Source organism: Saccostrea cucullata, unplaced genomic scaffold, assembly GCF_032062105.1.
Source record: "Saccostrea cucullata isolate Sc308-1 unplaced genomic scaffold, CSIRO_AGI_Scuc_v1 ctg1678, whole genome shotgun sequence".
In the NCBI taxonomy this organism is placed as follows: Eukaryota; Metazoa; Mollusca; class Bivalvia; order Ostreida; family Ostreidae; genus Saccostrea; species Saccostrea cuccullata.
Window position 1 is genome coordinate 11772 of NW_026924271.1, and position 144179 is coordinate 155950.

Below are 144179 nucleotides of genomic sequence, written 5' to 3' on the forward strand. Positions count from 1 at the left end.
CCAATTCACCCAGTTAATCCCGGAATCTAAAAATAGATACATCCCTCTATATATTAGGAGATACCATAACCCTAAGAAGATCATTTCTGATCTGAGTGAGGGACAGAGCACACACGTCATGGAATTTTTAAGCTCAGAGTATCGTTGGAAAATAGTAGAACATGAAGGGACTAGTTTAAAGGGAGAATGGATGAAAAACAAAGAGAAATGTATTCAAGATTTCTTTGATCAGAATCCAGGACAAACAGGTCTCAATGAAATCTACCTGTATAAGAGAATCAAGTTACCGGACCGACAAAGACGTAAACACATGGTCTTAATAGGACCCAGACATCCCAAGTATCGGGAATTCAAATGGAAAATCAATTACGTCTTGCCTCACCAAAGAGAGGGACCCGAAAGCACTTTGTTTCAAGGGAAATGGATGGAAAAAGCTGGAGATTGTATTAAAGACTATTTGAAAGAAGTGGTCCTAAAAGGATACGATATCATGGACTGTGCTTGTGAAACAGACTATTTGTACATGAGGAGACCTTTTCCCATACAAAAAGAACTGAATCAAAGTTTTGAATGTTTGTTATTATAATGATGTTCTTGTTTCTTGTTGTTATTGTTATGAATCAATAAAATAAAAGAAAAAAAAATTCTAGTGTTGTTATTTTTTCTTTATATACAAAAAGAAGTGTTGTTATAAATACAAAGGTCTTAAGGTTTAGGGTCTCAGTCTTAGATTGAACATGGCCGAGAGCAGTGGGTTTTACATGACTTTACCCAGTGATGGGTCCATGTCCTCTTTTCCTAGCAATACGACTGCTCAATTTAAAACCTTATTACCACAATCCCTGGATTTAACGGACGGTCAATGGGAAGTGGCTTTGACGGAAATGATCTATCCTTGTAGTATAGAAAATATCAGTGAAGAAGAAGCTTATGTGGAAATATGTATGGTGGAAAAAATTCCCCCTTTCTTTGAAAAGATTTCCCCGGGGGAGAAATTGGATCTGGAGGACCCGGATAAGTATCATTGGGGAAGATTTCAACTCTTGAAAAGTAATCCCATCACCTTTGCCGATACTCAATTGTTAGTGGGATGGAGTCAAGCGTATTGGTTGAATGGAACTTATGATCCCAGAGAGACACTCAATTTGTATCGCCTCAAATTTAGACCGGGACCTTATGCCAATCCTACAGCTCTCCTAGCAGAAATCAATGAAGGTTTAGAAAGGTGTCTGAAAACCATATGGAAAAAATATGAAACCTGGACAGCACCGAGGAGGAGCAGAAATAAAAGAAGTACTGTGAATGAGGATGAAGATTATGGAAGTTTAAAAGCCAACTTAGTGAAAATCCTAAAAGATCTGAAAACAGAAGAAGAAGAGCCCTCTAAAACCGAGATGAGATTTACCTATAGGGACAATTTCGATCGAGTGAATTATGTCACTCATTTAAGAGAAATTCCCATCTTTATCAGGTTTCCCGTTAGTTTGGCTTATAAATTAGGATACCACAGTCCTAAATTGGTACCCGAAAATTGGACAGAAAACACCACTAAATGGATCAACATCAGTTACATGGCTCCGTACACTCCGGATTTATACCGAAATTTAAAATCCATGTACGTGTATTGTGATCTGATTCAACCCCAGACCGTAGGATCCAATGCCTTGAAACTCTTAAGAGTGGTGCCTTGTCATTTCGAGGACAAAGAAAAACAATGTAAATGGGAACCCATTCGAGCAGAATATGTCCCTTTGAATAAAAAACATTTCGATACCATTGAGATTCACATCATGACTCCTTTAGGACAACCCATGCCTTATTTAAGTGGGAAATCTATTGTCAAATTGCATTTCAGAAAAGTCTACTGAAATGAATGTACCCTTATTGTGTTCCATCTTATTGGGGGTGATGACTTGTCTGGTCTGCTGTCTGTATTGTATTCAGCCCTAAAGAGTATAAAAGGCAGTCCCCCGAGGACCTAAAGGTCAGTTTCATACGAGTCATGAACCATGCAGTATCATTCAGGATTACTGAGACAGACAGGACACGGTTGGACTTATCATAAAGGTTTACTACGTCAAAAAGGACACGGAATAGCCGGTTCCATCATCTCTGGATTGGTCAAAAAGGACACCTTTTGTTAAGTTTCCCCCGGACTTCCTGCTGAAGAATTTACTCAAATTGGGAGGGTTTTCAAACTCACATGAAACCTCCAAAAGGAGCTAATATTTTAAACTTCCAATTCTCCAGCAGTCCCCGCCATCATCCTCAAAAAGGGAAAGGATTTTTCAGGATTTACTGAAAACGGAGCTAAACAATTACTGCTGCTGCATGGGGTTAGACAAGAAAATAAGAGGATCTTTAAAAGATGCAGTCAAAACATGGAAAACAAAAATACATCGGGAATGGTAACACAAAGAATGAAGATAGGAGAGATGTAATAAGAAAAAGAAAAAAAGAAATGCTGTGTTAAAAAATCACTGCGGCCAAAAATACAGGCTTATTTGCTCTCAAGAATGACTTCTAGGAGACCCTTTAGAAAAAAAAAGAAAGGAAATTGGGTCCCTCCCGAAATGGGAAGAATATTACCCTATTTCCAGTAACAGGGAAAGGATTCAAGAAGAACAAGAAAGCAGACGGGAAGAGGGGAGAGAGTCCTATTAGCCCGAGGAGGTCCTAAGAGAAAAAAGAAAAAACAAGGAGGAGGAGAAAGAGCCAAGAAAAAAAGGACCTTAGATGTGTTTGACTGAGAGAGTATAAATAGGACCCTCGAATCTCAAAGACCTTCATTTGGCGATCACTCCGTCTAGAGTCAACATGTTACAACCCGATTCCTGTGCCTGTGGGATGAACAATTTAGAATTGTTCCAAGTCCCTCCCACTAACATTGCTTTAGAAGAGTCGAAATGGGAAGAATATTACCCTATTTCCAGTACTTTAGATTCCGATACGGCTCCCATCGAATTTGAAATTAAAGGACAAGGAGATCAATATCTGGATTTATCTCAAACTTATCTTCAAATGGTGTGTCAATTTACTCAAAATGATGGAAGTGCTCTGGCTGGAGATCCGGCTAAAATAGCTCCGGTGAATAATATCTTACATTCCATGTTTACGGAAATCGATGTCAGTCTGAATGGGAAAATAGTGACCTCGGGGACGGATACTTATCCTTACAAAGCGTATCTGGAGAAATTATTGTCCTACCAACCCAGAACTTTAAACACACAGATGAAAGCCTGTAGTCTGTGGGAAAAAGATACGGCAGGACACATGGACGAAGTGGGATTAGAGGCTCTGACAGTTTCCGGCGCAGCTGCTAGCAGGACCTTTAATAAAAACAATGATGATAGTGTGACCATTAGCAAACCCATCCTCACAGAGTACCCGGCCGATTCTAAAAACGAAGGATTCCGAAAAAGAAACCAAGCTATTGCTGGGAGTAAGAAAATCACTTTGTTGGATCGTTTACATCTGGATTTGTTTCAACAAGATCGATTTCTACCTAATGGAGTGGACGTCCGTTTGAGATTTAATCGCGCTAGACCTGCTTTCTACATGATGACCGGTCAAGCCAATACGGGAAAAGTGAAAATATTAAGTATGGTCTTGTGGGTGAGAAAAGTCAAACCTGCCCCTACTTTGATGAATCAGATCAATCAAAATCTGAATACTCACAGAGCTAAATATCCCTTGAGAAGAGTGGAAGTGAAAACCTTTACCATCCCCACAGGAACCCAGTCTAAGATTACCGATCATCTGTTTCAAGGCCAGATGCCTAAACGTCTCATTTTAGGCTTTGTGGAGAATGCGGCCTTTAACGGAGATAAAACTAAAAATCCCTTTCATTTCCAAAACTTTGGGATCAAGAAATTAGACGTCAGTATCAACGGAGAGACCATGAGTACTCGATGTTTTGAACCTAATTTCAACGACGATTTATATCTGAGATCTTATCTCAGTCTGTATCAAGCTCTGGGAAAATTAGGAGAAGATTGGGCTCCAGACATTACCCTAGAAGAGTATAAAAGCGGCTACACTCTATGGGGATGGGATTTCACTAAAGATCAAGAAGCGCAATCGGATAAATTCCATCTCATAGAAACAGGAAATCTGAGAGTAGAAGTGCAGTTTACCGGCAATACGGCCACTACCTTAAATTGTGTGGTGTATGCAGAATTCGATAACGTCTTAGACATTAACAAACAGAGAGAAGTGGCTATTGATTACTAATGGATACGGGACAATTAAGAGAAGTCTTATCCAGAGAATTCAAGAGTTCTTTTGGAGGGGTGTATCCTATAGATTTATTACCGGATCAATTAAGACCTGGAGAAAAAGCTGTGGTGGTCAATACGGATCCTCAAGATCGACCTGGAGAACATTGGGTGTGTCTGTATGTGAGCAATCCCGTGGTGGAATATTTCGATTCTTATGGATTTCCTCCCTTACAAAAAGAAATTCAAGATTTTATCCAGCGTCATGCTCAGCAATGGATTTATAATCCGTATCGCTATCAAGACTGGAATACCGATGTGTGTGGACAATATTGCGTGTATTATTTACATCAAAGAGACAAGAAAAGAAAGAAAGCGGACGAATGGTTATTCCCTTTTGACCAGAGTACGGCTTTACAAAGGGACAGATATGTGGCGAATTGGTTTCAAAACACTTATCATAAATTACCTACGGGTCATGGACAAAAGTGTCAATGTTTTTATCAAAATGTATTGTAAATACGTTGTTTGTTGTTGTTTGTTGTTACAAATAAAGAATGAAAAAAAAATCAAAAATGTGTGTTTTCTTTGTTATTGTTTTGAGGAAATCCAGTTCAAACTGGTTAGGCTAGGCTAGACTGTGAATGCATGCGTGACGTCATAATCTTGAATCTCTGCCAAGTATTTACCTGTATAGTCAGCATAAACAAAAACGTAGGTCTATCGTTATATTTCTTTGCACACGGCGCAAGTATTTTACCTGTGCAGTCAGCATAAACAAAACGTAGGTCTATCGTATATTTCTTTGCACACGGCGCAAGTATTTTACCTGTGCAGTCAGCATAAACAAAACGTAGGTCTATCGTTATATTTCTTTGCACACGGCCCTTATCTTTTGCAAAGGTGTGAGGGGTATAAAAACAAAAGGTGTTAAAAAAAATCCTCATTAGTTGGGGGCCTTATTGAGTAAAGGACAGTTTTGGTCAAGTGAATTCCTAGAATATTAGAAGACATGGAGATGAAGATGGAAAAACTTACCTTATTAGAAAAGAGAATGATAGAACCTATGGAGCTGGATCCGGAACCTAGGAATGAATATTTACCCCTGCATGAGCCTGTGAAGGATCCTAAATTTCCAGACAGATGTTACAGGATAGCCATTAATTGGAATTTCATCATTCCAGACCCCAAAGAAAAAGAAGATCGAGATATGTTTCTGAGCAATGAAGATAAATTTGACTATTTGATTCTTCAAAAGGAAAGACATCCCTGGACAGGAGAAGTACATCAAATCAGGGGATTCATTCAAATGAAAAGACCAGTAGGAGGACTGGATATCTATAGACTTCATTGTACTGCCAGATTTGTTATGTCTTACAGTACCCCAGAATTGGAGAGCATGTTTTACAGGCAAGGAGGTGACTATGAAGAATATGGTGTTCTGAAACCTGAGGAGAGAAACAAAGAATTGGAGCCCAGATTTAGTCAAGTTGACTTCCCTTTTGTCTAGCTCTTCTCGGATATAACAGAAATTGTTTCATCACTTTCTTTGCAGTCTGTCCTGAAATGTTGAGACTTCTTGCCAACTCCGTAAAAGCTGTAATTGTTGTTGTTGTTTTATAAAAACAAGGATCTTTTAAAAAATAGATTCATTTTACATCATGAGTCTCCAGGAGATACAAGGTGATTTACTCAACTGTGAGGTAGAAGCTATTGTTCATCAATGTGATTGTTTGTCTGTAAAAGCTTATGGATTGAGTCAAATTATTGCAGAGAAATTCCCACAAGCCAATATCTATGCCACCCGCAGAGCTGTAATTTCAAAATATAGCTTTAGAACAAGATAGAGGACATTCCAGGCACTATTAAGGTGTTTCCTCACAAACCCCTGTGGTCATTTGTGTGTATGTGTTATTGGGATTATGGAAAAGCAAGTCAAAACCTAAAAAATTATCAGGACACAGCATATTTAGAGAGAAATGGTTTATGTTTACAACAAATGGGTAGTTTACCTTATTATTATTTTTCCTTTTGGAAAATTTAAAAATTAATCATTAAAATTATATTGAACAATTTGCACACACTTATAACAAACAGGTGTACATTTTTTTAAAAAAGTGATAATGTACATGTAAAAATGTGTAAAAATTGTTTTGATGGTGTTATAAATGTTAAAAAAAAAATGTGTGTTTTGATGTGTTTTACCCAAAAAAAGGGGAAATTATTATTAACACACACACACACACAAAGTTTTATAAGTTTAAAAAAGTTAAAAAAATTATAAGTTTTTAAAAAAAAAAAAAAAGTTATAAAATTTTAAAAAAGTGACCTGGTGTTATAACTTGAGAGAAACACAATGTTTCTTCTTTTTTTTTATTGACTGAATATGAAGGCATCTTTTCGAAACAATTGGGTGGCCCTTAAAAGGGCCGTTGGGTATCAAAACACTTTTTGTTGTTGTTTTTTTTTTGTTTTTTTTTTTTTTTGGTTTTTTTTTTTTGTTGTCAAGTAGGTCCCGCCTAGGCTGCCAGCAGCTCCTGGACTAACTGTCCAATGTTTCCGGTCCCGTCTTCTTCATCTGAGGAACTGCTATCAGGGGGGTCAAACTCTGGTCTCCTGGATAAGGGAACGGGGACACAGATCCCGTTCCTGCAGAGGGGGCACTCCATTCCTTGCTCAATTATCCGCGCCGCGCAGAGGACACACGAGGCCCGTTGAAGACATCTACTACAAGCGTAGTTATTCTCCTCGTTGTCAGTCATACATAACGAGCAGTAACCCCTCTGGACGGGGACTCTAAATCCCCAAGACGGTATCCGCCCTTGGTTCCTGGCTCTAGACTGGGGGGCTGTAGGTCTGGGTGGTGGTGGGGGCGGCGATCTAGAAGGAGCTCTCCTTCCCCTGCTTCGAAGCCTGGTGTAGGGGGTGCGGGTCCTCCTCTCTGCTCTCCGTGGTGGCTGGGCTAACTGCACCCTCACCATGTTATATCTCGAGATCTCTTGCCCGTTGTCCAATCTTCTAACAGTAACTCTGGTCTCAATTGAGATTCCGGGAATCATGAATAGGTTTTCACGAAACTCCTGCTGCGACATCTTTTTTCTTCTTCTTCTTCTTACTTCTTACTTCTTAGTCAACCAAACAAAGCAAATCAGCTACAAGCAGAATGACACTGGGCGCTCGGAGGGGCTGTATTTATACACAATAGCAGACGATACTGCAATCGCGGCAAAACATCAACAAATCAATCACGTGATTAAATGTGATTGGCTAACACAAAAAAATCGCTTTTGGTCATGTGATCAAAAAGAGCTCCATCACAGTGACAAAGCAAAATTGAAGGGGAGAAACGCCGAACCCGAGTGTATATATGACGTCATACAATAAACATAACAGTGATATTTACATGATTTTTTATTTCTTTTTTTAAAAAATTCTCCTCTAAAATAGTATTTCGATCTGCTATTCATTGTATCCAAGGGGGTGGGGGTTAGTCATTCGTAGATTTTTTTTTTTGAAGGTTTTGGCATTAAAAAAAAGTCACGGATTTTTTTTTTTCTTAACCTATGTGTGAAATTTCCCAGGTATTCCGTATTGAATACATACTTTCTCCATCGCATCTATGTAAAAAATTAATTAATTTTTTTATTCTCATTTTTTTATACCCCACACAGGTAAAACGTATATTTGCACACGGTCCATAAGTATTACCTGTATAGTCAGCATAAACAAAACGTAGGTGTATCGTATATGTTTTGCACACGGCTCCTTTATAGATGATATAAACAGGTATATAAAGCCTAGGTAAAAAAAAAAGGTGCACACGGCCCCCACACCAGGTATATAAAGCAAAAAACTGTAAAATTTGATGATCATTCTGTGTGAGCACGGAACACAGGTGAAAAAAAGAAATAGAAGCAATGATGAATACTTCAGAAAATTCCCAGTATTATGTAACACCTGAAGGATATGTAGGAGCTCCCATGACAGAGATAATAAAGGATGCAGTGGAATTGGATTTGAATTTGGACATGATTAATTTTCATGAGGACATGAATAAAGAAGATATGAGCATTTTAAATACCACTTTGGACGGAATTGTGAACATGCTATCTGCTCTGGATAACAAACTAAATCAAATGAACACCAAGATGAATGATGTGGATAACAAGGTGAATAAATTGAACACCAAGGTGAGTGATCTTGAAAACAAGCTGGATAAACTGAAATGTTACAACAGCAGTGGATTTTGTTACATTAGTGGTCTATTATCACCAATCACAAAGTCATTAACAGGAAAGACAACAAAAATGAGAGAAGAAGGAGGAACCACTGACCAGAAAAAAGAAGGACCAGGGGGATCAGGAGAGAGTAAGAAACAGATGGATCTATGTTATGTATTGGTAAAAGACATAGAGAAAAAACCTAGGGAAACCAAAAGGAAACTACCCCTGACCAGTGAGAAGGGACAGAAGAAGAAACAGAAAATGTAAATTGTATGTATATTTTTTTTTTTTTTTTCATTGTGAATAAAAATTGAATAAAAATCAAAATCTGTGTTAGTTTCACTTTTGTTTTTGGTAATGAGGTTTTCAAAAAATGAAGCTAGACTGTGAATGAATGAGTGACGTCATAATCACATTCTTGAAATGTTTTGCACACGGCGCATTTACCTGTGCTCCATAAAAAAAACGTAGTACCTACGTACCAATGTAAACACAATGTAAGCGCCCCGTATTTAGGGGATAGGATAGTTAGGGTTAAAAAAGGGTTAGGGTTAGTTGGGGGTTAGGGTTAGTTAGGGTTAGGGTTAGTTAGGGGTTAGGGTTAGTTAGGGCTAAGGGGGGTTAGGGTTAGGGTTAGTTAGGGCTAGGGGTTAGGGTTAGGGTTAGTTAGGGTTAGGTTAGGGTTAGGGTTAGTTAGGGTTAGGGGGTTAGGGTTAGGGTTAGTTAGGGTTAGGGGATAAGGGGTTAGGGTTAGGGTTAGTTAGGGTTAGGGGGCTAGGGGGTTAGGGTTAGAACTGCACTCAGTTGACCCCCTTATCCCCTCAACCAATCAAAATTAATCAAGTGATTTCTCTCAGCCAATCAGAATCTTCCCCTATCGGGACGGCTTATACTACTTTTTATGCTTCCAATTATAGCAGATATTTGAAGCAACATCATTTCTAAATTTTGTCCTAGCTTAGCATGAAGATTCCACAATAAGAATTCTATTTTAAGACAGTAACTTGCAACATCTACTGCATTAGATGTATCGGTATTTTAAAATATCTGTTGTTTTTCTCAGGCTTACGGCGCGAGATTTCTGGATTGGGCTAAATGACAGGGAAAAAGAGGGAGATTTCTGGATTGGGCTAAATGACTGAAGAGGAGCAAAAGAGATAAAAGTTTGAGTTTGTCATTTGAATGAAATCATATATATATATATATATATATATATATATATATATATATATATATATATATATATATATATATATATATATATATATAGGGATATATCTAATCATATTAATTTTCCTTAAGCTTATATGTCAAATTTTAAATATTCGCAAAGAAATAAAATTCAATTTTCGATAACAAAAGAAAGTAAATTAATACTTTAGATTGGCAATGGTCAGATGGAACACCCTTAGATTACAAAAAATGGCTGACATCTCAACCAGATAATTGGCAGGGATATGAGAACTGCGCCACGTACCGACGAACCAACAGAGGGTTTAACGATCTCTTTTGTTCTACTAAACTTCCATTCATATGCAAAGTAGAAAAGGGTAAGTGTTTACTATTTTTAAAATGGTCAGAATATTTTTTATGCCCCCGTGAACGAAGTATCGGGGTATATAGTTCTTGTCGTGTCTCTCTGTCTGTCTTTTTGTTTGTCTGCAAAAAATATTAACATTTCCCATAACTTTTGATTTAGTGGAGCTACATGTATGACTTTCATATTTCACATGTGTTTTCTCTGAGACAAGACGTTTCTTTGGGTACCACCAAATATGACCTTTTGACCTTGGAGTTTGACCCACTTTTACACAAAAATTTCAAACTTTTAGTTTGGCCATATCTTTTAAACAGTAGATACCAGGACATTTATAACTTCACATATGTATTCTTTGTGGCAAGACCTCCATTTGATACCAACAACCTTGATCTTGGAGATTTCTGTACTTATGAAAAAACTGTAAATTTGGCCATAACTTTTGAACGCTAAGGACTAGTGATCTCATACTTCGCATGTAATTATATGTACACCATGTAATTCTTGTGAGAAGACCCTTTATTGGATACCAAGAACTTTGACCCTTTGACTTTGACCTTGGAGTTGACCTACTTCCAAAAAGCAAATCTTGACCATACCTTTTAAAGGGTTAGGGCTAGTACTTTCATACTTTACATATTTAAACCTTGTTACAAGGCCTTTCATTTGATACCTTTGACCCTTTGACCATGGAGTTTGACTTTTTAGAGGGCTAGGGCTAGCACTTTCATACTTCACATATTTAATCCTTGTGACAAGATCATTCATTTTATACCTTTGACCCTTTGACATTGACCTTAGATTTTGACCTTTTAAAAATATTAACCTTGGCCATAACTTTTGAAGGGTTAGGGCTAGGGCTTCCAAACTTCATATATGTATTTTTTGTGGCAAGACTTTCATTGGATACCAATTACCTTGATCTTTGACCTTTGCCTACGTTCATATTTCACAATTGTATTTTCAGTGAGAAAACCTTTTGGTTCCAATATATTAAATGTGCATTTAAAAAAAAATGTCTTCGCTTTGTATGTTGTCATATGGGGGCATCAATGTTTCACAAACACATCTTGTTTTTATGTACTACTACTCATAACTCATAGATTTTTTAACTCTGTTTTGCAGACTTTATGCCTACCATATTCAATACTTTTAGAGATCATGGATGGGGTATATATTGTTTAACGTCCCTCTCGAGAGTTTTTCACTCATATGGATGGGGGATGAGCCGGGGTAATTGAAATAAGTAAATGAAATTTACTGAAAGTAAATACATTTTGTAAAGTATATGAAATTGAAATTTTTTGTAATTAAGTTTGCTATCAATGAAAACTTATTGAAGGTATTTAAAAATATTCATAAATGTCATGAATTTTCAATTACATTGCAAATACTTAATTTTTCAAGTAAAAACTCTAAAAAAGGTGTTTTATAATGATGTGTACCAGTAATATTTAGCATTAGCTTATGTCTATTCAATAATTATATGCTTAACAATTTTTATACAGCATAACACACTGCCCAAAACAATGAGAAAGATCAAATTTGATAATATTGCTGCTTCTAAATATTCCCATATATGTTCTTCAATTTTGTTGGAAAGAAAACTTAAGTAATTGAAATCATTAAATATGTTTTTTAATTACTTTCTTCAAGGTAATAGAGGGTTAATTATTATATTTGTTAAAATCAATGCATTTTAATTGCAAGTAATTGAAAAAAAATCAACGTATTTGAAATTATTTAATTAAATTTCAAGAAATTGACCCCATCCCAGATGACTCATCTCAGTGTTTTAATTGGTTTAAGAAAATTTATTCTCCAGGCAATGGAATTACGATATAATAAATAATCTAATTTATATGTATACATGTATTATGTACTATAGTACTTTTTCATGTAATAATTAATGGAGAATTTGAATGCATTCTGTATTTGTTGGTGTATGGGAGTCAGACAGATGGACACAAGGGGTCCCCCCCTGCAGACTCTCGTCATTCCTTATTTATATGTTTTTGTATAAACTGATGAGTCGTAGCTTATTTAAATTTATTCAATAAAGAAAAATTAATTACATCTCTGTGCTGATGATTTGACAAACGTAAATCTATACTATCTGAGGATGTTTCCAGATTTCTATTACTAATCATGGTCTTAAAGAATTTTAGCCCACATGAGCTGAAAGATCAAGTGAGTTTTTCTGATCACATTTTTGCTGGCGTCCGTCCCTCTCTCTGACTGTCCCTCTCTAAACTCTATTATTTTCAATTTCTTCTCAATAACCACTGGACCAGTTTCAACCAGACTTGACAAAAACTGTCCTTTGGTTGTAGAAAAATCAAATTTGTTCAAATGAAAAACCACGCCTTGTTAAATGTGGAGATAATTAAGAATTAGTGCAAAATTGGTATAATCTTTCAAAAATCTTCTCAGGAACGATTGAGCCAGAAAAGTTGAAACAAATGTTAAACTGTCATTATATAGTGTATTTTTCATATTCAAGACCCGAGGGGGGCAGCTAGGGGCTACAACTGGGGACCAAATTTTACATAGGAATATACATGTATAGAATAAACCTTTTTCAAATCTTTCTCTCAAGAACAACAAAGTTTTGACTATCATATTAATATGGAAGCATCTTTAGGTGGTGTAGTGACAAACTTGTTCAATCATGACCAAAGAGGCAGGGTTGGACACCCATGAGGTATAAAAGTTTCACTTAGGAATACATGTGTATAGAAAAATCTTTAAACTATTCTCAAGAACAAAAAAGCTTTGATTACTCATATTAATATGTAAGCATTACCAGGAAGTGTTGGTAGATTCAAGTATGTTCAAATACCAGTTTTACATATATAAATGCAATTATAAGGAATCTCTATGTAGTTTAATGTGTATGCGATAGTTAGAAACGTGCGATAATTTATTTGTATTCAAATTATCTCACCTGAGAAAGGTTATATTACATTTAACAATGTATTTGCAGGCTTTTGAAATTTCTAAAAAAAAAAAAAATAAACTGGATTATTGTTTTTTTTTTAGCTCACCTGAGCTGAAAGCTCAAGTGAGCTTTTCTGATCACATTTTGTCCGGCGTCCGTCTGTCCGTCTGTCTGTCTGTCTGTCTGTCCGTCTGTCTGTAAACTTTTCACATTTTCATATACTTGCCACAAAGTATCCTTAGGTGAAGGGAATTCAAGTTTATTCAAATGAAGGGTCACGCCCTCTTCCAAGCGGAGATAATAATGAATTAGTGAAAAAATAATGGCATTTTTAAAAAATCTTCTTCTCAAGAACCACTGGGCCAGGAAGGATGAAACTCATGTGGAATCATCCTCAGGTAGTGTATATTCAAGTTTATTCCAATCATGACCCCCGGGGGTAGGGCGGGGCCACAATGGCCGACCAAAGTTTTACATAGAAATATATGGGAAAATTCTTTAAAAATCTTCTTATCAAGAATAACAAAGCCATGATTGGTCATATATTTATAAGGAAGCATCCTCAGATAGTGCAGATTGAAACTTGTGCAAATCATGACTCCAGGGGGTAGGGGGTGGCCACAATGGCCGATCAAAGTTTTACATAGAGATATATGGGAAAATTCTTTAAAAATCTTCTTCTCAAGAATAACAAAGCCATGATTGATCATATTTATATGGAAGCATCCTCAGGTAGAGTGGATTCAAATTTTTTTCAAATCATGACCCCCGTAGGTTGGGCGGGGCCACAATGGCCGACCAAAGTTTTACATAGAAATATATAGGAAAATTCTTTAAAAATCTTCTTCTCATGAATAACAAAGCCATAACTGGTCATATTTATATGGAATCATCCTCATGTAGTGTAGATTCAAGTTTGTGCAAATCATTCCATCTCTCCTTTAAGGAATGGTTGGGACTACTTTTTGGTTTAAACTTTTCAATAATAAACTAATTTCTGCTTTTATGCTAGCAACAGGTGAGCGTTGTGGCCCATGGGCCTCTTGTTTTCTTTAATCATGTTAATTTTTTGCTAAACTTTAACAGCTACAATGTACATGTAGCAGTTAAATATAAAAGTCCTTTTTTTGAAATATTATTGTTATCTTTCCATTTTCTTGTCTTCAGAGAAAGAATGCAATCCATGATGGTACACTCATCAAGCTCTTTTATTAATTATGTTAATTTTTTGCAGGTGTTTTGGTAAAGGATGATTATCAGCCTCCACCTTTGGGTAAATCTTTTCTACTCTGAAGGTTAACTTGTATGTCGGATCGTCATAGATATACTAACGTGTAAATAATTAATGAATAAATAATCAGATCAGGCACACTTTCATTAAATATTAACTATTAACTTACATATTTATTTGTTCAGTATTATGTTGCTATTGTTCTGCAAGGATTAAAGTAGCTTTTGCTTCACAGAGAGATGCGACGATGAGGAATTTGTTCGATTGAATAACTCTTGTTTCAACGTAACAGAAGTTAAATCAAATTTTTATGAAGCACAGCGTAGCTGTCGCGAAAAGGGTGCCGAGTTAGCAAGCATTCACAGCGAAGAAGAACTTAGTATTGTGACTGCCGTAAGTTCTTAAATTAACTAAATATTTTACTTTTCTTAAAACTAGTGACATTTTCTTGTGTGCAAATTTTTATAAAGATTTTCTTCCTTAATAATCGCATAACCTTTTCCAAATCATCATCAAGCGTTTTCTTTTTCTGTATTAAGATGTAAATCACCATGAAATTTTATGTAAAATACATGTGTAATTGGTATTTCAAGATGATGTTTTACATCAAAATATAAATGAATTTGAAAATTTATATTAAAAAACCATACTTGACTCTTATTTTTCTATAAATCATATAAAAGACAATTTTTTGCTTTTAAAATTTCTTTTGTGTCCATTTTTTTCAGATTTCGTCCAAAGGCTTGTGGATAGGCTTGGTACGATCATCGAACGCTGGGTATGTCTACACATGAGATAAAATTTATGTAGGAATATCTTTTCTGCTATGGTATTGTTACACCTGTAGAGAAAATTTAAAATTTTCCAGTGTACATTTTACAAGCAGCTCAATATGAATGAAAAATGTTTTGATTAGCAAAAAACCTATTTTCTGCCACCTTTGATAAACCTGGATAATTCGGGTCGCTTTGATTGAATCGATTCAGTAAGTTCTACTTTGTATTTGCTAATTGGTATATGATGAAATTATTGTGCATAGTTTGAGACAGTCTATATGAATTTAAAGTGTCATCTCTGACGCTGATAGCTGCAGAGCTGTAGCTCATTGTTTGAGACAATTCGGACAAATAAAGCTTTATCTGTTTTATCTGTCCGAATGTTCTCAATTAAAGCAGAGAACTACAGCTCTGCAGATGATATGACGCTGAGTAATTGAAATCTATGGCACGCCAAATTCACAGAAATGAGCTAAACACAGTGTAGTTTTACAATTGATAAACTATAGTTTACAAACCGTGCACTATAGTTTACAATTCGTTAACTATAGTTTTTCATCTGCAAAACTATATTTAACGGTTGTTAAGTTTATTTGTCTGTAATAAAACGTTAACAATGGATTTTGATTCACGTCTGTAAACTTTAATTTACAATCGTGAACTGAAATTAAGAGTTGTTAATCATAGTTTCACAAATTGTGAAACTATATTTATCAGATCGTTAAATATAGTTAAGAGTTGTAAACCATAGTTTACAAATCGTGAAACTGTATTTATCAGATAATATATGTTTTGCAATCGCAAATGATTGTTTTCAGTGTTAAGTATAGTTTACAGTTCTGAAACATAGATTATCGCATTTACTATGGTTTATAGATGTAAAATATAGATTAACGTTGTTAATTATAGTTCACAGGCCGTAAACTATAGTTTACAACCGATAAACCTAGTTTAATGACTGTGAAACTATGTTAAGCTCTTTTTTTGTGAATTTGGCGTGCCATAGAAATCATTCGAAGAACGTCACGGTTTCATGACCAAATTTCCACAGGTGTCTGTTTATTTAAATTACAATATGAGGCGCATGTAATTTCTGAAAGCTATAAAACATTTCACAAGTTTCAATGTCCTCTCAATACCGGTATATTGTCATTTTTCATTATGAAGAAATATAGCTTCTCAGATTGTATACAGATAACATTTCACATATGTTTAATTACAATTCAGTGCCCCTCTCTAAAATATATGACAGAAAAAGAAAAAACAAAAAACAAAAAAACCAAAACAAAACAAAACATTTAGACATACATGAACCTATATAAACATGTACATAAAATAGACATACTGTATGACTCTTCAATGTATATATACATAAGTATTATATTGTGGTATGGGGCAAATATATGGCAATTAATTAATGTACATGCATTTTTGAACTTAATGTTTATAAGACAGAGAGAGAAAAAAAATGCAAAGTACTGCGTGTAACTCAGAGATATACATAGGTAGGTAAATTACTGAAAGCATACGTGATATATCTCTGCTAGGAATAAGGGAGAGTGACCACTTACGTACATGTACATACATGCATGCATGTTATGCCCCACCAAGACACTGGAACACCCCCCCCCCCCCGATAATTTTGATAAAAATTGAATTAGTTTAGCAATTTTATTTTACTAAACTTTATTTTTAAACTCAAGTATATGATTGTACCTTTTTTAACGTCCCTCTTTAGACGTTCTCTTTTGTATGGAGACAATATCGTTACCGGAGAAGTTCCTGCCACGAGGGGATGCTCCGATTAGCGGTGCTCTTGTTCATGTTTTCAAAGCTACATATACAGTAGATATCATAGGGAATGACAGAGATATCCTCAGATTTAAAAGATTGAATACATAATTTTATAATATACTAATAATGAATGAAAATTGTTGAAGATTTGCATGGACCGATGGAACACCACTCGATTTCATACGTTGGAAAAAAGATGAACCTAACAATTATCTTGGAATGGAAGATTGCTCTCACATAAGTGCAGGTGAGGGTCTTTCAAGTGTTTTTTAAACATTATATTTAGATTTTGCGGATTTTGGTTTTGATATGATTAGTATTAAAAAGTTTAATGTGTCCCTGAAGCTTGTATAGTTGAAAGCTGCTAAACTACAAAGTAAAAACTCGCATTTAGATTTAGATTTAGTTATAAAGAAAATAGTTTTTTGGAGGAGAATTCATCCTTTAGAAAAAAAGTCATAAAAATAGGTTTTGGACAAAAGTTTAAGGTTCCTGGATATATTTTACAAAAAAAAAAAAAAAAAATAAAAAAAAAATAAATAAATAAAATAAAAATAAACTACCATTACCAGAAGCAGGTGCCTCTATGTATCCACTATTTTTCGATTAAAAAAATATCCTGATAGGTAAAAAAAACCTATTTTTCATAAGAAATTGTTTGAAAATGATATAATTTTTGTAAATGATCTATTGGAATAGGATGGATCTTTTATAGATGTATACGAGGGCTGTTCGAAAATAATTGAGACACTGTGTATATTTTTCTTTCTAATTAACGTCTTTCGGAAAAATTTGCGTATACGTTTGACAAACATTTATAGATCATAAAAGTGAGAAATAATTTACAAATATTAAATTTCTTTTCTTCAATGGTATATAAATGAGTCAGTGGTAGGGGTACCCGGCGCAGTCTCGAAATTAGATATTGAAAATATGTAACACCAACGTTGAAACTCCCGGTGGACCCATAATAAAAGCGAAAATAATTCTATTTATGTGTATATTTTTTTCAATTTAATTTTGATTCCATTTTGTGCAAGTTTGTTAAAATTTGATCAGAAATACGGAAATCAATAAAAAAAAATTAGGCGCAGTAAAGAAATCTGATTGAGACGACAAAATGGATTTTGACGTCAAGGCGGAGCAGAAATCATTGTTACAACGCGATATGTAATAACAACGCGAAATGTAATAAACCTGGATTATTACATTTTTCGTTATTACATTTTGCGTCGAGATCAACGCAAAATGTAATAACACGATTTTTAGATTATTACATTATACAGTTATGGAATGGGTACGAGGGAAATAGCAAATTTATGGTTCCCCGAGGGAGGACTCTATTTCCCGAGGCGACATTGTTATGTCATTTGCATTATGACGTCACAGTAATGAATACCAGCTGCAGTATCAGTTTTTAGAAACATCCATCGAATGTGTCAAAAGCAGCCTTTCTTGTGTTGGTGACATTCACTCATATTTTTAAAATATAAATAGAATTTGCATTATCTTTATCAAGTGTCAGTAGCTGTTAAATATATATGATGTTTCAGGAGCTTGGAATGATAACAATTGTGGAAATACCTTAGGAGGATATGTCTGTAAGAAACGAAATAACGGCAAATCGAGTCAACCCTCTACTTCTGTTATAAAAGGTGGATGCCCTACAGAATTTGTCCCATCCCCATTCGGTACGATAATATTCAAGATATCATTTTGAAGATACCTTATTTATACTGTTTTTAAATTGATTGTTCATTTTACATTTAGCGAAAAGAATAATCATTTTTTGAAAATAAATTGAATGTTAACTAATAATAAATTATTTATGTGCAGGCAGTAAATGTTATAAAGTGGTGGATGTCCAAAAATCATGGTCAAATGCCCAATCTGATTGCAATAGAACAAACGGAGCATCCTTATTATCCATCAGAGACCAGATAGAACAGGGTTTATTTTACTTGAAATTTCTTAGAACTGATAAATTTTCATTTGAACGTCATGATAAAAAAACTATATATATAAATTAATTTATTACTAGTATATTTTTGTTTTCCTCTCTTTAGCAAGGCAATAAAAAATGTTCGGATGTAAATTGTTAACACAAAACGTACTACATGTAGTTAAACCAACAGAGAGTGTATAGTTAGAATTGGAAAGAAACAGGGCACTTCAAAAGAATGGATATTAAAAAAGCTAGTAGTATTGTGTAGAGCTTGATTCAGCAGATACATGTATATATGTAATCCTTTCTCATATTTTTTGCTTCTATATCAAACCTAATCAATAAACACTTTTACAATTTATCCTTGTTTAGAATCGATCTCTTCATTTCAGATTTTGTCATTAGTTTGCTGAAGGAGACAAAACAGACACTATGGATTGGGTTGAGGAAGTTCGCCAACAAATATCTTTGGGAAAATAATCAAGAAATAACCTACACAAACTGGAATCTCAGGGAACCTAGGGGTTATTCGGTAAATTTTTTGTAATATTTGGCGTATTTCTATTCTTGGTACTTTGTGACATTTTATTAGGTCACCTGAGTTACTCAGGTGACCTATTGCTATCTTTTCGTCCGTCATCGTCCATCGTGCGTCGTCTGTCGTGTGTTAACATTTGAACATTTCCTTCTCTGAAACCAATGAACCAATTTCAACCAAATTTGGTATACAGCATCAATGGGTGAAGGGGAACATAAATTGTGAATTTTATGGTCCCCGACCCCCTGGGGCCTGAGGGGTGGGGCCAAAACCACCAAAATTATTGCAATCTTTAAAAAAAAATTTTCTTTACTCCTGGACATCAAGCAGACAAACTGTTGGCATGAATGTAATGAGCATTGAATTCCTCTACCAAAATTGTGAAATTCATGGCCCCGGAGTCAGAGGTTTCAGTGCTACAGCATAGTGAAAATGCATTATGTCTTTAAAAATCTTCTTCTCTGCTCCTGGGTATTAAACAAACTGACTAAGTACATAGTTATGATGAGCAAGAGTGCCTCTTCCAAAATTATGAATTTTATGGCCCCAGGCTCAGGGGTTCTAGTGCTAGGAAGGGGCTATATAGATTATATAGTGAAAATACATTAATTCTTTGAAAATCTTCTCTGCTCCTGGGTTTTATGCCAATGATCCAAGTATATATATTTATGATGAAGAAAGGTGCATCCAGCAAACTGGTTATTTTTTATTCCCCCCTGGGTGGAGTGGGGGGAGGAGGGTTACATAGTCTGAAAATAAATTAATGCTTTGAAATCTGTTTTTTTTTTTTGGTATTAATCAACCATTTTATGATAAAATTTGCAAATTTTTGAAATATATGGCCCCAGGGTCAGTGGTTCCTTTGGGGTGAGGTGCAAAACTGGTTATGAAGTGGAAGTGCATTTTCTCTTTGTTACTCTTATATACCTCTATGTATTAAGTAAACAGAGTAAGCATGCTAAGTTTATAATTATGATAAGCAATGGTGCCTCTTTCAAAATTGTGAATTGTGAATTTCATGTCCTCTGGTTTAAAACAAAGTTAATTGTTTGAAAGTTGTTACACAATACTCAGGTGACCTATAAGGCCCGTGGGCCTCTTGTATTGAAATGTGATGTTGCCATGGTTACTAAAAACAAAAGTTTGGTAAAATCTCTATCAAAAGGCTATTCCGCCAACAGTTTTTAGCGACTGAACCAAAGACAAACACTCTGTTTATTGCTGTTGCATAATTTCAAGTGCAAGTGTTATTTTTCTCTTCCTTTGTTATAAAATACAAACCAGTAGAGCTAAAGTTTCATTAGAGACTTCTGGTTAAAGAAGCGGCTGTGTTTGATATCAGTAACATGAGCTAGTAAGTCTACTTTGTTTTTAAATCAATTCATCACGAATGATTTATATAGTGTAAAAAGGGTCGTTGATAATGTATGTAATCGAATGGACAAAGCATTCAATGTTTAGCACAATGTAGACCCATCAGAAATCACCTTATGAAATTATTTTCCAGCTTCCCTGAATTAGACATCAGCTTGTTCGTTTAGTTCTCCTGATGTTTTCCAAGTTATTAGGCAGCAATATTCATGAAAAAACTCACACCTCATACAAATAAATACAATGTTGTGATATCAATTTACAAAATTATGAAAATACATTTACATGTGATGCAATAAACATAGTAGTCAATAGTGTATTGGCATTTTTATTTTTTAGGCAACATGTGTCGAAATGAAGAGTCAATATGCGCTAGACATTGGAAAGTGGAAAACGGCATACTGTTCTCGTTATAAAGGTTATATCTGTGAAACACTAAAAGGTACGGATACTGGGTTATATTGTTAATATGATAGTAATAAATATATATCAGATAACTTTTCTTTCTTTTTTAAAAAAATAATTTTATTAATTGATATTCTTCATTGATTTGTTTCTTTTTTATCGTTTTTTAAAGAAAAATATATCACGGTATTCACTTTTTCCTGGTACAAAAATACTAGTACCAATGGTAACAAAAAATAACACTTCCGAAATTTGATAAGATGATTAGATGTGTATAGAATAAAAACAAATATTTCATTTTCATCCCATAGATCCCTCTATTGCGAAGCAAATTACGTCACAGTGCCCCCCAAACTACGTACAGAACAGACAAAGTTGTTATCGATTCTTCAATGACATCAGACTGGACTGGAAATCAGCTGATCATCACTGCAGACTTGACAATGGAACACTAGCGGCCATTTCCACTGTTTATGAATTTGGTTACATTCAAGCCATTGCACTACACTTTAATATGACTACATTTTGGATTGGATTAAGAAAATCAAATGTACATTTATGTTTATCGAACCTCAACATATCGCTCTTTCTCTTACATATTTCACAGAGCAAATGCATTCCAATTTTGAAACACTTAACTTTTTGACATTACTCAGTTATTTTCTATATTTAGACTTCAAACCTGTATCAATGGAGTAATGGTCTACCCTACCTTTACACTCACTGGAATCAGTCGGAACCCTCTCAGAGACCAGGCGAGGAGTGCGTCTTATCACATGACAACAAATGGCAAGACAGTTCCTGTAAAATTAACCTTCCCTATTTGTGTGAAAAGAATTTAGGTAGCTTAATTTCATTATTCTGTAATATTTAAACATTCTGCCAGCATAATAACAAATTCTTTCAAGTGAAACATTCTTGCAAAAATCTTTTACATATAATTCCCAATAAGAAGTTGATATTTGATAAATATTAAATTGCTAGGTAATAGACTTTTTAAAAAGATGTCCATTGTTTATTTTTAAGTCAGTGAGAAAATAAATGATCAAAGTGTTGTCTATATCCTTGTTTTACAGTATCTTTTTCAGAGTTCAACTTTGCAGTTTTACTAAATCAAAACAGGTGGCTCTAATTTTCAATTAGTTTCATACGCAATGTTGTCATAAAAAAAACAACATTTCAAGATAATCTTCTTTCAGAATTTATCTTATATCTAACGTCGGGAATTTAAGAAGTTTTCTTTGTTTTAATTAATTTTTTTCTTTGAGTTTTTTTATCAGAGAAAAATATTATGCTCTGATAAATATTAATTTTGAAACAAGTAAAGACTCAAGATATAATAAAAAAAAAAACGAATCTTAAATTTATAGCGTTTGATATGAAGACATAACCGTTTTGCAAGATTTTGACTTTTATTAAATTAATATTCAAGTTGTTAAACCTGACAAATGAATGAATGTGATATATGTAAATGTATATCAGAATATAACGTAAAGAGGGCTGACATGGAAAAATAGTTTTAAACTGAAAAAAAACAACAAAGTAGTAAATAACCTTCAGAAAAAAAATGTCGACATTTATTTTTATGTGTTCTGTTGAATAACAGTTGTTGACAAATCATATGTATTAAAATCTGTTTGGGCAACGTATATGGTCTTATCTTGTTTAACAAAAAACCCGCCTTATAGGTCACCTGAGCATTATGCAACAACTTTCCATGATTAAATTGCATGTTTTAAGCCAGATGCTATACATTTACAATTTTGATCATCATAAGATGTCACATTGTTTATTTTTAATACCCATAGGCAGGGTAGGGGTGCATTTCAACAAATAAATTATCAATAAAGTGTTGTCACACATGAACCCTTGTTTTACAGATCCACACATTCAATTTTTGAAAAGGCATCCTTGCTTTTCAAAAGTATTTGATTAATACCAAGGAGAGATTTCAAACAATTCATTATTTTTCAAAACAGGTGGAAATTCACAATTCTAATTTTCTATATTAGTCATATCTTTATACCCAGGAGCAATGTTTTTTCTATATAATCAAAAAAACAACATAAAAATTTCAAGATCAATCTTCTTCAGAGAAGATTTTCAAAGATGTATTTTTATATTATAGATCTAAACCAGTCTGGGGCCATAAAATTCACAATTTTAAGAAGTTTATCTTTGTACTTTTAATTAATTTTTTTCAAAGAATTTGTGTATTTTTATATTTAGAGCCCCACCCTAACACCAGAAGAAAAATCACAATTTGGTAGAGGCATGCTCATCATAAATATTAATTTTATAAACAAGTAAAGATTTTCAAAGAAATAATATTTTACTATATAAAAAAAAACGAACCCCTGATGGGGCCATTAAATTTATAGCGTTTGATATGTAAGAGTTTATATAAACCAGAGAAGTTTTGAAAAAATTTTCACTATATTATTAAATTAATATTTTCAAGTTGTTCAAACCTGCACAATTTATTTAAATGAATGTGATATATGTAAATGTATATCAGAATATAAATTACAAGAGGGCACTCTGACATGGAAAAATAGTTTTTTAATACCCAGGAAGAGAAAAATTTTCAATGCAACTATATAGTAAATAACCTCCTGACCCCAGGGCCATAAATTTCAAAAAATGATTACAATCATGCAAACATTTGACTGCTTTTTTATAAAGTGCATTAATTTGAGTGGTTTTGCAATGAAATTCACAGTTCCCCTTGACAAATGCATATGTGCCAAATTAAAATCTGTTTGCAGAGAAGAAGCTGAAAATGTTCAAAAGTTTACGACCGATGGTCTTATCTTGTAGGTCACCTGAGTGAACAAAAAGTCACTGAAAATTGTTTTCTTCTGCAAGATTTTAAACCATATATGGCGTATGTATAATGAAAAGTATTAGACTAGAATTATAATAACTTATTATTTGTATCATTACTTTATATAAAGATAGAACTTTTCCGTAAATTACAAAATCTAAGTCAATTGCGTTATAAAGATATCACAATTTATTTTGGATTCTCAGAATTTTCTCCGACTCAGAAGAAAATACAAAAGATTTAAATAACACATTACAGAGAAGATAAAATCGTATTATTAGTTGAAACGAGGTGTTCTCCGTGTTCAGAATTGTATGAAAAGTTTTAATTTAAATGTATTAACTATATTTCTTTACTTAATTTTGTATTTTTCAAAAATATATTTTTTGATCAGTTACGCCATATATGGCTTTAAAATGATATGGGATCAAGTCTAAAATTACGTTTGTCGACGTCACAGTTATCATTTATATGAGGTCATGAATTTTGTTTTAGGAAAACTGCCATTGTCAGCGCCTACTGAGTGTCCAAAAACAAGCATGCCTTTGAATGGAGCATGTTATTACATAGAATTAAAGCAGAAAGGATCGTGGATGGACGCACAGCGTATGTGTCAAAATCTTGGCATGACTCTTTCTTCAATCCATTCAACCGTCGAGATGGAACACATCAGAGAGTTTGCATTCCGTCAGGGTGCGACAAGCTCCTTTTGGATTGGACTTTCAAGAAGAAGATTACCATTAGATCCAATCGGGAAAGGTTAATCTTGGTCACAATGAATTATATTTCTTAAAAAGTTGTGAAATTAAATATATATGTATACATGTGTGTAAATTACTGTTCAAAAATAATCTGCTTAATCTTTGAAGTGAAAGTATATACATGTAACTTATTTAACCATACTTCTCATTTCAATATTTTATGATCTAAATTGATTAAAAAACTTACTGATTAAATACCCCCCCCCCCCCCCCCAATGTATCAATACGTCTTTGGGTGAAAGACATAGGGTTTTTTTAGTCAAGATGTTGTTGTAAATTTTGTATTTACTGCCATCTATTCTTAAAATACCAGGGTTCCAGAGTCTACACGTTGCAGTTGGCTTGTCCTATGGCAAATTTCAATTAATATTCATGGCCTGTCTGTTGCGACGTCTATCAAAAAAAATTAAAATATTGATTGTTTTTCTTATCTCTCAACTAATTGCGTTAAGCCAATTTGTACTAAGCAAGTGCATTAAATTTGAGGTGTCAAGTGAATCCTGTTTGCTTACATTATCTTACTATGTATGAAAACTTTAATTTGTGCTTCTCGGCCAGAGAAGCAAGCCCTAAATAACCTATCAAATGTAATTTGCCAGAGGACCAATGGAAACGCGTTGACTGAGGACCATTGGCATTGTAAGGATGAGTGCCAATCGGGGAATTCAAAATTAATCAAATGACAGTTTATACATTAATGTTTCATCTTTTTAGTAAACTTCTATTGGTCAGACAAAAGTAGCGTCGATTATACTAACTGGAATACCAATGAACCCAGTGACAGTCTTTTCAGCCAAAGGCAAGAGTGCGTGGAAATGGCTACTACCGGCACTTGGAATGATGTTTATTGTGGGTCAAGTCGAGGATTTGTTTGCAGGGATGAAGGTAATAATTTGACTTTTTATAAGAGTTTGGGAACTGTACTGGGGTTGAGCTTATCGGACATATGCTAGCTTGTCGTCCTTTCCTGCAAGAATAAGATGTTCTTTCGCCAGGTTTAAAATTAGAGCTTAAGAGAATTCCGAGATGATTGTATGATTAAAATATTTAATAAGTTCTTCACCTCGACGCCAGCTTTAAGTATCAGCAGGATTGGAGCCTTTTTGGTTGAAGTAGAGAACTAGATTCTGTTGTATAGAATAAAATCGCCGGCGTGTTGAATATTGGAATATGTTGTCCAGAACTTTTTGGAGCTCACATGGAGTGAGAGCAATGACACAGAGGTCTTCTTAGATTGAATTTAAGCTGTGAACATTGAAGACTCCGATGTTTGAACTTAGATTTTGAATTTCTAACTGTAAATCATCAATGAATATACGGAAAGTCGAAAGTACCCCATGCAGTATTTAGCAAAACAATAGTTTCATGGTATCTTGTGATTTGTCGTGATATTATAGAAATAATTATTATAGAAATAAATGTATATCGACTCCAAAGAGAAGTATATCGACCAAGAACAAAGTGCAAGGAACAAGTCGATATCCTTATGAAGTCAATGCATTTTATTGTATATCCTGATTTCATTTTGACGTGGGGTAATACAAATATTTTGTTTCTATCTTAAAGCTAACATATCAAAATATTTATGATTTTATATCATATACAAAAATAAAACTTGTTATTTTTAGTTTTAATGTTTCTTTATTTTGAATTTTGGAATAAATAAAAAAAAAAAATGAAAATTTAGCTATGCATATAACTACTAGTACATTGAAAAAAAAACATCTACATAGTTTTTTCCTCCTAGTTTCATCTGAAGCAGAAGTTACAACTAGCGTAACAACTACAGAATATATCCAGTCTACATACGGGCCCTATGTTGATAACATTACAAGTTCTGACAACAACACCTCAACCAGTGCTGGTATTATCCAGTCACTAGCTGAGTTTAAAGACAAAACAGGTAAAAACAAAGAACGAAGATCGAAAGCTTTAAAGCTTTAAATTATTTTCTACTTAATTGTTGGTAAACGTTTCTTCAGAACAAAATTAATAACCTGATCTTTCTGTAGTTAAAATATTATGTTTTTTTATTATTGGAAAATCGGTTATAAAATATAATAAAATAAACTTTTTAAAAATTTTATCTGAATTATCAAAATACGCCATTTTTGTATCATTTTCTTTTAATCCTTGACACTAATAGATTCTTGTACCTTATATAAACTTATTAAAATAAAATATTATTAAAGGACTATGTCATTTGTGATTGTTTGTAACTTTAGCAGAAATATCCAAACTCACGTTTGCTATAGTCGGTATAGTGGTGGGACTTCTACTTCTGGGTTTTGGTTTGGTGGCTATCGTCTACATCCTCAAGAAACAAAAAGTCACCACTCCACCAACAGCAGAAACTACATCCGGCTTTGAAAATGCTATGTATCGTAAGGATTCTGGAAATATTTACATCAGTGAATCATAACGATACCTTTATTTGCTTTATTCTCCGATGTAAGAGAAACAAGTTTTTATAAATTTGGATGCAAATCCGATGTTAAACAAACTACCACGAAAATGGATGCAGAGCTTGGAAGTGACAAGTTCAAAGTGCGAATTATTCAGTGATTTTTTAAAAACAATTTTTAGCAAAATTCCAAGGGACTCTTGAAATATTTGTTTTGTAGGATATAGAGATCTTTTTGGAATTCTTATTTGTTCAAGTGTGGAAATCATAGCTCATGATGATATCATATCACAAAAAAAGACTTTTAATTGTATTCAAAATTAAAAGCTCATGAAAACAATACATGTAATTTTTATTTTCGATTTTGAGTAAAGGAAATATAGATGAAAACTATATACATGTAATAATATCATGTTTGCTTAAATTGATGTATATGTGTGACAGTATTATTAAAATTCGTGTAGTATAACTGTTCATTTTATATTTCTCTCACGTTTATATTCAATTATTGCTTATTTAAAGACATGTAACAATGTAATCTTCATGACAAAGTTAAAACCTTAAGTGCGTTACTTTAAATATTTTCTTTAATAATGATATTTTGGAAAAATTCCATCTTGGTCTTTCAGCCTCAAGGCCTGTAAGGATCTTTTTAAGTTGAGGAAATGAGTTAACTTTACTTTCCCTGCACAAGTTTACAGAAAACTAAAGTTGTTATCTGAAAGGTTTGTATGCAATATATATTTTTATCAATTTCTAATCTCTAACCGTTCGGTCTCAAAATCAATATAAATCTTTTCAAAGACGTATAACCTATACTATAAAATTTTGTTGCAAAACCTCAAAAAGAACTAAAGTTAATTGTCAACAGAAACCTATGCATTTATACAAGATATGATTCTTTTTTTACCTTGTTGTCAGTCACTTAACTTAAAATCAACAAGGGCTTCATACTAATTGTTAGTCTATTATTTATACACTGAATTGACGACGGAGTTTTCCGTTATTTCCTGATCATGACAAGGAGCACACGGCGGGTGTGACCGGTCGGCAGGGGATGCTTATTCCTTCGTGGCACCTGATCCCACCTCTGATGTTTCGGAGGTCCGTGTTTGCTCTTCTCCTATTTTGTAGTTTTATGGACTTGATATTGAATACCGTTCGTTATCTCCATATCCTTCTCATGATAAACGTGATGACTTTTAACTTTTCTATCGTCATCTTCCTTTATTTTTGCAGCAATATACCTTCGTTTCCTGCATATAAAATTTATATATCTCAGTTGATTCGATAGGTAAAAGCATCCTCTACGTATGAATGATTTCTAAAACAATATACAGTTATTGCTGTTTTTTTTTAGGTATGAATGATTTCTCACCGAGCCCGAAGGGCGAGGTGATTATTGTACAAGAGTAAAATTATTGACGAAAATACAGCAATAATTGTTTTATTATATGATTCACTGAAAAAAATGGTACATCTCATTACTTGTTTGCATTTTATTAAGTCCTAGCCATATACAAGAGAGAAGCAGAATTAACATGTGAATAAACCTTACAAGTCGTATCAATTTGAAAAGTTTTTTTTAATCAATTTTAGTTGCCATGAAAAAATATATAATGTCAGTCTTTTTTATAGGATAGATGTTGAAAGGAAGGAGTATTATCAGGGAAAACTGACTGCCAAAAAGTAAAAATGTTCAGTGAAAGTGTTGGAGGGTGTTCCTGTATCCCCTCTTACCACCCTCACCCTAAAATATATATTCGCTTATGTTTTGTTCACGTGAAAAATAATCATAGTCGTTTAAATACTTTCCAAAACAATTTGTATTAATTTGGAATTTCCCAATCTATTTTTAGATCAATGTAGAGGAAATAAATCCTTGTATTGACCTGGAACGTCACGTGCAGGTCAATACAACGTAGTATTTTTCTAACATAGTTGGATCTCAGCCAATCAGAGAGATGGAAATTATTCCATCATATAATAAAGTAAATTATTGACAAACAAGTTCATGAAACAAGAATATCAGCATTCTCGTTGAAAGTCATCATTTCGTAAGTTCGTCGAGAAAAAGATCCAAGAAAATTTAAGGTAGCACTGGAAACCATTTGCAATGAATGTTGTTTCTGGGTTTTTTTTCTCCTTTAATTTAAATCATGGTAAACATTTTTTTATTGGCCACACGGAATAACAAATTTTTAAAATAATTTGTTCTAAAAAATCAAAAGTTTCAGCAACATATTAAAAAAATACTGGGTCCTAATACTTCTGTACATTAAAGAAAGTTATGCTGTAGAAACATTGAATTGATGCCTAATCGTTCTGCATAGATCAACTGACTTTAAAAATCTGACATACCGAATTAGTCACTCCTTTAATATATTTACATGTATATATCATCGGAGTATAACCCCATCCCCTTCTTAAAAGCTGGATAGAAATAAAAATTGACTTAATAGAGGATTAACTAAATGGTGATATAAAATCCTTTTTTTAAAATAATGAAACATTTCAAACATTAAAATCACCAGAATGGCATTTGTCACACGACACAGTAATCAAATAACAGAGGAAACTTTATGGCATTTCTTTTATTGGCATGTTAGGGTGATGCTCAAGCACACAAGGAAAAAACAACGAATAGTTGCTAGTAATATCACCAGTGTCCAAAAAAATAAAAATTAAAATATGTGTGATTGACAAAAATTTTGGACTCATTTGAAAGAAAAAAAGAACGTTTTTTCACGACATATATTTATATACCATATTCAGTTTTTTTAAAAAGCCCTTTCATTATACTGAGTAAATTGTATGGGTTTAAAGACTAACCAGAATTAGTAGAACTTATTATTATATTTATATAATCCTAACAACATTGTTAAACCTCTCTACCAGTGAAAACAATTAATCTTTGGAGTCAGAAATGCATTTAGCATTAAGTACTAATTTCGGATGGCAAGTATCTACTAGCAACTATTCTTAACAACAACAGTTTTATAACTTTATTTTCACACATCCAACTATCAAAAAGATAATTCAATGTATATATTTCTGAAAGTGCTGTTGAAAATAATCAAACAAAAAAATATTCCTGGGTAAACATAGCATTGATGTTTCATGTTGGTACAGTGGATACAAAAAGCAACAAAATAAATCCTCTTGCAGGAACAGCCCAACATGCATTGACTTCTCTAATATTATCACAGAATGCAAGTTTCACCATATTGGAACATATAAACTGTAGTACAATCCATAATTAGAGTGAAAATATGTACAGACTAATGGATTTACACACTTTTATACTGGAAATTCATGCAAATCATAAATACATTTATACAAGTGGAAGTAATTTAAAAATATGCATGACATACTTGTCATTAGTTTCAGGCATTCACTACCATTGTACTAAAACTTGGAAATTTATCCTTATGAAATCTTGACTATATTAATAATTCTATTTTCAACAAACTAAAACTAATTCGATGTAGACACTGTCGGTCTAAGTATACTTAAGAATCAACAGTGTTATTCCTAGTAAACTGTTCAGAAATTTGTTTCACAGAGATAATCTTTTCCATTACTCATAATCAAAATGTTAAATACAGTCAATTCTCGAATTATCGCCATTCGATTCATCGCCATTTTCGCCATGATTTCCCAAGAACGTTTTTCCTGCTATATAAAATTCTCTTTATAACGCCAAATTCGCATACCGCCATCCGCCACCCTGTTTTCACAACAAACGTCCATTTTTAAGTGTCAATTATCTCGATAATACCGCCACAGGTGCATGTGGTCAGTGAAGCGCGGCTAATTGGTTGACGCTATCCCTGTTGTAAAGCATGCAAAGCCAGTCAAGGTACATGCAATTAAGTAAATTAATTAAATAAACAATAATTTTAACATGAACTGTTAGAATAATTTTGTTTTCTGTTTAATAAAATCATTTATAATTCAACGCTTCGCCAAGAAAGCGGTCGTTGCAAAGTACGCCGATAACGATATCATTTTGATGATCTCTGCTTTTAAAAAAAATTCAAAGTTTGCTTAAAAAATAATTATAAGTCAGAAATTGTGAACGTTTCATTAACAATGATTTCATAAACAATAATTCAAGAACTTATTTTGCGTACTATAGGCAATATATCACGACGATCGACCCAGCATTTTTTTTTCAATATCAAACGTGCAGATTTACATACATACACATGTACTTGTCTTAATTTCATAACTGAATATTTTGTTTTAGCAAAATTGTACATTAAAAAACTTACTTGAAGTATTTTCAAATATAGAAATATGTTTATACACATGTACAAGTGATAATAAGAATAGAAACGCTTAATGGTATTTCTAAGAACGATAACTCTATGTCTTATTTCCTAAAAGATGGAAAATTCAGTTCATCGCCAAATTCGTTATACCGCCATGATTTCTAAATTACAAAAGGTGGCGGTTTATCGAGAATTAACTGTACTAGAAGAACATTTAAAAAATAAGTTTAACAGTAAACCTTACTTCAAAAATTGTAGAATCCTTTGTAAGAATACTTTTATCAAAAGTCAACGGATAATCATGCATTTGCATCCCTGTTTCAAGATATACTTGCATATATATTAAACAAGACTTCACTGTTGCAAAAATAGGAATTCACTTATCAAATTTATCATTCCTCTAATTGTGTTATCTTTTAAGTTCACCTTGATCCCCAAAAAACAATGCCTGCTCCACAAATGAAACAAGAAGTCCATGAAACACAACCCTCACCTGAATACTGTCACACTCTGTTCTTCATTAGCAGATTTTTTTTCCTTTATATATCCCTCCGAAAACTTTGATCACTCATTTTGGCCCGTACCTTCCCACCTTGAGACAAGGTTTGAAAAAAAAATATGAATCTATAATATCTAAAATGCTTATTAATAAATATGACTAATTATGACTTTGTTGTCTTGAAAAAAAACTTTATTTTTGTCAAACATTCTTCTATTCAATTCTCGACCCATTTATTTCCTCTTGGGTCATGATATGCAGGAAACTGAATTTGATCCTTCTCTATAAGTATGATTAATCATATCTCTTTGCTGTTCTCAAGAAGATTCGATTTTTCCTAAATATTCCAAGGTGCAATGGATCACTTATTGTAGCCCCTCTCTTCAACATAGGGTCATGATTAAAACAAACTTGTATTTACACTACCTTAGTAATGATGCTTCAATATAATTATGAGGATTCTTCTACTTTAAGACAAATCATGACTTTGCTGTTTCTGGATTTTTTTGTTGGTATATAATCCTATGTAAACTTTCACTCTTCTGTGTGGACCCATACTTTCCCCTGGGGTAATGATTTGAAGTACATTAAATCTACACTTCCTAAGGATACTTTTTCATAAATGAGAATGTATTCCCAGGAAAAATGAGATAAGCCACCATTGCCCCTCCCTATCCCTTAGGTCCATGATTTGAGTAAAACTGAATCCACATCATGCCAGGAAGCTTTCACCTACTAAATTTCATCTTTTCTTAATTATTTCAAATGGATGTGGCCTTTCATTTGCAGAAACTTGCATCCTGTGCAACTAAGAACTCTTTGCCATGTTTCGCTGCAAAAGGTCTACTGATTCTGGAGAAGAAGAGGAAAATGTGAAAAGTTTATGATGATGTCATTGCCAACTCAAATATCAATGGACAAATTTCAATCAGAAAAATTCACTTGAGCCTTTGAAACAAATGAACTAAAAATATGTCAAAGTTGACTGTCATGCAACTTCTATTATTAAAGTCAAACAAAATGTTGTCATTCACAAATTTCGTTTGTTTAAAACAAAGATCTATTTTTTGCTTGGAACTACTAGTGTAAATTTGAGGTATGCCTGTCAAATTTCAGACTGATTTTATACAGTTGTGTAACTGTATCTATGAACATTCAAATCCTCAATGAAATGAGATATTTTACTAACACAGCATCTCAAATAAATACCAAAACCCTATTACATGTATTTTGATTTCTTTTCAATGAGCAAAATAATAAAACTCAAAGAAACTGGGGTCATTCAAACCAAAAAAGAAAAAGGTTTATTGTTACAATCCATGCATCCAAATGGAATGATTTGTATAAGTTTTGATTTTATAATAAAACATATTTTTTAACAAACATAAATTAACAATTCAAATCAAATAGGTTTGTTTTATGGGGTTTTAAAGGCTAAATTTGCAAGTCATTGATCAAATATTGTAAGAATACTGAAAAATTTAACAAAGATTCCTCAAACCTTACAATTTTATCTTCACCAAATGTATATGTACTCCATATACCGTAAATCTGGAAATTTTTACGTCGATTTTATTTTGCAAATTCGAATCAAAATGCTGTTGATTAAATTTTACGTTTCAAAATTTTGCGAATGACCACTGCTTTGTTTACAATTGGTAATTTATTTTTCAGAAAATTAAATGTATGCAAATTTGTACTCCATATAAAAGTATTCTTGATGATAAGAACATACAGAAATATAAATAGTATTTCTTAAATATCCGTATAATTTTGTGTTTTATCCAAACATAAAACTTGCTACAATTTTCAATTCAAAATGTAAAAAATATAAACTCATTTTACAACAGTTTTCTTTCTAAAAAAAACCAACATTTTCCTGTGTTTTAAAGAGATTTATGATTCTCTTTTTTCACCCTTTACATAAACTTTTTCCATTATCATCAATGCATAAGAATAAAGGATTCCAGTTTTTGAGGAATATGTCCTTTAAATGGGATATTACACTTAACAATCTTACGTGCTGATAAACACTGTAAAGATAAATAATTCAGTGGAGACACAATATCATTTATACTCATTCCCCTAATCAGTTGCATAGCTGTTTTCCTATCTCCGTTGCACATGTCTAAATGACAACCATTCTTCAGCAATGTACGGATCACTTCTGACCGACAAGGTCGATTAGCTGCAGCAACGTGCAGGGGAGAATTTTTATCAATGTCCACAGCATTCACATTTGCTCCAACTTCAATGAGAAGCTGAGCAACTTCTGCAGAGGGAAAGGAACAAACTGGATATCGTCCAACATTGGTGGTATCTTTTGAACAGGCCAGATGGAGGGGGGTGTAGCCTTTGGTGCCTCGTGGATTCATCTGAACTAGTTTGTAAACCACTTGTTTCAGTTCATGCTCTTCTTCTGGTTTCAAAGACTTTTGGAGACGACACATTAAACACAGAATATGCATTATTATGATTAGGAGTTTGTTGAAGTGACTTAAATCCCGATCTGGTATAGACATCTTCATCAGGTGATCTTGACCTTGGCCTAATTCCTTGATGGCGCGCAATAGGACATCCATTATATCACGAAATGCCACAGGATGTGCAGGTCGATTTCTCCATTCAGTTGTCATGAAGGAAAAAAGTTCAGCGAAAGACAAGAAACTGCTCTGAGTCATTGGACTGAGAGCCTCCAACACATTTTGCTGCATGTCTAAGGCATACATCCAAAGCATTATACAGCGATCGAAATTCCCCATGTCTGCATACAGGGCCCCTCGATATCTGATGTAGTATGAGGTGTCTGGATGGGCTGGGCCAAGTATCCTCTCCCGTACAAGTAACGCTTGCATTCTCATGTTATCTGGATCAGATGCAAGTTCATCTAGTTGTTCTAATGACACCACCTCTTTAGCATTTTCATATGCAGGAACTTGTGACCCAGAGGAAGGTTTGGGCACTGGGGAATGGGGACTTGAAAATCTCTCTTCCATTGCAGATCTCCAGAAACTAATCGCACCCAGCATGTCTCTTTTTTTATCAACATAAGTTGCTCCTAAAAGTTCTAGTGCATCAATTTTTTCTTGCCTATCACAGTCGTGTCTAGTGATAAGGTATTCAACTATTTTTGAATAACCTGCTACACTGGCTGCAAGTAAAGGAGTCATGCCATATGCATCTTTTTCCATCACTGCATTATATTTGAGCAGCATTTTCATTATATCCAGACTTCCTGATTCAGCACAATCATGCAAGGCTGTGTTACCTACAAACAAATTTTTAAAAATCAGTTTTCATAATTCAAGATAACAACTAAATAATAATATTAAAAATATCATGGTAAATGTTTGATATAGATGCATGTACAAACAATGATCAATATCATTATTTCTAATTTTCCTTCGTTAAGCAAATATTTTTTATTGAACATTAATTATTATATGTATTAAATAAAAATATGCATTTGATTAAGACCATTTTTTTGTTAGTTTTTTTTTAAAATCAACTTTGGAAAAAAAAAAATTGTACAAAAAGTAAAAATGTTCAGTAAAATGATGTTCCTATATAGGCTTAACTTATCTTTTTTTTTTTTTTTTACTGTTATTACACTGTACATGTATATGAACACATAGTATTTTTCCTCTCTAAATTATATGTATTAAATAAAAATATGTTTGACCATTTATCTCACACTGTCTCCTATGCTGTTATTACACTGTATATCTGAGGGTTAGTCAAATCTTGTCATTGTTTTCACTATGCCTCAAGGTATTTTCTCAGGTTATACTCATCTTACAAAAATGAAATGTTCCATTCATGAATAAATACTGTATTGCAAAGTACTACACATGGACAGCACACACACATGATACTGATATGTCTGTAGAGCTGAAACGAATATCATAAATCAATAATCGAATATTTGTGACTGTTATTCGAATCCTATTTGAACATTCGGTAATTAAATAAAGATGTTATTATGCCTTTTCATATACTTGCAGTAAATCCTATTGTTTATTACTATATATCTATGTATACGATAGGTGTAAGATATAAACGTACGTCTTTTCAATATTGTTAGACACAATGTACATTAAGACTTGCGTTTTAATATTTTCAAAAAAAAAAACTAAATTAGAAAAAGAATAAACAATCATAAAGCCTCTTTACTTCCTAAAATTAGTTCACTGTATTACATTCCGATTATGTAATACGCTCAGTCACCAAACCAGCAGGTGCTTGCCATATTGTACTGTTATATAAATAAAACAGAAAATGTCCTGTAAATTCATTTAAACTATGTTTAAATTTAAAATGTAACATTCTCAAAAAAATATAACATAATGTAAATTTTTCATAAATAAATTCTGCAATTATTTATAAATCAATAAATTAATAAATAAATTATAAATCTTCATAAATTATAAATAATTCTATTTGTTAATTCAGAATATTTTTCTCCACACAGTATAAATCTTTCACTATTTTCGATGGTGAAAATCATGGCGGTCATCGTCATAAGCCTAGATCAGAGATACATGAGGCTGATGAATGTTTGCCTTGAAGATGATAAAATAAATTTGACGTCGTGCCTTTATCAGGCCAGTAGTACAATGTGGACAAAGTTTACAACCTGCCTTATACATGTATTTTCTTTCGTTTGGAGAGAAATGCTTCTTTTTCCACCCTTTTCAAAAACTCAGTGGATGTGCAATTTATTGCATGAAATATGGGTATTACACATGTGAATGAATATTCGAATACAAATTTTCCATTTGAATATTCGTGAAAAACTATTCATCCGTGAATGTTCGAACATCCGTTTCAGCTCTACATGTCTGTATCTAAGTGAAACAGTGTCTTGTGGATATTGTCCTTTTGCAGTAAAGCAGCTACAAGATTTCCTCTATAAATTCATTATAGAACGTACCATCATTAAACCAATATTGTCCCACCGACCCAGTTTAATTATAGAATTCATTCCATGTATTTGCAATGTAGCAAAATAAACAGGGGCAATAACAATCCAGAGAGTTCCGATTGTAAACATGGCATGTTAATTTGGAGCAAGATAAAACCTTCAGAAAATTATTTGAATTTTCGTCTTTATACAGATTATTTATTGGGATCAAAGGCATGTACAATCTCTAAAAGGTTTGTTTTGATTAATTTGGTAGTTATTCAGGTCCAGCACAATCGCTTGATTAAGCTATATAGCTTTATTAAGCTATTTAAAATAGCTTAATAAAGCTATTTATATGCAGTTTTTAACAAAAACAGTTTTTAACAAAAACGTTTTTTACGTTTATAAGAAAAAAATAAACAAAAAGTCGCAAGTATTTGACTATGCATATATATATACTTTTGAAGGTCAATCTAAATTTTATAATAAAACTTCATTTTATTTTTGTTGCTTTATTTAGTTTTTGTATTATCTCAAAAGCGGTTGAGAGTGAACATATATTTTTGCACGTAACTTTAAAATGGCGACTATGGGGTCAACATCCTGCCTTGAACAGGATCACATAAGCCGGCAATTGCTCTTTGAGCAATAAGCCCGGCTAAAAAATCGCAAGTATTTGACTATGCATATATGTATACTTTTGGCTATCAAAAATACAACCTATATTATAGAAAGTTGTAACATTGCTGTTGTTGAATACTTTAAAGCAAAAGATGAATTTCCATTGTTTGAGTAACTGCACTTTGATACTGAGTGCAGTGAGGCGTGGATAAGTATGATTGCTTCTCATTGTGTTGAACTGTTACCAATCAATTATCCTGTTTGCCATAACTGACCTTCTTTATAATTTCATTCAAGAAATAACTGTGTGGTTGCTCATCAATAGCCCCCAAACTTTTAAAACTTTGAGTACAGAGTCTCTTGAGGAGACACAATTTGGTGAGTGATTTTTACATTCATTGTATTCAGAAGAGTTCAAAGTTTAATATTCCAACTGCACCAAGGTGCGACTTTTTGCACATGCTGAAAAAATAAAACAATTGAGAAAAAAGTGTGATAAAATAGCTTAATCAAGTTATTCCGAATAGCTTGATAAAGCTATGTAGCTAAATTAAGCTATATAGCTTAATTAAGACATTGTGCCAGACCTGTTATTTTCAGTACAACCTCTTTTGAATTCTTCACAATTACTGCTGAGCAATTCCGCTCTGATTTGCTACATTGCAAGTATATTGGACAAATTCTTACTGTTGTGAGAGCTGTATGGAGACACAGTTGGATTATTCTGACAAGTCAAATGAAAATTGTTACTGGTTATTAATAATGATATATATATTTCTTTTTTGAACTTATCCCACCTTTGACACTCTTTCTGTTAACATCAGCACCAAGTTCTAGCAGATATTTTGCAATCTCTTTATGTCCCTTATAGCAGGATATCATTAAACAAGTATGACCATGTCTGTTTGCTATTTCTATGTCTGCTTTATGTTCTACTAAAAACTTGACAATTTCAATGTGTCCATCAAAACAGGCTGCTCTAAGGGGTGTGGAATTCGTGAAAGTTGTTTTGTTGACTCCTGATCCCCTGTCGACAAGATATTTCACGATTGGTGTATGACCTGCAGCAGCAGCACACCACAGTGGCGGTGCTCCCTCGATGGTTTCTCCATCAAAGGTCACGCATCCCACTTGTTCCAGGTCGGCTTTACACAAGTCCAGCAGATACTTGACGACATCAAGGTGCCCGTTACGACACGCCATGATAAGAGGAGTGGCTCCATTTGTTTTGGCATGTACTAATTTGACGACTTCGTCTTTAGACTTGTGGTCCAAAAAGATTTTTAAACGGTTTATTTTGCCGTCTCGTGCGGCATTGTAAACGACATTGCGATATTCCATCACCTTCAGCTGACTTTATTTATGGTTGGCTCTTTCACGGGACAGAGAGGGTCCCTCACTTGTCAAAACGATGGGACAGGGAATGGTATGGTTCTTTGGATGTCATTTTGTTGGACAAATATGGCGACGACAGGAACTGAAAGAGGTCGCTTTCGTTGTTGCGAAGGGGGAAAACTCGTGCTTGCTCATCTACGGGGGCGGATTTAATTTTTTGAATAGAACCCTCAGAGGAAACACATAGGCCTAAAGAAGGCAATAAATAATTGTTTTACTCATTTTTCGCTTATTTTGATCGTGATCAGTTTAATTTTGATCGGAATAGGTCGAAATATTAAACGACAAAAATATTTTTCCACTTTATTTCGCATTTTCATTTCAATTTCTAGGGGGCGGATTTTTAATTTTTTGAAATTGAAATGAAATTCAAAGGAAAAATTATGTGTTTTATTTTCATCAAAAATTTTCTATTTAACAAATTAAATAATTGTTTTATTAGACATTTATTTGTGTACATTATATTACTTTTAAAAATGATCGTGATCAGCTTCCGAAAAAATTTTGACAGACCGGAGAGCTAGGTGCCACCCATTGAAAAAACTGTATATTTATTGCGCACAAAAATATTTTTCGATTTATTTCTCTATGTTTTTAAAACTGCATTTTCAAAATATTTCAATTTCTAACATATTCTGACACTGTTTACACAACAAAACATTGTTTATAATTGTTTTAAATAGCCTTCCTGGCCCTGAAATTGAAATCATTGAAAATTCCGTCTATTGATACTCCCATTTTGGTTTGTAAGAATCCAACACACTTCGTACTGATGTAAACTAAAATTATGACTTTGTTTTAGCTTTTTTCAATTGAGGAAAGAATCAAAAATTTTCTTTTTTATTTAACAAATTAATAGCTCTCCGGTCTGTCAATTAATGTATTTTTTTCAGAGAGTCTTTATAAAGAAGAAGAAGAAGAAGAAAACCCAAAAAACATATCATTAGACATTTATATTGTGTACATTATATTAACTTTTAAAAATGAAACAAAATTTAGGTGTGGTATTCCTCCTATAAATATAATTATAAGAGTACGGTTTAAAGACTGAAGAAGAAAACTGTGACAGATCAAAAAAGTAACAGAAATATTTAATAGAGAGTGCGGGTTTATTTTATATATTGAGAGCTAATATTGGTTTGACTTTTAGTAGGTTAAGACTTAAAACTTTACAAAAGCAATATATAGTTTCTTGATTAAAAGGATTGCAAAAGGACTACAACTGTGTCTTTAAATAAAAAAGAATTTTCAATTTAAATTCTATGGCAACATAAATCATCAAAATCAAAAACACAAAATTTTGGTGTGGCTTGTGTGCCAAGTTATATTAAAATCAGACCAAAACTGTAGGATTTTAAATAAAAAATATTTTTATAACCACGGCAACACGGTTCGAAATAAAAACGATACACAGAATTATGTATCTTAGTGTAGTCTACTTATGTGCCAAATTATATTGAAATCAGATTTAAACTGTAGGAGAAGTAGCATTTTGAATGATTTTCACAAAAAAATTCTATTTTTAGTAACCATGGGATGAAATCAAAAACCGATACACAGAAATATTCCACTTGTGTGCCAAGTTACATTGAAATCAGACCAAAACTGTAGGAGGAGTAGCTGAAAAATTAGAGAGTGCGGGTTTATTTTATATACTTAAAAATCATCAAAAAGTTTGGGATAGCTTCTTAATATTCGTCAAGTATTCGATAATAATGACTAATTCGATCAGAGAGAAGTAGCATTATTTCTAAAAAGTCCGTAAGTGGGTGACAGGAGCGAGAGGACAGTCAGAGAAAAATGACATTATACATTTTCTAACCGGCTGAAATACATGTATATGAAAAGCCAGAAAAAAATTAAAATGGAACAGATCATGCCAAAACTCCAGATAAAAAACATTCGGAAAGGAGGGCTATATAGGAGCAATTATCCTGCGATAAAAACGTTTATGTACATATACATAAAGTAATATACATCATCATACTGCATCAAAAGAAGGGGAGAGAGACTGACGTTTTTATTATAGGTAAAAGTAATATTCTTGGGAGGGGGAAAGGTGTGGGTGGGGGGGGGGGGGGAGGTAGGGACAAGGCACGTAAAATATCAAAATCGTTAAAAAAAAAGCCTGGTAAACGTCAGATATTTCTGACTAATCTAGAAGGAGGGCCGAAATTTAGTTGAAAATTAAGAAGCAGTGAAATGGTCGAATTGGATATATATGGCACTCCAAATTCACAAAAATGAGCTAAACATACTTTCATAGTTGATAAACTATATGTTTGAATAGTTAACAATTCGTAAACTATAGTTGTACAAACGTTTGTTAACTATAGTTTAACAATAACTAGTTAACAATAGATTTTGTTGATAAAATAATACTTTTCTTTTGTAAAACTATATTTTACGTTTGTTAACTATAGTTTACGAATGCTAATCTATCTACAACGTTAACAATAGATTTTGTTGATAAACATAGATTCACGTCTGTAAACTTAAATCGTGTAAACTATAGTTAACAACGTTAATTATATTTTACATCAAAAACTGGGTTTAGTTTCACAACCAGTTTTGTAAACCGAAAACTATCATTTGTTGCAAAACAGAGAACTGGTTTTAAACTAGTTTACAAACCGTTAACTATGTTAAACCGATAAATATTTTCCATTTGTTTTGGCAGTAACTGAAACCAGTTTACAAATGTGAATAATGTTTACCAACAAAACCACCTCCGATGGTGGTTTATTCGTAAACTATAGTTAACAACCGTTAAATATAGCGATGAAAAGTATTCGTTAATATGGCGGTGATGAAAGATGGTAAACTATTTATCAAAGAAAAAGTTATAAATGATTGTTTTTTTGGGACAAACTATCTTTTGACGTTAAAATAAAACATTCTGTGACATTGTTTTATATATAGCCTTTGCTTCAGAGAATAAAAGATAAATGCTGCATATTGAAAATTAATAGTGTTTGTATAATGAACAGAATATGTTAAAATTTTCCTTTTCAAAAAAAAGGAATAGTGAAATAAAGGTTACATATGTCCAGAAACCGGCAATAAAAATGTTAAGAAAAAAATTCAGGGAAAGCAAACGCAAAAAAATTTAAGTTGCTACAAAATAGCGAATCCATGAAAAAAAAATCCGAGTTTAAAAGTTAGTTGAAACCTTCCACAGCATTAATACTTTCCCTTGTGTAAAAAATGATAAGGAATTCAAATTTTCATTTGATTAATCTTTGAGGCACATAAAAATGTAAACACTCCACTTTAACTATATGTAAGATTTTCAATCCATAGTGATAGAATATAAATTATGTTATAATTTCAATTTATGTCATCATAAATAAAAATGCCCCCCCCCCCCCCCAAAAAAAAAAGATTTTATCAAATTTATTTGCATATGTAATTTGGTTAATACATGTATGTTGTTCTCATTTTTTTGTCTACTTATCTTGTATAAACTGTTCATTTGTTTTACCGAGGTAAAGTTTTGGAAATTTAAACCAATGTTTTGAAAAACTAGTTTTAAACCTTAAACCAAAACCCGAACCAGTTTATGTGCAACAAATTCGCCCTATATTTATCAGATCGTTAACTATAGTTATCGTGAAACTGTATTTATCAAATAATCTATGTTTTGCAATCGCAAATTATTGTTTTCAGTGTTAGTATATAGTTGACGGTTCTGAAACATAGATTATCGCCTTAACTATGGTCAGATGTAAAATAAAGATTAACGTTGTGAACTATAGTTTACAGTCCGTAAAATATAGTTTACAACCGGTTTATCGACTGTGAAACCATGTTTAGCTCATTTTTGTGAATTTGGCGTGCCATAATATATATATTTTGCAACGTAGCGGTAATGTTGACCCTCCGGATCCCCACTCGAATACTACTTGCACCTGAAGTCATCACATTTCGTCTCATCACAAAAAATAAGGGGCCCGAACCCAAAATTTACAATGTTATTTATTAATTTTTTTAAATAAAGATTTGTAGCCTGCCGGTCGGTCTGAAAAATTTGGGACGGACATGCATCGGCCTCCCATGCAATTTTTCCAGACCAGCGAGCTTCGGATCTGCAGTTATGGTTATGCACTCTATGAGGGTTTTGTTATCTGATTTTTCTTAAGTATCCCCTCGAGGAATGACCAACATAATCAAATTCCAGAGCTATAATCCCCTTTACCCATACTTTCTCCATAGTTCCCGTTATATATTCTACTGTGTCAAGTTCCTAATTGAAGTTTATGCCTAGACATGTGGTCTGTATTTTGTAAGGTCCAGTCAAATTCATTGTTTTTAGGCAGTCTACGTACATAACTAATAGACACAGACCAGAAAATCATGCCAGTACGAAAATGTCGATTTTCTGTTTGCCTTTGTTTGCAATAAAATGTTTGCAGAGGAAGCAGACAGTAAGGTGAAAAGTGTGCGCTTTACTAGGTAAGACTAACCAATAATCGATTCCAGGTTTTTAACAATGTTTAATACAGTAATTTTATTGGGATTAATTATATCATATGCTATAATAGGACTTGTCCAAGAAGTGTTTTGTTTCACTGTATATTTGAATTGTGATGTATGCGGCTGTTTTGGTCATTTTAGAAAAGGTATGATTACTGAATACAGTCAAAATATTTTCTGACTTTCTTTTAAAGAAAGATAAGTTATGAGAGAATCCTCATATGAATGTGCACTGAAAGCTTAATTCATTTGATTATATCAGCGTTAAAAATTCTATATATATACCTATCCATGCATGTTTGTTTTATTTTTTAAATTGAATTTAAAGTCTCATTAAAGGATATCCTTTGCATTCCCTTATTAACTACAATCAAAGGTTAGCAACATAATATATACTAACGCGACAATTCTGTAAATTATTTTTTAAAAAATCAGTAGAGAAAAATTAGTAAGTAGAATAATTTTATGAATCTCCCCAACACTGAAAAGCAAAGTGGACCTATTAAAAACACTCTTGATTTTATTGAATCTTCCCTTTCAGTCATTTTTTTTATTCCATGAAATATTACCACCTACCAGATCAAACATTTTATCTTTAGATCCGTGCCTTGATCTTGATCAAGGTCTTACAATTTCCAAGCGTCTCATCGACCCAGAATCATTAACATTATGGACGATGGGATCAAGGACCGAAAACACCACAGTTAATTTATGGTATCTTACAACTTTACATCAGCATTTAATCAATAGAAATTGATAGGACCAAATGGCAGTATGAAGGCTAGGCTAAGAAACACAAAAACTTGCAAATTTAATTCTTTATTTTTCAATGTGTGCATTGTTTTGGTGTTGAAAATTTCTGTATTATGTATAGGCCTATAATGGAATATGTGAAATATAAATGGTCATATATTTTTTTAAATGACACTGTTTTGTGTATAAGTGACATAAAACTAAAATGATGGCATTTCAAATTCATCATATCCTAGAAAAGGGCAACACAATGAGTGTTGAACTTGTTGAAGAAAGGTAAACAGGTCCAGTCCAAAGACTATTTCTACCTACGTAGCTATTAATAGCTACCTGAATATTTAATACCCAAAGTAGCTATTTTTACCTACTTTCTGCTTTACTTGCATTTTAAAACACAATTTATGATATCAAACATGGTGAGCGAAAGTATATACAGTCACACTGATGATAAAAATGACAAAAATTCGGCCAAAAAATGAATACTTCGTATATTATCAATTTTGCATAGAAACTAATGTAAAATTGCTTATATAAAGCAATCATTTTTTGACCAAAATTTTCTAGTATTCATCATTAGTGTGACTATATCAAAAGATATGGTATTCACCATGTTGCGCCGTTTCACTTTGTGCCGCAAAATGTGAAATTATAAAAAGTAGGTAAAAATAGCTACTATGTGTTAGCTGAAGATATAAGATATATATAATAGCTACGTAAAGAAAAGGTAATTGCTATGAAATGGGTAAAAATGTCCTCTGGGATATAAAATGATGAATATTTAATGCAGCTAGTTTTCTATTGATTTTTGCTGTTAAAACACAATTTATCAATTAATGTTGTAGATAGTATATACTAAAAATGTTGAATTAATGACGGAATAATATTGAAAAATGAGTATGCAAGGTTCATCAACTTTCTAGATATTCTTAATATGGCCTTGTGTGTTAAATTATGGCATAAATTGACGGAATAGGCTATGTTTGAAGGGGTTTACTGTCATAATTTGGCTAACAATTAAATAGCCTCACTATAAGTATTAATACAAAATCAGCAGAGAATAATAATATTGGTACTCGGTAATAATTCATTGGGGTTAATAAAAAGCTGACAAACCTTTAACTGGGCTATTTAATGATAAAGACGTTATCCTTGGGACTAAAACTGGCGTGTTTTTCTGTTTACGATTTAGTTTCAGTTTAAATAAAACAACGATTTTGATTGGTTCATGCAAACTTGCTTGAGGCCAATCAGAGAATGCATTTCTAACTCCGTCAAACTTAGCCTATTCGGTCAAGGGTTTATGTGGGGAAGATGAAGTAAATGGACATACTGACATTACAGACCCAACTGCATGCATTGACTATGATGTTATAAATTTGATTTAGCTTCATTTTAATAGTACATAAATTTTCTATAGTACTTTCTTTCCTGTTACATTAAAATGATGATTCATGAAAATAAAAAATGCCTTACAAAATTAATGAACTAAATAAACATGGAGGGAAAAAATGATTGTCTCCCCCCAAATGGAAAAATATGTCTATAGAATCCAGTAAAACAAAGATTTATTTGAAGAATGACGTATTAGATTGTACATAACATTAGTTGGTTACTCTAAATTTAAAAAAAAAGCCAGAAAGACAAACACTTTAATTATGAAAAGGATTGAAGAGTACCCTAATGGGTTAAGTGTCCCTTAGTACAAGTAAAATCCTTGTTGTTGTTCCACCTGTATAGTGTATATACATCAGAAGTCTCTTAACAAAGATTGATATAAGTAAAATGTCATTCATCTATTTGATCTACTGTTGTAGTGAGCATGAACATGATAAACTTTTATCTGTTGGAAATGATGATAACTTGAACAAGCAAAAGTATGTGAGTACAAAGGGAGAGGGAAGCCTTCACTCACTGAGAACAACATCTGGAGGAGTGGAAGGGAGAAGCAACACATTAAATTCTCACAGCCCAAGTTCTAAGTCAACAGAAGTAAAGGCAGAGGTAAACAAATATATGTTATTAATATTTAAAAGTTTTCACAGCAGTTTCTTTACATATTAAGCTTTTCCAAGTTTTTATTTCTTTGTTTAGCATCCTTGGTTTTTGATACCCAGTATCAGAAAAAAAAAAAACATCAAGAGAACTGAAATTGATAATTCTGGTCAAATCACTGAATACTGTCATTTTCTATATTGATTACATGTATACAGATTCATTTATTTCCAGATAACGGTAGTTTATACGAACACTGATGTTTGTACTTTTATTATTTTATCAGGACAGCAATATGAAGATGCCAAACTGGAGGAAGAAAGTATTGAAGGTTGCAGTAACCATTATGTTCTTTGTCATGGCAATAGGTGTCATTGTAATTTGGACATTGCATGAAGGTGGAGGTGAAATCCTAAAGGAAGATGGTGTCTTCACATTTGATATTGATGAACGTGAACTTTTCATCAACCTTAAAGAGAATGAGAATGCTCTAAAGCTAAAACTTGGTGGAGATGAATTTAAAACACTGGCCAAAGAAACATCAGTGAGTGACCAATGTGAGGATCCCGCTAACAAATACTGTTATGTTCTTAGAGATGGGACAGCTGTATTTCTGAGGTCAACTCAGATGAATGGAATTCAGTGTTACCATATCAGCTGGAAAAACTTGACATCCTTTCTACCAGAGGATTGCTTTGAGTTAAATCATGGACACTGGTATGGTCTTGTGAATAAACAAAACCCATCAGGAAACACATGGCCAATACAGAATTTGCAAATTTCCAAGCAAACAATTCTTGCTGGCTACAATAAGGGCATAGGTAATATCTATGAATATTATTGGCTCTCAAGTACTGGAACAACATTCTATATTTTTGATGACTTTGCAGTTCAGATATCATTCAACCATTCCAACAGCAATAAATTTTGTGTCTCTCCTGTTCCCCGTGAAAACTCAAACTCACTTGAATATGCAGTTTGCCAAGGAACATCCATCAAAGAAGCTCACATGGGAACATCAAAGACATTCGGCCTACAACCTGCTCTTGCTTTCAACAGTACAGACATAGGATGGATGTTTGATTATGTTTGGGATACTCAGAACCTTGGAGTAGAGGACAGGAGTAGCATAGTTAACTTTATCCTGAATAACGTTTCCATCAATAACCTTAATTGTGGTTTGTTAGAAATTCCTTTGAGCTGGGAAGAAAATATTGGAGATTTTAATTTAAGTGTCAACCTTTTTCAGTCTGTATTTAAAGAACTAAAGGATTTAAAATGTAACATGATATACAACGTTTTTCCTGCTTCATCATTTGAATCTTCAAATTTTATATCTGGAATAAGATCAAAAATGTTTGCTCTAAACACATTCAGCAATGCAACATATTTGTTGGACTATAGAAATACGCAATGTGCGGTGTGGGAATTGGGGAATCAATATGTTCAAACATTTATTTTGAAAGAATTGTCTGATATTGTGAACAATTTTAATGTTAAGAAGTTTTTTTTGCAAAGTATCCCATCAGTGGATGGGCTAGAAGGACATTGGCCTAGTAGAAGTAAGGAGTTATACAGGCACTGGCTACACTTACTAAATAACATGACAGGACTGAATTTCCAAGAAGAAACCTTCAGAACACAGAGCATACCCTCTGCAGTCGAAATTCTTTTCAAGCAACATGCAAATGAGAAAAATGCATCACAGACTTGTATGACAAACAGTATTCCTAATTTAATTACGCTGTCACTGTTTGGGTATCCTTTACTCATTTCAGCCCTTGACCTGTCTTTGAATAAGTCTGTAGATCCAGATATACTCCTAAGATGGTTACAGGTTTCTGCATTTATCCCCGCAATAAAAGTCCCAATGGCAGCTTTAATGCAAAATACAAATTTACTTTCTTATGCAAGAAAGGACATTCTTGATCTGCATAACTCAATATATAAGAAACTGGATTTTCTTAAATATTTGGAAATGTCTAAAGAACCTCTTATAAGGCCACTCTGGTGGTTAAATCCTAAGGATTCTGAATCACTGACCATTTCTGATCAGTTCTTAGTTGGAGATGAGTACCTGGTAGCCCCCCTTTTCTGTTCAGGTCAAAGATCTAGGGACATATATTTGCCTAAGACTGCTGACACAAGTGTATGGCAGTACATTTTTAGAAATGGAACTATCAGAAATTTTGCAGCAGGGGGGTGGTTGCGAAAGTTTCGTGTAACATTGTTCGATATTCCATACTTTACTAGAAAAGTTGTGCTTCCTATTTCCGATGATTAGTTGAAAGTGAATTGCCTGTTGTATTTGTGTACTTTTACCTATTGCTATTACTCAAGAATTTGATTCAGTTTACTATTTTGGAAGAAGGATGTTGGATTGTGAAGCAAAATCTAGTTAATGAATTGTTATCTATCTGCATGATTCAACTATTTTACTCATCTGTTGCACTTGTCTCTGCTTTTAATAACATGATATTAATGATAGAATATTCAAATTTACACATACTTGAAACAGGTTAGGATGTTTTCTGCATTGCTTTCAAAGTTCCTTGACTGAATTAAATTTAAATTTGAGGATGACTTATTTTGATCAATTTCTTCTAAAAACATACAAGATCTTTTTGAGTTGACTCAGACTTTTCATTTGTCTTGAAGTTGTTCTGCATCTGTGGACAGAGACTCATTTTTGATAGTCATTTTCTATCATTGCATATATAAAATTAAGTTTTGATTGTTTTAAATGTTATCATTGGAATTGGACTTGACCCTTTACCTTGAAATCAGTAAATTTATACTAAAATATATTTATCTGCTGAGTGTGAACTACTGTGAGTATATCTTCTGACCTCTCTGTAAAGTGAATCAGATTACACCATACATGTATTCAAATGCTGCAGTCTGGGCTGGCCTTGGCATTTTACCTCATCATTGGTTCATAAAACATTACCTCTTTTGTTGATGAAATATTCTGATTATCAGCATTGAGTTATTTGTTCAATATTACCATTGGATGTGACCTTTGTCTTTGACTTTGGAGGTGGTGAATGATTTGGATATTAATCTTTGTTGAAGGTAACCAATCAACCTGTTATCTTCAATTTTCATGTAGGATATTATCAATGCATTAAGATATAACATTTAAGGAGGCTAGGGGGTCAACAAATTAACCACCCGATTTATCTTAATTTTTTAGAAATGATGTCTTAAGCTGTCAACTATCATTTGGCAAAGAAAAATTTCATACATCTTATTTTTAAAATTTGGTCATTTTTGTATATCTTTATATGGAGCTCTTCCTTTAAAGGAGGTAAAAATAGTCTGAAAATGGCCACAACCCCAGCCCCTTTAATGATTGATATGTTTTAATAAAAAAACCCTAAATTTTCATATGAGATGTGGGGGGCATGCTTCTGTTTCAATACAATGGTCTTGATAAATTACAGTCAAACCTTGTAATCTCAAAGATCTGAGGTTTCGAGATATGCAGGGGAAACTACTTAATGATAAGTGTTTGGGACTCCCAAATCACTTCAACATATCCATGGTATTTGAGATATCATGGTAAGAGATATCAAAGTTTAACTATTGTTACATCCAATAGATTTTCAATGCTTTGAATCCAATTTAAAACAAACTTTAAATTTATCATTCAGTTTCCGATTTGAACAGTGCACATGTAGTAATATTATACTTTCATGTAAATTACTTGAATCTGATTCGTCGAGAAAAATTTGATAAAAAACACTACTACCCGCTGAATAATGAAACGACACCCTCCTGCGTAGCGACAGTCAACATTGCTTGACGACGGGTGGTATTCCAAAAAATAACGACTGCGCGGGATCTATGCGCACACGGTTCACTGTAATATGTATTTGTATAAAACATTCAGTATGATATAATAAATATTGCATGTAGTTGAGTGTAACATTGAAAATTTTCACCCCTTGAAAACCATTGTCTACCTCGGCTGCGCCTCGGTTGACAATGGTTTTCTTGGGGTGAAAATTTTCAATGTTACACTCAACTACATGCAATATTTATATAGTGTTACATGAAGTGACTACATGTGTGAAATCTCATTTTGTAAATGAAGTATTGAACCATTTAATGCTAAGAAAATTATGTTTTCTAAGTCAATTGCATATAGGTTATGCCCTAATTGATTTAGAACAAATACAAATCCAGTGCTGTTTTTTCACATTATTAGACCATGTGTGCAATTGTTAATTAATAGAAAATTATGTATTGTGAGTGTTCTTTGTTATTAAGTTATCTATGAATAATAGTTCAGTTATTTTTTTGAAATTTTATTTATTTTTTATAGTGTAATGATATGCAGATTCTTAATCTTTTTTTATGATTCAACTCAGTGATGTGTTAATAATATGTCTAATAATCTATGTCAGCTATAATAAGTTATAAACTTGATCTGTTTTATGATCTCAAATGCACATGTCTTGAATATGTAGAATTTATTTTTACCATTTTTGTCCAGAGCCCTAATTTTTCATATTCCAATTCTACCTTTAGTATATGTCCTTGTGAAATTTCAAGCTTTTGTCACTAATTTGAAAATTATTTAACATAGATCATGTAGATTATTTGTGTTTTTAGCTCACCTGAGCCGAAGGCTCAAGTGAGCTTTTCTGATCAAAATTTGTCCGTTGTCTGTCGTCGTTGTCGTTGTTGTCGTAAACTTTTTACATTTTCATCTTCTTCTCAAGAACCACTGGGCCAATTTCAACCAAACTTGGTACAAAGTATCCTTAGGTGAAGGGGATTTAAGTTTGTTCAAATGAAGGGCTACGCCCTTTTCCAAGGGGTGATAATCATGAATTTGTTAAAAATTAATGGCATTTTTAAAAAATCTTCTTCTCCAGAACCGCTGGGCCAGGAAAGATGAAACTCATGTGAAGACATCCTCAGGTAGTGTAGATTCAATTTTGTTCAAATCATGCCCCCTGGGGCAAGGGTGGGGCCAAAATGGCCGACCCAAGTTTTACAGAGGAATATATAGGAAAAATCTTTAAAAATTTTCTTCTCCAGAACCACTGGGCCAGGAAAGATGAAACTCATGTGGAATCATCCTCAGGTAGTGTAGATTCAAGTTTGTTCAAATCATGACCCCCGGGGCAAGGGTGGGGCCAAAATGGCCGACCCAAGTTTTACATAGGAATATATAGGAAAAATCTTTAAAAATCTTCTTCTCCAGAACCACTGGGCCAGGAAAGATGAAACTCATGTGGAATCATCCTCAGGTAGTGTAGATTCAAGTTTGTTCAAATCATGACCCCCGGGGCAAGGGTGGGGCCAAAATGGCTGACCCAATTGATACATATGAATATATAGGAAAAATCTTTAAAAATCTTCTTCTCCAGAACCACTGGGCCAGGAAAGATGAAACTTATGTGGAATCATCCTCAGGTAGTGTAGATTCAAGTTTGTTCAAATCATGACCCCCCGGGCAAGGGTGGGGCCAAAATGGCCGACCCAAGTTTTACATAGGAATATATAAGAAAAATCTTTAAAAATCTTCTTCTCCAGAACCACTGGGCCAGGAAAGATGAAACTCATGTGGAATCATCCTCAGGTAGTGTAGATTCAAATTTGTTCAAATCATGACCCCCGGGACAAGGGTGGAGCCAAAATGGCCGACCCTAGTTTTACATAGCAATATATAGGAAAAATCTTTAAAAACCTTCTTCTCCAGAACCATTGGGCCAGGAAAGATGAAACTCATGTGGAATCATCCTCAGGTAGTGTAGATTCAAGTTTATTCAAATCATGACCCCCGGGGCAAGGGTGGGGCCAAAATGGCTGACCCAAGTTTTACATAGGAATATATATAGGAAAAATCTTTAAAAATCTTCTTCTCCAGAACCACTGGGCCAGGAAAGATGAAACTCATGTGGTGGAATCATCCTCAGGTAGTGTAGATTCAAGTTTGTTCAAATCATGACCCCCAGGGCAAGGGTGGAGCCAAAATGGCCGACCCTAGTTTTACATAGGAATATATAGGAAAAATCTTTAAAAATCTTCTTCTCCAGAACCACTGGGCCAGGAAAGATGAAACTCATGTGGAATCATTCTCAGGTAGTGTAGATTCAAGTTTGTTCAAATCATGACCCCCGGGGCAAGGGTGGGGCCAAAATGGCCGACCCAAGTTTTACATAGGAATATATAGGAAAAATCTTTAAAAATCTTCTTCTCCAGAACCACTGGGCCAGGAAAGATGAAACTCATGTGGAATCATCCTCAGGTAGTGTAGATTCAAGTTTGTTCAAATCATGACCCCCGGGGCAAGGGTGGGGCCAAAATGGCCGACCCAAGTTTTACATAGGAATATATAGGAAATATCTTTAAAAATCTTCTTCTCAAGAACCACTGGGCCAGGAAAGATGAAACTCATGTGGAATCATCCTCAGGTAGTGTAGATTCAAGTTTGTTCAAATCATGACCCCCGGGGCAAGGGTGGGGCCAAAATGGCCGACCCAAGTTTTACATAGGGATATATAGGGAAACCTTTTAAAATCTTCTTTTCAAGTACTTCAAAGCTATGATTAGTGATATTTATATGGAATCATCCTCAGGTAGTGTAGATTCTAGTTTGTTCAAATGATGAATGCCTGGAGGGGGGGGGGGAGTAAATTCAAGCCCGATGTGCTCAGGTGAGCGCTGTGGCCCCTGGGCCTCTTGTTAAGTCTTCTAGTTGTTTACACCAAGTTTAAATTGAATACAAATTCAGACCCTTAACTCCCATTTTCAAGACGAGGTTAATCCAGCAGAAGCAGTACAAAAAGAGGGAAGGAGGTTACACTTTGGATGTTTTTTTTTTAAATAGATAGTATTATGTAATGTAATGAATGATTTTTTTGTTTTTGAAAACTTGAAACATGGAAAGGGAGTAGGCATTAAAAATATGGCTAAAATGTTCTTATTTAATATATTATAATAAGTGTTTCTTCTGATGAATCTACCGAATTACACGTCAAGGCCACAGTTTCTTGAACCATTTTGCTTTTGTGTAGGGGAAGGTTGTTGATAAAATTTCAGATGAATCGGGAATCAAAATCAGAGTAATAGCCCTTAAAAAAGGAATATATCTTTGTAAGAAATTAAGAAAAATTTAACCTTAAGTTTGTAGGTAATCCATGCATAAAAGGATACAGCTTACCTGAAATTAGCTGCAGATCTGTAGCTCTCCGGAAAAAAAAATGATAGACTGGAGAACTACAGTGCCACCCCTTGAAAAAACTGTATATTTATTGCGCACGAAAAAGTGCGCTCGGTTCTCGGTTTATTTCTCCATGTTTTTAAACTGTAATCTCAAACTATTACTAACCGTGTGTTCCTAACATATTCTTTGACTCTTTCCACAGTAAAACATTCCTCATAATTGTTGTAAATAGTCCTCCTGGCCCTGATATTGTAATCATCAAACATTTCTCTTATTTATACTGGCATTTTGGTTTCAAGGATAATTCGGTCGAATATGCTTCATTCAGATGTCAACTACGAGAGAATTTGATAGAGGAGAGAGAATTTTTTTGAAATCTTCCCTTTTTTGCAATTGAGGTAAAAATTTGTAAGAATTAATCAAAAATCGAGCGCACTTTTTTGTGCGCAATAAATATACAGCTTTTTCAATGGGTGGCACTGTAGCTCTCCGGTCTATCAATTTTTTTTTCGGAGAGCTACAGATCTGCAGCTAACCTTAAATTTATATATAGTACATTTGTGTGTACAGTGTATTGGTAAATACTATTGTATTTTATTTACTATTAATTTCTGAACATTTGAATTAAGGATGCACTGTAAAGCTAATGGAACAAACATTAGTTACATGTTTCTATCAAAATACAATTTTGTTCTTAGCATAATTTCCTTTTGGTGCTTTCATTTTAATGTTTCCATTCTATTGTGCAATCTCTTAAAATGCAGTCATGATTTTTTCCTTTATTGTGTCAAGCAGGGCTTGAACGTCTACATTATTTTTATTTTGTTATGGTCTTATATGTAGTATGTGCATGTACAAAGGCATTTACAATTGGGCATGCAAGTGTGTTTAACCTTTCATTGTAGTATTTCTACCTTTCAGTGATACAATTTTTTTTTTTTAAATAAATGAACTACTTTCTTTGCATAATATGTTCTGTGTTATTTGTGATATATAGAAAAATATCATTAAAGTAAAAATATATGTACTGTCACTGCAGTGTATATTACATGTAACAGATAAAAAAATTACATTACAATGTAATTTATATTTTTCCAATTTTTTTTTAGTTGTATTACTTAAGTTATATTTTTACAATGGAAATCTTAAATTCATAATTAGATTTACCAATAAATAAAGCAGCAGAATTTTCATTTGTGCAAAACAGTTAGTGATCTGACTGCTGTTCTTACTTGATTGTTTTGTCATAAAAGTCTTATATACTTGTGTCAACAACTTAACATGAATGAAAACAAAATGATTTTTTAAAATGTTCTAGACCTGCTGAAGGGTGTATATAAAATGTACCGCTGGCACTTGTTTAAATGCGTTTTGTTTAAAATGTTACTTAAGGTTCAGTGCAATTTTAATCCTTGTAAATGCATAGTATAATCTATTCACTACCTAGTAAAACTTTTCACTCCTCACTTAAAAAAAAAAGAACTGTGTAATGCAAGATTCGGAATTTTCTTTTTAAAATACAATTTACATATACCGGTATATATTTAGCATGAAATTTTACTTTAAAAAATATTATTGTAAAAAAAGAATATTAACACATTTCCTCTGTTTGGTTGTATATAGTTAATATTTAACTTTCCACAATAAAAGATTATTTAAACTAGAGGTACTGTGAGCAATGAGCTCACTAAATGATAACCCCCGCCTCCCATATGGTTATAACTGGTGAAAAAGTCCATGTTTTCCTGTGGCCGGGAAACCCAAAATATGTGTCGGATCAAAAAGTAAAATAGGAGGTGCACAATGGCAATATGTAATAAAGATGCTGTGAAAGTTTCATCAATTTTCATTCAGTGGTATGAGAGGAGTTGCGGATAAGAGATGGGTACCCCAAAGCGTAACAGACGGACGGACGGACGGACAGACGGACGGACGGACAGACAGACGGACGGACGGAATTAACGATTACTATATACCCTCCCGCTTTTCAAGCGGGGGGTATAACTATAAAATCTCTTGGCTTATACCTATGGGTCATAATAAAGGGATGTATTATTAAAAAAAAAATAGAGGTACTGTGAACAATGAGCTCACTAAATGATACGCCATGCCTCCCATCTGATTGTAATGGCAAAGTCCTTGTTCTCTTTAGGAAAACAAGAAATAAGTACCGATATTAGATCAAAATATAAAATTGGAGGTGCACAATGTAATTATGTAAGAAAGAATCTGTGAAAGTATCATTAAATTTTATTCCGTGGTATAGGAGGAGTTGGAGATCAGAGATGGGCACCCTTCAATATTTATGTAGGATAAAGAGATAGGTACCCTTCAATATTATTTAAAAAATGGTATCGTCAATGTTTTGCTATGGGAAACCCGTAGTACATTTCCGATCAAAATGTAAATTAGGAGGTATACACGTGTCGGTAATGAGCTCACTAAATGATACCCCCGCCTCCAATGTGGGTGTAATGGCAAAGTCCATATTTTGCTCTGGGTTATCCGAAATAAGTATAAGATCAAAAAGTAAAATAGGAGGTGCACAATGGCAATATGTAATAAAGAATATGTGAAAATATCATTGTTATACCTTTCAAAATTGTATCCTATTATATGATTCTATACTGACTTAAACTTGAGGCAGTGAGCTATGTCAGCTCCCTAAATGATACCCCTGCCTCCCATATGAATATAATGGAAGTGTCCATGTTTTGATTTGGGAAACCCTAAAATAAGAGGTATACAATGGCATTATGTAACAAAAAATCTGTGAAAGTATCAATGGATTCAATTACATTGTATATATATTCAGTGCTATAAGAGGAGTTGCGGATAAGAGATGGGTACCCTTCGGTGTTATAGAAAAAATGGCCGTGTCCATGCTTTGCTATGGGAAACCCAAATATGTGTTGGATCAAAAAGTAAAATAGGAGGTGCACAATGGCATTATGTAATAAAGATTCCCAGAAAGTCTCATCAGATTTCATTTAGTTGTTTAAGAGGAGTTGCGGATAAGAGATGGGTACCCCAAAGCGTAACATTCGGACGTACAGACCACAGGCACTTGTTTCGTATACGGGGACCCTGTATACGAAACAAGTGCCTGTGGTACAGACAGCTAGATTTGATGAGACTTTCCGAGAATCTTTATTACATAATGCCATTGTGCACCTCCTATTTTACTCTTTTATTCGACACATATTTGGGTTTCCCATAGCAAAACATGGACACTGCCTTTATATTAATATGGGAGGCGGGGGTACATGTATCATTTAGTGAGCTCATTGCGCTCAGCTAGTACCTCTAGTTTTTTATATCCCCCGCTTGAAAAGTGGGAGGGTATACAGTAATCGGTATTTCCGTCCGTCCGTCCGTCCGTCTGTTACGCTTTGGGGTACCCATTTCTTATCCGCAACTCCTCTCATACCACTGAAGGAAATTTAATGAAACTTTCACAGAATCTTCATTACATATTGCCATTGTGCACCTCCTATTTTACTTTTTGATCTGACATATATTTTGGATTTTCCAGAGCAAAACATGGACAATGCCATTATATTCATATGGGAGGCGGGGGGTATCATTTAGTGAGCTCATTGCTCACAGTACCTCTAGTTTATACCCCCTGCTTGAAAAGTGGGAGGGTATATAGTGATCGGTATTTCCGTCCGTCCGTCCGTCCATCCGTCTGTTACGCTTTGGGGTACCCATCTCTTATCCGCAACTCCTCTCATACCACTGAAGGAAATTTAATGAAACTTTCACAGAATCTTCATTACATATTGCCATTGTGCACCTCCTATTTTACTTTTTGATCTGACATATATTTTTGATTTTCAAGAGCAAAACAAGGACACTGCCATTATATTCATATGGGAGGCGGGGGTATCATTTAGTGAGCTCATTGCTCACAGTACCTCTAGTTTTTTTTATATGTACTCTGGAAAATATAATTTTAAGAATTAGCATTGAAATTGAAATTTTCTGAAAAAAAAAAAATTATCTACCGACCCAATATTTTCAGATCGAACCGGGAGAGGGAACGTACCAAACATTTTTTCTAAACTTGTAATAAACTTTGTAATAGGCCTTTAGAGAATATGTGAAAGTACTATTAAACTAGAGGTACTGTGAGCGATGAGCTCACTAAATGATACCCCCCGCCTCCCATATGGATATAACTGGTGAAAAAGTCCATGTTTTCCTGTGGCCGGGAAACCCAATATATGTGTCGGATCAAAAAGTAAAATAGGAGGTGCACAATGGCAATATGTAATAAAGATTCTGTGAAAGTTTCATGAAATTTCATTCAGTGGTATGAGAGGAGTTGCGGATAAGAGATGGGTACCCCAAAGCGTAACAGACGGACGGACAGACGGACGGACGGAATTAACGATTACTATATACCCTCCCGCTTTTCAAGCGGGGGTTATAATAATTCAGTGGTATAGGAGGAGTTGTGAATAATACTTGAGTACCTTTCAATATTACAGAAACTAGAGGTACTGTGAGTGATGAGCTCACTAAATGATACCCCTCGCCTCCCATATGGTTATAACTGGTGAAAAAGTCCATGTTTTCCTGTGGCCGGGAAACTCAAAATATGTGTCGGATCAAAAAGTAAAATAGGAGGTGCACAATGGTAATATGTAATAAAGATTCTGTGAAAGTTTCATCAAATTTCATTCAGTGGTATTAGAGGAGTTGCGGATAAGAGATGGGTACCCCAAAGCGTAACAGACGGACGGACGGACAGACGGACGTCCGGACGTACAGACGGACGGACGGAATTAACGATTACTATATACCCTCCCACTTTTCAAGCGGGGGGTATAATAATATGTGAACACGTACATGTATACTGAGATCATTAAATGATGCCCCAAGCCTTCCATGTGATTATATTGGCAATGTCATGCAAGTTTTGCGAGACCCAACATAAGTGTCATGGAAATCAAAAGTAAAATATAGGAGCTAGGTGCACAGTGGCATTATATGTAGTAAAGATTCTTTGAAAGTAACATTTTTATACCCCCTGCAGTGCTTAAAATTTGAATGCGGGAGGGATACCATTATAGTGTTCGGGATGTCCGTCTGTATACGCTTTACCCATCTCTTATCCGCAACTCCTCTTTTACCACGTACTGAATGAACTTTAATGAGACTTTCACAGAATTTTTGATATATAAGGCCATTGTGCACCTCCTATTTTACTTTTTGATCGGACACATATTTTTGGTTTCCCAGAACAAACCATGAGCACGGGCATTTTTTTTTTTTTTTTTTTTATAAAAATGAGGTGTACCCATCTCTTATCCGCAACTCCTCCTATACATTGTACCACTGAATAAAATTTAATAATATATACTCTCAAAGATTCTTTATTACATAATGCCATTGTGCATTACCTATTTTACGTTTCGATCTTACTTATTTCGGGTGTCCCAGTTCAAAACATGGACTTTGCCATATATAAACTTATGGGAGGCGGGGGTACCATTTAGTAAGCTTATTGCTTACCTATCAATCACTTCTAGTTCATTCAGTTGTATGAGAGGAGTTGCGGATAAGAGATGGGTATCCCAAAGCGTAACTGACAGACGGACGGACGTAGAGACGTCTGTACGTCCGTCCGTCTGTTACGCTTTGAAGTATCCATCTTTTATCCATAACAGCTGTTAAACCATTGATTGAAATTTCATGGAACTTTCACAAGTATAATCTCTACTACATGGTGCCATTGTGCTCCTTCTATTTTACTTTTTGATCGGAAACATATTTCGGGTTTCCCATAGTAAACATAGACACGTACCGCCTTGTAAAATTTTGAAGGGTACTATGGCAAGCCCTTTTACTATTTATTCGGAAAATAAATTTTATCTTCAAATTACAGAGATATCTCTCATTTTAGAGAGATATCTCTTAAAAAATAGAGATATCTCCCAACTTAAAGAGATATCTCTTATTTTTAAGAGATATCTCTATAAGAAAGAGATATCTCTTTAAGTTAGAGAGATATCTCTTATACTTAGAGAGATATCTCTTTTGCTTTAAGAGATATCTCTTTCTCCTTGAGAGATATCTCTTTCGTGAAAAGAGATATCTTTGAACGTTAAAGAGATATCTCTTTCATCTAAAGAGATATCTTTTTCACCTAGAGAGATATCTCTTTCACTTTGAGAGATATCTCTTTAAGTAAAAGAGATATCTCTCTAAGTTTATCATAAGAGATATCTCTCAAAGTGAAAGAGATATCTCTCAAAAGTGTCTTCAAGAGATATCTCCCAAGCAAAAAGAGATATCTCTTTATTGCAAAGAGATATCTCTCTTCATTATTTTTATTTAAATTCCATTTTAAATTACTTCTCCCTTTACCGGAAGTATTTCAAATGCTGAGAAAACTCGGTCCAGAGTCTGAAAGTGCTTGTCACGTAACTCGCGGGGTTCCTCACTTCCGGGGGTACCTAATACATGCCTGACATGGATTTATGTATTGAGTTTAGCATGTTTCTGGTTTACGCAAAGCTTTCGGGGACTGTTAAATAGTTTTACTTTAAAAGCGGAATGTGTAATGTCTCCGAATCAACTATGTACGAGTTAACTTTTTGTTTTGTTTATTTCAAGAGTTATTTCCTGTAGTTTGGCAAGCGCCATATTTTACACGTGCAATTGGATTGTGACTTTGTAGCCCTATAGACTTTAGTGTAAGTACACTTTCATTTGATATAATATTAAGATCTAAGAAATCATGTGTTAAAACGCAAACCTTGTAATGTCAAATGTTTCAGCAATTTTAAGTATTATTTTTGCATTGTCAAAATGACCTGGTTTTTGTGTAAGGCTAAGCACGTGGTTTGTGTTCAGATCATTTTCGGAGATTTATACCATCTACTAATGTAGTCACTGTATGTTATACTCGAGTATGTATATTTATAAGGATAATTTGATGATTTCTTGCCGATTTATTACTACTTTCTTGTGAATATTGTTTAGTAGTAGATCGCTGTTAAAAGTAAAAGTATGGAAACTCGGTTCGGTCATAAATGATACATAATATAGTCAACGTTTTGTGTCAGTCATTTTTTATGTAATTTCTAATCACTTTTTATGTAATTTGCAGTCTTTGACGGCACCAAGACTGAATAAAGGAGATGAAGCCTTCTCAATAACTGTTCCAGTATAGAATGGTTTATCGACTTACGGTGTCATAAAAATTTGGGTGCGAGTGTCCATCTGGAAAATTTCGATTGAAGTACAGGTAAACAAATCAGAGTGTCATCCGTTTCTTGTTTATTTTGAGGGAAAATTAGGTGTTTTATTTTCAGCCGAATGAAATAGTTTTGTAATCATCTTTTGCCTTAATTTGTTTACAGAATTTTTTTGAATCCATGTACGATAATGTTTTTATCAGCTGATTGTAGAGGAGGAGTTTTGTCAGTGTTAGATGGGTACTAACATCATCTTGTGGCTGCATCCATTTTGTTTGGGTAAATATTTTTTTAATATACTTATTTTTCAGTAAAGTTTTACCTTTTGTATGTCTGTGGATTATCTTTTTGTGCATTAAGATCTATTTAGATCTATTTGAGTATTTCATGAGAGTTTCTGTTCATATTTTTTGCCCAAAGGGACTTGTTTCAGTACTAAATTTTTAACCCACAGTATACATGTTATAACACAAGGTAGCTCGCTGAGTGGAAAACTTACTCATGGAACGGTTGGTGCTGATCCCGCACAGAGATTTTGATTGGATAAAAATCTGTTTCTAAAATTACATCAGATAAACATCTTAATGTTTTCAGGTAAAGTTAGACGTAAACAAGTTCTATTTAGGCCTAAATTAAAATATTGTTTGTTTGCCCTTAGCCGACTGACCCGCGAAAATTAGCCCGACTCAAAATATTTTATTTCAATTTTCACAAAAATGTTTTTTTTATTTGATTCGTATCTTTATCTGTTTTTATCCGTTTAGCTTTTTTCAACAAAACCTGTGTTAGGTTATTTAGACGCTTTGATTCTCCCTTTCCCCAATTGTATAAAGCGTGTTGATGATTGAGATTAGGAACTTCGTTAAATGTTGACAGAATGGCGGTATGTTTGACAGCATGGCGGTAAAAAGGAGTTTGTCTACCTTCAAGTCGCTTTCAGACGAGGATTGCTTCACCGTGTGTGCCTCTATAACCGCAACATGTGCTGGCAATTCCAAAACAGATTTGTATAAACAGACTTTTAGAGTACTCTGATGAAACAACATTTGCAGATCGATATATATGTCGATCTTGCCAATGAATGTTCAGACTATCACGTGCATAAAACGGACAGAGTTTAAAGTACTACTTGTACATTTTGTTGTTCAATGAAGCATAAGATCTTAGACTAATAAGGAAGAATATGAACATGTTGATTTTTTTTATTTTACTAGTAATTTTATAAAAGTCAAAAAGAAAAAAAAATAAAATATTTTTCCTACCTACCTACCCATTGCTAAAAATCTGGGTTGGCTAAGGGCAAACAAACAATATTTTTATTTAGGCCCTACTCACTTCAATATTTAAACAATGGAATTGAATTTTTTTAACCACTGATATTTTAATTTTGCTCTTTGCCCGAGACTAGTACATACCATTCTATGGTTGAGTTTGACTTTCCACCCAACAAGCAGAGTTTGGACACTGATTACGGAGATACAAGAAAAATAGAGACAAGCATGCCATATTATATGGGTGTGTAGATAAATTATCGTAGAAGAAATAGGTGTAAAAAGTTTACCCATGCATTTCCTCTTAAAGTGTAAATGAGCATGATTTTAAGGGAGGGGGTACTCCTTGTAATTTGGAGTTAGATACCTTATGTTATTATTATACTTTAGGTCAAAAATTTATTACAGAAGCTGCATTTAACAAACTTCAGATCTCTTAACATGACCATATTTCTCACTTTAAAGACTGAGAGTATGTTCCCTATTTATAGAGCATGGTTTAGGGATTTTGAAATTTTCTGTCTTTTCAAATTCATCCGCATAGCACAGTGGTTAGAGCGTCTGCTCTAGAGTCGCAAAGTAAGGAGTTGATCCTTACGTCTTGGGTTTGAATCTCACCGTGGGATGTGGAGACTTGTCCTTGGAATGATACAGTATAAACCGTGGCCCAATATCGTAGTAGATATTGGCTCAAAAAAGATACCTTCCTGCTTAATGGCCCTGAGTGCCGACCATAGGACAAAATTTGCAGCTCTCCACCGGTGTTGCCATATGAGTGAAAAATTCTTGAGAGGGAGGTTAAACAAATCTGTCTGTTGAATTAAGTCATTGATATTAAACAATTGTATACATTAAAACTTATTTTATAGCAGAGGTACAAGAGAACCATGCAGTAACACAGATAAAAGATGCAGTTCCTAAGAGATCCAAAGTCGCAGCTCCTAAGGCTATACTGACTGAATTATCAACATCCAAAACAAATTGATACAAATCAAATACAGGTATGAAATTGATGCAACAAAATAAGTTCTAGGACAAATATTAAATTTATTTTTTGTAAGACATAGCATATCAAAAAATGACAAAAAATTCTGTGATGTCCAGGGATGCTTTACTCCCACCCCACCTCAAGGTTTTAGACATAGACCCCTTTATTCAACTTTAATGTCATCTTACCTCACTATAAAAATAGGGTAAAATACCCTTGTTTACAGATTAAATGTATAATAATTATATATACATGTATGGATTTTTTTTACAAGATGACTATTATACTAGTCAACATTGGCCATCTTTAAAAATGTTTGTTTGATGTAGTTCTACCCACTTTTATCAAGATTGGTAGGTAGGTATCAATAGGTTTTTTTTTTTCTTTTGCCTTACAGTATTGAACAAATTGATAACTGTCATATTTGAAACCATGCTTATACTCAGAAATATGTTGATATTTTCATTACTATCTAGAAAGACTTTATATTCATAAATAGAAAAGCATCCTAAAAAAAATTGATACCTTATCTTTAAAACATCTATGGAATTTAACGGGGGAAAATTGAAAATTTTGAAGTGCCCAAAAATGATTGCTAATGAGTAGGGGCCATTTTAACAGGTCGGTCAGAGTAAAACAAACATATCTGTTTTTTATACCCCCTTGTCCATCTGTCTAGCTGTCCATCTGTCTGTGCAAATGTGTCCGGTCCATATCTTTCTTACGTAGGGACTTTAGAATCTACTACTCCATACAAAGATTGCCCATGACCCAAGGGTGTGTCATGACCTTGACCCAAGGTTTCATTTCGGGAAGTTCAAGGTCGTTTGAAGATAAAGTTCATAATTATTTATGATAAACTTGGTAGGTTCTCATTTCACACAAAGATTGCCCATGACCCAAGGGCGTGTCATGACCTTGATCCAAGGTCATTTGGGGAACTTTAACTAAGGTCACTGGAAGAAAAAGTTCATAATTCATGTGTGATACATATCTTTATTATCGAAAAACTTCATTCTGAAAAACCCAGCGGGGGGTATTTTGTCCCATTTGGACAGTTCTAGTTATTGTTGGCCTGAAAATGCAACAAATATTTTTATGCCTCCTTAGAAATTATTTTTATGCCCCGCCATAAATATGGCTGGGGCATATAGTCTGCCATGAATACAGCTGGGGCATTTAGTGTTTGTCATGTCCGTCTTTCCATCACACTTTGCGTTTAGCTCTGCTCAATGCTCATTTTCAAAGAAACTATCCAAGATAATTATTTTCATCAAACTTCATAGGCAGATAGATGTTGATGAGATCTGAGCAACTGCATCAACATTCTTTGACCTTGACATTTCCTTTGACCTTGACCTCACTTTTCTTAAATTAGTGTTAAACTCAGTTTTTAAGGATACCATTTAAGATATTTTGATCAAACTTCATATGTTGATACAGTGTACACGTGTACTGATGAAAGCCATTCAATTGCATCAATATTTTTTACCTTGACTTTTCCTTTGACCTCACTCTATCTAAATTAGTGTCAAACTTTATATGCTAATACATACTGATGAGAGCTATTCATTTGCATCAACATTTTGACCTTGACCTTTCATTTGACCTTGGACTCACTTTTAAGAAATTGTGATTAAGTTGAATATATAAATTAATTATATTTAATATTTTATTTTATAAATAATTATATTATTTTTCAAATTTCATATGCTGATACATAATGATGAGAGCTTTTCAACTGCATTAACATCTTCGACATAGGTCCTTCTTTTGACCTAGAACTCGCTTTTCTCCAATAAGACAATAAGTGTTAAAACTTCATATGCTGAATTGCTGATGCATACTGATGTAACCAATTCAACTGCATCACTTTTCAAGATATTCTGAAATTTCACACAGTTACACAAATTCAAATTTTCATGTTGCATTACTGATATACCCTTGGCGGGGCATTCATGTTCTATGGACATATTTCTACTGGTCTTTCTTGTGAATAATGATGCATTTACGAAGAAGAATTTCCATTCTTTTTCTGAGGTTGACTCATCTAGTTAAGTTTCCCACTTTTCTTTTTATATGCCCAGATCTGAGGTGCTTTTGTCCTGTCTGTTGGCAACTTTAACCTCTGCCTTAACTTTTGAACCATGAGAGAGACTTCATATTTAATATGCATACTCGACTAATAAACGTCTTTCAAAAGACACCAAGGCCAATGACTTGTGACCTTGACTGTGACCTATGTGCTAAAATAGCTTATTTGAACATTAGCTATAACTTTTGATTCATTAAAGATAGGGACATCATATTTTGAATGCTTTCTCCACTAATTAAGCTCTATCAAATGATACCAAGGTCAATGACCTTGTGATCTTTACTATGACTTTATCGATTTAAAAACCATTTTGAACTTTTGCCCTACATTTTGAACCACTAAAGATAGACTTCATATATGATATGCATACTCCACTAATTAAACTCTTTCAAATGACACCAATTTCAATGACCTTGTGACCTTGACCTATATGCTAAAAATAAATTTTTCAAATTTGTAAAAATGTCGTAGCCAGGTGCAAAGTGTTTCACAAACAAATCTTGTTTTGAAGGAGTTTTAATATTTTAATTTCTGTAGAATTTTATGTTACATATAAAAACCGAAAAATATATTTAAAATCAAATCATTTTTATTTCAGTACTTTGTGACAGTGGGAAGATAGAATTTAAAAAATGGACATGCCACAATATTACTGCATCAGAGATCAATCCAGGTTTACTTATAATTTGAAGAAAAACAGTCAAGCATCATTTGGAGCTACATATGTCACTGCCTTAACAATATGCCGGCTTATATAACCAAGCAAGCACAGTGACCATGTACCTATGATGTTGGAAGAGATCATAAAAACCTTCCAGTACACTCATCACTACCTGCAAAGAAATAAAAATTCAAATGACTTGTATCAACATTTGTGTACATTTGTACTTCATCTGGCTTGTATTTTCAGTAATCATTAGCCTTTACACTGTTGCTTCCTTCAAACAAAATTGCATAAGTACTAACTTGCAGGTGTAAAATGTTTGAAACAGTTTGCTTCTCCCAAAGGAAATTCTCTGCCAATTAGCAGTGCATGAGCAGTTGATTGATGTCACATTTCCACTGGCAAAATATTTGTAGCTGAATGGTGCCATATAAAACACCTTTAACAAGAACTTGGAAACATCCTAGAAGTGAGCATCTTCTACAAGAAATTAAGTGAATGCTTTCTTGAATGTTAATAATGATATAAAATGCTTGTGTACATCCTATATATATATATACAACTAATTACTCATGTCACTACAAAATATACAAAAATTAAACTTCCTTAAATTTGTTCTTGATGTTTATTTATAGTGTATTTATATAATTATCCAATATTTGTCTTGTTATACTGAAGTATTGTTAAGAAAATGTCGTTCGTTGAAACAAATGTGCAAACAAGTTACATTCTGCACAGATAGCAATTTTTGTGGAGAACCTATCAACATATATTTTCAATCGTTGGGATGTAATGTTAGGCAAACAGTAGGAGAATTATACTTGTTAACAAATGTATTTTATCGATCAAATTTCAAATAGATGATTTAATAAGAAAGCAATGACAAATTTAACTAGAAGTATGGTCCATTGATTTATCACCATGGTGTGTGAGCTTTTGTGAACTTGATACTGAACTAGTAAGTTTGAAATATTGAAGTAAAGAAAAGTGCAGCCCAAAAATTTATCCTGTACCTGATTTAAAATGAGTCCCAGCATCAATACTTGGAAGTTGCCACACTTTTCATGAGTATAAGAATTATTGGATATATATGCCTCAGTAACAGATCTATACTGGTACATGTAAACGAATGGCATATTCAGTCGAAGCATTGTCCCTTTTTCGATACCCCCTGGATCCCTGTAAAATATATATGATGATAAAAGTAGATAAATGTTTCATCATAGAATGATGAATGTCCTATGGACCCAGTGAGGGTCTGTTGGAAGACACTGTTTGATTGTTCTAGCTGTGTCTGTCTCTTAATTGTAAGAGTACTAGTATTTTGGAATGGGGTCATAAGGCTTTACAGTTAATATAAATTGATTGTACATGTGTGTTGCTTAACGTCCTACAGTTAATATTGAAAATGAGTATATACATCCCTGTGTAAATTAAAAAAGGAATGTTGGACATTTTTATTTCTGAACTATTAACAAATTAAAGAAAAACATTATATCAGGATTATGTTTAATCGACCCTGTATTCCCGTGATTGACGAATTTGGTCACAAGCATTTTGTATTTGTTTTAATTAAATTTGCATTCTGTATCCCGACTTCAGCTGCCCCTGATCTAAATCCAGGCACGTAGCAACAAGAGGGGGGGGGGGGGGCGCAACAATACCTCTTCTATAGAGAATGTGCATTGAATGGTTTGTTGCTCCCCCCCCCCCCCCCAATTTTTACCACAGTATAGAATAACAGTATAGTGATATCATGGAAATTAATGTAGTATTTTATGCTATAAAAATTGGAAGTGAAAGGAATTTGGTCTTGAAAAAAATTGGCCACTAACAACCCCCCCCCCCTCCTGAAATAGGATTATCGAGTTTGGTCAACTTTTACTGGTAAGTAAAAAAAAATCTCTCTAGTTGCGCCCCCCCTCCCATCCCGACCCCTTTCAAACACGATGCTATGTACCTGAAATCAATATATGGAACCAATCTTTGGAGAAAAATTTAGTTTGGAAACAATTTCAACTTACTTTTATGCTATAAAATGCTCGTTACCCATTTGGAATAGCTTGAATGTACTGTATGTACGTAATTTACTAAAACAATAAAGCGATTAAACGTTTTCTCCTCAAAAAACGAACGACTTAACAAACATTACTTCCTGTTTCGCTTTCGTTTTCAACGGGAGAATTAATTATGTTATTTTAAGGGTGATTTGAAAAGAGATATCTCTTTCATTAAAAGAGATATCTCTTTAGCTTAGAAAGATATCTCTTTTTGAAAATCTATAGAGATATCTCTCTAACTAATAGAGATATCTCTTTTAAACTTGTTAAAGAGATATCTCCCTAACTTTAAGAGATATCTCTCTCGCTGAAAGAGGTATCTCTCTAGCTTATAAAGATATCTCTCTTACAAAAAGAGATATCTCTCTAACAAAAAGAGATATCTCTCTATCAAAAAGAGATATCTCTTTTGTTTAAAGAGATATCTCTATTAGTCAAAGAGATATCTCTATAGGCTAAAGAGATATCTCTAAAATTGAAAGAAAAATTTATTTTACGAATAAATAGTAAAAGGGCTTGCCATAGGGTACCCATCTTTTATCCGCAACTCCTCTCGCTCATACCAATGAATAAAATCATTAATGATACTTGCACATATTCTTTATTACAGAATGTTATTGTGCACCCTATTTTACTTTTTGATCCGAAACGTAGCTCAGGTCTTACAGAACAGAACGTGGCCATTATATTGAATGAGAAGGGGGGAGGGGTATCATTTAGTGAGCTCAGTGCTCACAGTACCTCTAGTACGTTTTGTTCCGACACATATTTTTGGGTTTCTCATAGCAAAACATGGACACTGCCATTCTTTCTATAATCATGTTTGTGCAACTGTCTTATCCTTAGATGTAAGTGAGTTTGTATATGTGATCGACTCAATATACAGTGAGGTTGCCGATATCGAATCACTTAGTAAATTTGCTTGGATATTTCGTACCTGAGTTTGAGTTAAATTCATTTTACAACATTGTTTGGTGGCACCATGTTTTACTTATAACATCATATATATTTTCCCAATAACCACTGATTAAATAAAAAATTACCGCTGTTCTTGTATGAATGATGTTTTCTCCTTTAGCGGATCGTTTTCTCCATTACCGAATCACGTGACATAAAGCTGATTATTCTGGTTCAAGACCGTGTAAATTTAAAAATACCCTTCTTACGTAACGTTTTACTATGCCTTAATATTTCATTCACCCCCCCCCCCCCAAAAAAAAAAGTAGAAAAGCTAGGAATTTTTTGAGTTGTTTGCATCCAACAATTAATGCAAAAACAACAACAATGAAATCATAGGGAAAGCAAATGACTAGTTGATATAAGAGGATGTAAAAACATATGTGATGAACTGCAAACAGCCGAAGAATTAATTTTTGATTCAGGAAGAGAGAATGTTTAAATTGTACATTTATGTATGTTGAAATGCCCCTCAGGGCCCTTGATTGGTAAATAAAATATCTTGTATCTTGTACTCATTGAGCTACCACGCCCCCTCCCCATAATTTTGCCGCTATTTAGATAGAAAATATATCGCTAGATATATGATTGCGTCCCCTAAAAAAAAACCGTCCGATGACCCTTTTTATGCTTGATTAATTAATTGTCAAGGAATTTTGGTGGTTGATAGTGCCTCCTCGACTGAAAATGTATGGCTCTGCACCCCTCCCCCACCAACTGAAATTGCTTCCTACGAGCCTGGCTTCAGAGATAGCTAAAGCTGAAAGGAACAATTATATTTTCAAAATGTCGAGACCCAACACCTAAATTTCCTCCAATGAGCAGAGACAACTTTACAAATAATGATGTTGGGATTTATTTGCTGGATTTCTCCATTCCAACATCCACAGTAGACTAAATACCAGTATTCTGATTTATTAAATACTGGAGGTTGTCCTTTCACTTTATATGGGTCTACTTCAACTGTCCATCGTCTCTATAGAAATGAATAAGATAGCTCATTCTCCTCTGCTGCTTTCATAGTGCTCTTTCTTCCTTTTACGTGAAGACAGTGGTGGCATATATTCCATATAGGCAAAAGGCTGCAGTCTGCACATCATTTTCTCAATGTGTAATTTAAATCAAATGTTTACTAACTAGAATATGTTGAAAAAGAGGGGGGGGATCATAAAACTCTGTTTATAATTTATTTAGCTTGATGTTGAATTGAAAAAGTATTGTTAGCAATATGCATTTTATATTATACGAGTTTGATCTTGATCATGACAAGAAATAAAAATTGATTATTTGAAATAATTTTTTAGGGAATCGGAAAACTGCAAACAGGTATTGTTGGAAATAATGATTTAGTAGGGAAGTTTAAATCGCAAAGGGATAAATAAATAAAATTTCTAAATCTTAATTTTGTTTGGTAATCATGACGATTTTTATTTCGCTATCGTCGATGTCTTCACATTACCTTACATGCACATATACCACCGGGAGACATTCTCGAATCCACATGCTCTGCACTTCTTACTGAATTTGGCTGCTGATTTTGTTTATGTGTATTTTAACCACCTTTATTGTACGCTTTTGGTAGACATCTTCTTTTGTTGTTTTTTATTGTAACTGGTGTGCAAAAAACCGCATACGAAAAATTATAATTTGGACAGGATCCCTGCATCTCATATTTCTTGAAACAGCGATTCGTTATTGGAAACCTAAATACCCCCAACTTTAAAGCGAATACTATTAATTTCTGATTTAGAAATTGTATGACGCTTTCAGTGCTTTTAGACACATAATTTTATTAAACATGTGCACTAAATTTGTTTACCTAGAATGTACGATTCACATTGGAGCGGTACCGAAAAGTGAAAGTAGTCTGCTTGCATGTACGCTTCTGGTCTGCGTCACAAAAAAGCTTGTTCATGTTTATTTAAAAATTAGGACATTGAACGAGTTGAATTTAACATAGGCGCTCCCCATGTAATTCTGTAAATGACGTATGATAAGTATATATAGGTCTACCCCTCTATTTTATAGTATAGAGGGGTAGACCTATATATACTTATCATACGTCATTTACAGAATTACATGGGGAGCGCCTATGGAATTTAATAATTTCATGATAAATGATAAAAGCAAGAATAATTCAGCATGACAGGGTAGGTTAAGCTAAGTATTGGACTTTGATAAGAAAAATACAGAATTTTCATCTGAAAGTGATTCGTTAACGGGTGCGATTCGTTATTGGCAACCTCACTGTACGAAAATTTTCAGTCTGGGCTTTTCAATTTCTTTGTAAAATTCAGTTTGATTTAAATTGCATTTGTGAAATTATTATTTTGGACTTATAATAAACTCTGAAGCCGCATAATCATACGGCAACATTTCCTTCGGGTGGCTAAACCTATTTTAATCATCGTATTTTAGCCCCAAATCCATCCTTGTATAATAATCTCGGGTTCGATGTGTCATAATAATTCTCGGGATCGGGTTTAGTTTCACAAGTCAACAAACAACATGGACGGAAGTTTGGCGCCAGTTGAAAAATCAAGTGAAGATGTGTTATCTATGGTTGACGTCCTAAAGGAGGAAGCTGAACTAGAAGATGAGGCTAATGCGGTACTAGGAGACAGTGATGATCAGAACTGCACTTATCCACGTGTAGGTGTTGTCTTTGAAATAGGAATTGTCAATTGAATTGTGTGTGAAATTCTGCTGACGTTTCCTTTCATGGTCTTTTGTGAAAAAAAAATGTTATTTCATGTCTTAGATAACAGATATGCAGTTGTTTAGAGTTTCTAGCCATGCGTATTTAATACTTTTTATATGTTTAGTAGAGTTAAATGAGAATTCATTTTTCAGATTGATTTAAAAAGATTGTCGACTATTATCATTCATTTCATTATAAACTATAAATAACTTTCTGGTTTGCTTTCATTTAAGGGTTATGTATCCCGACAGGCTTTGTACGCCTGTGCTACTTGTGCACCAGCAAGTCCAGCAGGAGTGTGTTTGGCTTGCAGTCTTGAATGCCACGAGGGGCATGAGCTATTTGAATTATATACAAAAAGGTATATCTGAAAGTTTTTGATTTTGACAATATCTCCAACGTAAGGCTAGCCTTTTAGGTGAAAAAAGTAAATCAGTCTAAGGTTATCCATTGCTATTTCTTGTCTGTTTGAACTAAATTCAGAGTTCTTGAAATCTTTTGGTCCTGTCGGCAAGACCGATAAAAACAACTCAGGACCGATTACTTTAGGTTCTGTGTCAGTCCAAATGACCGTTAGATGTTGACAGAGCAGCTTGCAAAAATCTGACTAAATTGCTTTTCTGTATGACTTCTTCAATGAACGCAAGTGCCAAATTATGATTGATAAACAAGTTTGGTGACAGTGCTAAGGGTAAGCTAGATGAGAAAACTGAACTAGATTAAAAACTTATAAAAAGAAAATCCACCCCAAGGAGAATTCAATGAAAATTGTTATACAACGAACAAATCGGCATGAAGTGTGCATCTATGCAGGATGCAAAATGTATTGAAAATAAAATTTATATACAGTTTTCATATTTTTATGATTTTTTTTTGACTGACAGAGATCTAGGTATCTGGACTGACAAACTTTACATTTGCAGTCAGTCCAAATGACTGACAGCGGAAAAAAGATTTCAAGAACTCTGTAAACTCTTTGAATTTTCGCTTCACCAGTCTGGTAGAACCCCTAAATGGGGATAAACCAGTCTACGCGAAAGTTAAAAATTTTTACAGGACAAAATGTCTGGTAAAAATAAATTTTTTACCAGACCAAGCACTTTCTTACCAGACCGACTTTTTTCCTTTAAATCCATACATCATTATGATACTGAGATTGAGAGGGTGGGTGGGATGAGGTTAATTCTCACTGTGAAATTTAACCCTTAAATAAATTCAGAGTGAAATGGACAAGTTAACTATATTTATAATTTTCCTTTGTAAAAGGTATCTATTTATACAATTGCATGCATTTTTACCTTCATATTTGACTTATACAACATACACTGTATCAAATATTTTCTTAAATCTAATATGCACTTTCAATGCATATTTATTTTTCCTGAAACAACTCATTATGGTTACTCAAGTTCAATGATCATTTGAAAAAAATTCCCAACCGAATCTACATATGAGCTATCTAAATATTTTCCCAACTAAATCTACGTATGAGCTATCTAAAGATCTCTAACCCTTGACAGAGGAAATTCGAGTTAGAATAAAAACGATCATGACAGGGTTGTAATACATAAAAATTAATCAGGTATTACTGCTAAATTGGTCAAATAAATGATATTTGTGGGGAACTGGACCATGTGTACCTCTTAATTTAGATTTATTTGGCCTTATTTTTTACCGGACATTTGGTCCTGTATTCTGAAATTTTTTACCGACCCGACCTAAATTTTACCGGTAAAAACCGACGGTCCGGTGACTTTTGCATAGACTGATAAACAGGAATAGGAAAACAATACAAAAAATGGGGAGTACAAACATGTGCAGATGCTTAAAAATTTGCATATTTCATGCTTATAGTAGAGGTTTACAAAAAACGTTGGCGCAAAGGAATGGATCATTTTTCAAATTTGTAAAACCACTCATAAATGATAGATAAGATTAAAGGTGTTTTAAGAGTTTGTGTTTGTATTTTACAAAAATACAACTTTCTTGTAAGAAAATCAGTGCAAAAATTGGCAGACCTTTCTGCCGGTTGGGGTTACAGATTAAGGATAAAACCAGAGACCTAGGAATGGAATACTCGGAAGCCTCTGGTTTTATCCTAAATCTATATCCCCAACCGGAAGTAAACCTTTCTATTTAATTATCATGTGATTAATATTGCAGATTAATAAAACTTGATGTGTTGAAGTTAACAGGAGGAATGCACTGTCCAGTGTAACTGTAAAATTTAATCAAAGTAATGCTAATTCAGTTGCCAAAAGAATTTTACAGTATCATTTTAATGCATAAAAATAGATTTAATCAACTGGTATAAAAGGGTTTTTTAAAAATCTTAATCGTAGGTGCATGAAGTTTGAGGGAGAATAGAATTTTACCTAAATTTTATGTCGTAGGTTAGTCCTTGATTTGTTTCTTGTTCATTATTTTCAGTAGACATTGATTATTAATACCTCTAGTTGCTATCCCTAAATTGCAAAAAAAAAAGAAATAATAATAAAAACTAGAGCAAAGCTCATTGCAAAGCAACTAGTATGTCTTCCATCCTATTTGAGCGGAAGTAACTTTCATTTAAAAAAATGAGTGATGAAGTCCAAAAATGGTTTAAATCCTCCAAAACTATGTTAATTGATGCAAAAATAAGCCATATTTGCTACTTCCAGTTTGACTGGAAGTGACGACGACGGACGGAAAATAAAGTTTTATGCTCCCAGTGACAGATATTACCCAAAAACTTGTCAAGAACGGCAAAAATACGCATTTTCTGACTACTTCCGGTTTGACCGGAAGGGATGTCACCAGACGGTTTTTAACGACCCCAATAGATTTAGCTTGATGTTTTGAACAACTTTGCTTCTTTAATGTTTAACAAATTCTCAATACTTTAAAAGATATCAGGAAAAAACTTCTGGCCCCTCTAGATCCCTTATTTTAGGGGCCAGCCCTTTTTTCGAGATATCATTTGATAGATCTTGAAATTCTACACTTCCTTTGTTCTATATGTATTAACAAAATATTTCCAGGTAAAACGATATCGTAGAAAAGGTGTTAGAAATTTTGAAATTTGCGATATCATAATGACATTTTTCGGGCCATAGCAAACGCCGACATGTGGCACTTGGTAAAAATGAACTTCCTAGTATAAATTTACATTCCTTGCTCTATCATCACTGAAAATCTCATGTTCCTGTGCTAAGTGTTTTTCTAAGAAGTGCTGCGGACAAAATTACCCTCTAAAATCGCTAAATCTCGAAAATCTCTAATCCGGAAGTGACGTCATCAAAATAATAAATTATATATCTAGTATTTTAAATTGTCTTCCTGACCTGAAAGTTTCATGAAAATCGATCAAGCCATTTCAGAGAAATCGCGTGCACAAAATTGGTAGGAAAAAACAAACAATAATAAATATAGTGGAAAAGAAACCTAAGAATAACGGTAAGGTCTTCCACTGAAGACGGAAGACCTTAACAAAACAAAAAGCCTGCTTATCGTCACCATCAATATTTTGATAATAACTTGTTCATGTAGTTTGTAAATAATTTTAAATCTTATTTCCAGGAATTTCCGCTGTGATTGTGGAAACAGTAAATTTCCAGGAACAGCTTGCAAGTTATATTCTGTAAGTTGTGTTTATTACAGGTGACTTAAATTCTCATTTCCAATGAATACTGAAAACCAATCTTTTATCCTAATAACTTAAATTCATAATTTGTCATTTTGAAATTTTTGGCGATTACCGTTACTAGTTTTTGAGACCCAAAAATTATTTTACAATAACTGCAGCAGGAAAAGCTAGCTAAACATCCATACAACACATATATACTCCAAATAAAAAGTGCATTTATTTTTGGATTGTAGGAGAAAGATGCTACAAATTCACAGAACGTTTACAATCAGAACTTTAAGGGACTTTACTGTATTTGTCATCGACCATATCCTGACCCAGAAGATGAGGTATTTATAAGCTTTTATCATATACTTAGTCCTAAATACACCGATTCTGCACGGTGCAGTACAGGTGAAGTCACAATACCCCATATCAAGGACCGGTCCGAAAATCCATATCACGTCTCAGACCATCGGGCAGAAAATCCATATCAAACCGGAAGTAACTTTTGTATAAAGTTTAAAGGTTAATTTACTTTATTTATTTAAATATTCATATAAAATAATTCTTTAATGACTTTTGTGGTCTTAATTTTTTTCAGTTACCTAACAGTGCCTAGAATTAGCTCTATTAGATTTTATAGAAAAAGGCACAGGCACTTGTTTTGTATACGGGGTACCCCTACTTATATTTACCACAAGGTACCTAACTCAATTTCAGGCACCCCCGCTTCAAGTTCGTATTTTGTTAATATATTAATCATTAACCTACTTTAAAATGACATCGTTCGCTTCAAAAGACTCTATTCTTGTCAATTAAATCATTTCAGAAGTCTCTGGTCGAACCTCTTTATTATAAACCACTCATTTATTCCTCAAAAATTACCTCGATACAAAGTAAGACATCTTATAAGATACATTTACTTCCGGTTGGGGTTATAGATTTAGGATAAAACCAGAGGCTTCCGAGTATTCCATTCCGAGGTCTCTGGTTTTATCCTTAATCTGTAACCCCAACCGGAACTACTTGTATCTCAAGGAAAGTCTTAAAATGTATTCGAGGAATAAATGCGTAGTTTATAATAAAGAAGCTCGACCAGAGACGTCTAAAACATTGTTATTGACAAGTAAAATCCCTTGAAGCGAACGATGTCATTTAAAAGTATGTTAATGATTGATTTATTAACAAAATACAAATTTGAAGTGGGGGTGCCTGAAAATGAGGTACCTTGTGGTAAATATAAGTAGGGGGTACCCCGTATACGAAACAAGTGCCTGTGGAAAAAGGTCATAAACAGAGAAGAAACGTTCTTCAATGACCATATTTGAACTTGCATATTAAGTATTTTAAATATATGATAAATAGAATACTACATACTAAAATCCATATCATACATGTATGTCACAGCAGGGCTTTCATGGATTTTAGTATGCAATATTCTCTATACTGTATAATAGACAAGGTTTTGTAAGCTGACTATATACATGTATTGGACAAGGTTTTCTAAGCTGACTGTATATTGGAGAAGGTTTTCTAAGCTGACTGTGTATTGGACGTGATTTTGTAAGCTTATTTTATTAGGTCACCTGAGTCACTCAGGTGACCTATTGCTATCCGTTTTTGTCTGTCGTTGTCCGTTGTGCGTCGTGTGTTAACATTTGCACATTTTCAGCTTCCTCTCTGAAACCACTGAACCAATTTCAACCAAATTTGGTATACAGCATTTATGGGTGAAGGGGAACAAAAATTATGAATTTTATGGTCCCTGCCCCTGGGCCTGAGGGGTGGGGCCAAAACCACTAAAATTAATGAAATCTTTAAAAATCTTCTTCTTTACTCCTGGACATCAAGCAGGCAAACTGTTGGTATGAATGTAATGGGCATTGAGTCCTCTACCAAAATTTTGAAATTCATGACCCCAGGGTCAGGGGTTCTAGTGCTTGGGTGGGGCTATATAGATTATATAGTGAAAATGCATTATTTCTTTGAAAATCTTCTTCTCTGTTCCTGCATATTGAATAAACTAACTAAGTACATAGTTATGATGAGCAAGAGTGCTTCTTCCAAAATTGTGAATTTTATTGCCCCAGGGTTAGGGGTTCTGTTGTTAGGGTGGGGCCCTATTGATTATATAGTGAAAATGCATTAATTAGGGCCCCGCAAGGATTTGCGGGTGCCCTATAGTAATCACTCTGTCCGTCCGTCTGTCTGTCTGTCTGTCAGTCTGTCACTCTTCCGTCCACAAATTTTCTGTTTTTTTCTAATAACTTTTTTTATGGTTGCCCAATCAAGTTCAAATTTGGTATGGTAGTTCAGTAGGCAGAAATACATATTTTGATGCTAAGTTTGGTTCTGTATATCCCCTGGTTTGGAGCTGGGGTGGTGGGGTAGATTCCTTAACTATGCATAAGAATGAATGGGCAACTTTTTTTGTGGTTGCCGAATCAAGTACAAATTTGGCATGTTAGTTCAGTAGGCAGAAATACATATTTTGATGCTAAGTTTGGTTCTCTATGTCCCCTGGTTTGGAGCTGGGGTGGTGGGGTAGGTTCCTTAACTTAATATACGAAAGCATTGGCAAAGAGAGATAACTGCTGAAGATGTTCCCATTGTAAACTGAATGCTGCTATGAGTCCCTTGGGATTAATTAGCTATTCTCCTGAAGAAAATCCAGAGCATTATCTTTATCTGTCAAATTGAGATGAATTACCACCTCTGTAGATGCAAATGAAGTTTGTTTTGAAGTTAAGTCAATTTGGAATGCTATGAACACTCTGAAATGTGGATTTAAATATAAATTTTTATAATTTAATTTTGTTTAATAGTTATGATTTCATTGAATTCTAATAACAAGAAATAGATTAAAGAAGATTTTTGATTTACTTTTTTCACTTTATGTTAATTCAAGAATATTATTAATTTTTAGGATAGTTGTATAAAAACCCCATTCTATCATTAATACTGAAAAAGTTCTTATTGTAACTTAAAGAAAATGATGAGAGAGGTACAATTAATCCCTTGGGATTAATTATCTAGCCTGCTGCAGAAAATTTAGTAGGCTTTTCTTTATCTGTCACTTTAAGATTAATGAAAACCTTTGTCTGCAACTGCTGTTTGTTTGAAGTTAAGGTCAAGCCTTCATGATATTTGCATTCATTGAAGGCTGGCATTTCATATAACACAAGCTTCATAATTGTTTAAATATACATTCAATGTTAAGTTGTTCTTTACTGCCTAATGTAAATACAAGGATATTATTTTCAGGTTTTTGAATATTCAGGAATTATCTTGAAATTTTAAGAATACAGTTGCTGTTGCTTATTCTTCGTACATTTTTTAATTATTCCGTAAGCTGCACCCTATTAATTTTACCCTGTAACGGACCTGAGCTGCTTGGATCTCACGCACAAGTACTCCTTAGAAGCCTACGCGGGAATAACCCATGTAGTACTCTGATGATTAACGAGAATAACCCGTAATTAAAGATCTCCTATAATAACACAAGAATTACCTGTGTTTGGACTCATAAATAACTACGGGGAAGTTAAATGATAAGCCTTATTTAAAGTTCACAAATTTATTCAATGAATAAAAGTCACAATATGTGAATTAATTAGTATTCAATTACAATAAAATTCAATGGAAGTCGGGAATCACCCAAATTCACAATGAAATACTACACTAACACAACCTTCGTATTACGTTAATACAATAAAAGGGGGGGGGCGCACTAAACGAGAATGACCCGAATAGTGAGTAATAAATACTATAGAAATACCTTAGATCATAACCAAAGTATTTCTGAAAGAATCTACACAATCTATAAAAGCTATTTAAAGCAAGAAATTTATCTCAATAATTTCTATATCAAATCCTAGCCTTAATTCCTGCTTGAATATTCCTATAAACGCAACTAGATTATCACTTTAAATTGATTGAATTCCTAAATTCTATCAAAGATAAACAATTATTTACACGGAAAGACTTCAAGACTCACTTTCAGTCAAACCGTAACAAAATTATTTAATCGTTTAATATCGAGATTAACCCAATATAAACGTCCTACGATGAATACTAGTAATTAATAGTGATACGAGATTAACCCATAATCACTGTAAGAAAAATTGATGAATAAATTCAAAAATTACTTAATTCCTACTGAAAAATTCTAAGAATCTAATAAAACACCCTCTAACCTCAAAATCCTAACACCGAGTCCCACCGGCAATTCTTATCCTCTGTTTTTATAGCTCTGGAGAGTCTCCCCGGAGACCCACGCGCTTTCCTAGGGACGACCGGCAGATCTCCGGTACCACCGGCAGTCACCGGCAGCCACCGGCAATAATCATTGTCGAATAATGTTTAATAATAACAATAGATAATCCACATAAAAATATGACAATCATAATGTAAAACATTTATACAATATGACAATATTCCCTAAGTGTTAGATTTCGATAAAAATGCTTAGTACAGAGAAATTACAATTAGAATCGGGCGTGATATTCCACAAAATAATCAACATGATGGCGGTATCTATAAATAAAGTTACAGAGTTAGAAACGATATTTACAACAAATCTAGCGTATTACAATATTGATATTCATCCAGGATAATAAAATTATAATCATAAGATTATATTCTTCTAGATATGTAAGTACAGTGAGTAATTATAAGAAATTTAACCATTTATGCGATCTACAAATGGGGAAAAGTACAATGTACAAACAGGGTAACACGAATTCTATATAAAACAATCGGCATAATTGTCACAATCGTGACATTTTCCCCCTCTTAAAACTTTGGTGTCCTCACCAAAATCTTAAGATAAAAAAACAATTATATTTGTGTATACATTTCTCCATCAATAAATAAATTTCCATTTAAAAAAATGTACACTAGAGAAAGTCATATAATTCCCTCAGTTTCCCAATCCTAACATACTTCAATTGTTAGAATTTTTTCTTTTAATATAGAACAATAAAAACAAAATTTAAAAAATGCATATATCTAAACTCTGACCATACTTACACCACATTCTAAATAATTTTCTTCACTGTAGCTTTCAAAGTACGTTGGTCTGCTAGCCATTGTCAAAAGTCATGTACACGAATCTTCCAGCACCATCTTGAATTCGACTCGCCTTTGTGAAAGGTATATTACAGCCATTCGTAGAAATGAAACTGTCATTCAAATTGATAACTGCAGGCCCAAATTGACTGTCCAACAAGATGTCCATTCCTAAGAGGCATTCATCTTCTATTCCCGCAACAATTGTCTCCCTTTGAAATGCTAGATTTCCTAACTGCACTGCAAATTCAGTCTTCCCTAAGACCTTAAGTGGATCTCCATTGACCGCTACAAGACTTGAAGATTCCTTTAGCTCTGGTCTTCTGTTCCCGGGGAGTCTCCAAAATATTTTGTCGGATAATATAGTTCTTGCAGCCCCTGTGTCTGCTGTGAACTCTACTTTTATCCCTTGAACTGTTCCCTGAACATAAATTCCATCCGCCTTGAGGAGCTGTCTCCTAATGTACTCCCTCTGAGCACTCAGTTCCTCTTCCCTTGAAACGTCCCTGACGCAAGGCTGGAATTTCCCCTGGTTTTCAATTTTCTCCCCCGATTCATCTAAATTTCCACTTGAAATAGGTTCAGTTAAAATTTTACAGTCATTTTGGCCTTTGTTACTTTGGGACGTCTCTTGGCCTCCGGAGCTGACCCTTTCTAGTTTAAAAGTTTCTCTTGTTTGTCTCCGCAATCGTTATCCAAGTATCCATTCCATGTTGATTGTTGACTTGGTTGAAATTCTGGTGCACCAGGTGACATGGTACTTGTAGCTTGGCTTTGGTTTGTCTCTGGCTGGTCATCTTTACTTGGTAGAGATGATGACATAGTTTTCTCAGGATGTTTCCTTTACTGTGATCTTTCTGTCCTGTGAAAATTCCTATCCGGGCACTCTCGGGCAAAATGTCCGGGCATGTTGCATATGAAGCAATTCCCCTTTGTCATCTTCATGGAATTTGCATTTCCCTTCCCAGTATAACGATCGTCTCCCTTTCCGTAAGGCTTAGCCTGCCTGATAGGGCGTCTCTCTTCATTTGTGGTCATATTGGAGGTGACTGACATATAAGCAGCTACCTGCTTTACTGCCTCTTCAATTGTTGATGGTTCTTTGTGTAATTCAATGTACTGCCGTGCCTTTGAATCCCATAAACCTTGCAAAAATTTTGAAATCAGGTCTTCCTGTCTGGTGCTGGCATCTCTACTTGGGTGAGCCCAGTCATAAAGACGCTTAATGTCAGCAGCATACTCTTCAAGACTTTCATCTTTTCTTTGCCTTTTGTTGTTGAATTGAGTTTTGTACACTCTCTTATTTTCCAGTGTTCCAAATCTGGATTCTATTTCTGCGACTAAAGTCTCATAGTTCCCTATAATCTCCTTCTTCAGCTGACCAAAAACAAAATCAGCTGCAATTCCCTGTATTCTTGGTAATATCTGTTGTAACTTCTCTTTAGCAGTCCACTCGGCCAACTCGGCTACAGACTCGAAGCGATTCAGCCAAACTCTCCATTTCTCGGAACCTGTGTAAGGCGGAAGCTTACAGTCAAGCTTGTGGCTATCTGACTTCTTCGACTCAAACAAATCCCTTGTGGCAATTGAATTGACAGATTGCTCCTTTTCAGACTGTTCTGAATCTTCATTTGATTCCTCATGATTGCTTTCCTTGGTTTCTGTCTCTGACTTGTTATTGTTTGAGTTGATTCTTGATATTTTAGGTTTCAGCTTGCTGTTTGTAGTATGGCTGTTCACTTGTCCGAGATTTCGGGTAGTCACTTCCATCATATTCTGCATGGCTTTCATTGTCTGGTCGCTTACTTGTCTGAGAGTCTGAGTAGTTGCTTCCATCATATTCTGCATGGCTTTCATTGTCTGGGTCATCTGTTCCATCATTAGCTTCATAGGGTCTATAAGAGAATTATTCTGTGATGACTGTGTAACTGGTTCTGACAGTTCTGTGTCTGTAGGGATTATCTCCATCTGCTGACGTACAGTCCTTTTGGATCTTCTTATTTTTCTAATAGGGGTTGATATTCTAGCCTGAGTATCTGAGTCATCTTCATCCTCTGTGGAGTTGTCATTGTTGGACATGCTCTGTTCCCCTCGGAGTGATCTGTTTAATGCGGACGGCGATAAATCTATGAGGAGTTCCTCATCTGTGGATTGTCCTCTGGAATGTCCAGGATTAACGGATGGCTCCATCCTAGTCTTGGATCTGGTAAAGTACCTATGCATGGATTTTTCTCAACACTGGTTCTGGGTTACGTATCTCTGGATCCACCGATGTACTTGGCAGATCCCACCGCTGCCACCAAATGTAACAGACCTGAGCTGCTAGGATCTCACGCACAAGTACTCCTTAGAAGCCTACGCGGGAATAACCCATGTAGTACTCTGATGATTAACGAGAATAACCCGTAATTAAAGATCTCCTATAATAACACAAGAATTACCTGTGTTTGGACTCGTAAATAACTACGGGGAAGTTAAATGATAAGCCTTATTTAAAGTTCACAAATTTATTCAATGAATAAAAGTCACAATATGTGAATTAATTAGTATTCAATTACAATAAAATTCAATGGAAGTCGGGAATCACCCAAATTCACAATGAAATACTACACTAACACAACCTTCGTATTACGTTAATACAATAAAAGGGGGGGGGGCGCACTAAACGAGAATGACCCGAATAGTGAGTAATAAATACTATAGAAATACCTTAGATCATAACCAAAGTATTTCTGAAAGAATCTACACAATCTATAAAAGCTATTTAAAGCAAGAAATTTATCTCAATAATTTCTATATCAAATCCTAGCCTTAATTCCTGCTTGAATATTCCTATAAACGCAACTAGATTATCACTTTAAATTGATTGAATTCCTAAATTCTATCAAAGATAAACAATTATTTACACGGAAAGACTTCAAGACTCACTTTCAGTCAAACCATAACAAAATTATTTAATCGTTTAATATCGAGATTAACCCAATATAAACGTCCTACGATGAATACTAGTAATTAATAGTGATACAAGATTAACCCATAATCACTATAAGAAAAATTGATGAATAAATTCAAAAATTACTTAATTCCTACTGAAAAATTCTAAGAATCTAATAAAACACCCTCTAACCTCAAAATCCTAACACCGAGTCCCACCGGCAATTCTTATCCTCTGTTTTTATAGCTCTGGAGAGTCTCCCCGGAGACCCACGCGCTTTCCTAGGGACGACCGGCAGATCTCCGGTACCACCGGCAGTCACCGGCAGCCACCGGCAATAATCATTGTCAAATAATGTTTAATAATAACAATAGATAATCCACATAAAAATATGACAATCATAATGTAAAACATTTATACAATATGACAATATTCCCTAAGTGTTAGATTTCGATAAAAATGCTTAGTACAGAGAAATTACAATTAGAATCGGGCGTGATATTCCACAAAATAATCAACATGATGGCGGTATCTATAAATAAAGTTACAGAGTTAGAAACGATATTTACAACAAATCTAGCGTATTACAATATTGATATTCATCCAGGATAATAAAATTATAATCATAAGATTATATTCTTCTAGATATGTAAGTACAGTGAGTAATTATAAGAAATTTAACCATTTATGCGATCTACAAATGGGGAAAAGTACAATGTACAAACAGGGTAACACGAATTCTATATAAAACAATCGGCATAATTGTCACAATCGTGACATTTTCCCCCTCTTAAAACTTTGGTGTCCTCACCAAAATCTTAAGATAAAAAAACAATTATATTTGTGTATACATTTCTCCATCAATAAATAAATTTCCATTTAAAAAAATGTACACTAGAGAAAGTCATATAATTCCCTCAGTTTCCCAATCCTAACATACTTCAATTGTTAGAATTTTTTCTTTTAATATAGAACAATAAAAACAAAATTTAAAAAATGCATATATCTAAACTCTGACCATACTTACACCACATTCTAAATAATTTTCTTCACTGTAGCTTTCAAAGTACGTTGGTCTGCTAGCCATTGTCAAAAGTCATGTACACGAATCTTCCAGCACCATCTTGAATTCGACTCGCCTTTGTGAAAGGTATATTACAGCCATTCGTAGAAATGAAACTGTCATTCAAATTGATAACTGCAGGCCCAAATTGACTGTCCAACAAGATGTCCATACCTAAGAGGCATTCATCTTCTATTCCCGCAACAATTATCTCCCTTTGAAATGCTAGATTTCCTAACTGCACTGCAAATTCAGTCTTCCCTAAGACCTTAAGTGGATCTCCATTGACCGCTACAAGACTTGAAGATTCCTTTAGCTCTGGTCTTCTGTTCCCGGGGAGTCTCCAAAATATTTTGTCGGATAATATAGTTCTTGCAGCCCCTGTGTCTGCTGTGAACTCTACTTTTATCCCTTGAACTGTTCCCTGAACATAAATTCCATCCGCCTTGAGGAGCTGTCTCCTAATGTACTCCCTCTGAGCACTCAGTTCCTCTTCCCTTGAAACGTCCCTGACGCAAGGCTGGAATTTCCCCTGGTTTTCAATTTTCTCCCCCGATTCATCTAAATTTCCACTTGAAATAGGTTCAGTTAAAATTTTACAGTCATTTTGGCCTTTGTTACTTTGGGACGTCTCTTGGCCTCCGGAGCTGACCCTTTCTAGTTTAAAAGTTTCTCTTGTTTGTCTCCGCAATCGTTATCCAAGTATCCATTCCATGTTGATTGTTGACTTGGTTGAAATTCTGGTGCACCAGGTGACATGGTACTTGTAGCTTGGCTTTGGTTTGTCTCTGGCTGGTCATCTTTACTTGGTAGAGATGATGACATAGTTTTCTCAGGATGTTTCCTGTACTGTGATTTCTCTGTCCTGTGAAAATTCCTATCCGGGCACTCTCGGGCAAAATGTCCGGGGATGTTGCATATGAAGCAATTCCCCTTTGTCATCTTCATGGAATTTGCATTTCCCTTCCCAGTATAACGATCGTCTCCCTTTCCGTAAGGCTTAGCCTGCCTGATAGGGCGTCTCTCTTCATTTGTGGTCATATTGGAGGTGACTGACATACAAGTAGTTACCTGCTGTACTGCCTCTTCAATTGTTGATGGTTCTTTGTGTAATTCAATGTACTGCCGTGCCTTTGAATCCCATAAACCTTGCAAAAATTTTGAAATCAGGTCTTCCTGTCTGGTGCTGGCATCTCTACTTGGGTGAGCCCAGTCATAAAGACGCTTAATGTCAGCAGCATACTCTTCAAGACTTTCATCTTTTCTTTGCCTTTTGTTGTTGAATTGAGTTTTGTACACTCTCTTATTTTCCAGTGTTCCAAATCTGGATTCTATTTCTGCGACTAAAGTCTCATAGTTCCCTATAATCTCCTTCTTCAGCTGACCAAAAACAAAATCAGCTGCAATTCCCTGTATTCTTGGTAATATCTGTTGTACAGTACAGGCAACGCGGATCCCGTATTAGACCGCGTCCCCTCCGCGGTGTATTAATCCTTTCCGCGTTACACCGTCGCGGGTTTTGATCGCGGTGCTACCTGAGACCGTGTTTACACCGCGGCGGGGCCAGCTGCCGTTATTCTTCAGCTAAGATGTTCTTACCTGTAAAGTATTGTCGATTTTTAATCGTGTCGAGATGGGGGGGGGGATTACGACCACATTGATATTATAGATTTCTACCATTACATGGATTCTTTAAAAATTCATTTTTTAAGTTTCATCAAATTGTTTAATAAAAAACATCTTCTTTTTTTTTCTTTTTTTTTTTGTACCAATAGTCACTCAAAATTAATTAATTCTCAAACACGTCTGTTAACAGTAATACATGTACAGTATAGGATGAAATAAAGTCGAATAATTTATAGAATATATTAACTTAAAGTTTATTTTCAAAATCAATAAATCCATCCCAAATGATCTTCAAACTGCTAAAAAGGTATAATTAAAATTTAAAGAATGCCATGAAATCGCTTCTCTTTATATGCACTGGTGTAATCCGGTGTTCACAATTAGCCCGTGTAGTTGCAGTTACATATAGCTATGTGTTTATTTATCTGTGAGATTATATCAGTCATTTGGTTTCATTTAGATAACTACCGTTACTTCTGTATACATATCTGTTATAAATAATAGCATGAAAAACGATGATTAGATCATAATGATACATAATTACAATTAAATTTTAACAAAATACGCGTAAGTGTAGGAATACCGTTGTTCCATTATTATGCGCTACACTGTAAGACTATGAACTAAATATCGACGATTTTTATTTGGTTTTTTTTTTGGTGGGGGGGGGGGGTTATTGTTAATAAAATAATCACAGGTCATTTTATTCAGAATATCAATAATATCATAGCTAGTATTTGAATGTATTTCTATTTTCTGCTCTTTTCGAAAAATACTAAAATCATGTCAATGAACATAAACAAATTTCAGATTTCTCCGGTTCAAATAAAACACAAACACAAATATGGGCCCTTAAAATATTTGAACACACAACACAGAAATTAACTTATTTTACATGTAATCAGCAAGTTGCCAAGCTTCAAGTTTTCAGATGTCTGTGTTACCGTTCGGTTTTCCTCAGGTAAGTTTGGTGTGGAGTGGAGCTTCCTCGAAGCGGATGAGAAGCCCCGAGGGAACGACGCTGTCTAGTGTACATACTACCTATATACACAGGATGTTACCTGAGTGTATTACCTGTATGCGTTTTCCTACGACATTGTAAAACGAAGTCGTTTTTTTTTCATGTGTAGCTCATGGATTGAAATGCATGAAATAAAGAATTCAATGTTTTTGTTGTAGACAGAATCCTTTTTAAATTTTTTGTTCCAAATAAATATTTTCAATAATTCGACAATTTTAATATACTGTGTTTTTCTTACTCAAATTTTATTACAAAAATACTTCTTTTTTTACCACCAAAATCTGTCGTCGTAATCTGGCGACAAGAAGGGAAGTAATTCAAATTACATGTCATGTACATATGCTAAACGAAAGAAGAAAGTGGATCATAAACAAGTCTCTCGATAAATAACAATAAAACTAAGACAAAATCCACAAATGGTCAATAAACTGATAAATCAGAGGTAGTTTTATTCGCTAGACTTAAGAAATTGATACTGATCAAAAAGGAGGAAAAACGATCATGCACGTGCCTTAATATTGTGATATTTTTCTTCTCTCTCTCTCTCTCTACTAACTGGTACAGATATAAACACACGAAATAACATAGCAATGGATCATTATTTGATTTAATTAATATCAAATACTTCATTAATTTGTTTTAAAAGTTTTTTTTTTTTACTTTTATTCTTTTTATACACTCCGTTTAAAAAAAAGCAACAATAATTTGACACAAGTTCCAAGGCTAATATCGCATCTGAAAATGATATCGATGAAATAATAATGAAACAATGAATCAAATGTGTTGTTGAATTATGGCTAGACAACGATGTGCACATCCAGCGAGCGTTACCCAAGGTATACTCTAAGACAGGTGTGAAACCCCCAGGGCATGTCGTTTCCTGCTCAGGCACTGCTAATCCCTATACACAGGAAATGATCGCGGCTAATACTTAATACACAAAGAAACAGAATTTGTCAAAGAAAACAAAAATATATGAATTTTTGCATTGAATATTTATTAATATAAACTATAATTTCGTCTGTGAAGTTTATCATTTCACCTGCACATCCTATCGTGTATCTATTGAACACGAAAATCGAGAGATATTAAAATTAAAAAGAAAGACATTGTTTTAAAAAGTAATACATGTTAATGAAGGTGAAAAACGATATTTTATCTTGATCTCTTGTATAAAGTTCACGTGCTCAAAGTTAACTCTCGCCATCGAATGCTTTTCGGTCATTTGACAATTTGATAAAAATGCCTGCACATTTATATAAAAGAGGGAAATAAATTAAAGAAAAGTTTTTTTTAATTTGGGAACAGAACATAAACGACGAGAAATAAAGAAGAAAAGAATTTTTTTCTTCATATCTTGGATAAAGAAAATTTAAGTTCACGTGCCCACTACATGTAACTGCAAATCTGCAAATGCTCGTCATCGGATGTTTTCCGGTAATTTGACACTTTAAGAAAAAGCCTCTACATTTCATATACAATAAATCGAAATTAATTAATAAACAATATGAAGATGTACATTTCTTAAAAGATGTACATCTTTTTTTTTCAAATGAATGCTGAAAATCGTTTATCGAAACTTAAACAGTCTGAGTTCAACATTTATAACAGTTTGCATATAATATAAAGATTTAAAAAAAAAAAAAAAAATAATTAAAATTTCTAGTATTTAATTTTGTTTCTTGATAGATTCTTAATAACACAAAATAATTAACCATTGCAAAGACGTAACAATTTAATAAAATTTTCTATTCAATTTCAAATATTGATATGTAATTTTAGAAACAAAAATAAACTTATTTTTTCTTAGTTTAAATTCTATTCATAGCAAAATTAATTAATAAACACACGGTTTTTTTTTTTTGTTACAGGGAAAATTCGCAAATTACAATTCGGGGAGATAACTCCCGTTTGTTTACGATACTAATTGTCAGTAATTGATCGATGATTTAACCGCGGCGGGGACAGGTAAGTGATGAATTTCCCGCGGAGGGAACGCGGTTTACCTGTCTACCTGGCCAAATACCGCGTTGTGATTATACCGCGGCGGGGACGCGGGAAATACGGGATCCGCGTTGCCTGTACTGTAACTTCTCTTTAGCAGTCCACTCGGCCAACTCGGCTACAGACTCGAAGCGATTCAGCCAAACTCTCCATTTCTCGGAACCTGTGTAAGGCGGAAGCTTACAGTCAAGCTTGTGGCTATCTGACTTCTTCGACTCAAACAAATCCCTTGTGGCAATTGAATTGACAGATTGCTCCTTTTCAGACTGTTCTGAATCTTCATTTGATTCCTCATGATTGCTTTCCTTGGTTTCTGTCTCTGACTTGTTATTGTTTGAGTTGATTCTTGATATTTTAGGTTTCAGCTTGCTGTTTGTAGTATGGCTGTTCACTTGTCCGAGATTTCGGGTAGTCACTTCCATCATATTCTGCATGGCTTTCATTGTCTGGTCGCTTACTTGTCTGAGAGTCTGAGTAGTTGCTTCCATCATATTCTGCATGGCTTTCATTGTCTGGGTCATCTGTTCCATCATTAGCTTCATAGGGTCTATAAGAGAATTATTCTGTGATGACTGTGTAACTGGTTCTGACAGTTCTGTGTCTGTAGGGATTATCTCCATCTGCTGACGTACAGTCCTTTTGGATCTTCTTATTTTTCTAATAGGGGTTGATATTCTAGCCTGAGTATCTGAGTCATCTTCATCCTCTGTGGAGTTGTCATTGTTGGACATGCTCTGTTCCCCTCGGAGTGATCTGTTTAATGCGGACGGCGATAAATCTATGAGGAGTTCCTCATCTGTGGATTGTCCTCTGGAATGTCCAGGATTAACGGATGGCTCCATCCTAGTCTTGGATCTGGTAAAGTACCTATGCATGGATTTTTCTCAACACTGGTTCTGGGTTACGTATCTCTGGATCCACCGATGTACTTGGCAGATCCCACCGCTGCCACCAAATGTAACAGACCTGAGCTGCTAGGATCTCACGCACAAGTACTCCTTAGAAGCCTACGCGGGAATAACCCATGTAGTACTCTGATGATTAACGAGAATAACCCGTAATTAAAGATCTCCTATAATAACACAAGAATTAGGAACCTGCTCCGATTATCTTTTCTTTAGAGGGCGCCACAGGCAAACACGGTCCTGTATCGGAACACCCTCGCGCCTTATCAGTAGTTACCGATCGAAGAAAAACGTAAACAATCTGCTGTCAAACACATGCTCGTAAAACATGCCAGAAACTTGTTGTTGTGTGCCGAATTGTAGTAATCGGGGTGGCCATATATTTCCAACAGATCCGTTAAGAAGAAAAGCATGGATACACGCAATAAAACGTGGTGAAACTCGTTTTCAAAGCTGGACTCCGTCAACTCATGCTGTTGTTTGCAGAGCACATTTTAAATCAGACGACTATTTGACTGAAACCCAGCATGGTAACAATATTTATTTATTTATTTTGAAATCTTTGATAAGCATGTGCAAAGTAATGTTAATAGATTTTATTCTGAACAATGTTTATGCCTTATTTGCTTAGATGAAATGCACTAAAATATCGAATCCCTTGTTTACCTCTCATACGAAGTAATCTGATAACGTTACAGACACTGCCACATGCAGACTCCCCACTGACAACTTCAATTACTGGTCATTTATTACAAACGCATTATCTTTTAACAATATAAACACAAGGCATGTCTAAAAGAACACATGCTGTTGCCTGATAATTTATGCATATCTACCAGTACAAGATACTGTGTTTTGACATTGATGTCTAATTAGCACCCTGCTTAAAAACAAATTTGACCTGTTTAGTTGAATTAATAAACACATGGGCATGTTTTGTAACATCAATTTTATAACAATAATACTTGTAATAATAAAAATATTTTAGTAAATTTATATTTGTTTTATTTGCTTTAAAAAGTTAGTTCAAATTATAAATTAATTATTTAATAAATAATCTAGTACTATGAACAAGTATTGATATATTAAATAATTTAATTCTTAGGAACTACTCCTTTAAGTAAAAGATTGAAGAAAACTGCAGTGCCAAGCATTTTTCCCTGGGTAGAGCCAAGTCCACATTCACATGAACGAGCCGACAGAGCCAAGTCCAGAGGCATCAAACGAAAACTAGCAGAAGAATTTTCTGCTTCGTCTTCCATAGATGAATTCATCTATACATCAGCTGATGATCTGCAAGTATCCGAGGAAATTGTATCTAACTCTACCCAAATTTTGGCTGAAGAAATTCAAGTCACTGTTCAGAAATCTGACGTTAAATTTTTTGATGTACAGACACAAACTCCTCGGTATCCCCCAATGAGTATTGAAAACTTTACAAATGATGATGCCGGAGTAAATTTCTATACTGGATTGGAAACTCTAACTAAATTTTATTTTGTTTTAAGAACCTTAGGACCCGCAGCTCACTGTTTGAATTATATTTATCATAAGGTTTCAAACATAAGTGTTCCTGACCAATTTTTCTTAGTCCTCTGCAAGTTACGGCGCCATACGACCAATTTTGAACTTTCAAGATTATTTGGAGTTTCCGAAAAGACTGTATCAAATATATTTTTTACATGGATTTTATTCATGAGTAAGCAATGGCAGGAAATCGACATTTGGCCTACAAAGTATCTTGTAAAATATTACTGTCCATCAGATTTTAAAACAAAATTTCCAAATACTAGAGTGATAATAGATGGCACAGAGTGTCCAATTAAAAGACCAAAGTTACCAAAGCCACAGCAAGCAACGTATTCTACCTATAAAAACCGTAACACGGTAAAAGTTCTTGTAGGAGCGACACCAGGTGGATTAACATCTTATATTTCTACAGCTTATGGGGGATCCACAAGTGACCGTCAAATAGTTGAAAGAAGTAGGCTGTTAGAAATGTGCAATTCTGGAGATTCAATAATGGCGGACAAAGGTTTCAATGTGCAGGATATGTTTGTACACAGGAACATTCAAATAAATACACCAACATTTTTCAAAAAGAAAAACAGAATGTCATGTGCTACTGTGATTGAGGACCGAAAAATATCCAGCAAACGTGTGCACATTGAGAGGATCATTGGACTTGCAAAAACATTCAAAATTCTGACTGAGCCTATGAATAGTTCTGAAACAAAACTTTCTTCAGAAATAATCTATGTTTGTTTCATGTTGTGTAATTTTAAGAATTGCATAGTGCCATCTTATGCATAACTTGGTATTAAAAATGACATAATAAGAGAAAAAAGTCTTTATTTCATTTTTCTTTATTGCAACTACATTTTCCATCATATGTCTTGAAAAAAGTTTTTTCCAATAGAGCAGACTTAAAAAAATCTTCATAGAATTCATTCAATTTTTTCTTCATCTCATCAATAAATTTATCATCCCTTTCTATTGCAAAGAACAAAAAGTCATTGAAAGTATACACAACAAATATACACTCATTTTTCTCTGCACAGTAAAGTTGTCCTTGGACCTGATAGTAATAGTCATGGGTTTTATTCAAATAAAATTTACTTCCAGACTGCTTGATATAAGGAACTGTTTTTGAGGAAATAAAACTGTTTCTTGCCACATATGGACACTTAACTTCAATCAAGGTGTCATCGTCAATAATACCATCTGGGGTTGCTGCTAAATGAGGGGAGTCCAGACTGACACAAATTCCACTATTGTAAACTGTGCGTCCCGAAATTTCCTGGTACTTCTTCACAGCTTCTTTTTCGTATTTTCTTCCATGAAGAATAGGTTTAGCATTAATTTTTTGTGCCTTTGTTGTTAAAAAGTCAGCAAGTTTCACCTTATCAGTTCGATCAGTTGCTTTACATATTCTCCCGAATACCGAAGAATGAAGACGTTTGCAACGTTCCTCAAACCAAAGGTCGTTGGCCGCTTGTGTAGCTGTTTTTATCATAACTTGACGTGCATTCTCCTCTGAAATTTCTGATACATTTAAAAGTTTCAAATGATTTTCACTAAACGTGTCTTTTAGATAGTCATGGTCCAGGTTGTAAGCTTTCATGTTTACAGGCTCATACAGCTGAAAAATTGGAGTCTTACTAATACCTGGGTAATTCAAGCACACATTTCTAAAGTAAGACTGGTATCCCGGATTGCCTCTAAATTCAACTGGACGAGGGTCATAGTCATTATTGCATACTTCGTCACAGCCTGGCATGTCCAACTGTCTTGCTTTCATAGGGCTTCCTTTATGGGGCTTAGCACGATGAAAAGTTTGTAACCTCTGTGTGCAGGTGAGTTCTGTTTTGTATGTCCCATGCTTAACAAAATCTGCACATGAAAAAAGTACAGCACAGACATGCTTGCAATGTGCATCGGGTCCCATGCCTGCCGCACATTCACATTGAGACTCTATAACACTTCTGTCTTTTCCTATCATAATGTCAACAACATATTTCACAGACTTCATCATTGAAGCTTTTACACTACTTCTAACGAACCAATTTGAATCATGAAATGTCACCCTCACATACTGGATAAACCCATCGTTGTACATATCCCTTCCTTTCTTATCAGTTGTCTTATTAAACTTCGACAAGAAAGTGGAAATTTCTGCCTCTGTGCAACCTGGAAAGGTCTTGTCACCATGAAGGTCCTTGTAGAGTTGTGGATCTGGCGTCATCATCATAAATTCAGGTCCATAAACATCGGTCTTAGCACAATGTGCATTTCTTCTGTAGGCTTCAAGTCTGCAATAAAATAAGCATATTTAATTCTTTTTCATGTATATTTTGAGTGAAACATAGCTGCAACAATCAGGAAATAATAATACTGCTTCATAATAAAAATGTAGAGAAGTATTCTTATTTTACTGCAAGCACCAAGCAATATGAGATCGATGTTAGAATTACCGAGGAAATTCAAGTTAAAAATCTAACACGCTAAAGTTGCAGATTATTTAAGAATTAGTTTCTTAAACGAGGTAATTCTGATATTTACTGTCAATTTGACTTAATGTTAATCTTTTACACACCACTTATAATTATTTACTGTGTTATTAATAATGTTTACTTGGATTTGCATGAAAACATCGTATGTTTATTTACCTCTCCACAAGTTCCCACTTCCTTCCTGATTTCTTTGCTCCAAACTTTTCTAACTCGTTCTTAAGTTCAGGTATAGTCATATCACCACAATTAGATGCCATAGTAAATTAAGGATTGTAACTGAATCGTGTGTGCTTTCCGATATCGTATTCGAGAATGGATGCTGATTATCCATCTTCACAGGTTTTATCACTTTTGTAATGGACCGCATTTTCCTGTGGCGCCCCCTACCGATACAAGATAAGATAACCGACTCCGGTTCCCCATTACCTGTGTTTGGACTCGTAAATAACTACGGGGAAGTTAAATGATAAGCCTTATTTAAAGTTCACAAATTTATTCAATGAATAAAAGTCACAATATGTGAATTAATTAGTATTCAATTACAATAAAATTCAATGGAAGTCGGGAATCACCCAAATTCACAATGAAATACTACACTAACACAACCTTCGTATTACGTTAATACAATAAAAGGGGGGGGGGCGCACTAAACGAGAATGACCCGAATAGTGAGTAATAAATACTATAGAAATACCTTAGATCATAACCAAAGTATTTCTGAAAGAATCTACACAATCTATAAAAGCTATTTAAAGCAAGAAATTTATCTCTATAATTTCTATATCAAATCCTAGCCTTAATTCCTGCTTGAATATTCCTATAAACGCAACTAGATTATCACTTTAAATTGATTGAATTCCTAAATTCTATCAAAGATAAACAATTATTTACACGGAAAGACTTCAAGACTCACTTTCAGTCAAACCATAACAAAATTATTTAATCGTTTAATATCGAGATTAACCCAATATAAACGTCCTACGATGAATACTAGTAATTAATAGTGATACAAGATTAACCCATAATCACTATAAGAAAAATTGATGAATAAATTCAAAAATTACTTAATTCCTACTGAAAAATTCTAAGAATCTAATAAAACACCCTCTAACCTCAAAATCCTAACACCGAGTCCCACCGGCAATTCTTATCCTCTGTTTTTATAGCTCTGGAGAGTCTCCCCGGAGACCCACGCGCTTTCCTAGGGACGACCGGCAGATCTCCGGTACCACCGGCAGTCACCGGCAGCCACCGGCAATAATCATTGTCAAATAATGTTTAATAATAACAATAGATAATCCACATAAAAATATGACAATCATAATGTAAAACATTTATACAATATGACAATATTCCCTAAGTGTTAGATTTCGATAAAAATGCTTAGTACAGAGAAATTACAATTAGAATCGGGCGTGATATTCCACAAAATAATCAACATGATGGCGGTATCTATAAATAAAGTTACAGAGTTAGAAACGATATTTACAACAAATCTAGCGTATTACAATATTGATATTCATCCAGGATAATAAAATTATAATCATAAGATTATATTCTTCTAGATATGTAAGTACAGTGAGTAATTATAAGAAATTTAACCATTTATGCGATCTACAAATGGGGAAAAGTACAATGTACAAACAGGGTAACACGAATTCTATATAAAACAATCGGCATAATTGTCACAATCGTGACAACCCCATGGCGGGGCCCTTGCTGACTGGTCAGTTTTCTAGTTCTTTGAAAATTTCTTCTCTGCTCCCGGTTATTAAATAAACTAAATAAGTACGTAGTAATGATAAGCAAGAGTGCCTCTTTCAAAATTTTGAATTTTATGGCCCCATGGTCAGGGGTTCTGGTGTTAGGGTGGGGCTCTATTGATTATATAGTGAAAATACATTAAATCTTTGAAAGTCTTCTTCTCTGCCCCTGGGTATTAAATAAACTAACTTAGTATATAGTTATAGTGAGCAAGAGTGCCTCAACCAAATTTTTGAATTTCATGGCCCCTGTTTCAGGGGTTTTGCCAATTGGTGTAAGGGGGGGGGGGGCTCTTTTGATTATATAGTGAAAATACATTTATTCTTTTAAAATCTTTTCCTTTGCTCCTGGGTATTATGCCAATGATCCAAGTATATATATTTATGATGTAGAAAGTTGCATCTAGCAAAATGGTTAATTTCATGCCCCCTGGGTCAGGGGTATCAGGGTGGGGGTGGGTACATAGATTGAAAATAAATTAATGCTTTGAAATCTGCTTTTTAGTCATTAATGAACCATTTTATGATAAAATTTCCAAAATTTTGAAATATGTGGCCCCAGGGTCAGTGGTTACTTTGGGATGGGGTGCACAACTGGTTTGAAGTGGAAGTCTATTTTCTCTTTGTTACTCTGTTCTACCTCTGGGTATTGAGTAAATAGAGTAAGCATGCTAAGTTTATAATTATAATAAGCAATGGTGCCCCTTTCAAAATTCTGAATTTCGTGGCCTCTGCTTTAAAACAGGAACCAAATTCAATTGTTGGAAAGTTGTTATGTGATACTCAGGTGACCTATAAGGCCCGTGGGCCTCTTGTATTGAACAAGGTTTTGTAATCTGACTACATTTATATATATTATATTGGACAAGGTTTTGTGTGTGTTTTTTATAGGGAATTGAATATTGTAGATTTCCAATGGATTTCATAAAAAATTTGCACAAATTGTAAATATAATACATTTCCCCATTATTATTTGTCATTTACTGTTGAAAAATGCTAATAAGTCTGATCCTGATGCTAAGAAGATGAGATGGCCATTCATCAGATGAATTCAAAGACTGTTCTTTCTTTCCCTCTATTTCTTTTAAAGTGATATACATTGAATATTATTAAGTAGGCAGATTCACAATGTGTGAATCCCTGAAATGTTAACTTAAATTGTCATAGAAAATGGCTGGAGTTTTATCAACATAAGAAAATAATTACATAATAATTTACAATTTGTGTTTCATTACCAGTAATGTTTTTGGAGTTCGGTATAAAGGTTATGTAAGATTCTTAGCATGCATTACAGGCAGCATATCCTGTACACTTATGTTCCTTGTTGTACACTGTTTCCAATGATATAACTGTCCAGGCTACTGTTTGTCTTGTTGAACCCCAATATTGTTTCAGATTGAAGATGAGATGATTCAGTGTGTGATTTGTGAAGACTGGTATCACGGAAGAGTAAGTAATGGTTTAGAAAAATTTTATTCAAAGATTGTTCTGATACTCTGATTTCATTCCCAAGCCCTGCATAATTACACTCTCTTGAAGTGCACTTTCCAGCCCATCTGAACCAAAATTCAGTTGAAATTTCCTGATCAAAGTTTGCCCATAGGGTAACTTTTCATATTTCTGATAATTTCTCCAGAAACTTTGATGGGCTAACTTCAACCAAACTTAGCAGTCTTTGTTAGATATGAAGATGCAGATGTGCTCAAATAAGGTCATTCCTCTTGACAGGAGCATTAAGAGGCATTATTAAATATCAAAAATGGTAAATAAAAAAAAAATGAAGAAGCACTAACTTTGTCCTCATAAATACATTGTAGATTCAAATGTGTACAAAACATGGATCCAAATATATACAGTTGTAATGAAATTGAAATTGAAAAAAAATTACAAATAGATGCATATGGTTTTGTATGTCTCAGCAGAAGTTTGTTTCCTTAAACATTAAATTTTAAAACATCAGTTACTGGTAATATGTATAGAAATAGAAGTTTCTAGCACCAAATGAATGTTTTTCTTTGAATGTTGACAGCATTTGGGTGTTGAAACTCTGCCTTCCAGTGAGAGCTACACTGAGGTGGTGTGTGCAGATTGTATGAAGAAACACGACTTCCTGTGGGCTTACTCTGTACAGAGTCTAGGTAGGTTTTAGATAAAGCCTTATCATAAAAAAATCATTTTTTAACAAAGATTAACTATTTATTGCTACATTTTTAATTCACAATTCTTCAGTTTGGAAGCAATCTGTGGCTGCAAATTTTCACAACAGAGTTAACATTCTATATCAGTAAAAATTTAGTTTCTGATGAGAAATCTTTGCGAGTAAAAGAATGTTGCAATTTGTGGATATTTGTAGATAGATAGTTTTGATTACTGTAGAAGTACTTTTTTCCGCGGAATTATGACCCCATGGAAAAAAGTACGTTTACAGTATATGAAATTATTTTTTGAAGAGAACTTGTCTGACTTCCTTAATCATAAGTCATTGCCATATAATATATGGTAATATATGATATATCTTTAAGTAAAAAAATTAAATGCCTTTGTTACTACTCATCAAAAACAGTTTGAAGGGATTATATGGTACACATGTACTTCAAAAAGATAAGAAGAGACAACATTGTTAAAAAATGATTTTCAGAACAAACTGAAATGAAAGCCTGTGATAAAACAGACTTTATTCCTTTATAATGAGTTAAATGACCAGTATACTTTATTATTATATAGCTATTGAATAGTCTCTAATAAAATACTACCAAAAATCGAGAGAATTTTAGCGTTCAATATCTTGATGTTTTATTGAACGCTGACTTTGTTTTACGTGTACGAGTATGCCCGAAACATTCCGAATACCAGTGTTCAATATCGAATGCCCCGTTGTAAACAAAAAAGTTGTCTGGTCAAATTCTCAGAGTTAAATTAACGAAATGAAGTGGATATAGGTAAGATGTGTTTATTTTTCACACAAAATGAAATTATTTACAGTATTAAAAATTCAGTACGTATTAGACCGATTAAAACCTGAATAAGCAAATCATAATGCTCTGTAGGGTCATCGGAATGATGCGATATTGAACACTTACATGACAGGCGTTAATTTGAATACCGATATTGAAAAAATCATTCATTTGCCTTTTTAGTTGGAATAATTATTATAAATTATGTGGAAATGTTTTAGCTATATAATAAAGGAGTTATTGAACTTATATTGGTGAATATTGGCACTTGTTGGCTTTTCAAATGCACTCACAAGCTTGTGCATTTGAACAGCCAACTTGTGCCAATATTCACCAATATAAGTTCAATAACCTTATATTATCATTTTCAGATACAAAGTGTTTGGTGACAGAGGATACATCTGCAGAGGTTAATGTGGAAGAAACTTCTCCAAACAAAAAAGAAAACCTGGAAGATACTTGCTCTGATCAGGTGAACACATAGCATTTACATACTCAAACAACAAAAACAACTGGTAGACTTTTTCTTGAAGTAATAGTGCTTTTCCTATTAAAAAGTAAGGTATTAAACAAGATACTAATAATGTGTGTAACTTATTTTTTGAGAAAATTATAAGGGATTTTTTATGAAACAGCATTGACATGGATTTTTCAGGGAACAAGTAAAAGCACACAAAATGACAGCCACTGTCTCCTGAAGGATATACAGACAAGAGATGTAACTTTTAAGGACTCGGGGACATTCTGGCAGGATGGTTGGAGGAAAAAGCTTTGTAAATGTGCAGATTGTGTGGTAAATATTATTTTACTTAAATCAATTACCTCAGTTTTACTGAAGCCTATTCATTAATTCATCTTTTTAATTTGATGGAAGAAATGTTTTAGTGTATTAAAGCAGCATTTCTAGACATTTTTGATGTTCTATACTAGATTAATGATGTATGAATTTGGGGGTTGTGAAAAGCAAATGGAAACTTTGTTAAAGAAGATAAATTTATCATATTTACAGTACATATTCTGTCATATTTGATAGGTAATGTACAAAGAAAGAGCCCTTGGATTTCTGATTGACGAATCAGACACTGTACATAAATATGAAGAGCGAGGCAGGGACAAGGCTGTTTCCTCCTCTCAGTATGACAAGGGGCTCCAGGCTTTATCCTCCATGGACAGGGTACAGCAAGTCGAGGTTCTTCATGGTTAGTGACTGATAGAATTTGATAGATTTTCCAAACAGAATATATTCTTTTTGTTTTCCTTAAAGAAGGAAAATGTTATCAGACAGGTAAACCAAATTGCTTCTTATTATAATTTCCAGGCTTCAATGACTTGAAGTCAGAGCTAACAGATTATTTGAAAAAGTTTGCTGAAAATGGAAAGGTAAGATTGTAACTGTTAATAATCAATTATATTTGTCTTCACTTATAACCTCAAGAATGCTAGACTACCTGTGCATGTATAAGAAATTGTATTTAATTTAAAATTAAAAACATGACATATAAAGAAAAAGAATATGTCAGACAAAATCAACTGGATTGAAAATTAAGCTACTGGAATATGTATTTAATAGGGATGTCAACGAATAGTCGACTATTCGACTGTCAGTCGAATGGACCGACGATCGAATAATGAAGCAACATTCGAATATTAAATAAATGGAAGAAAAGGGGATGATAATGAAATGTTCATCTCAAAACTAAGAAAGAAAGGTCCTTTCTCAAACTATACAGCTGTATAGTGCACGTCCACAGACGAATAAGAGCTCAATCACAGTCACAGTATATAAGTAATTTTCCACATTGTACATATTGAAAATACAGTAATTACATATACCGCGATAATCATTTCTCAATCACTGTCTTCTTTTTTTTGTTATGTACGAGGGGTGTTAGAAAAGTTCGCGGACAAGTTCTATTATGAGCACGCTATTATCTTGAAACCGGTCAAACTTTCCAGATAAAATCTTTACCTTTTTTCCAATAAATATACAAGAATTTGGTGCTCTCCGGTGATTATTGAAAAATATACAGCATTTTTATTTTGATAAAAGTTGCTTCACGGAGCATGCTACATTTTGGCACGTTTACATCACAAAGACCCTTTATTAAAAATTAAAAATTGCACAATTGTAGCGCAAAGAGATTTATGATATTTTACCTGCAGCTTAAGTATGCAGGAAACGTCACTGGGAAAAATTTTGAACTAAATTGGACGGTATATGACTGTTTTATAGCCGTTTATAAATGATCAACGCGTAAAAAGACAGCCAAAAATCGGAATGTCATTGAGCGTCGTGGAGCACTGCACTACGTAAAAATTATGTGTGCAGACAGAGAAATGTCTAAAAAGAGATTAAAATGTTCAAGATGCCGCCGGAAATTTCCTACACATACAAAGAACAAGTTTTCAAATGGTTATAGCGTCATAAGAATGGAAGGAGGGACATTTTAAATGATTAACTCCATCGATACTTCAATACCCCCTTATGGCATGGACGCTGCGTTGCACCCATATGGTTTTGCTTAGTTTCCATACCTGATCGATTAAGTGCATAGACTTTTTTTTCTATTTTTTAAGATCTCAATAATATACGAATCAGTACAAAAGACATTATAGTAGAAAAGTAACATGTCTTGATATAGATATTCAATTTTAAAGTAGAAAAATGATAAGAAAAATCTAAGAAATGAAAGATTTATAAATATAACTGCGACAACGCTTAACGGGTTGAAATTTGGTTGTCACGTCGCTTACGTCAAGTGATTGCTCCATGAATCCCATGACCCCATAGTAAAAATAGTTCTAAAATTTCAAGATTTTATTAAATGGACCTGATTTTTTACATACCAATAAACAAAATATAGGAATTCATTCAGACATAGGTCATACTTCACAGTACACAATAGATTTTCCGTAATTCAATGTGTCCGCGAACTTTTCTAACAACCCTCGTACGTAGAAAATTATGCAACGCTATACTGGACTGCTAAAATTATTTAATTGACTTGTACCAATTATATTTATAAACTCTAGGAATTTCAAATGCTTAGGAACACAACATTTGCATAGCCGTGAAGTTTTAAAGTTTGATAATTATTAAAACAATAATCTGACATGAAAGACATTTTGATGTGTAGCTTGGGCAATCATTAATTGAACAAACAGTAGTTTACATTTTCATCGGAGGTGTGGATAGTGTGTGTTTACAATTCTCCATTTCCAATTTATCTCAAATTTCCAATTTATTTTAATCAATAAGCTTTCAAAAACACTGTGCTATAAAAAGATAATAAATGCTCCGAATAGTCGACTATCGTTCGAATAATGCAATCGAATGTTCGACTAAGGAAAATTAATATTTTGACATCCCTAGTATTTAACCTAAACCTAAAGAAAATTTTAAACCATTGGTTTCAGTACATGAGAAAAAAACTTCTTTCCATGAATTTTGTGATTTACCTGTGTAATATAATGACTTATTTCATTAGGTTGTAAGAGAGGAGGACATTCGAGAGTTTTTCTCTGGAATGGAGGCCAGAAAGCGACAAAGGGCCACAGGACCAATTCCTTACATGTGCAAATGAGACTTAACAAGCTTTATAATCAGGTCTCAGTATTTCATAGACAGACAAAGAAGGTTTTATTCTGTTTATATTTATGCCCTTTCAAACAAAGATGCAAAGGCAGAAAATGTGAAAATGATTTTTTTACCAGAAATTTTGAACAGGTAGTGCAAGGGCTTTCTTTTGTTTACTTCTTGTGATATGAACTTCTGATGGGAACCAACAGTTTTGTCCTTTGAGTTTTATCTCATTTAATGCTTTCACCTTGGACACTATTTTTGAATGATTATCTATGGCTTTCACATTTCACACATATACATGTATTCCATGTTAAAAGAGCTCTTGGGTACCAAGTTTTACCTTTTGACCTTGATGTTTGACCTCCTTTTGAAAAATTTTAACTTGACCGTAAGTTTTGAATGGTAGGTCCTAGGTGCCAGAGCAATAATATTTCAAATGTATTGTCTTTGTTTCAAGCAGTTCGTTTGTGTACCAACAGTTTTTGACCGTTGGACCTTGATATTGGAGTTTAACCCAATTTTGAAGAACTTTTAACCTTGGTCATCAATATCTGAATGGTTAATGCAAGGGCTCTTTTATTTCACAGGCACATCCTTGTAGAAAGACCTTTCTTTAGGTAACAACTGTTCTGATGTTTTGTTCTAGATTGACTTGCATATGAACTTGAATCTTTTCCCTTAGCTGTGATACAGGGACCTTTGTGTTTCACGAACATGTCTTATTTTTAAAGAAGTTTTTTGGTTGATTTTTTGTACAAGCTAGTCCTATCAAACTTTAACTCCCACTCATTTTTCAAATCAGATATATCTGAAATGAGATTTAGGTTACTTATAGTCACTTGCTTTCATATACATGTACATTTTGTATACTGTAGAATCATTAGGACAGATGTGTGTGGATTATGTGGGTCACCTTTTTCCAAGAATTTACATCCCCATAAAGAATTATTTTTTCAACATATGTATACATTTAATCTCATGTACATTCAAGACAGCCACCAAAATTACACCCCAGTGAACCAATGAAATTTTGCATGCCCGTGAACATTGACCCCTAAGAATTCAAAATGATTCCACAGTAAGTGATAATGTTAGTATTGTAGGTTCATTCACAAAGAATTATAAGCAAAGTTTCGACCATACTTGCATGGAAACTGGGGATCTGCAATATTCCATATTCCTCTTACCAGTTATCCAGTATTTTCTTTGAGCCACATGGAAAATTATTATGTACACATTTACCAAATTGAGTCATGGGAATTGTGTAACATGTATATTGAATTGGTGATCAGTGGATAAGTTGTAACTGAAATCAATGTATACAATCAATTACATAATCTACAGATTGTGAATACATTATCCAGTATTCAAAACGATTTTGATAGAGGCAAGGCCTCACTTATTTCTTACTGAAGATGAGAGGGGTAAAGACAGTATAATTTTAAATTTTATTTTTGTCTTGTCTTGAGATGTATATTTAGTTACAAGTTACAAGAAAGCTTTTAGTATGATGTTGTGTATTTATATAATTCTCTTTTTTAAAAAATTAATGAATAAATGTGGAAAGTAACTAGTGGAAATTCTTTTCTGATAGATTTACAACAGAAGATTTTACGAAAGAGCTTATGACTAAGAACATAAGTTGTTCATGTAAATTTCTAATTTACATTAAAAGTTCATGATAAATTTTTTAAAAGGAATATAGAACGATATTTTTTTGCAAGGAATTTGAAACATTTATAAATTGTGCAAAATTTTACTGTCACTTAACTTTTGTAGTCAAAGTAAGAAGTTCTTTTCTAAAAAGGCCGTTGGTTCTTTAAACAATTCTCAGGTTTTACCCACTAGCCATATGCATTCCAGTTTTTAAAAATATTTTTGGTTTTTTTTAGCTCACCTGAGCCGAAGGCTCAAGTGAGCTTTTCTGATCACATTTTGTCCGTTGTCAGTCCATCTAGCTGTCCGTCTGTAAACTTTTCACATTTTCGACTTCTTCTAAAGAACCACTGGGCCAATTTTAACCAAACTTGGTACAAAGCATCCTTGGGTGAAGGGGAATTTAAATTATAAAAACGAAGGGTCAGGTCCTCTCAAAAGGGGAGATAATCAAGAAAAGACAAAAGAAGGTGGGGTCATTAAAAAATCTTCTCAGGAACCACTGGGCCAGAAAAGCTGAAACATGTGGAAGCATCATGGGGTAGAACTACTGTGAAACTTATGTGGAAGCATCATGGGGTAGTGTAGATTCTAAATTTCAGTCCATGACCCCTGGGGGTTGGGCGAGGCCACAATAGGGAATCAAAAGGTTTTCATAGAAATAAATAGAAATTTTTTTTAAAAAATCTTCTTCTCAAGAAATACTTGGCCAGAAAAGCTGAAACTTATGTGGAAGCATCCTTGGGTAGTGTAGAATTTAAATTGTTCAAATTATGACCCGTTGGGTACGATGGGGTCGCAACAGGTATTACAAGGGGGAAATCTGGTTATGTATAGCATGGACAAAGCTTCTCAGGTGAGTGATGTGGCCCATGGGCCTCTTGTTTAACAAGATGATTTGAGCTAGAGATCCTGTAGATATGTTATACGGTTTCAGAATTTTCATCATGAAGGTCATATGGGGAATATACTATTTTCTATTTTAAAAAGGTCCTAAAACTCCGCTTCCATTGACCACAATACCCATAATATTATATTTTGAAATTTGGTGTCTAAAAATTACAAGGGTTTCCCGCGTGATACAGTGGTAAGAACGTCTGCTCCAGAGTGGCGGAGTACGGAATTATCGCCAAACCTCCTAACTCCGTCACTTTCGAAAAACTGCGCTGTTTGTAAATGAATGCGACTGTGGCGACATTTTCTGCATACTGTAATAGTCAAGTTCAACAAGCTAATTCGGAGAATTTGTGTACTCCGCTTAGGGAAAAAAGACCATGCGCAATTCGGGGGTGGGGGGTATTTCGGATCTCCCCACCCACTGAATTTGTAGAATTATTAAATGTATACATGTATATTGAAGCAAATAAAAAATGCCAATATGGATATGAAGAAATGATTGCTTATTCTCATTATGTGTATAAGAAAATTCTTTTTGTGTAGAATATTTATCACACTACTGTAATGATGATTTTATGAGTTTGACGTCATAAATTTTACATGCTGAATGCTATCTTTTAGTGGAAAAAAGTATTTCAAAAAAAAAAATTATGTATTGTGCGGGACTCGAATCCGGGGCCTTCTACATTTCAAGCGAGAGACATACCACTACACCACGGAACCACTTTGTATTATCGGAAATTATATGCAAACATGTACATGTATATATTCATAGATCAACGTTCGCTATTGTCACAATTTTACACAATGCATGGTTTCTAATTTAGCCTTTATTAAACAGTTCTAATAGATGCAATAAGAATAGAAAGTCCGACAACAACCTGTATTATACGTAATAAATCTTCGCATGACCCTGTGCTAAAAATAGTACCAAGCGACATTTAATACGATAAATACTAATAAAACAAACGGGGCGGGGCACTTTGAGAGGGATGAGAGAGGCCCTAGGAGTTTGGTATAAAATTTCATTGCAAAAGATCTTGAAATATCGCCCGGAGACGATAGTGTTACACACAGACAGAATGTATAAATTTACGACCTTGAACTTTGACCTTTTGACCTCAAAATCAGTACGGGTCTTCCTTAGACCAGAGGTAGTTGTTGTGCAAAATTTCATTGCGAAAGCTCAAAGGGTTCTCGAGATATCGCACAGAAACGAAAGTGTTATAACAGACAGAATTTATTGATTTATGACCTTGACGTTTGACCTTTTGATCTCAAAATCAATAGGGTTCTTCTTTATGCCATAGGGAGTTGCTATGCTCAAAGGGTTCTTGAGATATCGTGCGGAAACGAAAGCGTTACAGACAGACAGACAGACAGGCGGACGGACGGACAGCTAGACGGACAGACTCAAATTAAGGGGGACAAAATAATGCGTCAAAAGACCATTAAAAAACACCTTATTTTAATATGCATGGTTTTATCATTTTTATGTGAAATCAGGGTGTTTTCCGCTAATGGTGACGGAGTTTGGGTATTCGGAGATAATCCTTACGTTCGAATCCCACACGTGGAGACCGGTCCCTCGGATGAGACCGTAAGAGCCGCGTTCACGTGTCGCAGTAGGTTCTGGCACGAAAAAGATCTGCCTCTGCTCAATGGCCGTGAATGCCGAGTATACGACAAAATTTCTTGCTCTCCACCGGCAAATGGTTGCGTCTCCATATGAGTGAAAAATTCTCGAGATGGACGTTTAAACAATATGCAAACAAACTGTAACAAAGTACGAATCCTGGTCACGGCACCAAATGCATCAAAATAGGAGAAAAATGCGACAAACCAGACCGGGATTAGAATGCAGGCTTCCTAAATCTTTGGTCATTGCTTTGCTAACTGAGATCTTGCTATCAACGATCGAACCCATCTACCGCCACAATAGAATAACGTTCGTGGCTTCTTTGCTAGTGAAGTACAAGGGGCTAGCTTGCATTTACTGGCAATCACTGATGTGTGGGTATTACTGTATATTTCTGTGATTGCAGTGAAAAAAATTGAAAAAAAAACAACAATAAAAGCATGAACAATCAGATGAAATTGGCATAATTAATCACAGGTGAACTGATCGATCACAATGTATCATAGGAAGTTGGGTGAATAAGACTAGCGAAGTATCTTTTGTGTAAGAAATAAAGTCAGAAGAACAATATCCACAATTAGCAACAATTTCATAAGATGATTTGTCTGTGAAATGACATACACACACCAATGAGGAAAAATTGATCATTTAAATGCACTTCAATATCAATTTTCACAATTGAGAAACTGATTCTTGTAAACTCCAATGAATAAGAATATGCCTGGAATTTTACATGTAAAAATTAATGTATAATGGCCAAAAGTCAAAAAATGTTCATTATTGACAGACTGAATGTCATGTTCCCCGATCACCCGCATTCTCAATTACTTTGGTTTACATAGTTTTAAATTCTCTGAATTCTAAAACTTCTTTGGAACAATGCCAGATTAGGCAATAGTTATAAATGAGAGTTTGAGAGTTAAGTGCTTTTTTAGCACACAATCTTCATAAATAGATATTTAAACTGCATAGCATTATGCAGTTATTGGGGTCAGTGCGATGAATTTATAGGTACCCAGGGAGTACAAATTAACCTTGACCGAAGGGCTGAAATATTAATAAATCGCTGTAATTGTGAATTTGGGAGGTAGGCAGGTATGATAAAAGACTGTGTTAACTGAAAATATCGATGGCATTCAAATTTCACACATATATTCTATGTTAAAAGAGCTCTTGGGTACCAGGTTTTACCTTTTGACCTTGATGATTGACCTCCTTTTGTAAAATTTTAACTTGACCGTAAGTTTTAAATGGTTGATGCCAGAGCATAATATATCTTTTCCACCGTGGCTTACCACGTGCACGATGATCTGAGTAATAGTTCTTTTACAAATCGATATATAAAACTGATTTATATTTCGCACCGTGCATTGCTCATGAAACAATTTACGAGGGTCATATTATAGTTTTTGTTTAAATTTACAATGGATGTAAGTGTGGGTATTTATTGCCATTTAATGTGTTCTAAGCACCGATTCAGATCAGGCACACGGGAGACCAAAAAACAAAAAAGGTCCACAGTTATCTTAAGACCCTAAATATCAAGAGAGGCAAAATCCGACAGGCGGTCGCTGTGAATTATGTATATCATTATAGCAGGAATGCTGTAAGAATCTCTCGGAGAGATCCCAGGATTATCGGAACTGTTACCGGATCAAAGGTCACATGATCTATCGAAAATCACTCGCCGATGCCTCTGCGGTTCTGATGCACTATTATCAGTGAATTATTCAGAATGGCCATATGGCGTTTGCTTAATTAACGTAACTTGAAGGTTTTGTTGCGGCGAATTCCAATCAACAGGTTCTCAAGGGAAGAATAACTTAGAATGCACCCTCATCTTGTCCAACACATGACACACTTACATTGGTGTATGTTTGACATATTATCACAATCGTTTTTCTTTCGTAAAAACATATAGTGCAAACTGCAATACATTTATTGCTACACCCCCCTCCCTATCCACACACACAATAATTTAAAAAATTGAAAAATATGCCCACTAAGTGAATATGGGAAAAAAAGTTTGAAAGGACATTTCTTCCCTCTAAATAAGACATTATTGCCATTCGTTTTATCTAAAAATGAAAAAGTCTGCATGTTAAAAATACAATCGAACTGTTGAGTTGATACCGGTAATAAGCAAATTCGTTGGCGGAATATTTGAAATATTCCTCGTCAAGACAAAATCCGACGAGTATTTACTTTTTCCTGTAAAATATTCTCCAAAAGCAAATAAAATGCGAACTTCTCGGTAAAATTAGTATTTTATTAAGATGAGGGCATTAGGACAATAGCTTGAAGGTAATCATTAATGCAGTCGGCAATATTTGCACACAGGAAATGGAATTATAAGCACTACACTATAAGCATTTGGAATAAGCCGAGGTTTTGATGTTGAGATCAGAAGTACACTGTTATTTGAAGCGTGACTTCCACTTAAATGAACTATTTCTGTGTATTTGCTCTGTCATTTTAAACTTATTTTCGTAATGAACATAATCTCCTTCGACACAGCAGGGAAGAAGAATATCAACTGTTATCAGACAACAAGACTCGCCCAATAAACACTTGCTAATTTTTAAGCAATATTTTTTTTCTCAGATAATGGAAGATTTTTTTCATGTGGGGATATTAATTATTAGGGATGATAAGCGAATACGATGAGAAGTGTCAATTTATCTCCTGATCAGTTGTGGTATCGATTTTGAGCGTCAATACACGGTACCTTGCTCCACGGAGAGTAAGCACAGTCGGAAAAGAGCGTCGGACGAGTAACATCAAATTACATTCCACAAAACTCGGAAGATCGCCGAGTGAGGATCTGTCCACAACTTGATAAACTTTTGTTTGATTTTATTTGTCAGAAAATGACACTTAACAAAGTTAGAAATTTCCCAGCAGTAGGTGTGTAAGATGAAGGTTTGAGGGGAACTTTTTGCAATGGGTTTCAGTACGCATCGTTTTGTTGGGTCGGTGGACCCTAATCTGATATGTGGAATTTGCAGTTCTGTTATAGAGGATGCTGTGTTGACGCCTTGTGGACATACTTTTTGCTATTGCTGCCTGGAGACTTGGATGAGTAAACCGCGAGTAAATTCATGTCCTGAGTGCAGAAGTACTATGGCTCTGAGGGACGTAAAGCCGGTACTTTGTCTTCGTAATCTTGTGAATGGTTTTGATGTCATGTGTGATAACAGCGAACGTGGATGTAAGTTAGTTGTGAAATTAGAACGGTTGAAATCCCATTTACAGGTCTGTGGATATACCCCTATAAAGTGCGCAGGGTGTTCCGAGATGGTGAATCGGTCAGAACTTGCAAACCATCAAATGTCTTGCGAGGGCATTTCAGCTTCTTTGAAGGATGAAAACTACGATTCTTACATGTACAAATCTTTAGCAGCAATATCCCTAGAAAATGAAGCTACCTCTTTGGAACTTTCGGGACTCCTTGCAAAGATTTCGTCTTTGGAATTTCAATTGAAGTCACTGAAAAGGGACATGCAAATCTCCGAGTCAAAAAACCGTGTCCTTGAACGTGAGTACAGGAAAACTAAGGACGAGCTTCAACAGAAGAGAAATGAAATTCTCGAAGTCCAGTACTCCGAGTTTGACCCGGACTATGACTATGGTTACACTCCGCAAACAGTAGCCAAATTGTCCTTACTCGTCGCTAGATTTCTGTTGAAGAAACCGTCGTATGTGGACAGCGACAAAATTTTTGCGGCTATCAAACGTTCGTACGAGCAGTATGCACGTTGTGGAAACCAGTATGAATATGATGTTCACATGCTTGTTGCCACCGCTTTTGCGAGTAATTGGTTCAGCGAAAGTCAGAGAATTAACTTTCATTGCTGGCTTCAGAGTCTTGCTAGATATCGTCAATATGCTAATACGGGGATAGATTCAAGTGAACAACATATTTACCAATGAAAATGATATACAACTGAACGTAAACAATTATCATTGCATACCTGTAGGACATTGACTTATATAGATCGATTTTAATTGCAACCTTTGCTTTGTTGAAATGTTCAGACACAAGCTTGAAATTTTACCTTTATATGCACTGAAATATCTGTTTGAAATGAAAACATTTAAAATCTGGGATATGCTGATTTTTAAAAACCCTTAGAAACTTTAAAATGAATTGTGAATAAATTACTAGTTTCCTCGTATGGAGTTAATGACGGTAATTAGAGGTTTATGTTTTAGATTTAGAAAAAAAGGCTTTAGCTTTCTGTTCAGAAAGTACAACAGTGTTTAAAATGTCGTCATCTCTAATTGTGATGAAAGTACGACATTGCTTGATATATAGAGTTTAAAAAAAGTTAAACGCTTGACTTCAAACTTAAGATCACTGTAGACTTTTCAAGTCATTTAAATCTTGATTATCTTTTGTATAAGTATTATTACTCAGAAATAGGAGCATTATATAATGTTTTTAGAAAGAATATATAAGTAATGTATCTTATTATGTAAATATAAGAAGTTTAAAAAAAAAGGTTGTTTGGATTTCGGGAAAACAAGCTTTTAAGGATAAAATCCTTGTTTTATAAAGTCATTAAAAATTTTGTGAAATAAATACATATATATGTCCACTTTATAAAAAGTTTTTTTTTCTTTTCAGAATTGTGTGTAATTCTGTTTACTGCATGCAATCTATATATACAATTTTGTTTAAGGAAAAAATTAAGTTTTCGAGATTCGGTCATCCTTTTTGTATAGTGCACTATTTGTGTATTCCAGAAATCGGTAATAAACCATTAATTTGACAATGTTTCCTATTTTATCGTTTGTGTTGACTTCCTGACGCTGTGTTCCTAACAATTATCCCAGGATCAATAGACCCTATCTCCCAGCAAGATCTATTGGCACTCAATACTGTAGAAGACTTATTTCCTGCTATTATTATTTCATAAAATGATAAAACTGAGAAAGAAATGTTATCAAATAAACAATTATCTTATAATAAATCCAAACTGGAATATTTTTATTGAATGATTCTGACCGAAAGAAAACAATATTTCTCATTCCAGTTAAGACTGTTCTTCAGCGTGTTTGATACTGAAAATTTTATTGAGTAGAAATAAACTGATAGTTGAAGGTTTGAGTGCAGTTAAAAGTATCGAGTGCAAAGAAATAATGATAGGCCGAAGTCTATTGGGAGAAGTAATCGTCCTTTGAAGAGTCATTTTATAAAGTGTGGCACGGTGAGAACGATTATGAAAGACTCAGAATTTCAAGGGCAATAAATTTACATATTTACCTGAATACATTAAGAAAATTATACCCTGGTCGATCATTACCCGTTTTTTAAAACATCTAAAGGTTGCTTTGAAAAATTAGGAGAAAATATAGCGATGAAAATGCGCACGATTTTCAACGTGTATAACTGAGTCACTTATGATCTAGCTGCAGATCTGTAACTCTCCAAAAAAATAATTTGACAGACCGTAGAGCTACAGTGCCACCCATTGAAAAAACTGTATATTTATTGCGCACAAAAAAGTGCGCTGTTTATCAATTTATTTCTCAATGTTTTTGAAACTATAATCTCAAAATATTACGAACCGTGTATTCCTAACTCAATCTTTCACTGTTTCCACAACAAAACATACCTTATAGTTGATGTTTATAGCCCTCCTGGCCCTGAAATCGAGATCATCGAAAATTTCGTCTGTTTATACTGCCATTTTGGTTTGTAAGATAATTCGGCCCAACGCGCTTAGTGTAGATGTCAACTACGAATTCAAAGTACTTAGTAGAAGAGTACGGATTTTTTTTTAAATCTAAATTTTTTGCAATTGAGGTAAGAATTTGGAAGAATTAATCCATACACAAGCACAACTTTTTGTGCGCAATAAATATATATACATTTTTTTCAATGGGTGGCACTGTAGCTCTCCGGTCTATCAATATATTTTTCGGAGAGCTACAGTTCTGCAGCTACTTATGATCAGGAGACCAATTGCAAGTGGTCCCTTTTCGTCCGTCGTCATGCGTTAACATTTGAACATTTTGAGCGTCTTGTCTGGAATTGCTGAACCAAGTTCAATGAATTCTCACAAGTTAGGATATTCTCTCGGTAAAGATGGAGAAATTTCATCTTGATTTTCAAGGTCCCACCGAGGGCCTTAGGTGTGGGGCTAAAACCATCAAAATTAATGATATCATTACTTTACTCCTGGACACCAAGCAGTCAAGCTATTTTTATTGAAATAAGTACATGTACATATATTGATTTTTCTACCAATATTTTGAAATTCGTGGCCCCAGTAGCAGGGGTTACGGTAGGGTTCTAATGATCATTTAGCGAAAAACAAATGACTTGTCTAAAAATCTTCTCTCCACTATATACGATATAGACTATAGTTACATGGTTATGATATTACAAAAGTTGTGGAATTTATGACCCCAGAGTGAGGAGATCTGTTGGGGGGACTGAGGGTGTATTGTTTTTATTGTGAAAGCCCATTGATTCAATCTTTGAAAATTTTCTTCTCTGTTTCTGTCTATTAAGCAAACATAATTATGAGGTATATAGTAATGATCAATAAACTTTTTTATAAATATATCGTATTTGACTGAGACATGAAAAGAGAACCTATGTATAAGTAAAAAACAAAATATGTTTGTGAAACACTATGCGCCCGGCGGCAACAAAGTTCGGAAAAAAGCTATTTTTAGCATTAAGGTTACAGTCAAGGTCACAAGGTCATTGACCTTGATATCATTTGAAAGAGCTTGATAAGTGGAGTATGCGTAATATGAAATCTCAATCTCTCATGGTTCAAAAGTTATAGCGAGGTTCAAAAAAGATATTTTTAGCATATAGGTCATAGTCAAGGTCACAAGATCATTGACCTTGGTGTCATTTGAAAGAACCTGGTTAGTGGAGTATGCTTACCAAATATGAAGTCTCTATCTTTCATGGTTCAAAAATTATGGTGAAGGTTAAAGTTTGCAGAAAAAAGCTATTTTTAGCATAAAGGCCACAGTTAAGGTCACAAGGTCATTGACCTTGGTGTCATTTGAAAGAATTTAATTGGTGTAGTATGCATACCAAATATGAAGTCTCTATCTTTCATGGTTCAAAAGTTATGGTGAAGGTTAACGTTCGAGACAAACAAACAAAACAAACAAACAGACAGACAGACAGACAGACAGGACAAAAACAATATACGCCCTGGATCTATCGATCCGGGCGCATAATAAAAAAGGTGTACAGTGTATTTAAAACGGCTTATTGAGACTTAAAAAAAGAAGAGTTACATTATCGATATATAACTATTACCGGTATTATTGATGTGTGATAATTATTTTATATTAAGAGAATCTTTCACAGAATGAGCAGTCAAATCTTTAAACCCAAATTGGCATTTTTCGTTTGCCTCAGTACATAATTTAATAATTATACAAATCCGGGGAGGGGGGGTGACCTCCCATTCTGAGCATCCTCCTCCTTTTTTCCTTCAGCGGGGGACACAAATTCTCTGAATAAGCTTGTTGCAATTGAATTTTATACCATGATGATAACTCCCTATACCCCCACTCCCTTCTGTCTGTGCCTCCGTTCGGCTGTATTTCTGTCTGTAACACTTTCGTTTCCAAGCAATATCTCGCTATTGATTTTGAAGTCAAATGGTTTAGTAGAGGCTAAACTAGACACACTTGGTTTTTTGTAACATTTAGCACTGTAGATGAACGTGATGTAAACATGTATACAATATGTATGTGACCTATTGTTTGCATTTATTTCCTCCTTAAATCAAGTTTGTCAGTGGTGGAGGGGAAAGATTTTCGCTTCGCATGCCAGAGGCTCCCGGTTCAAATCCTGGTTGATCCTTTTTGGGGGACTTTTTTTTTATCAGTTAAGGACCAAATGATAATATTTAAGCATCCTGAAATGAAGATGTTATGACGTATGGCGTGTACAAAATATTATCATTGTGTGATAAGTATTTTATATTAAAAGAATCTTCATACATGTATATACACATTTAAAGAATAAGCAGTCAATTCTTTATATCCCTGTTGGATTTTTTTTAATTTGCTTTAGTGCGTAATTTAATAATTCTGAAAATTCAGTGAAGGGAGGGGGTGGGGGTACGACCCCCCCCCTCCCATTTGAGCATCCTCCTCTTTTTCACTCAGCGGGGGACACGAATTCTTTGAATAAGCTTGTTTAATAGAGGACCTTTGTACAGGAATTTTAAAAGTACATATATGTTCTTGTTTTTATTTTCAAAGATTATTATCGCTAAAATGTGAGTTACCATGCAAAAACAATATACGAGGAATATTCACCAGAAAACCGTCCTGAATATACTTCCAGATGAAGAGGGAGCGCCAGAGCCAATTAAAATGATTTCAGGCACCCTTATGTCCCATTTGAAAGGGGCAATTAGAAAAATAATTGACAATTTATAAAAAAAAAAAAAAAAAAAAAAAAGAAGCAAAAGTTAAAATCCTTTTCTGGTCTTATACTTTAAAAACCTTAGAGAAATAAAAGAAGGGGTGGGGTGGGGTACACAACCGACATTTCAAATAAGCATTCTCATACTAAAATAACATTATTATTTTAGAAAAAAACGGGACACCCCTCCCTGATAGTAAATGCCTGGATTTTGTTAATTGCTGAAAATCAGTTTGCTTGTCTCTGACAGGTTATCATTACTTGCATAAACTTATAAATACGTACTTACGCTTGAAAATGGAAAGAAGTCTCATACTTATGTTCGTTTTTAATTAAGTGTCTCTTATAAAAAATAAATAGAGAAAAAAAATTGTTAGATTTATATTCTTATATTTTGGTAATAGAGTTGTTGCGTTTACTTTATAGATCGGGATCGGGTTAGGCAAAGCAAGAGTTACTGTTCATTCTAGAAAATTCGCTGCTGTGGCGCTGCTACCCCGTTCCGGTTAAAAAAAAAATAACAACGTGAGTTTTCTAAGACATAGAAAGAGAAAAAAAATTCCGAGGGTATAAGAAGGTTTATTTAAAAATATTTAACAAGTACACAGATATTGTCGACAGGTATGGCGAAGTGGGGTGAAGGGGATCCACGCTGGATTGTGGAGGAGAGACCCGATGGAACTAACGTAAACAATTGGCACTGGTAAGGATAACAGGCGGGTAGGGACATACAATCTCTCTTTAGCTCTCTGAAAAAAAGATGTGTGAGCAAATCGATCTATCGAAGTGAAAAACTTAATCATATTGTCTGATTTTGACACGGTGTAATGACAGCAGTATTTCATAGGTAATTTTTAAAGCAAGAAAATAAGTACTTATAGTAACGTGATATCAACATAGAAAAGGTTTTTCTTAGTCATACGAATGTTGCTTAACAATGCATGTGACATTACTCGTGAAAAAAACCTCTTCAACCCATCTAACAAATACATACATTTAATGATAGACTTAGATAATTTATAAGTAACTCAGATAATTTATAAGTAATTCTAAGAGTGACATGTGTGCTGAATATGTATTACAGGGTGGAAAAGAATGCCACAGGTTGGTCAAAGGACAGACTGAAGGAACTTCTGACTGGTATTGTAATAGAAGATGATAAACGTAAGCTTTTTTTTGTTTTACATCTTTATTAAATTATATAAATACTATAAGTCATATTATGCTTATTATTGAAACCACTTGCACTTGTTTTGTGTATGGGGCACCCCCTACTTATTTTTACTACAATTAAGGTACATAACTCACTTTCAGGCATCCCTGCTTCAAGCTTGTATTCTGTTAATATATCAATCATTAACCTACTTTAAAATGACATTGTTCGCTTCAACAAGACACTTTTTACTTGTTAATTAAATCGTTTTAGACGTCTCTGGTTGAGCCTGATTTTTAGCTCTACTGGTCAGAGACCAGAAGAGCTTATGCGATAATAATGAGTCCATCGTCTGTCGAGCTGTCTGTCTGTCTGTCTGTCCGTCTGTAAACAATTTTTCAAAATGCTACTTCTCCTACAGTTTTGGTCTGATTTCAACATAACTGGGCACACATGTAGACTACACTAAGATACATAATTCTATGTATCGATTTTTGATTTCAATGAACGGTGTTGCTGTGGTTACTAAAAATAGAAATTTCTGTGAGATTCTTTTAAAATGCTACTCCTTCTACAGTTTTGGTCTGATTTCAATATGACTTGGCACACAAGTAGACTACACTAAGATACATAAATCTGTTTATCGGTTTTTGATTTCGATGAATGGTATTGCTGTGGTTACTAAAAATAGAAATTTCTTTGAGATTCTTTTAAAATGCTACTCCTCCTACAGTTTTGGTCTGATTTCAGTATGACTTAATACACAAGTAGTCTACTCTAAGATACATAATTCTGTATATCAGTTTTAGATTTCAATGAACGGTGTTGCCGTGGTTAATAAAAATAGAATTTTCTGTGAAATACATTTAAAATGCATTTCCTCCTACAGTTTTGGTCTGATTTCAATATGACTTACCACACAAGTAGTCTACACTAAGATACATAATTCTATATATGGATTTTTGATTTCGATGAACGATGTTGTCGTGGTCACTAAAAATAGAAATTTCTGTTAGATTCTTTTAAAATGCTACTCCTCCTACAGTTTTGGTCTGATTTCAATATAACTGGGCACACAAGTAGTCTACACTAAGATACATAATTCTATATATCGATTTTTGATTTCGATGAACGGTGTTGCTGTGGTTACTAAAAATAGAAATTTCTGTGAGATTCCTTTAAAATGCTACTCCTCCTACAGTTTTGGTCTGATTTCAATATGACTTAGCACACAAGTAGTCTACACTTAGATACATAATTCTTTATATCGGTTTTTGATTTCGATGAACGGTGTTGCCGTGGTTAATAAAAATAGAAATTTCTGTGAAATACTTTTTAAATGCTACTCCTTCTACAGTTTTGGTCTGATTTCAATATGACTTGGCACACAAGTAGACTACTCTAAGATACATAATTTCGCATATCAGTTTTTGATTTCGATAAACAGTGTTGCCATGGTTACTAAAAATAGAAATTTCTGTGAACTTTTTCCTCCTACTTCTGTAAACTTTTATTAAAAGCTACTCCTACAGTTGTAGTCTTATTGCAATCTTGCCACAAAAAGAGACTTAATCAAGGATCATTATTCTATTTATTGCTTTTATAAAAGTTTTATGTCCCAACTGCTACTTTTCTCCTCCTTTATTATAAGTACAAACCAGTAGAGCCACAGACTTGACAGAGACTTCTGGTTTAAACTTCTCATTTATTCCTCGAAAATAACCTCGATAAAGACTTTTGTTGGGATACAAATTTCCAGTTAGGGTTACAATGAAGGATAAAACCAGAGACCTTGGAATGGAAAACTCTGACGTCTGGTTTTATCCTACCCCCAACCTGAAGTTGTATTCCACCAAAACTCATTATTAATAATATGTATGTACATAATTTTCAAGGAATAAATGAATGTTTTACAATAAAGAGGCTCAACTAGAGACGTCTGAAATGATTTGATTGACAAGAATAAAGTCTATTGAAGCAAATGATGTCATTTTAAAGTACGTTAATGATTGATATATTATAAAAATTAATACAAGCTTGCTTGATGTGGGAGTGCCTGAAGATGAGTTAGGGACCTAGTGGTAAAAATAAGTAGGGGGGTGCCCTTTATACGAAAGAAGTGCCTGTGATTGAAACCCACTGAAATTATGTAACAAACAAAGTCATATGTTAATTGGAAGGAAAGTGAAATGATAGGTCCTAAATGAAAACAATTATGGAAATTAAAAAGTCGTCACAGAGTTAAAAATGAAAAAAATAATGGAAATTTAGTGAATTTCAGATGCAATAAAGTATGCTTTTGACTATTCCAGATTTCTGTGAAATCAAGGAGGTAACAAGCATTGAAGGGGAAGCATCAGCAAATAACAGAAAAGCCAAATTAATATTTTTCTATGAATTTGTTATCAAAGGGGAGTGGTCAGGTGAGATGATAGATTTTTAAATATGAATAAATCTATTAGAATGAAAAAAGAATAAATGCTATAAGGAATATAAGTAAAACATTTATAATGTATCATTGTAATAGATTGAATACTGATAGAAAAGATTTGATTTGAATTTTTCAGGTAATACACTGTAATATTAAAATGTGTTTTGCAGGTAAATTTAAGGATAGTGACAAAAAGTATAAAGGGAAATTTGAGATACCAAATCTGAGTGAAGAGAATGATACAGATGAAATTGATGTAAGTTAAGAGATTTTACTTCGCAAATGCACCATACATTGTATATGTTATGATGTTATACTTTAAAACATGGTGGTGTATTAAATGATGCATTTTTTTTATCAGTTTAATGTCACAGTCTCTAATGACTCGGATGAAGCCTTCAAATTAAAGGAATTTCTACGGAAGACTGGAGTCACTCTGGTGAGACAAAAGATGGCAGATTATTTAAATGATTTAAGGCATGGTAAGATCATAAGACATTATCAAAACGGTAGGAAAGAGATAAAACTTTTCTATGCTTGAACTACAACTCAAGAGTTAAGAAATCTGAATTTCTACCCCCTCCTCTATAACACAGTACAGGACCTTGTTCCTAAACAATGAGTTATTTTTATTACATTCTGTTTGAAACTTTTTTCTCAGCTTTCAACTCACCCAAAGCTATTGTTTCCAGTTTAACTGGAAATATCAGCATTAAAAATAAAAACAAAACCCTGATGCTCTTATGACTTTACATTCATTTAGTTTTTCCCTTTCAACAAATAGTGTTTATAGCTTTGTTTAGATCCTGACTTATTGATGATTTTTTTTTTTAATTTATCAGAGTACAGTAAAGGTGTTGTCTTGCCAACCAAAGGAGGACAACAGGCACCTGCTAAGACTGTAGCAGGAACAGTAAGTGTTTCCAAACATTTACATTTTAGACTTCTCCCAACAGCTTAAACCACTTGACTTCAAACTTGGCCCACATGGTCACAAATTTGGATGAAATATTCAATTTGATGAATACATGTAAATTATAGAATTATTTTGACTATTCTTTTGGAAAGCCGCCCAATATGTAGGAGCGTGTTAGAGGCAAACGCCTTAGTGCGGGTTTGCCCAGAATGCTTATATCAAAGTATCAACTTAACACTAGAAACATATATCAAGTTGAATCAGTTAGTTATGTATCTAGGTTGCCATGGTAACACGGAGATTTTCAGCTACTTCAAATATTTATCAAGCCTTGATAAGGCTTAAAATTCAACAATCCACTCTCACAAAAACAATACTGATTGTTGCCAAAAATATGTATGTAGATGATAACCAATGGCAAATTTCAATATTAGGCCTAGAAAAAAAATATGTTTGTTTCTGCTTTCAGGCTGAAAAAATATAGGGTAGGTAGGTAGGCAATTTTTTTTTTTTGAAAAAAATTTTTTTGCTTCTTTAATCAAAACGTGTATAGAAGTAACATTAATGACAAAAGAAATGGTGTTTTCAAGCATTACTGTGACTTAACTTATAATAGAAAGGTGACCCAAACTTCTTTCTGTCTTGAAAAGCTTGCAAAGTTGGAGGCTATAATTCCCTGGTTGAAATCTTGGACATCATGGGACAAAAGCATTAAAAAAATATTTAGGGTCGGCACTATAAATTAGGGTCGGTCGGGAAAGCGGAAACAAACATAATTTTTTTCTAGGCCTTAAGATAATTGTATACAATTATGATAGGTGTTACATGATCAAATTCTATCAACAGTACAAGAAAAACTATAAAAATATTTTCCCTGAAGTAATATGGTATCGGCATTATTAACCTAAATATAACTTGCATGATTCCTATGGTAACACATGGAAGCCTCACAAAATTTGTTGTGAAATTTTGATTAATGTTGTTATCTTAGAGAAAAAAATGAAAATTCAAGACCATCAATTAAACATCATTAGAAACTTAAAATACAGATAAGTTAAGAAGACTTTGGAGTAATAATCAATCATTTGAAAGGCAAATTGAATTTATACTTTGTTGATGTGTGTTTTAAAGAATAGCTAGAATTTTTCTATTATAATGATTCATGAAAATGTAAATAGGGAATATATCTAGTTTTAATGAACGTTTTAGTAAATGTTATTTGTTATTTAAAATATTTTAAAGAATAAGTCTAAAGAAGAAATGAACAAGCATGTGGTGGATACCAAAGTTGCCAAACCCTTAGGGGTAAAAATCCACACCAAGAAAATTGTTGGGAAGGAGGAATTCAAATGTCGTGCTGAGGACCTGTACAGAGCTCTCACTGATGTACAGGTAAAGAAATGATTTTAAAAAATATTATTTTCAGTACTTTAAACCAATTATTACAGTTCTTCACTCAGAGTAACATAATTTTTGTCCAGAAAAGCCACTATTTGCTACATGGACATACATCTATATTTCTGATGGTTTTGAAAGAAAAAACAGTCACAAGTTAAACTATCATCAAACTGTCGTTAAATTTTGTGATGAATACTCATGAATTAAAAAGCTGAAAAAAATTGTATTGTGCTTAGTAAGACAAGTGAGACATTGCTGACAGAAATTTATTAATGTACAACATATTCAGTTTAACTCTGCAGCATTTTGAATTATTTTTATAGATGGTTCAGGCCTTTTCAGCTAGCCCAGTGGAAATGGAAGTTGAAAAGGGAGGGCGTTTTTCTCTATTACATGGAAATATAACTGGTGAATTTGTAGAATTGGTAAGCAGATTCATTTCTTCTCATCAGATATGATGATATTAGTCAGAATGAATTATCTGCCCCTTCTATGTTTTTTTTTTGCTTCCTCGCAAGGCTGATCTAGCAGTACTAGAATTATAAGTTAAGCAGAAAATGAATTCCTTAAAAATTCAAAATTTATAAAGAAGATATAAGTAAGACGCTTTCCCGTAATTTTGGAACTGAAGTGGTTTTCAGTTTTTGAAGGATTATTGTTGAAATAAATCAGCATGCAGAGCATCCAAACATAGGGGAATAAAATGTTTCTTGAACTTCTCTAAAATAAGTTATAACAAGCATCAGCCCATCAGAAATATTTTTATGAGCACTGTATATGTTTTATGAGACAAAAATGCAATTAGAAATCAATAAACACTAATTTTACATTTTTTAAAATCTTTATCAGTGTGACTTCCAGTTACTGTGTGTGTATTCTTAAAAACATGGGCTTCATTTTTTAGAAGCTATGGTACAGACATGCATGTGCTTATTCATGAATGCTGCTCAGAAATTATTAATACAATATATGGCACAAAAATGTGTAGCACTTGTGAATATGCCAACAGCTCAGTGCCTTATAGTGATTGTGCTAAATTTTGAATGCACCAATTTATGTACACGTACAGTACATCGGGTTAATATTTTTTAGGAAACAGTATATACTTACATTTATTTCAGCTCATTACAACTATTATCAATTACATTACATTGCAACTACTTCACAGAACAGCTATATATTACTGTGATGTACACATTCCATTGACACGTGCATTGCATATACTGCAATTAAAAGAAGCTTTGAAAAAAAGTTATTGAACCATACATAATGTGAATATTGGATTCTCTACACTTTAATCTTGAATAGCAAATGCAAATCTCATTGAGTTACATATACTTGCTTTATTTTTTGTTTATGCATTTCTCCACATAAAAATGCCAAGTAAGAATTGTTCAATGCTAAGCCTTTCTTGTGACAGTTCTGTTTACATGTTCTTTACAAATGCATGTAAATGTTAGAAATATTTTGAGTGTAGTAGTATAATAATGAAATATATTTTCACTTAGCCTATTAAATGTATTGCTATTTGCAGATTCCTAATCAGAAAATAGTACAACATTGGAGAGTGAAATCATGGCCAGATGCTCATTATTCAACAGTGACTTTTGAATTTGATGAAAAAGATGACTGCACTGTGCTTAACTATACACAGACTGGTGTTCCTGACACAGAATACGAGAAAACAAAAGAAGGCTGGGCCATCAACTACTGGAACAGAATGAAACAAGTGTTTGGATTTGGCTCTAGTATATACTAATGGAAAAGAAAATCTAAATATTCTATAAATTTACAATTTCTGAGTGATCTCCTCAAATGTGTCTTGCATTTTTGATGGAGAAATAAAACAATTTGAACAACAGAAGAAGAGGAAATTATTTTGAAATACCATACATTTATCACTTTAGACTTCATCATCTGTGATCCATTACTGGCACACTTTGTATCTTGAAATGTATTTGGGTTTATATTGTAATTGAGTTAAGATGTTTTGTGACAAAGATTATTGTTCCTTAGGAAGAGTTCTCCATCCATTTGTCAATTGGCAATTTTTGACCCCCCACATAAACTCAACCATTATAATGCTACATCTGATTTCTTGATTTTCACAATTTCTGGTTTTAAAAATGCATATGTAAATGCAGAGTAAGTGAATGAATGATAGCAAATCACCATATTATGAGTAGCTCACTAATAGACATATTCACAAATGTCAAAAATGTGATTGTTGAATGGTAGAGATTGGAATACTTTTTCTTGTCTACTTTTTGTTAAACAAAACTCATTGTGACTATAGATACATTTAATGCTATTAGACCAGGAAAAAGTGAAGTATCATATTTAGGCAGACGCTTTTAATGATGAAAAAACAAAAAGTTTAGCCCCTGTTTAAATAGCTATTTATGACCTAATGATAAATTCGGCCAATCTCCTACTTGTAATAAATATCAAACATTTCTCTATATACACAGTAAATTTCTACCATTTTCAGCAACATTTGAGTTTTATACAGAAAATTGGAGTGAAACTTAGTCACTATGTTAAACAAATAATTCAGTGGCTATATATAAATAGTCACTCCTTGTTTTGTGTTTTTTATGAGAGCAAGGTGTGGATTTTATTAAGTGATTACTGTAGATTCCTTATTTTACACGAGTACTTATTATTGCGAAATGACTCTTTAACGTCAAATCAAGAGAATATTTATTTGCGATTGATAAAGAGAATTTACATGGATTTCAGCACCATGAAAAATAAAAGCAACTTATTTTATTTTGCAAGTGATGCTTCACCCAAAATTATGCTATAATAAATTTCTTGAGTTTAATTAGGAATTTACAGTATATTAAAATGTACATACTTATGACTATCTAATAACCAAAGCCTTTGTTTCTCTTCATATTTTATGTGCCGAGTGCTTTTATTAGCTCACCTCAACGAAGTTGGGGGAGCTTATGTAATACCCTCGGCATCGGCGTCCCAGGTTAAGGTTAAGTTTTTGGGAGCAGTTTTCTTTTTAAGTACTTCTGTGTCCTATATTGATTAGACATGCATGGAAGATGGTTCTAGTGTGTTTCATTGTATCAGTCAAAGTTTCAGATGCTGCAATTTCAGCAAAGGGATGACCAAGTTAATGTTTTTGGAGCAGGTTAACATTTTTGGTGCAGTTTTTGGTGTAGGTTTCATTTCCAAGTAACTATAATCCCTATGTTGACCAAACTTGCATGGATGATACATCTAAGGATAGATACTACTGGGCTTGCTTCGGATGCTGAATCTGACCTATATTTTCCGGTTGATCGAACAGGTTAAAGTTTTTGGTGTAGGTTTCATTTCCAAGTAACTATAATCCCTATGTTGACCAAACTTGCATGGATGATACATCTAATGATGCATACTACCGGGCTTGCTTCGGATGCTGAATCTGACCTACATTTTCTGGTTGAGTGAACAGGTTAAAGTTATTGGTGCATGTTTCATTTCCAAGTAACTGTAAGCCCTATGTTGACCAAACTTGCATGGATGATACATCTAAGGATGCATACTACCGGGCTTGCTTCGGATGCTGAATCTGACCTACATGTTCCTGTTGAGTGAACAGATTAAAGTTTTTGGTGCAGGTTTCAATTCCAAGTAACTATGAGCCCTATGTTGACCAAACTTGCATGTATGATACATCTAAGGATGCATACTACCAGGCTTGCTTCGGATGCTGAATCTGACCTACATTTTCTGGTTGAGTGAACAGGTTAAAGTATTTGGTGCATGTTTCATTTCCAAGTAACTATAAGCCCTATGTTGACCAAACTTGCATGGATGATACATCTAAGGATGCATACTACCGGGCTTGCTTCAAATGCTGAATCTGACCTACATTTTCCGGTTGAGTGAACAGATTAAAGTTTTTGGTGCAGGTTTCATTTCCAAGTAACTATAAGCCCTATGTTGACCAAACTTGCATGGATGATACATCTAAGGATGCACACTACCAGGCTTGCTTCGGATGCTGAATCTGACCTACATTTTCTGGTTGAGTGAACAGGTTAAAGTTTTCATCAAGAGATGAAAATTCTCAAATTTGCTTCAGATGCTGGATTTTGATTACATTTTCATGAAGAAGAACTAGTTTAAATTTTTTATGTAGGTCTATTTCAAAGTATAAGATCAAAATTGCTTAAATATTTTCATTTTTGGAATGGTACACTTTTTGTTGGTTAATTATGTGAATTTGCCTTATTTAAAGACAACATTCGTTGAGGTGAGCTCTGTAATCTCTGATTACCTATGTTTGACAAACATGCATTTGATAACTTTAGTTTGTTTTCACAACTTGGCTGAATATTATTCAATTCTAACTACCGTATAGCGGGTTTTCTTGGCGGATGTAAAATTTGGCATTTTGCCTGCTCAAAGGTATGCCAATAATTTTGGCGTAATTTATTTTAACGGACACAGTAATTCAGCTCTTTATAGATGAACACTAAGAAGAGTATTAACTATTTTAGCGATTAAAATTTTAGCGGGCTACCATCAAAATGCCAAAATAAGCCAAAATTAGCACCCAGCTAAAATAACCCACTATACGGTATAATGAAGTCCAGGCTTATAATGAAGTTATGGTCAAAGTTATGCATGTTGTAAAAAAAAAAGACTAAATTGGCAACAGTATTTACAGCTGCTGAGGATGTGTTTCATTCATTTGTCCTACATATAGCATCAATTTCTTTGCTTTACATTACACTATTTAAGTTCCTTTTTAATTAAACTACTGTAGATGTACTTTTTCCACTTGGGATTAATTTATGCTATGTTCAAGGTAACAAATTTTCTGCAAAAATTTGTCACAGTGCTTTTAAGACATATAATTGAAATTCAAGAAATCGACTTAAGATTGTTACCTATAAGTTGAATTGAAATTGTGATTCTGCGAAATTACTACCCTGTGGAAAAGGTCAGTGTACGACATTTCATTTTATGGTTTCAGGTCGTTTTTTGGTCAGATTTGTGGAAAGAGTAGGAGAAAAATGTGAAATAGATGATACTTTTCAATTATTTTATATTTTAATTGCATATGTTTTTCATTTCATGCTCTTAGCACTTCTGTGTTGGAGAATACTCCTGACCAAGTGCAGGTAAAGAAAAGATTTTTTTTTTTATTTCAGGGTGTTCATTATGTAAGTAAATCATGTGTACTGTAATCATGTGAACTCTTTGAGAAAAGTTTATCATCTTGGCCTACATTTTAAAATAAAAATAGAGAGAATTTATCTATAAAATACAGGTTAGAAAAATAGAATGTCCATTAAAGTTTGAATTCAATATTTTGCAATTCGAATGAATCCATGTCCTTTCTTTGATACAATTGTGTGGCATGTTCAAATCATTTTGTTTATTTCAAGTAAAAAAAAATGCGAAAAACTGTTGCCTGACTTTTCAAAGATTTTTCCGAGAAGCATCTTCATATAGTGTAAATTTGTTTAACATTGCTTTTGGGGTAAAAGATTGATTGATTGATTGTATATTGTTTAATGTCCCTCTTGAGAATTTTTCACTCATATGGAGACACCACCACTTGCGATGGAGAGCTATAAATTTTGTCCTATACTCGGCACTTAGGTCCATTGAGCAGTGAGGGATCTTTTTCGTTCCAGCATCTACTGCGACACGGGACCTCAGTTTATAAGGTGGGTGAACAAGGTGTGCAGAATGCTGATAGCTTTAGATGTATGAAATTGCAAAGTGTATCAGAGAAAAGTTCTCGTAATTAAAATTTATCAAATTTTTATAAACAAAACGTTTTCAAGAAAACAAGATGTTTTTAAAAACACTGATGCCCCCCCCCCCCCCACGCCCCCCGATATGGCAGCTTATTGGGAGGGTTGAATTTTCTTAAATGCATGTCAAACTCCAAAGGTTTAGGTCAAAATTATTCGTACCCAAAGAAAGTTCTTGTCGCAAGGAATACACCTGCGATAGATGAAGGCCATTGTCTTAAATGTTCAAATGTTATGGCAAAAAGTTTATAGTTAAAAAGTGGTTCAAACTCTTAGATCGAGGTCTAAAGGTCAAATATATTTTTACCTAATGAAAGGTCTTGTCACAATAAATACACATGTGAAGTATGAAAGCCCTAGTACGAACTAATAAAAAGTTATGGTTAAAATTCGGAATTTTTGGTAAAAAGTGGGTCAAAGGTCAAAAGGTCAAATTTGGTGGTAACAAAGGTAAGGTAAAAAATTTCTAAACTTTCACCATAGCAATACATGTAATTTCTGATGGTGCTAGGTCTTTTATACTTCACATGTGTATTATTCACTGTGAAAAGAACTTTCATGGGATATAAAAAATATTTGACCTTGACCTTAGAGTTTAGTCCATTAAAAAAAAAAACCTTTAATCTTGACCAAAACTGTTGAACCGTTATTATTAGGGCTTTCATATTTCACAGGTGTATACCATGTGACAAGTCCTTCGATTGGATACCAACACTTTTTACCTTTTGGACATTGACCTTAGAGTTTGTCCCACTCAACCTTGACCATAATGTTGAATATTAATGAAAAATATTAAAGCTATAATTTAAATAATTCAGAGTAAAAATGTTCGAATGGAAAACGCGCTCACTACGTCAGTCCGTGCTCAGTGGTGTTTGCAGACTTTAACAATTGAACACACCCGGTGATTCGTGAAAGTAAACAATAACAAGGCTGTTGGTATCTAATGAAAGGTCTTGTCAGAAGGATTACATATGTGAAGTATGAAAGCCCTAGCCCTTACCGTTCTAAAGTTATGATCAAGGTTGAAGTTATATAAAAGTCAATCTCCAAGGTCAAGGTCAAAAGTTCAAAGTTGTTGATATTCAATGAAAGGTCTTGTCACAAAGATTATATATATATTAAGTATGAAAACTCTAGCCCTTACCCCTCTAAAGTTATGGCTAAGGTTAACTTTTCAAAAGGTAAGAGAAACTCCAAGGTCAAGGTCAAAAGGTAAAAGTTGGTACCCAATGAAAGGTTTTGTCACAAGGATTACATGTGAAGTACGAGGGCCGTTCAAAAATTACGCGGACTGCATGTGCTATTATTTACTCTTACAGACGTCATATAGTTATGAAATTTCACAGAAATATGTATCTTAAAGATTCCAATAAATTTTGGGCAAAATTTCTGTATTTAAAAAAATTCTACTAAAACTACTGGTATGTTGATATCGCTGATGGAGAGGTACGGAGCACGACAAAAAATTTGAAGCAAAAGCATGCGGAATCCAAAATTTAACTCATTAATTTTCTATAATTCAAGATATTTTTCGACAATTTTCTCAAATGTATCTTTAAATTGTTCTATTATTATGCAATTAGATTTCTGACGTGATATTTGAAGTACTAACAGAAAAAAATATAGTGATTTTTCTCTGATGCGATTCCCGTGAAAAGGACTGTGAAATGATCTCCTGAATTGACGGCGCAAAACACTTTCGTTAAATTATGTGTAATGCTCGAGATATCGCCAATATAGATCCAAAATATGCATAATAAAACATGTAGTAAACTATGGTATTTGTGACATTCGTCCACAAAAAGCAGATTGAAATTTTAGACCGTTAGACCTCTGTAAAAAGGCTATACGGGAGGACGGGAAGAAGATTATCGACGAAAATTTTATCCGGACAGTAAAGAACGTGATTGAGAGTCACCAATATCACACTATATCTCATAAATACCTGCAGTTTTTGGTTTTAAAACAAAAAAGAGTGTTCTTTAAAATAGATTTTAAGCTTGACAAGAAATGGTGTTTGGATGTTGAGTAGATAAGGTAACTCAAACTGTACAGGTACTCTTGGGAAAATGTTGAGAAAATGAAAGCTCAGTAACATATTTTTTTATAATGCCTGTGACGTCGAAGATTTTGCTGCTCCCTGAGACCCTGACATAATGATATGTCCTGAAAAATCACTCAAAATTGATACCAATTTACAACATTTTGATATGAAATTTTGAAGACCATATAAGTAAAGATTCTTCTATATTATGTGTGACATTTTGCCCGATTATATCGTCAAATATTGTTTCTGTGCAACAAGTCCGCGTAATTTTTGAACGGCCCTCGTATGAAAATTCTAGACCTTACTGTTCTAAATCTAAAGTTATGACCAAGGTTGAAGTTATTTAAAAGTAAGTCAATCTCCAAGGCCAAGCTCAAACGGTCAAAGTTGTTGGTATCCAATGAAAGGTCTTGTCACAAGGATTACATATGTGAAGTATGAAAGCCCTGGCCCTTACTGTTCTAAAGTTATGGTCAAGGTTAAAGTTTTTAAAAGTAGGTCAATCTCCAAGGTCAAAAGGTCAAAGTTGTTGGTATCCAATGAAATGTCCTTTCCCAAGAACTACATCTGTAAAGATGAAAGCCCTAGTTCTTGCCGTTCTAAAGTTATGGCCAATGTTAAAGTTTGGAAGTTTGGTGTAAAAATGTGTCAAACTCCAAGGTCAAGAGGTCAAATTTGGTGGTACACAAAGAAAGGGCTTGTCACAAGAATACACCTGTGAAATATGAAAGCCATAATCCCACCCAGTCAAAAGTTATTGGCAAGGTTAAAGTTTTTGCGGACAAACAAACAGTTAGACAGACGGACGGACACGACAAAAACTATATACCCCCGAAACTTCGTTTACGGGGGGAAGGGGGGGGGCATTAAAAAATATTTCAAAAGCTTGACTTAGACGTTTGACGTAAGTGATTGAAATTTTACACTTTGGCCGACACATTTTATTGCTTCAGAAGATACAAGATATACGGTATTTTATAATTGCGACAAAACTTTTGATAAAGAATTGTATTATATTTGACCTCAGACCTTGATCGTGAAGTTTGATACAGTTTATAAAACTTCAATCTTGTAACTTTTAACAACACCAACAAAAAAAAAATTGTTTAATGACAGACAAGACAGGATTGAAGATGACATTTACAACATGTTTTAAATAAATGCAACCTGACCACTGAAACACGGAAAGAGAGGGCCACAATTTGTTGAATTTGGTTTGAATTTTGACTTCTTGATTCAAAAGGAATGAACCTCTGTGAAAAATGTAGCATTGATCATAAAAAAATTATATCTATTTTATTTAAGCATGTTTCTTTTAAAAAAAATCATTTAAAATGTTGAAATTGGCCTTAAAATAGATATGGAAATTTGCTTTGAACGAGACCCGCGCGTATGGAGTAATCATTATCTTTCCTTATAATAATGTGCGCAAAAATATACAGATAAATAAGCGATGTAGCATCTCTTTTATTTTGAGCAATTTCTATTTTTCAATAAATCATGTTAATCAAAATTAATTATCAGAATACAACCATCATAATTTTTTGGGTGTCATATTGAATTCCTTTTTGGGAACTTTTTATTAAAAACTTGCACTTATTCCTTTTGCACAATCTTCAAATATAACCTATCATAAAGTGAAATACAGACAGTCAGTCAGCATTAGCTCTTATAAATAATAAAAAAAATATATAAATTCTGATTCATGTGAATACAAAAAATAGGTCTGATACTAAAGGGGCGCATTTGGTTCCTAAGGGAATTCCAACAAATTTTTGAAGATCTGATCTCCTAAAACTACATAGATGTTAGTCAATCAGAAACGCAAGCAATTTTTATTTTAATATAAATTTCTGGATACTTGTTTTTTGTTCAATCAGATTGATTTTTAACAAAGTAATTTTGTAAAGAACCAATAACAAGTAATGTCTATTTATAAGTTCCACTTTTATTGTAAAAGCAGCTGTATATGATGTCAAAATGGTTATATAAAATGTTACAAAGTCGAAAAATTTGATTTGATTCATTTGGGTATAATTTATAATTTCAAATTTTTAAAATTTTCCTTAGAGTTTTAAGGTATCCACATCTGATTTACGCCACTTCTCGAATATACTGTTCACTCACTGTAAAGTAGTCCGGAAGTTTCTCCTTCACTTTTGTAAATATTTTAGTGAAGAGAAAAGCAAAAGGCGTGGTAGAACAAATACTAGAACTTTGTCTTTTTGTTAGAATTTTTATGGAGTTTAGAAATGTAATATAGGTATGGCAATTCAAATTCATTTGAAATTAAGAAATTTCTTAGAAAATGAGCTATACAATGTAATTTGGAATATTATACTTTCATGTAAATTGATTGAATCTGATTTGTCGAGAAACATTTGTTAAAACACTATTACCTGCTGAATAATGACGCCACGTCCTCCAGCGTAGCAACAGTCAACATTGCTTGACGACGGGTGATATTAATTCCAAAAGTGTTGATGGAATATGTACGTATTTGTATAAAACATTCTGTATGTTATAATTAATATTGCATGTAGTTGAGTGTAACATTGAAAATATTCATCCCTCGAAAACCATTGTCAACCTAGGCTGCACTTCGGTTGACAACTGTTTTCTAGGGGCGAACATTTTCAATGTTACACTCAACTACATGCGATATATATATACTTCCACCTGAAGAATTAAATCTTAGTTCCTGTAAAATACAATTTATCTCCTTTCAAGCAAAGACAATGTTATTGCTTGCTTTGTCAGTGGGGATCAGTTCATATTGATCATGTAATACATATAATTCTTGTTTCATTTCTGCTTTATCAAAAACTAAAAGAGGAGAGATAGTTTTCATATTGCACCTTAAATCCTTTTAAATGCGAAAATTCAACATCCATCTGATATATTTAATTCATTCTAACGAAGTATCAAGGTCTTCATATTCATATTCGGCCCATCTTCTGGCGTAATCTTCTACAAAATTTAAAATATGTATGAAATTATAGCGCAAGTTCAAAGAAACGTCTGCAGATCTCTAATCTTAGGCCTTCTTGTAAAAAGTGATTTAAAGATCCTCATTATTAGTTATAGCAAAGTCAATATTTATCAATTAATAATAAGCATTTATAATCATTTTTAATAATAGAAGGAAGAGTTTCGTTCATGGTAACATGAACACAAATCATGAGTGCAAGTTCATAAGAAAGAAAGCAGAGAATATTCAAATAAGGATTTAAACATCCAAAGGGGAATATACCTCAAAAGTTTGCTCGTCACACTAAAAAAAATGTTATAAATAAACTTGCTGATATATATTCACAAAGTTGAAATGAAGGATATGGAGATAACGAACAATATTCAATTTCAAAGTCCATAAAACAATACAAAATAGGAGAAGAGCAAACACGGACCTCTGAACCATCAGAGGTGGGATCATGTGCCATAGAGGAGTGAGCATCCCCTGCTGACCGGTCACACCCGCCGTGTGCTCCTTGTCATGATCGGGAAATAACGGAAAAAATTTAGTGTATAAATAATGGACTAACAATTAGTATGAAAAAGTCAGTCAGCATTTGACTCAATGATAAATTGTATTTGCTGATAAGGTCATTGTGTCGACCAAAGCACTTACGAAATGATGACTTTAAAAGAGACTGCTGATATTCTTGTTTCATCAACTTGTTTATCAGTAATTTACCTTGTTTTAGAAATTGTTCATACGTAGAGCATACTCTTGCGTATCGAATCAACTGAGATATATAAACGCCGTATGCAGGTGATGAAGGTATATTGCTGCATAAGCAAGGGAAGTTGACGATAGAAAAGTTAAAAGTCATCACGTTTATCACAGAGATTGGTTGTTAGATTACCCTTAACGTCTTTTTCAAGTAAAATATCCAAGTATGAACTAATTTTCAAAAGCATCGTATTTATTGCGAAAACTTTTGATTTCTTTTCTATGTTTAAGCCTATATTAATGCTAATTAATACACTTGTTATATGTAGAAAAATCTTGCGATTAATATTCGATAATGTGCCTTTTTTTATGGAGGGAGGCTACTCACACACCAGGCTTTGAAACAAGGATTTCAACGGCCTCATTTAAAGTCAGCATTGCGTAAAATCTATTGTCGTTCTAATGACTTTATAAGCAAATATTGCCTATCTATGAGTGGTATTTTTGGCTGACTTATTTCATATTTGTCAGGCCTCTGTTTTTATACTAAATTGACTTGGGAATGTTCCATCTACTTGATCAATGCATAGGGTTAGGGGCAGGTGTGACCGATCAACAAAGGAGGCTTACCCCTCTTATGCATCTGATCCAATCCCTGGACAGGAGGTGTGGTGTTATGCTTATAATTAATGTGTATTATAATAAATTTTTTGGTGGGTCCATGCTTTTATATCCAGTTCACAGTATTGTTTGTATAGTTTTATTGAGTTGGGTCAATGTTCTTTATTTGCTTTGTATTATAAATGTATGTATGTATTATCTACTATATTTTTGTATCTTGTATGCCCCCCGTAATCGAAGATTCAATGGTATATAGTTTTTGTTCTGTCTCTGTGTCTGTCTGTTTGCCTGTCTTTCTGTTTGTCTGCCAAAAAATTACCTTGCTCATAAATTTTGATTGGTTGGAGCTATGGCTATCATATCTTACAAGTGTATTTCTTGTGTCAACACCTTTCTTTGGGTACCAATATATTTGACCTCTTGACCTTGACGTTTGGCCCACTTATTGCAATTTCTTCCCAAAATTTAAACTTGATCATTACTTCTGAAAAATTAATAGTAGGGTTTTCATATTTCGTCGGTTGCATTTCTCGGTGACAAGACCTTCCTTTGCATACTAACAATTTTAACCTTTTGAATGAAAAATATTGTGAAAACAAACTCAAATTTCCATTCAAAAAATACAAAAACAGGAGTAGAGAACACACGGAACTCCAAAACATCTGAGGTGTGATCAGATGTCATGCAGGAGTAAACATTTCCTGCCTACCGATCACACCTGCTGTGTGCTCCTTGTGATGATCGGGAATGAACGGAACAAGAGGCCCAGGGACCACATCGCTCATCTGAGTACTGTGGCTAAGAAAAAAAAATCAGTTAAATATTTAAAAGCTTAAATACATGAGTGGTCCCGACCTACTCCTCAAATGCAGAATGGGTAAGGGAGAGGGGGTACGATTTGAACAACTTGAATCTACACAATCTGAGGATGCTTCCAAATAAAATGACAAACCATAGCTTAGCTGTTCTTGAGAAGAAGATTTTCCCTATTTACTCCTAAGTTAAACTTTGATCGTCAAATGTGGCTCCACCCTACCCAGGGGGTCATATTTTTTTTAACAAACTTGAATCTACACTACCTGTGGATGCTTTCACATAGATATGAACAATCATGGCTTTGGTGTTCTTGAGAGGACGCTATTTGAAGATTGTTCCTATATACTCCTATGCTAAACTTTCATCGTCCATTGTGGCTCCACCCTTCCCCCAAGGGTCATGATTTGAACAAACTTGAATTACATAACTTGTGGAATCTTTCACATAAATGTGACCAACCATGACTTTGATGTTGTTAAGAAGAAGATTTTTAAAGGTTTTTTTCTATATGTTCCTATGTAAAACTTTGATCTCCATTGTGGCCCTCCCCGGGGGTTATATTTTGAACAAACTTGAATCTAAGCCACCTGAGGATGCTTCCTTATAAATATGACAAACCATTGCTTTTATGTTCTTGAGAAGAAGATTCTTTCAAATATATTCCCATGTAAACCCTTGATTGTCCATTGTGGCCCCACCCTATCCCCGGGGGTCATGTTTTGAACAAACTTGAATCTACACCACCTATTTACAGATGGTTCCATATAAATTTGACCAATAATGACTTCACTGTTCTTGAGAAGAAGATTTTTAAAGATTTTTCCTATATATTCTTATGTAAAATTTTGATAATCTAATGTGGCCCCACCCTACCTCTGGAGGTCATGGTTTGAACAAACTTGAATCTGCACTACCTTAGTAGAATTCCACATGAGTTTCGTCTTTCCTGGCCCATTGGTTCTTGAGAAAATTTTTAAAAGATGTCATTAATTTTTCACGCAAAGTCGTGCACCACCATCACGGCATCAGGTGACATCTATAAATAAATTCATAATTCATTATTATCTCCCCTGGGAAGAGGACATGACACTTCATTTGAACAAACTTGAATCCCCTCAACCAAGGATACTTGGTAGCAAGTTTGGTTGAAATTGGCCCAGTGGTTCTGGAGAGGAAGATGAAAATGTGAAAAGTTTATAACGACAACGACGACGACGACAACAACAACGACAGACAACGGACACATTTTGATCAGAAAAGCTCACTTGAGCCTTTGGCTCATGGGAACTAAAAAAGCCAATCGACAATTCAGTGTAAAATAATAGCATAACTATTAGTATGAAAAACTTGACCTTGGAAATTGGTTTGATCTCAGGCTTTCAGATTTCATATGATGAAAGTATATTCATTGACACAAGTCCTTTCTCTAGATGACAACATGTATCTTGACCTTGGAGATTGACTCGCATTTCAGAAACTTTAACCTTCGTACCCCCCCCCCTCCACCCACCAAAAAAAAAAAAAACTGTCATTCTGGGCAGTGTTTCGCACACACAACTTGTTATCTTTGAAAGATTCTCATCATCTGATAAGCGTTCAAAACTCAAATGAAGGTAGCCGAATTTATTTTGTCCAGGAACATTTGATTTTACTATGATTTTGAACAAGAGTCTTGGGAAATTATCGATAGGAACCAATTTTACCCTCGTTGAAAGTCCCCTATTTCGATTGTTTGACATATTCAATAATCCACTCCCTATCATTCTGTAAATTAATGTGAAATATGTTGATAATGATGCAAAGGGCTTGTCGGCACATATTTTCCACATGTGGAAATACACAGTAACAATTTCTAAGCACGCAATACCAAATGCATTAGATGTTGTCAAATTGATTAATTGAGTGACACCTATCAAACTAGCATTACATGTCGATTTTTCTTCATTCTTCCGTATTTTGTGTTCCTCTCTCTTATTTGCCGATGCATGTTCACCAAGGTAGGGTAGGCATGTATTTAAGGATAAAAAACTATATTTCCGGATAAAAAACTATATTTTCCGGAACACAGTAACTCCTAGCTCAGGTACATATAAAAACACAAATCATGAACACGACAATTTTTCTGACAAAGACTTTTAAAGTATTTTCATTCCAGTCTCCCGGTAACGATGGGTGTTTACACCGCATTGCTGTCTTCAGTTCTCGTGGTTGTTGCCTTCTCTGTCTTTGCTGATGCCGGGGGGTATGGAGGACATGGTCATGGAGTGTACGGATACCAATATGCCCAGCCCCAGACGTTCGCCTATTATCAACCAGCCCGAGTACCGTACGTCGCCACAGGGATCAACACAGGCGTGGCTGGGGGGAGCGGGGGACTAGGATCTATAATTCCCATTGCTATTATCTGTACGAATACCTCTTTATACTTTAATTTTTATATTCATTTTAATGCATATGCATGCTTTTTTCAATATTTTTAAAAAAGGAAAATCACCAAATATATAATCAGAAGAAAAAAGAGCACTTTCTTAAAATATGCAGCTGCTACATGTAATTGATAAATGTATTTTTTTTTCAGTTGTTGTCCTCGCTATACTTGCCCCGTTGCTCATCAGCAGTCTCTTGATTTCTAATCAATCTTTATTTAGAACTACTACTTCTCCACCGTGAAATGTTCAATCTACAAGGTACTAGTAGTTGTTTTGTTTTTTCTTTAATTTCTTTGTTTTGCAGTAATGATCATAACATTATAAATATTTTTTTTTTTAAATTCGATTTGCAAAATGTATTGTTTACTTTTGAATTGCATTTCAAACTTCAATTTCCTATGACTTTGGTAAGTTATGCATAAAAGTATTTTTTTACTCTAGATATATTCTCTGTGGTATTTTTGGGGGTAAAAATATTAATGCAAACTTTCTTTTAAGATATGTTTATTTTTAATGATTAAAAATTGTTTAGATATTTTAAAAACATAAATAATGATACCGTTCATTTTTCAGTTTTAGATGGAATATAAATAGGAAAAGGGAGAGAGGAAATTGCCAGAGATTCTCATTGTATATAGTCTTACAATAAATTGTCTGTCCAGTGTTTATTGTTTTTTATCTTTATTACAAAATTAACTTACTTAATAAATTATAACTATAAGCACTAAAATCTAGAGCGAGATAAAACTTCAAATTATATATCGTCATAGGCAAAATGTTTCCTTTGTCCATTGAATTACTTAAAATCTGGATGCTTGTATTGTATAACAGACTATTTACCCGCGGTAAATGTGATCTAGTAAGTGAAATTTAATGCAGTATGTTCATCTTTGAGCAGTCTTAACGAGTGTATCAACTAGCATTTATAAAAGTACTGCACTGTTTCTGGACGGGCGCATTCTTATGTCTACGCATGTCATGCAACTGAGTTCAACATCAGATGGTCTACATGGTGGTTTATGGCGTACGATCATATTCAGACAGTGATGCATATATTTCTTGGAGATTAAGGTGTTGCAACACATCTTGCTGTTTTATGCAATGTCAGAAAATTGAAATAAAAGAATTGAGATCAGTTGATAAAACTAATAACAAGAGAGTGTTAGAGATAATTATAACTACTACAGTATACGCAATATGGGGTTCCAGTGGGTACCAATCTCCGTTATTAGCAGATCTATTTGTATATTCAAATGAAGCAAATTTATTGAACATTTTATACATGAGAAGGAAACACAACCATATTAGAAAAGTATTCAGCTCAACAAGCTCAACAATTAGATATAAAGACGACGTATTAACAATTATAAGTAGTTAATTATATTTATATATCGAAACCATATATCTTAGTGAGCTTGATGTGATAGATACTACAAAGTCTGAAACATCTGCTTCATATTTTGATATTTTATATTACTAGAAAAGACAATAATGGTAACCTAACAAAAAGCTCTTTGATAAAAGGGATGACTAACTTTCAATCGTTAACTTCCCTTTTCAGCAATTTGCCCTAATTACCTGCATATACGCGGTTTATATCACTCAGTTGATTCAATACACAAGAGCATGCACAATGATTGACCAATTTCAATTTCTAAAATGAGTTATGTTATTGACAAAGAAGTTGATAAAACGAGAACATCAACAGTCTTGTTTAAAGTCATTAATTCGTAAGTTCTAAGGTCGATACAATGACACTGTCAGCAAATACAATCTATCATTTACTGTTGACGGTAGCTCAATCGGTAAAACACTCACTCCGTGATCGGCAGGTCATGAGTTTGAATCTTGGCCGCAACTGATCTAAGTCGATAAAAAAAAAATGGGTAGCATCTGTTCCGTCGCCATGCGCTCGGTACTTGAAGTGAAGGTCGCGGGTCCTTCGGTTGAGACCTTAAAAACCGTGGTCCCGTAACAACATTGTCTGTTTGAAAGGCTTGTTATTTTATTTGTATTTAAGAGAAACTTAAATTTAATTTTGCAAAGGCTTATCCAGCGTTTACCCCTAGTTCCCTCTTTCATATTTCCAACAATTTAAATGAATTTGAATTACTATACCTATATATGTTGGATTCGTTTACTAAAAAATCCTTCCAAGCTAATATATCTTTAAATGTATTGAGCCTATTTTTTAACTCATCGCTAAAACATAACAGGGCAAACTTCAGGAGGTCTGTGCACCAATATGTTCCAGAAGTGGTGTAAATCATATGTGCATTTTTAAAAAAAAACCAAGAAACGCTTGAATTAGAATCACAATTTTTTTTTTTTTTTTTTTATCAAAAACTATGTTTTGTTAAAAGCATTCTTATTGTACACATAAGCACGCTTAAGTACTCTGTAGTTGTTATTTGAAAGGTGCAAATTCTAACAATCAATAATATTTAATATGTAGTTTCTTGGAGATCAGATTATCCAGCAAAACTGTCGGAATTCCCATAATTTAATATTCATTCAAAAACTTAAACACGAGAAGAAAAAAAACTTATATGGCCTTTAGCTTGACATGTAGATATATCTACGACTCATTATCAATGTAAAATATGGAGATAATAATGAACAATATTCAAGCTCAAAAGTCCATTACATACACAAAATTTGAGCAGAGCAAACACGGACCTCCAAAACATAGGAGGTGGGATCAGATTTCATGGAAGAGTGAGCATCCCCTACCGACCGGACAAACCTGCCATGTGCTCTTTGTCATGATCGGGAAATAATGGAAAATCCGTCAAAAATTCAGTATGTATATTAAATGACTTATCAATTTGTATGAAAACCCCAGTTAGCATTTGACGTAATGATAAACTGTATCTGCTTACAAGGTCATTATATCGACCATAGAACTTACGAAATGATGACTTTAAACGAAACTGCTGATATTCTTATTTCAACAACTTTTTCTTCAATAATTTACAACGTTTTGTAAAAATGTAGAAATAGTTCATACCTGGAGCATGCTCTCGCGTATCGAATCAACTGAGATATATACTCCGTATGTAGGTAATAAAGGCATATTCAGGCAGAAGTAAAGGGAGTTGACGATTGAAAATTTAAAGTCGTCATGTTCATCATGGTTAGAAAACCACCAGTGTCTTTTTCAAATAAAATACTAGTATCTAAATATAAAACAGATGGGTCCGACTCCGTGGTAGCTTTCATTTCAAGATCATGGTGATATATCATCGATATAAGAATGAAAATAACCATTGTTACGTAATTGACAATCCGTCGTTGATATATCTAAATGTCGAGTTACAGGCCACAGCAAGTGTTTTCTTTCTTTTTATGTATAAGAAATTCGGACAAATTCTGCTACATATGAATATAAAGATATGTCTGCTAATAACGGGGCTAATTACGGTTACTTTCATTCAAATGTCGACTCGATATATCCCTTTGAACTTGAAATAAAAGATGGCACAGAGTCTGACTAATCTATTTTATATTTGGATGTTATACTAGAAGAAGACGTTAATGGTTACCTAAAAATCAAACTTCATGATATATATACGTGGTGTCATTACCTTTTCTATCGTCAACTTCCCCTCCTACTTGCGCAATATACCCATTTCTCTGCATATGGGGTCTATATTCAAGTTGAAACGATGCATAAAGAAATTGTTCTATGTTCTATGTAATTTCTAAAACAATGTCTATCATTAACAAATAAGTTGATGAAACAAGAATATCAATAGTATTTTTTGAAGTCATCATTTCACAAGATTATTGTTGATACAATGACCTTGTAAGCAAATACAATCCATTATGAAGACGACAAATGCTAACTGAAGTTTTCCATGTTAATTGTTATACTATCATTTACACACAAAATTATCAACAGATCATGATAGGGAACACGCGGAGGGTGTCCGGTGGACAGGAAATGCATATTCCTCAATGGTACACGATCCCATCTCTGATGGTTTTAGGTCCATGATTGCTATGATCCTAATTTGTATTGTTTTCAAGGACATTAAAGTTTCATTATCTCCATCTTTCGCCTTGTGGAAAAAGGAAATTTAAAAGCATAAGATTCCCTGTAAGCCCTATTCAAATAGGGTTGCAAACCAATGCATCATGCTTGTTAAGGAGAGAGATATTCACAGAAATTCAAAGCAAATCCGAAAAAAAAGACATTCTGAAGTTGTCATATTTGTTTAAAATGTATCAAACGATAGGGAAGTTGTCGAAAGAAAAACAATTCCATCGGTAAATTTTGCTACAAAGCAGCTGATTACATTTGTATTTGACTAGCTCAGCATTCTCAAATAAACGACCAGTCAAACGCTAAAGGATTTATTTGTTATCCTGGTAGATTTTTCCATCAAAAGAAAAAAAAGAAAACTGAGAGAAACTGAAGAGAAGATATTTTAAGGACGACGGATTTTTCCGTTATTTCCCGATCATGACAAGGAGCACACGGCGAGTGTGACTGGTCAGCAGGGGATGCTCACTCCACCATGGCTCCAAATCCTACCTCTGATGTTTTGGAGGTGGTCCGTGTTTGCTCTGCTCCTATTTTGTAAATGTTTTATGGACTTTTGATCTTGAATACTGTTCGTTATCTCAATGTTTCATAGACAATGGTATAAATATTTTTTGCACTGAAGGACATACTTAATTTACATTTTGTGAAGATGGTAAAACTGTGTTCAAATTGTATACTCAGTCTAACTTTGCAAAGTTGTTATCTATGTATTGAGGTTGTTTAAACCTGAAATATCAAACATCAAGAGACTTCTGCTTCTCAAACCCATCGTATAATTAATTAATTGTTGCACAATCCCTGTATACACTGCCGAGAGACTGATGGATTTTAACGATGTGCTGCAGGTGTGTACATGACCTTGACGACAGCTTGTGACCCAGTCACTTTTAATATACACACCGAATGGATTATGATTTAATTATTTTAATTATTTTCCTCTTTATCCAAACTTTTAACATTTTCCTTAGGATGTTAATAAAGCAATTTTAAACATTTTGGATCTGTTTTTTTTTTTTATTTATTATCTCTCGTATCTTAATAAATAATCGCTTGCAAAAAATAATACCAAAGCAAGAATTACTTTTATTATTTTTAATTGTACAAAGAATGCATTATAATTCATCAAAAGTTAGATCTATTTATCAATGAATATAGGTTGATGTTGTAACTTAGAGGGGAGATTAAAAAAATTTCCTTTATATAAAAATACTATTTAAAGTTAATGTTGTAAAAAACTGACTTTTTAATTATTGACTTTTTTCAGGAATTAAAAATACAAAAAATCGTGATAAAATTGGGGTTTGATGCATCTGAGTATTTCTAAAGAAATCTTGATAATGTATTCGACATATTCAAAACAAAATTTGATAAATTATCTGTTTTTAAGCAGTCTGTACCATTTGTCTTGAACTCAAACCTTTAGATTTACAAGAATTTAGGCCATACAATTTATTTGTTTGATAAAAAAAAAATCAACATGATCTCTTACAGAATTAGACAGAACCCCTTTCCTACATACTCTCCATTAAATAATTAAATTTTTAATACTGGTATCATATAAACTTTTTTTTCATTTCATCGTGACAAAATACAACGTTTATAATTTTAAAAAGATCTTTTATTCTATTCAAATAAAAATTTAAAAGAAATATGGAATTGCTACAGATCGTATCACGTTTTTTAAAAAGTAAGACGTCACTTCCTGAGGCATCTTGGACAGCATTCCCAGGATAGTTTTATTACTTTACTTCCAGTGGGACAATCGGGGCACATGTAATGGGTGAGTTCTACCACTCCACCGACACATTTATACTCTTTGCAAGGTGAAACATCCTTGTATGAAATCATGTCTCCGTCATCATATTCTTGGCCATTCCAATAACAGTTATCTAAACAAAAATAATGTAAATTTTATCCAATAAAATGCAATTTAGAAATTTATTTTGTAAATAAAAGAGCAATGTACGTTTGTCGTATGCTTCGAGTTATATCAAATGTAACCAAATACATTCAGGTCAAAGAACCAAGAAGGAAAGAATACTCAACCTCCTGAGTACATTTTTTTCATAGATTTAGAATTTTTTTTAATAGACTTTGGTCTTAATATTGGTTACGATATTGGTGTTGAGCATTCATTTCAAAACCGTTTGACCTGGTTTCTATTCTCATTCATCATGCAGCGTCAAACCTTAGACGTAAACATTCCTTCTCCGGGCGCCTGCCAAAATAAGTAAAAGTCAAGGGTATTTCGGGTGTATGGACCTTAAAAAAACGATCCCCAAGTCATGGTAGGCATTGGCACATTAAAGAAACCTCACTGTTCAATGGCTCTGAGCACTGAGTATGTCTAAATCTAAAGACTTCATGCTCACAAGGGAACTTCATATTATAGTGAAATATTTCAAATAGGACGTAAAACAACATAAAATCAATCAATCAGCATCAAAATAATTCTTAAGACCAGCTGTAATCCAATGTCTGGCAGGTATGGAATTATTTTTGACAAGATGACTGTCGACCTATCTCGATATGTTTTGTATTGCTCTCAAATTTAGTCCGCCAGTAAACCAACTACTTATTAGGTTTTTGATTGTCTACGGAAATACATTTTATTTGCGGCTCTGCTTTACCTTGCCGTTGAGATTCAACATTCCGATATATTTTCTTAAAAATACACTAAAAATCTTTATCTTTAGTAAAAGGTCTTTTAATTTGAAATAGGAAATATAATAATAGGTCTTGTCATGTCATCTCAGAATTTACAGATCGTTACAAAACTTCAATGCAGTTACTTTAAATTACATTTCTCCCGGCTGAGTACCCCTGAAATTTGCTCTTATATTTAGCCATAGTTTACAGATGATATATCAAATCAAATTTATTTTCACTTGTAAGTCCATGGTTTTTATATTGCTAAAGTTTGAAATTTTTTTGAAATTCTGAAATTTTTATTCAGAAAGTTCTTTGCCTGATTGAAAATATTTTAACTTTCTAGTCTGAACTTCAAAAGATTTACTCAGCAATCCAAAACAATTTTCTGATTTTACAATAAAAATGTTCTTTTTTAAAAGAATAGGTAATAAAAATACCTATGACTAAAAATTCCAGCCAAAAAAAAACTTACTTCCAGCATTTACAGTAGCCAAAAAGCAGAGGCAGAAAAGAAGACCAATCACAACTTCCATCGCTGATTCTGCGTATTGGATGAAGTTTACGGTCCTGAGAAGTCTTGGAGTTAAGTAACAAACTCTAACAATAGTTTCTAATAGCCAGACTCTTCCTTTTATAGAAACACCGTGTCCCACGAACAATAACTTCAATAAATTGAATTTTAAAGCTTAATCTGTCACTCAAGTGTTACATGTTATAAAACCTATAATTGATGCTTTGGATGATAGGACATTTTATCTTCTGTACAGAAGGTTATTGGTGTCCTTGTCGATAAATACCTCTGGCCCCCGGGCTCTCTTCAGTGCTTACAGACATTTATTGACGAGGGATCCATCTGTTGACCTCGCAGAAATTCCTCATGCCATGATGATATGTCATTTTTTCTCTAGGAAATTATTATGATTTATTTTGCTTGTATTTTTTGTGCACAATAATTGAATAATTTATCATAAATGAAAATAACATATTTCAATGCTTCGATGGTGGTCCTAAATCATAAATTACTGGTCTAAATCTTCGTCATTATAAGAAGAAAACAAATAAAATCAATTGGCATATCAAAATAAAAAGAATTAAAAAACTGGACACTTAGTTTTTAAAAAAAAAATATTTTTCTTCTAAATTTCTTGTATTTGATGCTCACAAGATCTCGAAATTAAAAGCTGCACGTTGCATCATTGTTTTAGCAAATTGATTTTGATTTAACTGATGTTACACTTATACAGTTATTGTAGAATTTCGACATTGTACGTAGGGATAATGAAATAAATCATACTTGCATACTTAACATTACCATAAATTCCACAGTGATAACTGAACCTTTAAATATGTCTTTCATTAAATTTATTTTAATAATTAAATCACCTACAATCTAGAACAAGGAATCTTGGTAAAATGGACAGATTTTTTCTCTATATCTAATATCTTTTTTTCATTTGCATGAATCGATTACCACATACTTTGAATAAACATGATTGTGTACAAAAATAATTTTATTCGACATTGGACTGTGTTTTGTTATTATTTATATCGTACTTGTACAATACTTCTTATATGATATGTGGTCATTTTTTGGATTTCTCCACAGCAGTGTCTATCAATGTGACACAAAAATAACAAAAAGGCTGTTGTGGTCGACCACCGCAAGGAGCGGTGATTTTTGTCGATTTGTTTATACTCATTTAATGGAAATTACTTCATAGGGTTGTCAGTAAGGTGACAATGTCTGCAGTTGATCTTCAGTCCTTCTGAAATTAAGGATACGCGCTTAACTAAAAGGTGATAGGGTTTCTTTAGTTTTCGACTTTTACATATATTATTTTGTCATTGCTTTTCAAAAAGGTAGAGTTTTCCTTAAACCCCAACTCAGCTGTCTCTTTATAGATTCGATAACAGGAATAAACTCCCGAAACGAGGCCAGAAACAAAAATTCCAAAATGAGAAAAAATTCCGAAATGAGTCAACAACTAACTTAAATTTAGTTTTATAAATTCATAACTGATCGTATTATGTATCTTATTCA

The 144179-nt window shown here is 33.9% G+C and overlaps 8 protein-coding genes and 3 long non-coding RNA genes across 15 annotated transcripts; 9 read left to right on the forward strand and 2 right to left on the reverse strand.

Annotated features, from left to right (window-relative positions):
• Positions 1-2817: 2817 nt before the first annotated feature.
• Positions 2818-4233, forward strand: LOC134266089 (uncharacterized protein F54H12.2-like). Its single transcript, XM_062748322.1, has one exon. The coding sequence runs from the start codon at positions 2818-2820 to the stop codon at positions 4231-4233; it is 1416 nt and encodes a 471-aa protein (XP_062604306.1).
• A 5220-nt stretch (positions 4234-9453) lies between these two features.
• LOC134266090 (C-type mannose receptor 2-like) lies at positions 9454-27439 on the forward strand. 2 transcript variants are annotated; one of them, XM_062748323.1, is made up of 16 exons: positions 9454-9554; positions 9821-9990; positions 14153-14191; positions 14385-14542; positions 14878-14927; positions 16866-16966; positions 18273-18410; positions 18556-18669; positions 19057-19196; positions 20913-21015; positions 21290-21528; positions 21652-21820; positions 24301-24564; positions 25281-25451; positions 26314-26469; positions 26792-27439. In XM_062748323.1, exons 1-16 carry the CDS (start codon positions 9466-9468, stop codon positions 26986-26988), a joined length of 2298 nt encoding a protein of 765 aa, XP_062604307.1. In that variant the 5' UTR covers positions 9454-9465; the 3' UTR covers positions 26989-27439. The 2 variants fall into 2 exon arrangements, with proteins under 2 accessions (XP_062604307.1, XP_062604308.1); XM_062748324.1 differs by having other exon boundaries at positions 26795-27439.
• A 6005-nt stretch (positions 27440-33444) lies between these two features.
• On the reverse strand, positions 33445-38751 carry LOC134266091 (protein fem-1 homolog C-like). The gene is made up of 2 exons (XM_062748325.1): positions 38071-38751; positions 33445-35014 (listed from the first exon to the last, which is right to left on the reverse strand). Exons 1-2 carry the CDS (start codon positions 38612-38614, stop codon positions 33690-33692), a joined length of 1869 nt encoding a protein of 622 aa, XP_062604309.1. The 5' UTR covers positions 38615-38751; the 3' UTR covers positions 33445-33689.
• A 5045-nt stretch (positions 38752-43796) lies between these two features.
• Positions 43797-50495, forward strand: LOC134266092 (SITS-binding protein-like). 2 transcript variants are annotated; one of them, XM_062748327.1, is made up of 3 exons: positions 43797-43858; positions 45712-45898; positions 46176-50495. In XM_062748327.1, exons 1-3 carry the CDS (start codon positions 43821-43823, stop codon positions 48171-48173), a joined length of 2223 nt encoding a protein of 740 aa, XP_062604311.1. In that variant the 5' UTR covers positions 43797-43820; the 3' UTR covers positions 48174-50495. The 2 variants fall into 2 exon arrangements, with proteins under 2 accessions (XP_062604311.1, XP_062604310.1); XM_062748326.1 differs by lacking the exon at positions 43797-43858 and adding an exon at positions 44074-44173.
• Positions 50496-51076: 581 nt separating this feature from the next.
• LOC134266093 (uncharacterized) lies at positions 51077-52095 on the forward strand. Its single transcript, XR_009991893.1, has 2 exons — positions 51077-51199; positions 51868-52095. It is a non-coding gene; the product is annotated as an uncharacterized LOC134266093 (long non-coding RNA).
• Positions 52096-60205: 8110 nt separating this feature from the next.
• LOC134266083 (uncharacterized) lies at positions 60206-65613 on the forward strand. Of its 2 annotated transcripts, none has more exons than XR_009991887.1 (4): positions 60206-60333; positions 60487-60562; positions 62424-62555; positions 65236-65613. It is a non-coding gene; the product is annotated as an uncharacterized LOC134266083 (long non-coding RNA). The 2 variants fall into 2 exon arrangements; XR_009991888.1 differs by having other exon boundaries at positions 62427-62555.
• On the reverse strand, positions 65442-66444 carry LOC134266084 (uncharacterized). 2 transcript variants are annotated; one of them, XR_009991889.1, is made up of 3 exons: positions 66315-66444; positions 65604-65781; positions 65442-65470 (listed from the first exon to the last, which is right to left on the reverse strand). It is a non-coding gene; the product is annotated as an uncharacterized LOC134266084 (long non-coding RNA). The 2 variants fall into 2 exon arrangements; XR_009991890.1 differs by having other exon boundaries at positions 65604-65778; positions 66315-66443.
• A 4333-nt stretch (positions 66445-70777) lies between these two features.
• Positions 70778-103133, forward strand: LOC134266095 (putative E3 ubiquitin-protein ligase UBR7). The gene is made up of 11 exons (XM_062748329.1): positions 70778-70970; positions 71253-71380; positions 74578-74638; positions 74878-74973; positions 96422-96475; positions 97056-97164; positions 98352-98452; positions 98636-98773; positions 99014-99179; positions 99299-99360; positions 101469-103133. Exons 1-11 carry the CDS (start codon positions 70827-70829, stop codon positions 101562-101564), a joined length of 1155 nt encoding a protein of 384 aa, XP_062604313.1. The 5' UTR covers positions 70778-70826; the 3' UTR covers positions 101565-103133.
• Positions 89579-91718, forward strand: LOC134266094 (uncharacterized). Its single transcript, XM_062748328.1, has 2 exons — positions 89579-89780; positions 90356-91718. Exons 1-2 carry the CDS (start codon positions 89579-89581, stop codon positions 91561-91563), a joined length of 1410 nt encoding a protein of 469 aa, XP_062604312.1. The 3' UTR covers positions 91564-91718.
• A 5537-nt stretch (positions 103134-108670) lies between the features above and the next one.
• On the forward strand, positions 108671-110517 carry LOC134266085 (E3 ubiquitin-protein ligase PDZRN3-B-like). The gene has a single exon (XM_062748320.1). It carries the CDS (start codon positions 108699-108701, stop codon positions 109686-109688), a length of 990 nt encoding a protein of 329 aa, XP_062604304.1. The 5' UTR covers positions 108671-108698; the 3' UTR covers positions 109689-110517.
• A 4264-nt stretch (positions 110518-114781) lies between these two features.
• LOC134266096 (activator of 90 kDa heat shock protein ATPase homolog 1-like) lies at positions 114782-122347 on the forward strand. Its single transcript, XM_062748330.1, has 9 exons — positions 114782-114877; positions 115259-115338; positions 117640-117750; positions 117929-118014; positions 118120-118240; positions 118601-118671; positions 119917-120066; positions 120396-120497; positions 121607-122347. Exons 1-9 carry the CDS (start codon positions 114798-114800, stop codon positions 121829-121831), a joined length of 1026 nt encoding a protein of 341 aa, XP_062604314.1. The 5' UTR covers positions 114782-114797; the 3' UTR covers positions 121832-122347.
• Positions 122348-144179: the final 21832 nt, after the last annotated feature.

Coding starts and splice junctions, on each gene's coding strand:
- LOC134266089 (XM_062748322.1), top strand. CDS start 2,818: ATGTTACAACCCGATTCCTGTGCCTGTGGGATGAACAATTTAGAATTG.
- LOC134266090 (XM_062748323.1), top strand. CDS start 9,466: ATGTATCGGTATTTTAAAATATCTGTTGTTTTTCTCAGGCTTACGGCG. Junction 9,555..9,820: donor AATGACAGGGAAAAAGAGGG/AGATTTCTGGAT, acceptor AATTAATACTTT/AGATTGGCAATGGTCAGATG. Junction 24,565..25,280: donor ATTAGATCCAATCGGGAAAG/GTTAATCTTGGT, acceptor TCATCTTTTTAG/TAAACTTCTATTGGTCAGAC.
- LOC134266091 (XM_062748325.1), bottom strand. CDS start 38,614: ATGGAATATCGCAATGTCGTTTACAATGCCGCACGAGACGGCAAAATA. Junction 35,015..38,070: donor TAACAGAAAGAGTGTCAAAG/GTGGGATAAGTT, acceptor ATTTGTTTGTAG/GTAACACAGCCTTGCATGAT.
- LOC134266092 (XM_062748326.1), top strand. CDS start 44,103: ATGATGGCATTTCAAATTCATCATATCCTAGAAAAGGGCAACACAATG. Junction 44,174..45,711: donor GTTGAACTTGTTGAAGAAAG/GTAAACAGGTCC, acceptor CTACTGTTGTAG/TGAGCATGAACATGATAAAC. Junction 45,899..46,175: donor CAACAGAAGTAAAGGCAGAG/GTAAACAAATAT, acceptor TTATTTTATCAG/GACAGCAATATGAAGATGCC.
- LOC134266095 (XM_062748329.1), top strand. CDS start 70,827: ATGGACGGAAGTTTGGCGCCAGTTGAAAAATCAAGTGAAGATGTGTTA. Junction 97,165..98,351: donor TTACTCTGTACAGAGTCTAG/GTAGGTTTTAGA, acceptor TATCATTTTCAG/ATACAAAGTGTTTGGTGACA. Junction 98,453..98,635: donor AAGATACTTGCTCTGATCAG/GTGAACACATAG, acceptor TGGATTTTTCAG/GGAACAAGTAAAAGCACACA.
- LOC134266094 (XM_062748328.1), top strand. CDS start 89,579: ATGCCAGAAACTTGTTGTTGTGTGCCGAATTGTAGTAATCGGGGTGGC. Junction 89,781..90,355: donor TTTGACTGAAACCCAGCATG/GTAACAATATTT, acceptor TTTAATTCTTAG/GAACTACTCCTTTAAGTAAA.
- LOC134266085 (XM_062748320.1), top strand. CDS start 108,699: ATGGGTTTCAGTACGCATCGTTTTGTTGGGTCGGTGGACCCTAATCTG.
- LOC134266096 (XM_062748330.1), top strand. CDS start 114,798: ATGGCGAAGTGGGGTGAAGGGGATCCACGCTGGATTGTGGAGGAGAGA. Junction 114,878..115,258: donor AACGTAAACAATTGGCACTG/GTAAGGATAACA, acceptor TATGTATTACAG/GGTGGAAAAGAATGCCACAG. Junction 118,672..119,916: donor CTAAGACTGTAGCAGGAACA/GTAAGTGTTTCC, acceptor AATATTTTAAAG/AATAAGTCTAAAGAAGAAAT.